General features: G+C 36.8%; 1 protein-coding gene and 1 long non-coding RNA gene across 2 annotated transcripts; one reads left to right on the plus strand and one right to left on the minus strand.

The window, feature by feature from the left end:
* Positions 1-43,756: 43,756 nt before the first annotated feature.
* NAA11 (N-alpha-acetyltransferase 11, NatA catalytic subunit) lies at positions 43,757-55,381 on the plus strand. The gene is made up of 2 exons (XM_047854814.1): positions 43,757-44,615; positions 51,820-55,381. The coding sequence occupies exon 1, from the start codon at positions 43,910-43,912 to the stop codon at positions 44,588-44,590; it is 681 nt and encodes a 226-aa protein (XP_047710770.1). The 5' UTR covers positions 43,757-43,909; the 3' UTR covers positions 44,591-44,615; positions 51,820-55,381.
* Positions 55,382-98,173: 42,792 nt separating this feature from the next.
* Positions 98,174-109,476, minus strand: LOC125163286 (uncharacterized). Its single transcript, XR_007151381.1, has 3 exons — positions 109,393-109,476; positions 99,285-99,351; positions 98,174-98,308 (listed from the first exon to the last, which is right to left on the minus strand). It is a non-coding gene; the product is annotated as an uncharacterized LOC125163286 (long non-coding RNA).
* Between the last annotated feature and the right edge of the window lie 34,703 nt (positions 109,477-144,179).

The raw sequence follows: 144,179 nt of genomic DNA on the forward strand, positions 1-144,179 counted from the left end.
CTAGGAAGAGGCAAGAAAGGATTTTCCCCAGCATCTTAGAGGGAACATGGCAGACATCTTGAAGACCTGTCCAACTTCTAGCCCCCCACAACTGTAAGAGAATTAAGTTCTGTTGTTTTAAGCCACCCAGTTTATGCTAATTTGTTACAGCAGACCTAGGAAATTAATACAAGGGGAAAGTAAATATTAGCAGAAACTTTTAAGAGGAAGGTGGACAAGCAAGGAGAAATGACCAAGAGGGTCCAATGGGAAAGGTGCCTTGCTGTGGTCAGCTAGATTCTCAGAATAAACTGATACAGGGGGTTAGTCCTGCTTTTTAGTGCTTGCTCAGGCTGGGACATAATTAGAACTCACAGGAAGGAAAGACACCTCACTAAAACTTTAATCAAGGCAAAGCCGATATAAGAAAAGGGCAATTGTGGGGGCGCCTAGGTGGCTCAGTTGGTTAAATGTCAGACTTCCACTCAGGTCATGATCTCACGGTTCATGGGTTCAAGCCCTGTGTTGGGCTCTCTGCTGTCAACACAGGGCCCACTTCAGATCCTCTGTCCCCCTCTGTCTCTGCCCCTCTGCTGCTTGTGCTCCCTCTGTCTCTGTGTCTCTCAAAAATAAATAAGTAAACTTAAAAAAAAAGGGTGATTGTGATACTTGATCAGTATGAAATTAATTTTATTTGAATTTCAATGGAAAAATTATTAAGTGAAACTGAAGAGATTAAGGACATTCAGATGTTTGTCTACAATAAAACACTGCAATTTCCAAATATTTCTTTAACATAAAAACTTTAAGAGGTCAGAGTTCATGGGTGTTTTTTTGTTGTTGTTTATTTGTTTGATTGAGTTTTAAATAGTTATCTTTTGACGTGATGCTAGGAGAGATAGAATTTAGCACACCTATAAGTGCTTTTCACCCACGCCCTAGAATCTCATCCTGTTTGTTAAGTGTCTTATTAGTTTTATAGTGCCACACTTTATAATTCATACATAATTCCCACAATTTCCCATCTGTCCATTGATCACAGAATTGCAGATCGCCAACTTTCTATCCTCACATGGCAGAAAAGGAAGGAGCAAGAGAGCTCTCTGGTGTCCCTTTTATAAGGCACTAATCCCATTCAAGAAGGCTCCACCCCTATGACCTAAGCACCTCCCAAAGGCCCTGCCTCCTGATACTATCACATTGGGTACTAAGATTTCAACATATGAATTTGTGGGGGGACACAAACATTCAGACCATAGCAATATATGTAGAGAGAGGGCGAGAGAGAGAGAGAATTTTCATTTCTTTGAGGGAGTATGGACAATTATTTGTCATGCAATTATCTGTGTCACTTTGATGATTACTTTTGTAATGTATGCCTAACACTTATTGACCATTTCCTATTTGCAGACACATTTCTAAGTCCTTTATGCTAATTATCTCATTTGATATAAGTGCTTCATTTGCTTTGCATATGCTATTCTACTTCTTTTTTTGAACACTTCTTTTTGGTTATTAGTTGAATTTGAAGGAATGGGACGAGTTATTTTACTTACAATTATAAAGTACTTACAGCCATGAGAGAATTGTGTAGTAAGGTGAAATTTTGTCAAAATTTCTAAGGGTGCCTGGTGGCTCAGTTGGTTGAGTGTTGGACTTTGGCTCAGGTCATGAGCTTGGGGTTCACGAGTTTGAGCGTCACATTGGGCTTTGTTCTGACAGCGTAGAGCCTGAAAAAGTTTGGAATTACTACCTTAAACTGTAATGAAAATTAGCAAGAAAAAAAGAGAGGTAAATTAATGATTCCATTTCTTTCTTCCAAGATGACTCTTGAGTCTCTCTTTAAGCTTTAACTCTCATTAATCTTAACTGATCACTAGGTTACTTGACCAGCTTAGAACAATGTTCAGTTTCAACATAAAGAAGAGATGTGACATGTCTCCTTTAATTCTGAAAACAAAAGTGGTAAATGACTAAAAATAATAAAAGGAATTCTAACTTTTAAAAAATTAGCACTTTTTTTCTTCAGTATGTTGAAAAAAATACACTCAGATAAACTCTCAGGTTTTCTATGTTCTCTAGCATTAATGCCGTAATTGCTAGTAACAATAATAATACATAAGAACAGTATATGTAAAGAACTTTTGAAATGAAAGTCATACTATATGATTCAGTTTCTATTAACAAAATTAGGAATTGTTAAATACAATATATATGTTATCAATGGAAACAAAGGATATTTCGTAAAGAAATAACTTATTTCTTAGTTGAAAGTACCCTAGAATAACAATAAACAGAGATTTTATATTAAAATGAGTGAACCTTCGATTTTATTAGATTATTATTATTAGATAGGTGAAGAAAAGTTGCCCAGGTTCAAATTTTAGGCATTACCAATCCACAAAATGCAATAAAGAGACAAAATTGCAACTGAGGCAAATGAGAAAAAAAATTAGCAGTCTGCTGAGTCCTCTGTTTATTAGTATGGCTAATATAAGTCAGAATTAATTGCAGTTCTAAAAGGCACTCTGCAAAGTATTTGGTAATCTGAAAAAAAATTCTTTAAATATCTTGTTATTTTGGAAAAGCATCTAAACTATATTTCTAGTAGTAAGACACACCTTATAATGGTTGTTTTCCTACTGGACTTGCTTTTAAAAAGTATATTGAGCCATTTCACTGTTAAAACTATATGTGTGTATATATTTTCTTCCTGTGTGAATTCTTCTCAAGGGAAAGCCTTTACCTGAAAGCATTCTGATATATTTCCAAGGCTCTGGTTCTCAGTCAGAAACAAAGATGAGGTCAGTAAGGGAACCTCAACCCATTCAGCATTCGGGCCTTTGTCAGCTATCACCAACAGCAGGGTTTATGACAAATGAGGAGCCAGGCTTCCAGCTGAATTTCAGTGTAGTTATTTTTGTTTTAATGTATGTGTGAATCAATTAATCCTGTCATAGAAGGGCATCGTAAACTGTGTGCCAGAGTTAATGAGTCAGCCATTATCACATCATTACACCAGCTGGCATAATGTAGCATGTGTTGTTTGTCATAATATACACTGCCATGCTTAACAACCATTAATTGTTTACACGAGCAGTCATATTTTTCTTCAAAGAACCTTCAGCGACTGGTTAATATTTTGAAGGCTTTTTAAGTGAATAACTATTACAAGGCAAAGATATCCTCACCAAGCTAGCCCACAGTGTAAGAAACTGAAGCAAGGGAAGACATTCGGAAGGCAGGGAAAGTCTTGAGGACCTTTCAAATAAAATCTCAATGCTGCAGAATTAAATAAATCCTAAGACTGACTTCCACAACTGATTCAACTACCACTAGACATGACCACCTCAATGAGAAGAAAGACACTGTCCTAAGAATAAGTTGGCGAGACGGAGTTCCTTATTTTTATGTGTTGAGAGGATCAATGAGGCCTGTACCCAGGATTTATATCTCACCACCAGGACTTTCTGCAAGAAGATACAATTGCGGTTTTATACTTTTTTTAATCATTAGGAAAACTTGGCTAGTATGGTTTTCTTGGCTGATGAAAAGCAGTATGTGGCCATCACAGTCCAAAGTTATAGTTTACCAGCTTTCTGTGGATTTGTTTTTGGCGACTTCTGCACATTTTCATTGGCCATATGGCTTTCTCTAGCCAGACACAGATACCACGAATAAAGGTAAAGTTTCCAAAAGAGTTTGAAGCAGAAATCACAGTAAAGTTTATCCACTTTAACTAAAAACTTATTTTCTCAGTGGAGATTTGATCATAAGTTAACAATGTCTAAGTAAGCCAAAGAGTTTTAACAGAAACACAAATTTAATAAAACTATGAGTGATTTTACAAGCAAGTAAGAAAGTAAACTGAATATAAGGGGTTAGACTGGATGCAAATAATGGAGAAATTATCCAATAATGTAATTGAAAGCACTTTGCAAAAATTTGCAAGGTATATACACTACAAGCTAGAAATTACCGCTAGAATTATATTCCAGGTTGTTTGTTTGTTTGTTTGTTTGTTTTTAGTGGTTGGTTTATAACAGTAAAATTGACCACAGAGACTTTCTCTGTTTGGGAAGAATTATTCCTATCTTTTGAAAATTTCACTTTTCAGGTGCTTAGCTTTAGAAATATACATTCTTTAATATATCATATTTTTATTTTCTAAGTACAAGCATAATTTTGCATTTTGGAGCTTTTATCCTGTCCTTTATAACTGCTATTGTATGTAACCTCCACCTACATATATTCTTCTGTGACACAGCAGAAGTACTTAAAATGAACAAAGAAAAACCAAAATACAATTATCTATGATTTTATTTGGTTGGAACAGTTTTTCTCAAACTTGAAGGTACAGAGGAATTACCTACAATGATTATGGAATATGTAGCTTCTCAAAGATTCTGAGTCAGTTGGTATCAATTGTGCATAAACTGGGACCAATAATCTATATTTTAATAGTTCTCTACATGATTATGATAGAAGCATAGAAATATTATTTCTATGGTATAAATAAAGGAATAATAATAATATAATAATAAATGTAGAAATATGGTAAAATAAAGGACAAATTATAACTTTGAACCAATTGATAAAGTATAACTTCCAAAATATTTTACAGTGCATACAAAAAGAGAACATAATATTCTGAGGTATTAAAAATATTTCAAAATACTCTTGTTTTTAAAATCTGTTTTAATGTTGGAGTTTTTATGCACCACTGTAAGAAAAATGTAAAAGGTAAAAAGTATGCATAATTCCTTTCCATAATTTGATAATCTATAATTTGATAAAATTTGAATTTTCATGAAGCCAAATTCTCTCTGCAACATCAATACCTTCAGAAAGTGAGATGGTGAATAACATTCAAAATAAGTCTATGCTCTCCAATTTGTTCTCCAAAAACTCCCAGTGATCTACTTGGTATTAGAGCACTCTCCCAGTGATCTACTTGGTATGAGACATCTTCCAGGATCCACAGAAGATATTGACAATATACAGACTGAACCAAGTGAAATTGCCAGCAGTTGTCTGTTTTTTATCAAAAAAAAAAAAGTGATTTAATTTAATTTAACCTAATATCAGTAGTAGAAAATACCTAAACCTACATATTGAGTCCTGAACTAGAATTGCTGACATTGGAGGCCACACTAACATTTCAAATAGGATGGGCTGTGAAAAAAGGATTAATGAAGGCCGATTAGTCCTTCCACTACTCAAGATATGTCTCATATCATGGGTGAAATAGAAATGGAAATGTGAGTATTCCTCAGAAATGAAGCAAAAAAGCCGTAAGACTTTGTGTTGGGGCCTTTCCATATCCTGGTCCTCTACCTGTAATATTCTTCCAAGTGATTGGTTTCAGGTTTCAGATTAAACGTCAGCTCTTCAGAGACCCTTCTTAGCCACCCAATTTAAGCCCTCCCCAACCCTTGTCTTTTTCACAGCACCTATTTCTTTCCCCTTACACCACACATCATAGTTTATGATTGTATATTTGTGTCTTTGCTCAGATCACATTCTCTCTTCACATGCTATTCTAAGTTCAAGAAGAACAAGAACTCTGTTTGTAGGTGCACACAATAAAAAAAATTGATGCATGAATTAGCCAGATAAATCCACTTGTTTTCCATTAATATACAAGCATCTAAATCCCTGTTTCTCTTTCCATGTAAACTATTAGGAATAGCCCAAAAAATCTAATTTTGCCAAATAAACATGATGGAAAAGTAATCTCATGTTCAAAAGTAACTTCAAATTATTAAATTGCATGTAACTAATGAAGAATGTGAAAAGGGAAATCACTTTTAAAACAATACAGTATCATACACTGTATAAGTATTATTCTGGTTGGCAAGATATTTTGTCATGTTCCACAAGTGAAATACTTAACCATCAAAACTCAGAGAACTATTTTAACTTTGAGGAGGTTTAGAGCAGTTATGGAGAAAAGAAGCTATCATATTTAACCAACTAGAAAGGTAAATTTATTGCTTGAGATGGAAAAAAAGTAAAATTTATTGCTTATATAATTATCAGTTGGCTATGGGTACTGGCTGCCTAAGCACTTCCTATGGGATGCTTCTCTAGGACCATCATGTAATATGGTCTCACACACAATGCTGGAGCATATGTCAGTCATGAGATTGTTTGTCATATAGCTGCCCTGCTAAAAGTTAGACAACTATGTATGATGTACAGATAAAAATAAAAACACATAAAAGAATGAGAAAAGGTAAGATAGAGGAAGGAAGGATAGAAGGAAGGAAGGCTCTAGAAATATATTAATGAAGTCAGAAAAATATAATTTCAAGTAGGTGATGTCATTTATAATTTGTTGAGAATTACTGAACTAAGAATTCAATATTCAATGAATTCAACGAAAAGGAATAATGATTTCAATGAATCTAATACTTTGTATTTCAGTTTAGCCACATGGATTTTCAAAATACCATTCTAGTAATTCTTGCTGACAAATTTTATTCATGGTATATTTAATTACTGTAGTTCTTCCAACATTTTTCATAATCACTCCTGCTAATGTCTATGAAAATATTTTTATTGGAATTATCAGAAAAGTATTACTCTTTCAGGGGATGGTGAAGAGTTGACCTGAGCCAGATGAAAATCAATTTCATGGACATGACAATTTTCAAAAATCTCAACTTCAAAGTGATGAAAGTGGCTTACAGGTCCTGACCAACAATCTTACTGCTTCTCTCTTTATGAATATCATGTGTTAACACACTCAATTATTTTAATTGGGTAAATGCCTAATTTTGTTAACAGTTTATCCATTGACCCAAATAGTAAAGATGTGGAAAATAAGATAAGAAGATAAGAGAAACTAAGGCAAAAAGAACCCTGGAATCTAATGTGTCTGGTAATCACCCATATGACTGTGGTTAGGTCACCGTAATCAAGCACATGGCGTTTTGCCTTATTCTTTGTAAACTTTGAAATAATAACACACTGAATTCCTACCAGACTCTGATAAAATTACTCTTTCTTAATTTTAAACTATGAATAATTCAATGCCTAGGAAATAAAGTAAACCCTGCCTTTTTTTGGTAAAAGTGTAGAAACATTTTATCACTCATTCCAGATCATAAAAATCACAGGTCACAACTTCGCCTGTGATTTCAAATTGCCTCGAAATTGCCATAGAACTCTTTCAACATCTGATGAATGGAGTGTTTCTAATTTCTAATTATCAGAGCTGCACAATATATCTTTCAGGTAAATAATTTTGTGTTCAGATCCATTTCCAGTTAAAGTTCCTGGCTCAAGCCTACTAATTGCCAAGTTGTGACTTTGATTACATCGATACTATGTCTCAATAAGTGGCAAATTGAAGTCATCATCAACACTGAAGTCAGCTCCAACAAGCATTCTCTTGCCTCAGATCTGTACACTCTCAGTTCCCCCTGCCCGGAGTGCTCTTCCTCTGATAGCCAGAGCTCCTTCCTCACCTCTTCAGGTCTCTCTGCTCAGTTGATGCCTTTCCTGACCACAATAATTAAAATTGCAAATGACCCCTGTCCCATTCCCTGCATAGTTTTTCCCCATGGCAACTCTTATCAGCTGACATTATATATCTTGTTTATTATTGGTCTCCTCCACTGGAATGCTAGCTTCCTGTAAGCAGAGATGTTTGTTCTGTTTGGTTCACTGCTGCTTTCCTAGTATCTAGTAGATGTACGATTAAGATTTGTCAAGTGTAGAAATGAATGAATGAATGAATGAATGGATGGATGGATAAAGAATAAATGAGTGAATGCAAACAGCCAGCAAACAAAATTATATCCCTTGATGATAAAATATAAATATCTATGAAAAATGTATATCACAAATGATTTTGTGTTATGTTAGGGGGCAAAAAAGCAACAAGATGAAAATATTTGGGGAAGACTGGTCAACACAAGTTTTTATAGAAGGAAAAAGTCTGAAAGTTCTGGATGACTGCAGGCAAATTTAAATGCAAACAAAAACCCGAAGGTAATTTACATTTCTTATTCATTATTCAAAATTAATCAGATCTGTGTTAGAGACTATTCTTTTAAGTATGCAATAGATCTAAATACTAAATACCAATAACCCACTTAATTAAGAAGTGTTATTAAACTTTAGCATTCATGAATTAAAATTAGTGTTATTAAAATTTACTAAACTTTTAGTATTCTGCTAAAAAGTCTGGCTGCCACACCATATTTGGCAATATCACAAAGTTCCTACTCCAACACAGATAGTTGGGGTCCCCACAATTTCCATGGAGAATTCTTCAACTTTGTTTTTTTTTGAGAGAGAGCATGTGTGCACGCATGAGAGAGAGAGAGAGAGAATGAGCGAGGGAAGGGCAGAGAAAGAGGGAGTGAGAGAATCCCAAGCAGTCTCTGTGCTGTCAGTACAGAGACCAGTGCAGGGCTCCATCCCACGAACTGTGAAATGATGACCTGAGCCCAAATTAAGAGTCGGACACCCAACCAACTGAACCACCCAGGCACTCCTCTTTGACTTTGTTTTTAATGCACGATAGTATTATTCTTGCTGTTCAACTATAATTTCTATTATTTTTAGCTTAATATTATCAACTTAGTATAACACACAATTGCTAATGCATATTTTTAATAGAGAGTATTTTTTGTCCTTTTAGGTTCTTTTTTTCTTGTAATGGTCCCTTAAAAGATATGTTTTAAAAATATGTACCAGTATGCATCAAAAAACACCCTTAAGAAAATGAAAAGGCAACCCACAGAGAGAAAGAGAGAAAGGAAGAGAGAGAGAGAGAGAGAGAGAGAGAAGCTATTCTTAACATATATATCTAAGGACCCCATATCCAGAATATATTAAAATTCCTAGAAAATAGATAAGAAAAATAGGCAACTCGGGGTGCCTAGGTGGCTCTGTCGGTTGAGCATCCGACTTTGGCTCAGGTCATGGTCTCACGGTTCATGAGTTTGAGCCCCGCATTGGGCTCTGTGCTGACAGCTCAGAGCCTGGAGCCTGCTTCAGTTCCTGTGTTTCCCTCTCTCTCTGCTCCTCCCCTGTTCACACTCTGTCTCTCTCTCAAAAATAAATAAAGATTAAAAAAAGAAGAAGAAGAAGAAAGAAAAATAGGCAACTCAATAGAAAAATGGTCAAAACACTTGTACAGACATCATAAAAGGGATATCCCCAAACCCTGCACCTCCCCTGCTCACACTCTCTCAAAATAAGTAAATAAACAAAAAAAAAAAAAAAAAGAAAACAAACAAACAAACATACAAAACCAATCTATGCTGTTAGAAGTCAGGATAGTGGGGTGCCTGGGTGGCGCAGTCGGTTAAGCGTCCGACTTCAGCCAGGTCACGATCTTGCGGTCCGTGAGTTCGAGCCCCGCGTAAGGCTCTGGGCTGATGGCTCAGAGCCTGGAGCCTGTTTCCGATTCTGTGTCTCTCTCTCTCTCTGCCCCTCGCCCGTTCATGCTCTGTCTCTCTCTGTCCCAAAAATAAATAAACGTTGAAAAAAAATTTTTTTTTTTAAATTAAAATTACATTTAAAAAAAAAAAAAAGAAGTCAGGATACTACTTAACTTGGGGTGGCAGAATTTAAGTGATCAAAGAAGACAAAAGAGGGAAACCCTGGATGTGGAAAATTTTCTGTTTCTTTGTTTCTGGTGTCTTATTAGTGTTTAATTTGTGATAATTCATCAGGCTCTATACTTATATGCACCTACCTGCATTAAATTGTGCCTCAATAAAGTCCTAAAATCTCAACAGGCGGAGCAGATACATACACTCTCCCTCAATATGTGTGTTCGGTGACACTTCATGGTTAACACGGAATGTCTTCTTTGCTCACTGGAAAATGCAGTAGGGAGGCCTTTCACTCTGCCTACATGGTAAAAGAGTTGCAAGACTGCAAGACTGCAGTCAAGCAGTCATTTGTCAAGACTGCAAATAAGGGAACTCCAGGGCCCACTTCACAGCTGAGCAACCAGTGCATTAACACCATTGACACAGGCTTCGGTGCTTAGAAGGGCCCTGTGCTTGGGTTAGTGTTCTGCTATCACCATCTTGAAATTCTTAATAATGTTTTAACAAGGAGCTTGCACCTTGGTTTTGCACTGGGCCCTGTAACTTATGCGACTGCCCTGGGTAACTCACCTCTTTTAAGTATCTGAGGTGGTCTCCATATTTAGTAATTAAGAAGAAATAAGCTTACATTTTGATAGGAGAGAGTTTGTTTGGAAATAAGAAAGACCTAGGGGCTAATGGGTGGCTCACTTGGTTAAGTGCCTGACTCCGGCTCCTGGTCCGTGAGTTTGAGCCCTGCCTTGGGCTCTGTGCTGACAGCTCATGGCCTGGAGCCTGCTTCGGATTCTGTGTCTCCGTCTGTCTCTTCCTCTCCCCTGCTCTCTCTCTCTCTCTCTCTCTCTCAAAAGTAAATAAATGTTAAAAAAATTTTAAAAATTAAGAAGAAAGACCTAGCCAATCAGTAAAATAGTGCCTTACAGCTGGACATTCAAATAGATGCAAAAGAAGAATTAATAAAAGAAACATATTACTGGGATAAGTAATGCCAACTTTGAGATGGAAGAGAATAATTATTAGGTAGTTAATGTGGACAGATAGGCAATCAAGTCAAACAGTATGGCATATCCATCCTACCCAATTCTTTGATATGTACAATTTTATTATATGTTTCAGTAACTTCCCATCAATTTATCTTAGCACCTCAAAAAAAAATTTACAAAAAATGTTCCCCTAGGAATATAGACAATACAGGGTAAGGGTGTGAATTAGTTCAAAGGCAAGAGATTCATCTATTCATCTGTCCATCCTTCTAATCATCTGTTCATTCTTTCACCTGCCTTATCCCACTGGCAACAAAAAGGGTATAAACATAAATCAGACCTGGAGTCCATCTGAAAGGACATACAGCGTATTTATAAGCCAATGGTAGACGTGCTAGAAAATATGTTCTAAGAGATGTATTCATCGCTCGGGAAATTTGGAGGAAAAACAAACACTTCAGGCTAGGAATAATCAGAGATGCTTTTATTGAAAGCAGTCCTTATATTGGGATTTGAAAGCCAGATAGAATTTGAATGTGCACCGAGTGCACATATTTGTAAATATGCTTCTCTTGTTTTTCTTTTGTTCTTTCTTCAATACATAACTTGACTATCATCTGTTTTAGAAAATAATGCCTCTCTCTTTTCTACCTACTATCATAGATAGACTGAATGTCAAATTTAAGTATAAAATGGGACAATTTTAAGGACAAAAAAATTGAAAACCTGTAAGTGCACATTAGGGATCTAATAATGTAATATACATAATAGGAATTTAGAAAAAGTAAAAAGTCACTAAACGTTAGTTACTTAACCAAGACCTTCCTCCAAATTCTTTGGTTTCTCAGAGTGTTTCAGAGCACAGACTAGAATTTCAGCTCTGCCTGGGTTTGAATTCCAGTTCCAACTCTTACTAGCTGCACAACCTGGGTATGTTTCTTAACCTCCTATTTCTTCTTAAGTTTGAGGGAAAGGATTATATTTGATGCATCGTTATGCTTCACTATCTTCTCCAGTCCCACCATCCTTGCCCCTTATAGACTACCTGGAACAAAATAGCTAGAGTGATCCTATTAAAATGGTCTTTATTGGCTGTCATTATGAATCACACCATCCCAAAACTTAATGACTTAAAATAATGATTTTAATGTTTTAATGTTTAATGACATAAACAATGATTTATTATTTCTCATGATTCTGAGGGTTGGCTGGACTATTCCTCTGATGGTTTCATCTGGGCTTACTCATGCAGCTGCATTCAGATGGATGCTATATTAGGCTGGAAGGTCCAAGATAGCCTCATTCACAGGTTTGGCAGTTGGTGTGGCTGTTGGCCAGAGAAAGCACTCCTCTATATAGGCTTCACCCTCCAGTAGCCTAAACCAGCTAGACCACACTTTTTGGTGAAAGAAGAGGCAAAATAACGCAGCCATGCTTTTCAATCTACCTCAGTCCACCCTCTGATTACAAAAATCTCCATTCCTAGTGGTGCCTGGATGACTCAGTCAGTTAGGCTGACTCTTGATCTTGGCTCATGTCACACTGGATTAGGATTCTGTCTCTGTCTCTCTCTCTCCCTTCCTTCTCAAAATATATAAATAAACTTTTAAAAAACTTAAAAAAAAACAAATATCTCCATTCCTCACACATCTCAAATATTGCTCACGCCTCTCTTCTACTTCATCTCAATACAGCTTCAGCCTCAAACTCCTGTCTCACAATCTGCATCTGGTCCAAATATAGACACAGCTCCTTAGCTGCATAACTTTTCACCCAAAAACCTGTTTGCTAAAAAGACAAGTTATTCAGACCATTAGGATATGTGTTCCCCATACACCCAACATAGGATGATGAGCTGGAGACAAAAGAACTGCATTAGATGCTCCTCTTCATTGAGGAGTATAACAGCATACAACAGTCCTCATTTATAGTAATCCTGAAATGTGGCTGAGCACACGCTTCTAGTTCCCAAAGGGAACCGATAGGTCCAAGATGGCCTCTGTGATGCCCTGGTTCTCTTTCATGTGGCTTCTCATCCTCCAAAGCTCTAGACTGGTTTCACCACATGGTGATCCCAAGGTAGCACCCAAAAGTGAGCAAGACTAAAAGATACCTCTTGAAATTACCCTTTGAAATAAAATAATATCATTTGTTAAATCCCATTGGTCAAGCAAATCATATAGCCAGCCCAGATGCGAATGGTGAGGAAAGAGACATGTGTTGAGTTATTAGCAATTTTCTCTCAGATCCACACTTGCCCTTCTATATTCCACTTCATGATGATGGAGCTGGGATAGAGCAGATGAGGATGCTAGATTTGGTCAATAGGGGAGAGAGATTGCTAGAGGGAGGCTGGAAAGCCAGAGGACGAAGGGCCTAGCTTCTCCCTGTTTGGTTCCTTTCTGTTTTATATAAGTATCACCCTGCCCCACTTCTTCATCCCTAGGGGCAGCTCCTTCCTATGCAGGAACCCAATCTAGCTAGCAGTTTTTGTGACACTTAAGAGTATCAGGCTTATCAGTATCCCTCAGCAAAAGTGGGCCAGCGTTTTCTCCTCCGAGGTCTGAATTTTTTCAACTCCATGGTATACCTCCTCTAACTTTGGAGTAAGTTGAAATATTCCAACTTCTTCCCTTTTCCCCAGCCCTAAAGGATGCAGCAGCTGCTTTCTCCCTCAGTGATAACTTAAAATTCTCTTTTTCACTCTTTCAGTGATGTAGTTGACACTTTTATATCTATTTATAAACGTCAATTTATATACGATCCCACCTGTTGCTGGGAGGAGCTAGGACATATTGTGGCCAGGTTTATCAATCTATCACAAACGGTGAGACAAATCATGACATTCCCTTACTCAACTCTCCAAAACCTTTCCATTTCATCCTAGTAGCTTTCCATCTCATGCAGAGCAAAAGCTCAAGTTCTCTCAATGGCCACAATGACTTCCTTGCTATTCTTTGAATATGTCAGCTTTATTTCTGCTCAGATTATGCTTTCTCTTCCATCTCACTGGAAGATTCTTCCCCCAGGTGTCTGTGGCGCATACTTCCTATCTCCTCAGATCTTTGATCAAATGTCACTGTCTCATTATGGCCTTCTTTGAACGTCTCATTTAAAATTGAACCAATCTCCCCTACCCAAAATCTGGTGCTCCCTATCCTCTTCTTTTCTTTTTTCCATACCATTTATAACCATTTAGTTACTTTACAATTTATTTGTTGCCTATCTCTACTTCTCCCAACCCTAAAATCTAAGTTCCACGAAGGGAATATTTTTAACTGTTATGTTCTGTGCTATCGTACCCATAGTTCATAAAAGTGTTTGGCATATAATAGATTCTCAATAAATTCATAAATGGTTGTTCATTAGGTTTTCTGAAGCAAATTATTTTGTAATACATCACATCATAAACATTGGCATACAAATGAGTTTGTAAGATCTTTACTTTTTTTAGTTTATTCATTCATTCATTTATTATTTATTTTGGGAGGGGAGAGACAGAGAGAGCAGAAGAGGGACAGAGAGGGAGAGAGAGAGAATCCCAAGCAGGCTCCCCACTGACAGCAGGGCTCGAACTCACCAACTGTGAGATCATGACATGAGCCAAAATCAATAGTCAGACGCTTAACCGACTGAGCCACCCAGGTGCCCCAGGATCTTTTTACTTAAAACTAGTAAAAGAAGCAAAATGGAGAAAAATTTAAAACATTAAGAATCTGAAGTTATAGAGAAAAGCGGTACATAAGGGAGCCCCAGAAGAGCTTGGGAATTGGGGTAACAAATATACAAAACTGATTGGCAATTATCTTATTTACAAAGCTAGAATGGAGGGAAGATTGGAAGCACTTTAGTGTAGATTAAATTAAATTTGGAGGAAAGTATCCCAGCTCTTTTTTTTTTTTTTTCCAACTCTGCTGCTTGCTATAAATATAATTCTGGGGAAATCATTTAACCTCGCTTGCCCTCAGGTTCTGCATTTCTGAATTAAGGAAAATAATTTCCTCTTGCTTCCCTCAGAGGGTTGATGTGAAAATGAAATGAGATCATGTACGTAAATGTACAAGTGTAAAAATGTAGACTGATGATAATGACGATGACGGTGTGACCTCTAATAGATGGAACCGGGAAAGCCAGAAAGGCAGGAGAAGCCACAGGAGTCCCTGGCACGCCCTCTGCCAAGACAAGTTGAGGCAGAGCCATCTTCAGGGTTACTGGCTCTTCCTCTAGGATGCAATTAGAATGATTGGTTTTTAAATCTGTTATGCATTTTGTGTGTGCCATGCCCTTCCCATCGAGTTGGAATTCAACCATAGTTATCTTCCCTATTTAATTAATTTTATTTTATTTTGCATATTTGGAATCAGGGGTTCAGGAATGTCATATGCAAATATATGCAAAATAGAATGTAAATTGGTTTTGAGAGCCAAAAGCCCAGCTTTTTTTTTTTTTAATGGGAATATATCATTGGAAAAAAAGGTCCTCCTCACAGGCCTACTGTGCTTTAGTTGTTTAGAAGTCTTCATTTTTTAATCAGAGTTTATAACGATAAATGGAATGAAGACAACTTTATATAATACTTAAAATCGGTGAGGCTCATAGACTCAGCAACTTTGGTATATTTGATCTAATTGTTAATGAACAAACATATTTTTGTAGCTTTAAGAAATTAACTGGAGAAGAAGGGGATGGGTGGGTAAGAAATGGGAATAAGAGGCAAAGGGGCTACTCTCTCACACCTAATGTGGCCTGCATCAAGTCACTAATGCACAAATTTCTGTGACATGAAAAAAGAAACAGCTTTTTGTTTATTTTCTTAATTAAATGAAGTCTAGAGAAAGACATCAGATCAGTGGGCTTTTCTGTTCCATTTTGAAGAAATGATTTTATTCCATAAATCTACAGTAATTTTATAGAGGCTCTCCATGTCTAAAAATTGTGAAGAATCTGTAATCCTTTTTATAGAGGTTATATGATTATTTGGAGTATATTTTAATACATAGCCCATTTTCACAAAGTACAAATTAGTGCAGGCTTTTGATACAGAACACCCAAAGGTCAGATTACAATCGTAGTTGTAAAGGGAAAGAAATGCTTGAATTCTGAAAAGTCTTTTAAGATGGCACATTATTATTATTATTTTTTGCCATAGTAAATCGTTTTGTGTTCTGACTTCTAGTACAAGGTTTGTATATGTATTCTAAGGAAGACTACATCAATATACTTTTGAAATGTTTTCAAGTTACAAAAAAACTGACTTCACATAGCACTCCATAATTTCCCTCATCAAATCCTAAAGACTATATTAAAACATCTGTTTTTGGAATATCTTGCTGACAGTAGAATGCTATACCCCCAGGGAGTCTCCTACTTTTGCATAAAATTTGCATACTCATAAATAAGTTAACGTGGGGGGCAGTATATCAACTGCAAACAATGCAAGTATTTTCCATTTTTCCTTTTTATAATTGACTAAGAACAGAGAACTAAAGATTTTTTGAAAAATGATTTTTCTGCTACCCAGTCACCTTTTAAATGACACATGAATTCTTCATAAAGATTTCACCCTCCTAATTTTCCCTACCTTGCACTTAGAAATCCAAAGTTTCAATATTCAAGAAATCCAGTTGCTTCAATATTCAAAAGCAAAATATACCATAGCTGTGTGCAAATAATATTTAAAGTGTGGCATATATGACAGGTTCTACATGAAACTTTATAGTAATATACGCATACCCTGGATTATGAGACACATGGAATAAGGTAGCTCTGCATCTTTTTCTCTTTTCCTGGCACAAAACAACTTTATTCTCATGAAGTCTTAGTAATCTACACACCTCAGTCAAGTACTATGAAGTGCATCATGATGCTTATATATGGTTAATTGTGTGCTGTCAACTCTGAGTTTGAAAAGGTTACTTACCAGGGTGCCTGGGTGGCTCAGTCGGTTAAGCGTCCAACTTTGGCTCAGGTCACGACCTTGCTCTCTGTAAGTTCGAGCCCCACATCGGACTCTGTGCTGACAGCTCAGAGCCTGGAACCTGCTTCAAATTCTATGTCTTCCTCTGTCTGCCCCTCCCCTGCTCACGTTTTCTCTGTCCCTCTCTCTCAAATAAATAAACATTAAAAAATAAATAAATAAGAAAAAAAAAGAAAAGGTTACTTACCTTCTCCAATGTTTATTCAGGTTACACGCTAGCCTGGGGAATAATGGCGCATAATGGGAAAATTACTCCATATAGACAACTATCAGGTCTGCTTGCTAGAGAGTCGACATTATTATATTATTGATGCAATACATTAATACATTACTATATTAGTATAGAAGAAAATAAATCTATTGGAATGGCTAGGAACTAGCTCCCTGATTCCCATCAATGCCCAGTTTCATATGCTAGACCAGTGAGAATACAGTAGGTAAGGCCTTGACCAGTGAGGTTTCAGGGAACACAGGAAGATGTTCCACCCAAATGACCTTACACAGCCATTGGATAGTGCACAAAGTTACACACTTAGAATTGTACCTTTTATTTATGATTATTTTTTCCAGTGTTTATTTTTATTTATTTTGAGAGAGAGAGAGCCCCACGTGCACACAGGAGCTAGAAAGGGGCAGAGAGAGAGAGAGAGAGAGAGAGAGAGAGAGAATCCCAAGCAGGCTCTGCACTGTCAGCACAAAGCCCAATTCGAGGCTCAATTCCATGAACATGAGATCAGGACCAGAGCCAAAATCAAGAGTCAGAGGCTTAACCGACTGAGCCACCCAGGTGTCCCAAGATTCTAACTATTGTTTAAATAAAAATATTTTGGCTGAAGGATTAACACTTACAGCAGTTATCTGTCATTTATAATTTAGGTTCTTAACCTGGGACCCATGAACAATAGACAGAATGTAGTGGAATAATAAACCCTCTTAAACCATATGCAAATTTTTGTTTATATTCATTTGTGTGACTATTTGGAGGAAAAGGACTCATAGATTTTAACATATTGCCAAGTGAGTTCACTCCCTCCAGAATATTGTAAACACAATTTTAGAAGGATCTGTGCCAATTCAACCAGAACGACTGGATTAATATCAAGAATTAAGTTCAAAAGGACTGAATTCAGGGCAGTATATATTTTCTCTCTTAATTAGAACACTTTCCTTTGCTTGTAACAGAAAACCCAACAAAATAAAGGAAATTTATGGTATTATTTGAATGAGAAGTCCCTCAATAGCATTAGGTAATGTCTTGATCCAGCATGCAAAATTATGTGACTAGAAACCTGTTTCTATTTCTCTGTTTGTCTCCTCCATGTCCTCAGGTCTGTGAATGGGTGCTGCAGGAGCCAGAACTATGCTTCTTTGTACAAATCCATCAAGATCTGACTCAGCATAACCAGCAAAATACCTAAGATCCAGTCTTCATAGAGTAGTATGTCCTTCTTGGACTCAGTGTGTGTGTGGGGGGGGGGGGCTAAAATATGCTCATTAGCTTAAGCAATTATGTCCCACGTGTGGAGCTTAGGATGGAATTGATCTAAGTATGTGACTGAGAATAAGGGAAGAATACCACAAATTAAGTTTTTTACCAAAAAACCAAGTTTTTTTTACCAAAAAAAGGGGGGGGGGGAGAGAGAAATATATACTTTACCTGTCAAACAACAATTTTCTACCATATTATCCAAGAAAGAAATGAAAAGACACTTCCTAACCAAAATGTGTTCATGTTCATAGCAAGATACCAGGTTCAGAATGAAGAAACAGGGCCTTAACAAGACAATAATGTCAAGACCTAGGAGCTAGATGGGAGATAGGAACAGGTCAGGAGGGAAATGAGCAGTTTTCTGGGCAATGGCTACCAACCATATTGAAGCTGCTTTGGTTTATGGTCAAAAGGCATTTGCTGTGTGAAGGGTGAATGAAGGGTTAAAGGCATAGAATTGGGAATTTTATTACCCATATATGTCCACAAGAAACTACTATTACCAACAGCATTAGGTTCACACTACATTTAAACCCTCTTTTATTGACAACCTGGCATCAGCAGGAGTAAACAGTGAACTTAGACTTCTCTCCATTCACTTTTTCTTCCTTTGTAATTCCTTTATTTCAAAGTCACTCTCTCCACAGGCCCCCACCCTGCCTCCAATCTCTCATCATGAAAGGACTAACTACTTGTGGACAGTGACACAGTGGGGGCATTTTTTTTGGAAATATCTATGAAGAACTGGGACAGGTCAGATTTTTACCATACTCGTAATCTAACAAATTGGCCCACGATAGTTTCATGAATGCTGGCAAACGGCATAAGATTCCTAGGTCAAAGACAAAAGACAGTTTATTACTCACAGCAACCGTAGTGGTCAGAGAATCAGCATTTGTGCTGAGTCTTGGCCCCCACGAGGCCATGCAAAAAGGGCTGGATGATATTTTTGTGTACAGTGGGTGCATCACAGAGAAAAACTCTGAGCTTGGAAAACCCAAATCTTTTATACTGGACAGTAAGCATACATGCCCATTGTTCTGGAGAAGGATGCTCTCTTATTTTCCAAGGCTGTTCACTATGGAAACACCCTTAAAATAACAGTCCAGACAAAAACAGTTAGTTCCTCTGCTCACAAGACGTGCATCCACGAACAACGTGGAGAGAGCTGAGAATTGTCTGCCAACAATATCCAGCTGCATTCTTCCAAGCACTTTGGAAAAACTTATTTCTAAAAGCCACAGACACCATTCACATTCCTGGGTATCTGACAGTCACCTTAGAAATAGAAATAGGAATAGGGTAGAAAATAAGACAGGGTAGCTAAAATTATTGGGAAATTTCCTAGATCCTCTTAACATGCAAATATCTTTGGAGGAATGTCATTATAACAGCTCTTAGCTTATGAAACAGCTATTATGGACATGGATATTAAATAGCAGTGTTCCTAATCTGTTAAGCATTTTTACATTTTCTGGTTTATTCTATCTATACAACCACCCTGCATGACAGGCAAGTATGTAACTATTATGCCATTTAATAAGAAAATACAACTGAAACACAGAGAGGTTAAGCAACTTGTTCAAATATAATCACATGCATTACATTTGGATCATTCAATTAAATAATAACATCATTAGTAATATAGCAATATAATTGGTCCTATAATTATAAATAAATATGTATATATCATTCAACCCTTAATAGATAAACATAAAACTATAAAAATATACATAATAGATAAAATTGAGTAAGGTTCTAGAAGGTCATATTATAATAGCACTGATTCAGAGTAGTGGAAAATATTCAAGTAATGGACTCCTGAGTTGTTACCCTGGAGTATATTTCTTATTTGGTAAAAATATCAACTTTAGAAAAGATAATGGACATAAGAATTTATAATTTTTTGTAAGCCACTTTAAGCTCCCCCAGTTAAAGATGCTTTTTTAGTGAAGTAACTAATTTGCCAAGTTAAAATCACTTTACAAATGAGGAGGCCAATTTTGTTTTTATCATTTAAGTATAGGATATTAATCATCTGATGAAACAGAAAGATTTAACAAAATGAGCATGTTCAAATCATTTGGCAAATATGTGCTAAAGAGAGCAGATAATAACTCTTTGGGGAGATGATTTTTTTTTTTTTTTTTTTTACCTGAGACAAAAGCAGATCAGAAAAGTGAGACAAAAGTGTAATGGTGTTGTGTTTCTTTTTTAAATGTGTAACACAGTAGCAGATTGTCAAAAAGGGTTAAAGACGATGTCGGTCATGACTTTTTTCAGCTCTCTAGAGTGTGGCAACATGTATTATTTGGCGTAATCATGACACAGATCTGCATGTGTATGTCTTCAATAATTCATGTTGCAGCTTGTCTCACTGTGGGGACAGATGTCAGTGAAACCAGTGACAGCCGATCATGCTGATCCCACAGTGACACTGAGCCTTGAGTATATGCCCAGTAAGTCTGATTGGAGCTAAGAAAACACGGGCTAGCAAGTTTGAGTGTAGCTATTCATTTCATAGCTACATGAAATGTGCATATTTATATGCATGTATGTATAAAAACCTTACTCCCATGTAATGTCCTGAAGATATGGAAATATGTAAGACATTCCTTACATTTGATTTTTATATTCATTAGATTTAAAACATGTATATAATATGTTAATGACAAAATCAATTATTTATTGTTATGTATTGAAACCTATAGGTCTCCAACCGGTGATTTATAGAATTAGCAATCTTGATTAGTCTTTCATTACTAATTCATGTATAGAACAAATGTTACATATCCAGAAGACCAAAGGAGCCAACACTGAAGTTTTGCTTTCAAAGACTTACCTTTGTTTCTCACAATGATTGGTATTTTCTTTTAAAATTAGGCATTAATCAAAAATTGATCTTATTCCAGGGGTGCCTAAGTGGCTCAGTCAAACATCTGACTCTTGGTTCTGGCTCAGGTCATGATCTCACAGTTCATGGGTTTGAGCCCCACATCAGGCTCCATGCTGATTGTGTGGAGCCTGATTAGGATTTTCTGCTTCTCCCTCTTTCTCTGCCGCTTCCCTGCTCTCTCTCCCTCTCTGTCTCACCTAAAATGTTTTTAAATGATCTTATTCCAGATACTCTAAGAATAAATGTACATCTATCAGTATGTGCCTATGAATGTTAGAATATAGAATATAGAACATTGATTACATTATAGAAATGTTACCCCATGGTTAGTCTAATCCTTATGCATTAACCCATAACAACTTTCATAGCAAAGGACTAGAATAGGAGAAGGTAGCTGAAGGCGTGCAAGTCTATTCTATTAGAATAGCAACTAAATACACTTACCTCCTGTGTGTGCATAACAAAATTCAGAGCAAGTACTTTTATAGCTTTTTAAAAGCAAAAGTTTTGTCTAATATTTTTAGATCCCCAAGATTAACTATTTATCCATTTCTTGTATAACACTAGAGAAGTGTCAAGTTCTACTTATAACCTATAGACTCCCTGATTAACAACTAGAAAATACCACGTGTATTTTTATATATGTTGGTAAATATGTGTATTATATGTATATGTACATGTACATGTGTGTGCATATTATATTTTTAAATATTCAACAGAACAAAAATTCATATTTATATTTTCTTTAGTAATATAATATGTTCTTATGCCACTTTTAACTTGCCCTTAGACATACAGCATTTTGGTTAGCTTTTGAAGTCATTTTTTTTTTTTTTTTGGTGATTTTATTGTTTTAGAGAGGAAGTTCCTGTCTTATTCCTAATGACTCTTCTGATCTTCCCTCCTCCCTCTCAAGTCAGTACATTTGGAAAAAGACATTTATTTTCCAGTAGTTCAGGATTGGACTGTTTTCAAGATACGTGTAAGTCAGGGAATCTCTTTAGTGCTACCATGCATAGTGTTGCCTAACAGTGGGTACCATTTTTCTTTGGAGGTGCATTTACATAAACATTTCTAATCACAGCTCCATAAAGAGACACGGTATAATAATTCATGACTTTTAGGTAATATGTCATATGAATCTTAACATATGGCATTACACTCTACAATGGCAATCTTGGCTTCCAGAGGGACCTGGAAAACATCCAGCGAGATGAGAATAAGCCAAACTTGATAGAAAACCATATCGATGCTAATCCAGGTTTACACCTTTCATTCAGACTCGGAACTCTCCAGCAGATGGTTCAGTGTTGAAGTACTAATGTTAGCAAAATGTCAAAACTATTTTGCTAGACTCACCAATTGTTCATACAGAGTATTTTTCAAGTCCCGGATATCAAAATAGTATTAATAAATGGTAGCACTAAGGTCTATGATCATAATTGCAGAGTTTTAGTTTCAATTTCCAAGGACAATCTGGTTTTGCTCCCTTGGAAGGTAGCCAATCAGCTTTTACAATTCGATTTTACAAATTTTAGAAGTTTCTTCCCTGATTCTTTAGCCAACAATGGCATATTCAAAGAAGACAAAGGAATGCAGACCATTTGGCCGATAACATTATTAGTGGCTGTTATATCAATTTAATCATCCAAATAAATGTCATGAGATAGAGACTCTGAATCAAAATTTCTCATCCTCAGATTCATGAACATGGAGAAAAAATCTAAATGGACTTCAGAGGGTCCACCATCTGAATTTAGTGGCAAATATGAGTGTGGGTGTGTACAAGTACAATTTTCTATGTGCACACACATATACACTGAATACGTAAAATGAATGAATGAATGAGTGTGTGACTCTCATATTAGGATCTAGCAATGGATTCAATTTGTTTTAGAAAGTCAGAATTACATTTATAAAACAAGAATGAATATATTTGCACCTAGATGAAAACATATGCATTAATTGATCACCTACTAACTATGCTGTCTTTAACATATTTTTTTTTCTTCTAATATTAAAATGTATCTTCTGGGGTGCCTGGGTGGCTCAGTCGGTTGAGTGTCCGACTTTGGCTCAGGTCATGATCTCACTGTCCGTGAGTTCGAGCCCTGCATTGGGCTCTGTGCTGACAGCTCAGATCCTGGAACCCGCTTCAGATTCTAGGTCTCCCTCTCTCTCTGCCCCTTCCCCACTCATGCTTTGTCTCTCTCTCTCTCTCTCTCTCTCCCTCTCTCTCTGTCAAAAATAAACATTAAAAAAAAAAAAAAGTATCTTCTGAAGTAAGAATTAAGAGCCCTTGGGTGGTTGGGTGGCTCAGTCAGTTAAGTGTCCAGCTCTTGGTTTCAGCTCAGGTCATGATCTCACAGTTCATGGGTTCAAGCCCTGCTTGGGTTTCTCTATCCTCTCTCTGCCCTTCCCATGCTTGCACTAGCTCTCTCTAAATAAATAAATAAATAAACTGAAAAAAAAAAAAAAAAAAAAGCCCTGTTTTGCAGACATCTCAGAGAGAGGCTTACCTGGGCTCTCCCAATGGGTACTCTAGAATTAGCCTTCCTGACTCTAAATTCCAATCCTTTTCTTTTATATGATATTCACTCCTTTACTAATGGTTTCCACTTTAATGTAAACAGACTATCACCCCAACAGCAAAAGACAGAGTCAACCAAGTCTATGATAACCTAAGAAGACATATGAGTAAGAGACTACTTTTAGGTAATATTTATTCTTTTAACATTTCTTTATGCAAGTCTAAAGGATATCAATGTTATTATTATCAAGATATGTGTTTTCCTTTGCAAAATTCTTGTAGCAGCCACGATAGGATTAAGTCAATCAGCATTAACTGATAAAACAGCAGTGAGACTTTCTCTCACATCTGTTCAAGTTCAAGTCAGTTCACACCCAGACAGCTATTTTTCCTGTTTTTCCATGAATGTGTTTCTAGGAATGAAGTCACTGAAAAAGATTTGTGTGTGGCCCCTAAAACACTAATCCAGACCAAACCCCAAAAATGATGTAAGAAGTAAAAATCGATGTGAGAAATTTAAGAGAGCTGAAAGGAGGCGTCATGTTCGAATTAGGCAAAGCCTTATTGGGCTAATCCTGTAGAGAAGACCTGTATGGGGAGGGGGCAGGGAAGGGTAGTCATTTGTATGTCACTGCTTAAAAGACTGTCAAGTTGGACTCCACAACATTGTTCCAACTACGTAACTTTTACATAAGTGACTACTTAATAGATTTTCCTCACTCCCAAACCCTAATTTGTTCCTCTCACTATGTCTTTTATGATTAACCATGGTTTTATTTTCATTTTTGTTCATTATCAATTTCATCACTGAAGACTGTCCATATTTCTTTAATGTTGTGACAGGAATTCTTTGCTGAAGCTAAAAAAAAAACAAACAAGAATGAAACAAGCTAAGAGAATAACACTGTATTCCATTTTTCCATTTAAAATATGTTACAAAACAGCTTTCAGTTTAAAAATTTTTGACAGTGTATATTCAATTTTTCAACGAACAGATGCGTGTACATAAAATTATATGATTGAAATTCAGTGTCAGGGGCTTTAGTCATTTAATTTGGGCAAACTCAAGACATTGGTTCATAATATAGCTTTTGAAATATCTCTATTTAATAATAAGAGCATGGCATTTCTATGAAATGGTGATATGGAAGTGTTTATTGAATTTAAAAAAGGGTTTATGTGAATATTTTTAAAAGAAAATTATTATGATTTATTTTTTTAATAAAAAGTGATTTTCTTTTTTTTTCAAGAAATAAATTTATGATGAAAATTGAGTGAACAATATATGTCTATTCAGTGTAAGAAGAAACCAAGTCTTGTCTTAAGACTTCTGGTCCAGAGTTTCTCATCCTAAAACTTCAACAATTGATAGTGTTTTCACTTATTGAGAATTATTAGAACTATTAGCAACTACTTAATGAAAAAAATAAAGATACTGAGAACTACTGATAAGATATGCTTCATGTTCTTACCAAGAATTTGAGAAATATATGGATTTGGTGACCTTAATAAATGGCAATAGATAAATGATTTTAGCAGAGACAGCCCAGTAAGGAAAACAGTTTTCAATTGCGAATTCAAGCTTGAAAGTGGTCCATGGCCGTCCTACTCCAAGTGCCAGTCTGAGAAGATAAATCAACTTTATCAGAAGTACAGTTTGATCCAGCTACTTTTTTTTTTTTTTTTCATTACAACACATTCTCAATAAAGAGAGCAATGTGTTGATTTCCATTCTGGGGCAAGCTCCCTAGTGCATGATGGACTAGACTATTTAGATACTGTCACCAGCTGCCTGACCACACTTTATGTAACATTTGTCTAAGAAAAGGCAATTTCAATGCACCATCACTGTTAAATATTTGTTTCTAGTCAAAATTTTAAAATTGCATGTGAATAAAGGAGGGCTTTCAAATAGGGGACGGATTTTTCTCAAACCAATTCTCTTTTCACATACATTGACAACTACAGGAGAGTTTTAGAAAAATATATTATTGTTAAGAGAAAACTTTAGGAAAATAAAATTTAGGAAATGAACACAAAAGACCAAAAGTTCACATGTTGTACTATCTTCCGTAATCTTCCCAGAACTGACAGGCACAGGATAGTGGTAGTATTTATTTTCTTTTCATTATAGATTGAAGTGTTTTATACCTCAGGTTCCAAGTCAAGGAGTGTTGGCCATTTTCCACTCAGGAATGAGAAACTTTAGCTCATAAATTCCTGCTTATATTAGCTTAGGTTTTCTTAGTGACATGTGCCTTATTCAGTTTGGGATGCTATAACAGAGTACCATAAAATGGGTGGTTCAAACAAGAAGTATTTATTTCGCACAGTTCTAGAGGCTGAGAAGTCCAAGATTAAGATGCTGGCAAATTCAGCGCCTGGTGAGAATCATTTTTGTAGTGTCCAGGCAGCTTCCTTCTGTGTCCTCACATGGAAGAAAGAGAGAGAAGAAAGACAGGACCCTTTGGTCTCTTCTTATAAGGACACTAATCCCATTATGAGGAATCTACCCTCAAGGCCTCATCTAAACTTAATTATCGCCCAAAGAGCTCACCTCCAAATACCATCACATTAGAGTTTTAACACATGAATTTTGTGGGTACACATTTAGCTCATAGCAATAAAGTGAATGTCGTCTAAAATATATTGCTCTCCAGATAGGACCAAATATGTGCTTAAAATGTTTTTGAACTAGAGATAGTTTATGACAACTCTAGGTTGGAAATGCAATTTTCCTACAGGAAAACACAGGCTATCCATTGTTCTTATAATTTAGTAGGATAATTCAGTGTGTGCCACAGAAGCCAAACACTTCTCACATTCTCTGATCCTCTTAATTGACAGAAATAACAGATACATCATTTATGTAATAACTGGAATCATTCCAAAAGGTAGCAATTTGAGAAGTCCAGATCACTTCAATATAGATCAGTAACTAGGCACCCAGAATCAGATGCCCTGGGTTCAAGACTCATCATTTGAACTCCAACACTGATTGGGTAACCTTAGGCAAGTGACTTGGTCTTTCTCTGTCCAGTTTACGCATTTACAAAGCAGAGATAATCACAGGATTTATCTGGGAGAGTCAGGATTATACGAGATAACCAAGTAAAGAGCTTAGCACAGTAACAGTAGTAAACACTCAATAGATGCTACTATATTGCTATTTAGATATTGTGATTTCACCTAACCCTGAAGGCTTGGTTTTACAAAGGTGTCAAGGTTAACTAAGATTCCAATATCCTGAGCAGTAGCAGGCATTATTATTTTAAAGGATGCTTTGACCTTAAGGAAATGTGTTTTCCCTACAGACCCAACATGACCACTAACAAATATCACATAAATAATATTTTTAAAGGAAACATATTTTACCTTTAGCTTCTGGACCTGTTGTTCAAGACAAGGCTCTAGCAGAATCAATAGCTTTGATAGAAGACATTTTATTCTAGGAAAGGTGGTTTTGAATATTCAGTAGGGCTCCAGGCTAGTGATTTTGTGGTTAGGTTTCTTGTCTTCCAGGAAGCCCTTGACAAAGGTCACAAACAATTTGCTCGTTCTTCTTATTAAAATAAAGATGGAAAGCACTGATGATAACTCTGCCCAGCAGCTAACTTCATCATCTGTAGCGGTTTCAACATATGCTTGTGAGATAATGAAAAATATAGCATTAAATACGCTGGCAGATTGAATCTTGTTTCAGGGTAAATATAGTAAGTCATTTTTTTCCCTCTTCATTTCCTCAGAACCTGTTTAGCATTAGACTGTTAATATCATCACTGATACATGACAAAACCATTGCATAATATACTGCGTTCCAGACCAACCCCCACATAAAAGAGAGCAACGAAAAACCATGAACATTAATCGGGCATTCAAAATAATGAAGTGCTTCTAGCCAACCCTCTTCTAAGCTGTCTACTCTTAGTTTTGTAGGAACAAATAGTTTTATAAATCTGACATGCTTTTCTGGTCCCATTTTAATATTATGAAAATGTCATTTTTCTGAGCTACAGTCAATATTGAGGGGTTTTTTAAAGATTTTTTAATGTTTATTTATTTTTGAGAGAGAGAGAAAGAGAGAGGGAGAGAGAGAAAGAGAGAGAGAGAGAGAAAGCATGAGCAGGGAAGGGGCAGAAAGAGAGGGAGACACAGAATCTGAAGCAGGCTCCAGGCTCTGAGCTGTCAGCACAGAGCCCAACGCGGGGCTCAAAACCATGAACCACGAGATCATGACCTGAGCCGAAGTTGAATGCTTAACCCACTGAGCCACCCAAGTGCTCCTGGTCAATATTAAGAATTTTTAAAGATATATTTTATAGCCAATAAGTAAAAATATTCTGTGCAATCTTTATGATATGATCTTTTTTAAGAAGCAAGTTTAGAATCTAAAAAACAAGCTTGTCAATATTTGGAAGGAAGGAAGGATTATTTACACTTTAATCTTCAAAAACTAGGAACATATACATAATGATTTTCAGCAACCAACATTTTGTCATGGTACACACACACACACACACACACACAGTAAATTCCAAAAAAAATCTCATATTAAATTAAAATATGACTTAAGAATGAAAGCGTTTATTCATTTTATTACGATAAAAACTGAAACAGAAGCTGATGCTACTGATTTTATCCTTTGGTTGGTGACTCTAGTAAAATCTGGGTCTTTTCTGATTTGATGCCACAAGTATGTTTCTGTCGCCTCTCCTGTGTCCCTTGCTACTAGGTGATGAACATGCTGCCTCTTTTCAGTCATTTCCATTACATCAGAGGTCAGTCTAAGTTGCTCACTCTGAGTTGACCCATCTATGTTGTTGCCATCATACTCATCTTCCAAAAGTGACGTTAGGACAAACATCTTCCTTCTACTGGCTCTCTTTTACAGAAGCAATAAATGGCTCAGCTGTAGTCATTGCCTCACGATCTAATTAAAACAAGAAATTGCAGATGCTGTGGATTTTTTTTTTATGCCTAATGACACAAGCAACTGCATGGAGCACATATGTTCATTTTTTATTCTTTGACAAAGACTACAGAGAACCTGAACTTGCAAAAAGCTTGGGATGTAGTATGCTCTTAAGTGTTATTCAAGGTCAAATTTTTCTAGAAGTAAAAACAGCAACAATTACCCAAGTGATTTCATGTATTGTAGTCTAAGATTTATGCCCTCTTTTATTTAAAGCATGAAATCTATCATATGAGTATATCTAGTCCAAATCGACTTTGAATTATGCCTACATGGTCTTTCTTAAGAGAGTATTTTCCATGTGTTTATTTTCGACAGATTTCCATTTTTTAATTGTATATTTTCAATATAAACTTAAGTAGATATGTAATGTGTATTAAAGCTATAAAGCGCAATAACAAAGAAAACACCTATGAATCAGCCACTCAATTTAACAATGATAACATTACAAATATTATTGACATCTTTTTTTTTAATTTTACCATATTTACCAAAATACTGTCTAATTGCCTTTGTGATTTCTTCTTTGACCCCTAGAAATACATTGTGTAGTTTCTAAATGTTTAGGTATTTTCTATCTTCTGTTATTGACTTCTAATTTAATTCCATTATTATCAGAGCACATACACTGTATGATTTAAACCCTTTTAAAATTATTGACTTGTTTTATGGCCCAGAATATGTTCCATATTGGTAACTTTCATGCACACTATAGATTCTGCTGTTTGAGGGTAAACTGTTCTATAAATTTCAAATAGGCAAAGTCAGTTGATAGTATTAAGTGTTCTGTATATTTACTGATTTTCTATATACATGTTCTATCAGTTATTGAAAGCAAGATATTGGCATTTCTGGCTGTAATTGAAGATTTGTCTATTTTAGTTCTATCAGTTTTTATTTCATGTATTTTGAAGCTCTCTTATTAAGTCAAAAATCTTTCCAACTGTTCTGTCCTGTTGAATCTTCTGTCATTGTGAAATGACCCTCTTTACCACTGATAGTACGTGTTGATATCTGCTGGGTCATATCCCCACATATTTTTCTTTTTCTTCAGTGGTGTCTTGGTTATTCTGAGCCCTTTGCTTTTACGTATACATTTTTTTCATATACTTAAAAAAAATCACCTTGTGAAGTTCCCCAAAGTCCTTACTGAGGTTTTATTAGAATTCCTTTGAAATTTTACATCAGTTTGTGAAGATAGGAACAAGAACCTGATAAAGGATATCAGCCCAAAACATAGTAAACTCCATATTCAATAGCTAAACATTAGAAGCTTTACCTCTAGGGGTGCCTGAGTGGCCCAGCCTGTTAATGTCTGACTCTTGATTTTGGCTCCGGTCATGGTCTCATGGTTTGTGAGTTTGAGCCCTGCATCAGGCTTTGCACTGAGATTCTCTCTCTCTCCCTTTCTCTCTACCCCTCTCCCGCTCTCTCTCCAAATAAATAAAGCTTTAAAAAAGAGTTTTACCCCTAAAATCAGAAAGTAGATAAAGATAATGCTCATTACTACTTCTATTCAACATAGTACTTACCTGGAGGACATAACCAGCTCAATAAGACATAAAAAGACAATATCAAATATAAATGTAGAAAAGGGGGAAAAGTTGCCAATATTAATTAAACGATACATTTTTCCGTATAGAAAACAAAACAAAACAACAACAACAACAACCTACAATTACTAAAAGTAATAAGATAATTTATTGAGTTCACTGTATATATGATTAATACACAAAAGTTTTTAGGAATATTTAGTAAATTCAAAAATTACAATATCAATAAGAAGTAAGATATCTAGGAATAAGTCTAATAAATGATGAATAAAACTTCGATGAAGAAATTATAAAAAGTAACTTAAATACAAATTCTAATTATTGGTGATCATGTATACAAGAGGAATTCTCTTATCTTAATGGTGGCAATCTATGGCAAAACCATTTTGAAACAGTTCAGACAAACTTAGTAGAGTTGGAAAACATTAAAATAATTCCTGAAATTACAAAAAAATAAATAAGAGTCATATTCAAAAATATTTATTTAGGGGCACCTGGGTGGCTCAGTCAGTTAAGCGTCCAACTTCAGCTCAGGTCATGATCTCACAGTCCGTGAGTTCGAGCCCCGCGTCAGGCTCTGTGCTGACAGCTCAGAGCCTGGAACCTGCTTTGGATTCTGTGTCTCCCTCTCTCTCTGCCCCTCCCCTGTTCACACTCTGTCTCTCTCTGTCTCAAAAATAAATAAAAACATTTAAAAAAAATTTTTTTAAGTATTTATTTATAGAATCCTTCATAGGGTAAGCAAAATTCTACAATGGCCCCTAAGATTTCCACCTTCTGGTATATATCCCCTGTATAATGCCCTCACCTTGAGTGTGAGCAGGACTTGTGAACCTGATGATATATCATCTCCATGATTATTTTAGATTAAGTGGTAGAAAGCATATTTTGGAAGTAATTAAGATCTGTGATTAGTTGACTCTGAGTTAATCAAATGAAATACCACTCTTGGTGGTCCTGACTTAATCAGGGAACCATGAAAAGAAGAAGACATTCAAAGCTAAACATATTTGTTTTTCTGGCTCTGAATAAGCAAACTGCCATGTTGCAGGCAGATGGTTCATATGCCAGGGAAAGGTGGGTGAAACCTGAAACTGAGAAAGTTTGCAGATGGCAGATAGCAAGAAAGTAGAGACCTCAGTCTAATACTACAAAAAACTAAACTACCAACAATTTGAATCGGCTTGGAAAAGGACCCTGAGCCTCAGAAGATATTCTGAGCAACATTTTTACTTTGGCCTTCTGAGATCTTAAGCAAAGAAAACCAGCTGAGCCATGCTGTGCCCAGACTCCTGGCCCACAAAACTATAAAATAACAATTCTATGATGTTTTAAGCCTCGAAGTTTGTGGTAATTTCTTACGCAGCAATAGAAAAATAACACAATTTGTAATGGCAAAACAAACAACAACAAAAACAAAGCCTAGAATAACCCACATGTCTATGAGCAGCAAATGAATTAATAAATTATTTCATTATAGTCATAAAATGTGCTAAACCACGATAAAATTAAATAAACTATACCAATATTAATGGATATCAAAAATCTATTGAGCAAAAACATGCAAATCACAGAAGTATGCACACTATGACTCTATTTATATAATTATTAAAACAGGAAAAATTAAATGATGCATCATGTAAAGACATATCAATGAGAAATAATTAATATTCAAAATCAAAATTGAGATTACCTCTGATGGAGAAAGATATTTGAGAGGGTTATAAAAGTGGCTTCAAAGGTATTGTTGTTAGCCTACTTCTTAGGCTCAGTGGTGAGTACGAAGAGGTTTATTTTATTATTTTTTAAATTCTGCATATATGTTATAAACAGTCTTCTATATGGAAGATTTACCATTAAGAGTATATAATCCTGTAAAAAAAAAAAGTCCCCAAACTCTAGAAAGGTAATTTCTTGTCTTCCTAGATTAGAAATCGAGTAATAAGTTCATCAAGTGGAAAAAAATTACGTATGGCTTTCCAAGTGCATTTAAATACAGCAACAGCGGTCGCAGCCACAGTAGTAGTCATCTCTTCACCCTAATTATTGATGGCAGTTGAGGCAGATTAGCAAAGTGAGCCAGGAGACTAGTGACCCAGGTGTCATCTTTCTTCTTCTGTGTTGTATGCTTTGCATGTTCAATCTGTGCTGTTGTTGGGAAAGTGAAGCCAAGAGAAAACCCAAGCACTAATAACAGGGAGAGAGAAAGAGAAAGACACAGAGGCCGGAAACAGGGAGAGAAACATTTTTCAATGTGGTTCACATTTTTTGGATTAATTAGAAAGTGAATCATAAACCAGTGTTTAACTGGCAACATGATTGTGGATGAATTATTTTTTCAGTTGAAACACACAACCTATGGTCATAATATTGAGCTGTTTTGCTTACATCTTTGCTTACATCTTTGCTTACATCTTGAATGGTGAATCAGAGGAATTATCTTAGTAAGGGCCTTGAGAAACTCCATGAAACCTGAACTTGAGATACTTGCAGATGAAATCTTGAAAGGCAAGACAGTTCTGTTTTTACACAAGTTCCCAAATCTAATTCTACTTCCCCCAAGGTAGCTTTGAATCTGATGACCACTATGGCTGAGTACATTATCTGACCTTGATCTATGGCAGGAACACCTTGTAATAAGACTTAGTATAGACACACTGAATGTTTCTTGCATTCTCATCACTTACAACAAAGTGATGCTAAATCAGATTTCACAAAGCTTAATTCTCATAATCATCTAGCAAGGATCACCGTGTATCTCTAAATTGCTGGATGCTTTTAACATATTCTACTTTGCAAATTAATTCTAGCCTAGGACTACAGGAATGGGTAAAAACAGGGTGGTGCTATACCTATATGTTATTGCTGTGGCTTTAAAAAAGGGCAAATTATTTACTACAAAGAATTATCATGAACAATTAGGAAAATAGAATCCATCAAATTTTCCCTTTTAGCATAAAAACGTTTAATAATCATTTGCTGTCAGCTTTGAGGAAATGATTTTCATTCACTGAATTCCAACTTTAATATTTAAGTATTACGATACCACATCATCCCTGTCTTCTTTGACTCCCACTAGCCCACTCCAACAATAAAATTAATCTGTGCTAGACTAACAGTCACAGAATTTTAGAACTAAAAAAGATTCAAGATATCATGTTATCATGTGGTTCAACTGAACAATAAAACTATATTTGGCATGGTCGTTAAACAAAACTTCCTTTGAAAGAAACACCAGAAAAATAAAACTGAGTTTTCCCCATAGACAATCATTGAGAAGGTTTATTAGCTCCCTGAGTTTGAGAAAGAATTAGCTTTTTAGGGCACCTGGGTTGCTCAGTTGGTTCAGCATTTGACTCTTGATCTCAGTTGAGGCCATGATCCCACGGTCGTGGGATGGAGCCCCTTGTGGAGCTCCACGCTGAGTGCGGACTCCGCTTGAGATTCTCTCTCTCTCTTTCTCTGCCCCTCTCCCCAGCTGGTGCACACTCTCTCTCCTAAAAATAAAACAAAACAGAATTCACTTTTGAACAGCTGGATTTTGGCATACACGCACAGAATAATAATAATTAAGTCAGCTATTTTCAAAGTGACAGGACCTTGCAGCATGGAGATTACAAAGGAACAACATTTGCCAATGTTGGCAACCAATTGTACAGCAGGAAACCAAAAGCAATTTATGTAGGAGTTTGGCATCCTAAATTCTCTCTAAAATCTATGACTAATTTCTCAAGTGGTTTTATTTCTCATACTTAATCACTCTACTTCCTACTTCACAATATAGATGGGAGCATTTGGTTGCATCCAATTCTCCGAAGGGATCATGGAATAAAATATGTCAGTGAGGTTTTAAGAAGGCTGGTTCTGCAACAATAGAACAACTTACAAGATTTAAATGGAAAAATGTGAAATAAATTCTTTTTCTCCTCTTGTGTCCTTTCAAAAGCTGGAGACTATTATTATTATTATTATTATTTTGCCTTTTTGTCATTCCAGGATAACTCTTCTTAATCTAATCATTTTGGAACCTATTCATAATTTCTGCCATTCTGCACCTGCTGTATTGCCTTTGCCCTCAATTTTTCTTCTCATCAAATATACCTATCAGTCAACACCTTCAGGGTTTCAAGTTAACTTCTTCCATAGAAAAAATGCATTTGATAATAATAATGATCCTTTGTATGAAGCTCTCATGTACATTATCCCATTTCATTCTCAGAACAAAGTAGAAGGGTTGATAGATAGATTTCCATCCTGTAGAGGGGAAAGCTTAGAAAAATGAAGTGGCCTGCCCAACATCACAGCTAAATAAATGATTGAACCAAGAATAGAAGTGAAATTTCTTCTCACAATGTCCAGCACAATTTCTTTTTTTTTTTAATGTTTATTTTTGAGAGAGAGAGAGAGAGAGAGAGAGAGAGAGAGAGTAGGAGCGACAGAGAGGCAGAAAGAGAGGCAGACACAGAATCTGAAGCAGGCTCCAGGCTCTGAGCTGTCAGCACAGAGCCTGACATGGGCTCTAACTGGGGAATGGTGAGATTGTGACCTGAGCAGAAGTCTGATGCTTAACTGACTGAGCCACCCCAATGCCCCAACCCAGCATGATTTCTTAAAAACTATCTCTTCTCTGTAGATGCATCAGCTCGTCCCTGGTCACCACTCCTTCTGTCTTCTCAGTCTTCACTCCTACATCTATTTCCATGCAATAACATTTATGAGCTTGCATCCAAACTGCTGCGGACACAACACTAATTTAAGGGACTTCTGAAATCTTCAAAGACCTTGCAGTGCCTGAAATCTCAGTGACACCTAGTAACCACTGAGTCACTTACGTGGAAACGATATGGAACTGATGGAACAGGTTTCTGGTGCCTTTGCCAGCAGGGATTCTGTAAATTTAAAGAGGCCATCCATTCTCAAAACTGAAAACAGTGAATCCATGACTGTCTTTGAATGTTTTGCCTTATTATCATTCATCAGAGGCTGGAGTACTCATGTTTTCTGGGAAAATCATATGAAGTTTAAATTTACATTAAAAATATAGTCAATTACTGTAATTTCTCTAAGTCAGGGAACAGCCAGCAAACTACAATAGGTAACTGAAATTGAGGAAATTTCATGCATAAGTAATGAGTGATGGAACTTAAGAGAAGCCAATAGGGGATGATGAAGCATCCCTACAGGCTTCTAGCAATTGCAAGAAGACACTACTACTTCTGGGGCTAGACAGACAAAAAGGAAAAGTCTTATTATCACAGACTAGAGGCCATGGTTGCTGGTGGGAACACCAGAACCCAGCAGAGGCTGTCTAGTGGGGAACTAAAACCAGAAGAAAGCAGCCATTGCAGGAAGATGCCACTCAAGGATAAGCCAGTAGAAGAGAAATACCCTGGCTTCTCTCATCCTTCTTCTTCAGACAAGTGAAGCCTGAGAAATGCATTCTGTGGGTAAAGGGTCAAAAATGAGTATTAGTAAACAGACAATGACCAACCCATTTTTCCCAAGGCATAAAAGCGAAATTTAGAGTCGCAAACTAATTGCTAAATTATGTTCAATTTACTTTTCTTTTATGTAATAAAAATCATCTGCAAATCTCTGAGTAGCCTAGACGTTTAAGCATTTGGTACATAAAAGTAGTTGGTTAGTGAAAATCAGGCAAAGTATAGAAAGTGATGTAGCATAAGTACCATCGTATTTTCTCATTATACACTTTAAGCAACAATAATGGATATGATTACACAAAAATATGTACTATAGTCATATAATTTATTTGGGCTACATAAAGAAAAGATTTACTTAGCCTGTCAATATACTTATACCTCCAATTACATATTCATTATATAAGAACTTACTCAAGACCTGCTGTGTTTAGGCAATTTGCTAATCCCTACAAAAGCAACTCTTTTTATAAAATGGGGTCATGTCCTCAAAAAACAGAGGATAGGAATTAAGAATAAAGTAAATAATATGCATATTACACAGATATGATTGAAAGGAGTACACAAACAAGAAAATAATTCATTTTTCCAGGGAGAAGGAAGTCAAAGATGACTACACAGAAGAGATCTTTGAACCTAATCTGAAAATTCAGGAAAAATCAAAGCAAATGCTATGTCTCTCTGAAGTCTTCCCATACACAAAATAATCTTACAATAATTGCTTTTATGCCTGTTGTAGACTCTGGATCTAAAGTCCTCTCTTGTCTAGCAAGACAGTGGGACACAGGATTGAAAGGGAGAGATGGCTAATGTCTGGGAAAAGACAAGAGCCCCGAATAAGGTTCCTTGCCCCATTTTTATTAGGATAAGAAGGCTTACAAACATGGCGATGGATGTGCACAAAAAGACAATGAATCTGTGAACATTAATTTGTGGTCATGAGGGAAAGGGGGTCTTGAAGGTACTCGTAGTTAGAGGGTTGGTTGGGTTAATACAAAACAAATCCAGGTGCTGGGCAGTCAGGAGGAAGGTTGTTCACAGTGGACATGAGGCAGCATCTCTGTTTATCTTAGCTAGGGGATGAGACAACAGGGGGAATAACCTCAGGGTTAAGAAGGCACCTTTTCTTTTGTTCACCATCTCTGTTCTGGGCTGCTTTGCCTACAGTGCAGTGGTCCATAGTCCAATTCACCAATTTACTTACTTTATCCCTAACCTCCTGTGAAAGCAGCTTTTCTGCTATAGTACTAAATTGGGGGTGCTTCCACCCTGAATATCTAATCTTGTTTATTTCATACACCTATGTATTGGGTACCTTTGTGCCCATTCCTATTTTGGGCCTTTGCCCCTCCCTCTCTATTCTGGGGGCTCTGCACCCCCTCTCTATTTTGGGGTGAATTTGCACCCCCTATTCTTGGGGTGCCAATCTGGTTTACCCAAACTCGGGTGTGAGCATTTTATGACTTTGTAATTCTTTATGCCTTGTTAACCCATTGGTGTAATCCCAGGGGATTCCTAAGCTTATCCCCCACAATGCCACTTTCTGTATCAATTATAATGCCAAATCATCTGTTCACTTCAAGAAAATGTCTGAAAATAAACCCTCACATTTGTATCCACTTGGAAATACAAGAAACTTAGCAGAGATATTCATAATTTCTTTTTAAAAAATATTTGAAATGCTTATTTTTTTTTAATTCTTTTTTTGAACGTTTATTTATTTTTGGGACAGAGAGAGACAGAGCATGAACGGGGGAGGGGCAGAGAGAGAGGGAGACACAGAATCGGAAACAGGCTCCAGGCTCTGAGCCGTCAGCACAGAGCCCGACGCGGGGCTCGAACTCGCAGACCGCGAGATCGTGACCTGGCTGAAGTCGGACGCTTAACTGACTGAGCCACCCAGGCGCCCCTGAAATGCTTATTTTTGAGAGAGAGAGACAGAGTATGAACTGAGGAGGGGCAGAGAGAGAAGGAGACACAGAATCTGAGGCAGATTCCAGGCTCTGAGCTGTCAGCACAGAGCCCAACATGGGGCTCGAACCCAGAAACTTGTGAGATCATGACCTGAGCTGAAGTCAGCTGCTTAGCCAACTGAGCCACCCAGGTGCCCCAAGATATTCATGATTTCAAAGGTCTTTAAGTAGTACGTGCTACAGCAATAATTCCTTTTTCTGTCATTCCAAACCCTGTCCCCTTGCTATCCTGCTTCCTACATACTATGGAATATTTTATAGCAGTGGATCTTTGTCGTAATTTGTTTTCTTTCCCAACACAACCCAAGAGTCATACAGAGATGTAGTTCACACATTGGCCCAAATTCCTTCAGGCTGTAATGAAAGATTTTCTTTGTTCTCCCACATTTGGAAAGGGATTCAGATAACATTTTGTATACTGGAAACTCTACACAAGACATCAATAAACTTGTTAGCCACTCTCTTACTGGAAGATGTGATACCTAAATCTTACTGCTTGTGTAGACCTTCCATGTTACAAAGACTCTAAAAGTATAAGGTGATACCTATCTCAGATTCATTACTTGGGACACTACATATCTATACTGGCAGAGGAAGGAGGTCATTCCTTTTAACATCAAGATAATAACCAGTGTCACAATCCCAAGGCCCAGCCAAATTTCACCAATGTTTTTACCCTCTTGGGTAGACTAGGCTGTTGCATACATAGCATATTACATAGCATAGCTTCTAACCCAAAGTTTCTATTGCATTCCATTTAAACTAACATTTCAGATCCATGACCTTCATCACAAGAAGCCAAAGAGGCTTTGTTCTTCTTTAAAAAAAACAAAAACAGAAACCTTGTAGAGAATCTCAGCATTAAGTCTTTTTGGTAATCATAAGCTTGTATAGTTTTATGCTATGAGAGAAACCATTTTAGGTGTGAAGACAAATTCATAAAGACAAAGAACAGCCCATTGCCTAATGTGAGTCAGTTTTTTGTTTTGTTTTTTTTTTTCTTAGTATTTATTTATTTTTGGGAGAGCACAAGCAGGGGAGGGGCAGAGAGAAGGCGACAGAGGATCCAAAGCAGGCTCTGCGAGCCCAGTGTGGGGCTCCAGCTCATGAACCACGAGATCATGACCTGAGCTGAAGTTGGATGCTCAACAGACTGAGCCACCCAGGTTTCCCTATGTGAGTCAGTTCTGCCCTTGCCAGCAGTGGCTGTTCTGCTTGAGGTCTCCTCCACTTTGGTCTTAAGCACCTCTCTGATTAGAGCTCTTCCCCACATAGTCACGGCATTCCTAAAGACCCAGTCACATTCTAATGCCAGTCTAACAAAATATTTTACTCCTCTCTGCAAACAGAGAAAGCTGGGGTTATATTAAATCCAGCCTCTTTGCTCCTGTTTCAACGCAAGGGGAGTTTCATAACTGTCTTACAGCCACTGCCCATTGTCCACAAACCCAATGCTAACTGCAAAAACTTTTTTTTTTCAAATTTGTTAATCTCATATTTTATGTAGATATACCCTATCACTGGGCCAGGAAAAAGATGGGTTTGGAATATGTGGTAACACGAGAAAGTAGAACATTTTTCTTTGCTAACAATTCTTGTTTACCCACATGACTGAATCTATGTTTGGTGTTGTTTATGATCATGGACAGCGGAAGAAACAATGAGAGCTTATCACCTTAGTAAGTATAAAAAAATTATTTGTTCATTCATTGAGAATCTGTTATATGTCATACTATTCCTTTATAATATAGCTGTTATAAACTATGTTGCCCTCTAAACAACTCGGGCATAGAAATGCTTTGGTTCATACCACAAACAAAGTAACTGACTGCCATTTCCCCTTTCTGCATACAACTAGTTACTCTGAAAATTCTTTTTGTTGTTGCCTTACTCTAACATTAGGTCTAGGATTTAGGATTAAACAGAATCAATCAAACAAACAAATATTACTCATTAATAAAGTGCCGCTTCTTCCCAAATGTATGGGTATAAGAGTCTTCTTCATTTTGTTTTCCTGGACCATGGAAGAGAAAGATGAACAGAAGAGGTTACAATGATAGAGAAATAATTGATGTGTGAGTTTAATTTTGTGTGAGTTGGTCTGTTTTGTCACACCTTCCCTACTTGTTAAGCCTATATTCTAGAAGTCTAGTAAAGACACAATGTTCCTATAGAAGAACATTTTGGTAGTTCATGCCTTTAAAACAGTCAACCAACTGACTGATCTGGATTGTTGTTGTTGTTGTTGTTTTTTTTTTGATGTTTATTTATTTTTGAGAGAGAGAGAGAGAGCGCACAAATGGGGGAGTGGCAGACAGAGAGGGAGACACAGAATTCAAAGCAGGCTCCAGGCTCTGAGCTGTTAGCACAGAGCCGGATGCTAGGCTCGAACCCATGAACCATGAAATCATGACCTGAGCTGAAGTCAGACACTTAAACGACTGAGCCAACCAGACACCCTCTTTTGGATTGTTTTTAAAGCTACACTATCTCAAGGTACATATCCTTATCCACAGAGTGAAGTACAAAATAAAACAGAAATTTCTGAATGGGAATAATACTGGGAAATAACGTAGAGAGCTGATCAAAACATCAAGAAACTAAAATCTTATCTTAAATATTAAAAACTTTTTAATAAAAACAGAGCTAGTTGCTAAATTACAGCCCAAAATAGTTGCTATTCAAGCTATGTTTCACAATTCACATGGTTCTAGTAAAGATCTGTGTACCTTCATGGGAAGGAAATACCACATACATAATTTAGATGAGTTAGTTAGATGTAACTAGGAATTGGCTACCGATACAAGAAAAGAGACTACTTAATTATAACAGAATAAACTTTTTTGGTGTTTGAGTCCCCAGGTAGTGATATGCTAGAAAATTGGAAAGGAAAGTTGTACAAAATATGTAGATAATTCTAGGGCCTATTTCCAGCTTATGCACAAGTGGGACTAATAAAATGTGACTTCTCTACACTATCAAAGAAATACCCCAAATCTTGCTTCACCAAGATGGTATAAAAATTTCTTAATTTATCTAGAAATGCAACTCAGGATTTATTGAAACCAGTAACCAAAAGGTTAATGGTACTACTCACCACTGCAGACTACTAAGCCAGCTGCAATTTTTACTCAGACCTTTCATTTGTCTTTAAATTTCCCAACTCTCCTCCTCCTCCAGAGAGTCAGCTCCAGAGAAGCTTGCCCTCCTGTCTGTTTATCTGGCTGCCTCTCAAATAAACCCCTTCTTTGCTACATAACTCAATGTCTCAGTGATTGCCTTTGCTGTGCATCTAGCAAATGAACTTGGGTTAATTTACATTACAACAAAGGAAACAATGCAATCAGTGGAGAAGTAGGATTTTTTCCCAATGAATGGTGCTAGATGAACAGAATATCCATACAGGCAAAAAATAAATAAAATAAAATAAAATAATAAAATAAAATAAAATAACATAAAATAAAATAAAATAAAATAAAAAACTGAATCTCTACCTCACAACTTACACAGAAATAAATTCAGTGGACTGCATATCTAAACATAAAATGTAAAACAATAAGACTTTCAGAAGAAAACATAAAAGAACATCCCTGTAACCTAACAGTAGGCAACGATTTCTTAAACAGGACACAGAAAGCACTAACCATGAAATCTAAAAACTGGACAAATTGAACTACATTAAAATTCCAGCTGGGTGTCAAAAATCACAATTAAGAGAGTGAAAAATCAACCAATAGAGTAGGATGCTATACACCATAATGCATCTGACAAAGGATATCCTTATCCAGAATGTATATAACATATTATATGTAATATATATATATATATATATATATATATATATATATATGTATGTATATATGGGGGAGGAATAGAGAAAGGAGATCGAGGATCTGAAGCAGTCTCTGCACCGACAGCAGCGAGCCCAATGTGGAGCTTGAACTCACAAACTGCGAGATCATGACCTGAGCCAAAGTTGGATGCTCAACTGACTGAGCCACCCAGGTGCCCCCGCCTCAGAATACATATTTTTAAAAACTATTAAACATAACAGCAAGTGTTTTGTGAGGATATGGGCATGCAAACTCGTGCAGCCACTGTGGAAACAAATATGGAATTTCCTCAAAAAATTAAAAATAGGGGCATCTGGGTAGCTCAGCTCAGGTCATACCCCCATCAGGCTCAGCGCTGGGCATGGAGCCTGCTTAAGATTCTTTCTCTCCCCCTCTGCCTCTCTCCTGCTCCTGTGTGCTTTCTCTCTCTCTCTCTCTCAAAAAAAAAAATTACAAATAGAATTACTCTTATGAACTAGTAATCACACTACTGGATATTCCCCCCCCCCCGAAAAATAATTCAAAGGTTTAAATGCACCCCTATGTTTATAGCAGCATTATTTACAATAGCCAAATTATGGCAGCAGCCCAAGTATCTATTTATAGATGATTGGATAAAGAAGATGTGGTATATATACACAATGGAATATTATTCAGCCATAAAAAGAATGAAATCTTGCCATTTGCAACAACATGGATGGAGCTAGAGTATAATGCTAACCAAAATAATTCCAGGCAGAGGAAGATAAATACTATATGATTTCATTAATATGTGGCATTTAAGAAATAAAACAAATGAGAAAAAAAATAGATAAACCAAGAAACAGACTCTTAACTGTAGAGAACAATCTGATGGTTATTGGGGAATGCGGATGGGTTAAATAAGTGGTAAGGATTAAGGAGTGTACTGGGTGATGCAAGGAATTGTTGAATTACTATATTGTACACCCAAAACTAATATTACATTGTATGTTAAGTATATTGGAATTTAACGTCAAAAAACTATTAAGTATTAATGAGCTAAAGACATACAACTCAATAGAAAAATGAAGAAAAGACTTGAATAGTCACTTCATAAAAAAGAACAAAGAATGGCTAATAAAGATGTAAAAAAAAGGTGTTCAACTTCTTTAGTCATCAGGGAAATGCAAAAGAAAACCACAATGTAATACCACTAACCACACACAAGCAATAAAATAAAGCCGTGCCCCATTGGGTTAATGAGGTTGAAACCAGCAGAAAGTTTAAAGCTTGTTTTTCAGAGAACTGTTTCTCCCTAATCAGCTATTGTGTCTTTTCAGACTCCATTAACAAATCCACTAGCTGTCTCTAAGCAAGCCTGGACTCAATCAAGGTCAACTGATATGGTTCCAGCCTAGGAACAAGCAAGGCCCTGCATTTCTTACCTGAAATAAGAAGCCCCAAACCCACCTAGTTTACACCTGCTCTCAGAGGATGCTGATAGCCTTTCTTCTTGTGTTAAGATAACATCATGAGCTCAGGGGCTGAATTTAGCCTTCTGACGTCTCCACTCCCAAAGTGAACATGGAATGTATCCTACATATATGTTTGCTCAATGCACATGCTCCACCTTTCCTCATGTTTCCCCACACTTTTTTATCAATATGTATAAATCTCAATCCCTATGATTATTAAAAAACAAAACCAAACAAAAAACAAACAAAAAATTTGTTCTTTCTCCCTTGGTGAAGCACTTTTGAGGTTTGTCCTCCTAGCTTCTGTTCAGCTGCTTCTCCAATAAGCTCTCCTTGCTGCATACCTGATATCTCAGTGTTTGGCTTTCCTTCACATAGGTCAGACAGATTTGGGTTCAGTTACAGAGCAACCACCTTGGAAAATTGCTTAACATTATTTATAGAAGTTGAACATCATAATATCTTCTGACCCAGTAATTCTAATCCTGGATAAATATGCATGTTTCTACAAAAGGCATGTTCCAGAACGTTTAGTTACAATTACTATTTTCCCAAATTGGAAATAACACAAACTGTCATCAATGGTAGAGGTGATATATTTAGGCAATGGAATATCAGACAGGAAAGAATATGAAAAACTCCCAACTACACACAAGTAGCTGAAACAAGTATAAGTTGGGCAGGGAGGGGGTACCTCAACACAAAAAGAGTGTATGCGCCATGATTCCATTTATACAGAAACTGTTAGAAATCTAGGTGATGGTTACTTTTGGGACACTGGATCAGAGTACTGGAAGGGGATCTGAGTGGGTATTTCTGGGGTGTGTGCAATGTTCTGGTTCTCGATCTATATTCTGGTTATATGGATTTATTCAGTTCCTCAAAGTTTATCCATATGTATCCAAAAGAAGAAATTGAAAATTGAAACAAATAAAAGAATAGTTGCAGCAACAGTCCAAACGTTGCATTTTAAAACCAAGGAGATCCTAATAAACTGCACATCCCCACCCCCTAAGCCTTGCGCGCGCATCAGGAATATAACGTGAAAACCTCATTGGCTGGGACTAGGTGGCGCACTTCGAAAGCCGTGTCTTAGCACCGCCCCTTCCGTCTCCAGGGTGTCCTGCCTTCCCGACAGCCAGCGTCCGTGTCGTCCAGTCCTACGACTTCGGCTCCCTGGACTCAAGTCCTTGAGGCAAAAAGTGACTCTTGCGCTTGGTGGCAGCCTCTTTTCGGTGACCACCATCTAACTCCCATTTACTACCCGCCGCCATTATGAACATCCGCAATGCTCGGCCGGACGACCTGATTAACATGCAACACTGCAACCTTCTTTGCCTTCCCGAGAACTACCAGATGAAATACTATTTCTACCATGGCCTTTCCTGGCCCCAGCTTTCTTACATTGCTGAGGACGAGGACGGGAAGATTGTGGGCTATGTCCTGGCCAAAATGGAGGAGGACCCAGATGATGTCCCCCATGGACATATCACCTCACTGGCTGTGAAGCGATCGCACCGGCGCCTCGGCCTGGCCCAGAAGCTGATGGACCAGGCCTCTCGGGCCATGATCGAGAACTTTAGCGCCAAGTACGTGTCCCTGCACGTCAGGAAGAGTAACCGAGCAGCCTTGCACCTCTATTCTAACACCCTCAACTTCCAGGTTAGTGAGGTGGAACCCAAGTACTATGCAGATGGGGAAGATGCTTATGCTATGAAGAGGGATCTCTCGCACATGGCCAATGAGCTGAGAAGGCAGCCAGAGCTGAAGGAGAAGGGCAGGTACGTGGTACTGGGCTCCAAGGAAAACCAGGAAACCCGGGGAAGCACACTTCCTAGTTCTGAAGAGGATGGTGAGGAGGAGAAGATCCCGGCCGCTGATGATAATAGCAATGACCACAAGGAACCCAGCGAGTCCATGGAGAGCACCGATGCCCAGAACAGCTCAGAAGATTGAGTCTACTTCCTAGAACCTGCTTAAGGTATTCTGTTTTCCCTGATCCAATCCCTTGCTACCCTAAATACCGTGGCCTGCCCCATCCCATCCTACCCCATCGCATCCCAGTCCTGCTGGACCACCTGGTGACCTTGAGGAAGAGTATAGACTGGGTTAGAGCAAACTCATTGCTCACTACTGGAAGTTAATAGGACTCCCATTCATACACTAAAAGTAGATTAAATTCAGTAAAAGAAACCAACATTTTCCCTGCTTTTTTGGTGTGAATTACATTTCAGGGTGTCCACATAGTTGGTGGAAGAAATTTCTTCTTTATGGAATTACAGCTAATAAATGCAGAATGAATAATAGGACTATAAAATCACTGTTTTGCAACTCTTGATGAAATAATAGATCTAGCCCACTGTCATCAGTGGCTAACACTATTAGGTGAAAGTTGAAGCCACTTTGTCATTATGAATCAGACTGACAACACTTGAAGTCACTGGGCAAGTATAACATCACTAAAAGAGTGCCTGACAAGTGTCATATGTCTCCTAACGCAATAGTAAGTGCACAGTAATACCTGTGAAATATTCTTGCCCAAAGAAAATTTTATGTGTGAGCATGTGCGTGTGACATTAATCTTGAATACAAACAAGGCTTTAGATCTATCATTTTTATAAGAAAGAAAGAAAAAAAAAAGACAGGGACATTAAACCTTGCCATGATGCAATCAGCCAAATCCAGAGTGAGACAATTTTTACAGAACAAATGACCTGGTTTCTCCAATAAACAAAATGTCATTTTTTAAAAGGGAGGAGGAATTTGTTAAAATATATTAACCAAATGCTACTGTTGTGGACATTGTTTGGGTCCTGATTTAAACAAGTCGAATACAAGACATTTTGAGACAGCCAAGCAAAATTTGAACACGGGCTGTGTTATTAAGGAATGGTCAATGATTTTGTTTGGTGAGCTAACTGGTATTGTATTTTTTTAAGTCTTTATCTGTTAGAGATACATACTGAAATAATTTGAAGTGAAAGAATAGGAGGTCTCAGATCTACTTTAAAATATTCCAGCAAAAAAAAAAGAAGAGGAAAAAAGTTGGGGGGCAAGAAATGTATAAAATAAGAATGGCAACATATGATCATTCTTGAGGTTGCCAATAGGTACTTGAGGGGTTCATTGTGCTATTCTTTACTCTTTCGAATGTGTGAAAATTGACATAAAAATTTCAAAGAACCAAAATTATTGTACTTTCTTATACATGTTAGTACTAATACAAAGCAGCCACTAAAAAGTAGTTTTAAAAGACTATTTCATTTCCCTCAGGAACTTTCTAACACCCTAAGAATTTCAAGGATCAGTGAGCTACTGTCAATGTAGAAGCTTTAAATTCTAAACACAGTCACCTTACCCTTACATGTGGAAAAGGCAACTTTCTCATAACAAAGCCCAGTCATGAGTGATAGACATTACATATAGTTAAAATAAATGCTGTTTGATTTACTCATCCATAAAAATTTTTACTTGCCAGGGCATGAGGCTTGGAGTTGGTATACAATTATGATCTGGACAGGTTGATGTTTATATCACATAACACTTAAAAATAAATGCATTCTATTTTTTTACACGTTTTAATGCTGAAACCCAAACTGTATTGCACACTAACCCTATTTTATTTTCATTCATGTGGTTCCATAGGTTATAAAAATTTGTTTAAAAAAGAGTCTCTCCTCAGAGGAGTCTTTGCATCTGGCTTTTAACAACCTGAATGTTTCAAAATGACTGATTCATTTAGTCTAAGGTTAAGATAAAGGCAGCAAAACAGTCTAAAAGGGAAGGTAAAATTAAACAAAACTTAATTTCTTAAGAGAAGTGTTGTCAGATTTTTATCTGCCTTAAGAACCTTGAAGGAGGTGGGGGTTTAGTTAAATAAGTGATGGAGATTAAGGAGTGCACTTGGCATAATGAGCACCAGGTGATGTAATGAAGTGTTGAATTGCTGTACTGTGTACCTGAAACTCATATAACACTGTATGTGAACTAACTGCAATTAAAATAAATACTTAAAATCAGGGGGAAAAAAACCCTCTGAAGGGTTCTGTCAAGACTATTCTAATTCAACAAGCTTTTTAAAAAATTACCAATTTTCAAATTCCTGTATAGAAGGACTTATATAATATTGATCTCATCTTTGTGGTACTGGCTTCTCTTCACTTGTTACCCTGCAGCTAAGAAGGATTTTAAGTGGAACAGAGCTAGTTGAAGATAGCTTTAAAAAACTAAATTATATATATTCATATATAAAGGATTTATATTTGTTTAATTTTCATGTTATTTAGATTTTTATTACATATATTTACATTTATATTTCTATGCATATAGTTTGATGAATTCAAAAGTACTTACTATGAGAAACAAAAATGACTGTCACCCTAATAGGGGACAAGAAAAAATAAATATGAAATAAGAAAATTATTGTGTGACAATTCTAAATCTCAGGGTCCAAATTCAGGCATAATTGAAATGTTTCTTTTTTTTTTTTTTAATTTTTTTTTTCAACGTTTATTTATTTTTGGGACGGAGAGAGACAGAGCATGAACGGGGGAGGGGCAGAGAGAGAGGGAGACACAGAATCGGAAACAGGCTCCAGGCTCTGAGCCATCAGCCCAGAGCCTGACGCGGGGCTCGAACTCACGGACCGCGAGATCATGACCTGGTTGAAGTCGGACGCTTAACCGACTGCGCCACCCAGGCGCCCCTGAAATGTCTCTTTATGTTACTGTTATTAAACTTTATTTCTAAGTTCAAGGAGATGTTTCCTGCACTTGGCATCATTATCCTTCTAAGTTGATATTTGCTGAGTCATCTTCATGGATCCCATCAATCTTTGGCCCTCACTATATACTTCAAAGTCCTTTCTACCCAGAGGCCTCTTAAGGTCTCTACACTCTCTGTCATGTTTGGGCCATTTTCCTAGCACAAGGATTAGTCTACATAGGCTAACTGTTCTAAAAAAAAAAATAACCTGCAGTCTCAGTAAGTTAACAGAATACCAGCTTATTTCTCACATCTTACTCCAATGTAGGTCATCAGTGCGATTGGGATATGAAAGGGAGAGGAAAAAAGAGACTCCTGAATAACTGTAAAGTTATTCAGGAATCCATCTAGAACAATTGTTCGTAACTTTTTTTGTTCCATAGCCTCCTTTGGCGATCTGGTGAAGCCTAGGGATCCCTTCTAATAAAACTGTTTTTTAAAGACATACAAATTATATGGGATTTCAAAGGAAACCACTTTTATTGAAATACAGTTAGCAAACTCTGTTTAAATAAATTTATTCCCATATGAAATTTAAATATCAAGCAGTGGGTCTCATTATGTTACTTCAATGAGAGTTTAGTTGTAGATGATATTTTGAGATACCTTCAACAGCTGTAATATAATTCAAAAATACCTATGGTTTAGGTGTTCTGGTCGGTGACAAAGCCACACGTAATGCTGGTACTGCTATGCATTGGTGCCTACATTCATAATAGAAGGAAATGCTAAATTTCGTTAAAGGTTAATGAAAATACAGGGATTTTTTTGTTCCAGATCCAAGGTCATCATCTCCTAAATTCTATTATTAAATCTCAGATCAAGAACCCCTGATTCAGTGACTCTGCCATTTTCTAGAATCATGTGTCCACTCCGGGTTTACACACATTCAGCTTGCAGATAGGGGAAGAGAATTTACACAGAGGTTTATGTAGGTTTTAAAAGTCTGTACCACTTTTCTAACTAACTGCAGGGGAAGCTAGGAAATGTAGTTTAGCTGTGTGCCCAGGAGGAAAAATAATGACTTCTGGTAATGAGACAGCATAGTTTCTGCAACAGTGGGAAACATCCTAGTGGTGCTGTGGAGTATGAGAAATTCTGCTTCCCCACAGAGCTTGGGAACATTCTGCTGCTCCCTCTCCAAAATGTGGCCCAGGGAACTCTTGAGGCCACCCAGTGCTACCTGCTTAGTCTCATGACACGTGTTTTCTGCTCTTGTACAAACTTGGGCGTGGGAAACTGGGATTCTGCCACCTTGCTGCTTTTATGCCTCTCATTAAAGCCTGGAAGAAATGCCCCTTCTATTCTGAGATCCCTTAAACTGCCTAAAATCTCAGTTATCATCCTACTCAACAGGGTCTCACTAGTATATACACTTAGTTGTCTGAATGGGAAAAGCCTGTGAGGACAGAAAGAACAGGAAGAAAAAAATTTAAAGGTTAATTATCCTGCCACAGTTATGGCACACCCTCTTGTGGAGCTGGAGTTCAAATACCTACGGAATAAAGTCGTGAAAGAATAACTTTCCATTTTCCTTTATCTCCTCCGTTGGTCTAGGCAACAGAAATGGTTAAAGTTAGAAGTGATGGTGAATAGGGCAATTGGTAAAGGAGACTGAATGTCTTCATGTACAAAGTAATAAAACTTACTGCTAAAAATATGAGAACTCACTATGTTGTAGATACTATTCTAGGGAGTGTCTATGAATGCTCTCATTTAATCTTCATAACATCCCCAGAAGTAGGTACTATTACTCCACTTTATAGATGAGGGCTGCATGTCTTACAGATAATAAGTGGAGAACAGGGACACAAACCACGGTAGTGAGATTCCGTGATGGTCGGATTAAATGAGACAGTTCCTGTAAATTGCTTAGCACAATACCTCACATACAAATATTCTGTAAATTTTAGCTCTTAATATAATCTGTAGTAATAGGAACCATTCAACCTCTTTCCTTTTCTTTTCCACAGTAATCAAATGATAGACTGGTGTGTGAGCAGCAACAGTTTGCAATCTTGGAAGGGAGATGCATCTTAATGATTAAAATAGCTTTCACTGACAAGCTGAATGTCAAAGCATTCAGCTGAATCAATGCTAATCAACAGCAAAGTTTCTAGGGAGCCATAGCAATGAAGACAGGTCAGTTCAAAACATGCTAGTTGAGGCAGGAATGCCATCAAGCTGATGCTTATCTCCTGACAAGAAATATGTGCTTGATGATTAATAAAAAAGAAAAAAAATGCAAAAATCTCAAAATTTTCCATTGACTTGGCAATATTGAGTTAGCCAGGGTTACTTCAGTGACTCTCCTTTCTGGTTTATTCTTTCTGTCGCTAAGCTGTCATCCTAACAAAAAGTTGTTAAATGTTCACATGAGCATTCACTGAAATAGACTGTTCTTAATTTTACCAGACAACTAATTATAACTGGAATGATATAATGAAATATGGAAGAAAGTTAGAGACTGACAGGTCTGGTAAATTCCTAGTATAACCTTACCCCAGATATGCCAGAAACCATAGATTTCAATGCAAATGCACTCTATGAAGATAAAGAGGGGGTTGGGAAGAGATAAAATATTGTTTTTGAAATACTAATCAGATAGATACAATTTGTTGAATTATTTATAATCTCTAACAATGTCACTTTTCAGTCAGTGAATGATGTATATTTAGGGTGAATGAAATACCAACTTTGTCAGGGGTAACTGATAAAAGCAGAGGTTTTTCCTAAATTCTGTACTCTATCTGTGCTCCAGTATATAAATTCTAATGAGCTTTATGGTAAAAGATACAAGGAAGAGATGATATGTGAATGGCAGTGGTTCTAGGAACCAGAGGAACAAGCGCAAAAATGCAGAATGAAAACATTCTGCAATGCTTTTCTATGGACTAATATCCTCAAAACGTCATAGGTTTTTTTTTTTAATTTCTTTAAGCAAAGCATAAAAGTAAAGCATAAGTTCTGTTTTGGGTTCATAAAATCTTGTTAATAATTAAAATATTTCTCAGGCTTCCATTGCCCACCTTTAAGAAATCCTGGATATGTAAAAATTTGAACTTTAATAAGCTCAATTCAGGGCTTTAATATTCATATTTTAAAAAGAATCATTATAAAAAATGTCTGTACCATTAAACAGCAAACTACCCTAGGGCATTTATTATTTCGTTATTTGACTTTTAAAATTTAACTTCTTAAAATGATCAAGCAGTACTTACTGAGAAAATTAAAACAACTATGTAATATTTGGTTTTTGTATAACTACCTTTGCATCCCTATCTTAATTCTATTTGAAACACATTGAAAAAGGTAATGATAATAGTCTTTCTGACCCATTCTCTCACATCTTATTATTTTTCTATTACAGTAAATACACTTTAAAAAAAAATAAGATCTTTGTATTGTGTGCCTCTGACTGTCCTGCAACTTGATTTACTGTTGTTATTCTAGAAACTGACTGTTCTGTAAGTATGAGTTTGTGGAAAACAAAATGCTTTTTAACTTCTCTGTGCATCCGAGCCTTTATGTTCTTATTTTTATTTTATAGACGAGAAAAATGCACCTTTCTTGTTGTAACGTCCCATTGTTTTGTTGGCAGCCATTCAGCAATGGGCAGCAATACTCAACTAGCTTTTCTTTAACTTATATATTCTGTTCACATATCCTATACACCTTTCTACCTTACTAAGGATAGGGTCCATGTCTCATTTATCTTTGTTTCCTAAACTCTTGGCACATTATTCATTCATGGTAGGTACTCAGTAAATATTCATTGAAGGAAGGAAGGAAGGAAGGAAACTCCCAAATTACCTCTGCAGTAATTTTAAAAAGGAAAGTAGGGAAAAGGTATAAAAGGTCCTACTTCCTATTACCTAATATAATTAGGACACCTTAAGGTTATGAATAAAGAGACATAATGGATATTTTGGTTTCATCTCCAGGCCTCACAGAGAGAAAATGTGACTTATAGAATCAGACACATTGTATCTAGCTTATCAAGAGCTAAAAAAGGCCTCTCCTTTCTTAAGAATTGAAATAAATTTCTTTTTGAGTGGAGTAGGATGGGCTAGAATTTGAAGATGCCAAGAAAAAGCATCTTGGTTTCTTTAGGTTTAAAATAGGATTTTGCAGGGTGTTTCAGTGTTCTCCCTCCTCCCCGTTCTCCTGGAAGAAGTGGCTTTTAGGTGTCAGGAAAAGTTCATGTGTCCTCATGGCCGAGAGGGGAGAGAGCCCCAGATCCCTGTGTGGATCTCTGTGCTGTCATCTAAATTCTCACTGGCATTACGGAGATAGATGTAGTCTAAACGGGTTACTGGTACCTTATTGGTCTGCTGCTAAAGCCAGTATTTTATTCTTTTAGAGTGGTTAAAACCTGTAGCCCTCTCTTGCTCACCTGCTTTCTTCTCACTTCTCAACAGCATTGCAGTTCCTCGTGTCTCAGCCACGCCTGCTCTGAGCCCTGGCTCAGCCTATATGCTCTGCAGCACCTTTTCTGGGGTCATCTCACAGTGACCCCAATGGCTTCTCACTCTCAACAACCTTCCACATATCCCATGGGGATTATAAAGGAACACCTGGATACCAGAGCCTCCTGCACAAGAGCCAAGAAAGTCTGAGGCCTCCCATCACGGAACCTTCTTTGGCCGCCTCACACCATGCCGCCGTTTTACTCTGTTTGTTGTAGTCCTGTGCTGGGTGTGGTTGTCTAGCAATGTTGCCTCTTCCTGGAATGCTAAACAGGAAGCCCCTCTGCTTTCAGTTTTTGCCACTATTTATCTGGGTTCTCATCCTAGAGGGGGCCATCAGAACCATCAAGTCAGACCTCGTGCCCCTTTCCTCTTCTTTCTTCCTCTTTGCTGGAAGAAGTATTCTGTTTTCTCTTCTTTTCTCTGGGAACTCGTCCTCTGTCATACCCTTCCATTTCTTGAGGAGGTATTCTCCTTTCCAGTGGGAGAAAGTCATGAGCAAGGGCCTCTACAATGTAATCAGAACTTGGAGATATTAAGAAAAGGACAACCAGTAATTAAATTGTAATATCTGATCTCCTTGTTTGTGTCAATTTGGTTTTCTTGTTAATGACATAACTTGCCATTTACTGAGTGCCAATGATATTCAGGCAATGCTAGGATTCTTATTAATGACATATTTAATTTTCTCAGCAACCTTACAAGGTAGGCTTATTATTCCTGTTTTATAGATGAGGAAACTGAAACTCAAAGAAGCAAAGTAAATATCTAGGATCTGAACCTGAGTCTATTTGAATTCAAGGCCAAACTTCCTTTCACTTTCCTATTACTACTCTTTGCATTTTATTTATAAAAGTGTGAAAACTATAGCAAAAAAAGAAAATCTATGGTTTAAAATGTTCTGTTGACTTGATCCATGGCAACTATATGTCGTTTGTAAATATTTGTATATAATCCACCGTTATAATTCTGTTTTACTCTTTTTCTCCAGTAAAAATAAGTGAAGACAAAGTACTTTGACCTCTGCAGTATAAGTCACCAGATAAATACAGAGTTACCATTACTTAACGTTGCTCTTATATCCCTGAATGTGAATTACCATAGTATATAACATTTCCTATGTTTAAATTTTTATGAAAACCAGTGTATATGGTTTTAAGTCAAATCCTTGACATTAACCATCTGATGACAAGAAATAAATCTGTTCTCTGTAATCATAATCAGCCCTGCTAAGCACTTCTTACAAATCTGCCCCAATGCACTCTAAGAATGCTTACCTAATAGTAAATGATTGCCTGAGGCATATAAAAGTTTTTTCCCTACACAATAAGGATTTGCTATTTCCTGTGGTAATACAAACCTCTCATCTATCTTTCCATTTTTCCTTTTTTTCTTTTTAATTTTCTCTCCCAGCTCTAAAACTATTCCTTCCCCTCAAGCATGTGTTTATCTCTTTATTTTTAAATATTGCAGCTTTCTAACATCTGTCTCTAGGGCAGCATAATCTTACTGATGAAATATTCCATGTTTTCCTTGAGCCCTTGTCAATATGTCTTCGTGTTAACAGCTTAGCAGATGGAGAAACAGAAGGAGTAGCCTCAGCTTACCTGAATGATTTCTCTCCAGCACCAGGCACATTACTGTCTGTATTAACTTGATGATAGGAATTGGAGTAATTGGAAAATAAGAAATGATATCTGAGTTTTGCAGTGTTATTTACTAAAACTATTGGCTGCTTTTCTTTGTTACCATTATATCCTTTTTCCCAGTCTCCTACCAAAAGAAGGCAGAATTATAGCAACTACCTAGTTTGGACTGTGCTTATGTAGATAATGAAAGTAAAATAAACAATAATACTAATATTGCTTTGGATGTAAATTAGCATGTTCCCAAGTGGTTCCAGAGTAATAATGGTGATTTAGCAGCAGCAGCAGCTTTCTGGAACACTGAAACGGAGGTAACCTGTGACACTTGTGTTTGTAATAACATTGTTCTTCTTGCGTAGAACAAATTTTTGTCGTTTTTTAAATGGGCTGATTTCTTTTACTTAAATACAATCCTAGAAAGACATCAGCAAGACTTTGAAGCAAGGATGTAGGGTAGTTAATGGTGAGCACCGTTGTACTAGCTGCAGAGAATGACCCACACCCTCTCCTTTACTTGGAAGAACCTACTGGGTAGGCTCAGGTCTGTCAGAAAATTATTCAGAAATATTAATTCTCAAAGTGAAAACTTTTCTTTGGCCAAAAGAGAGAAACCTGCGAATGAAGCCTGTGAGTTACCTAGTTCAAATCTGTATGATTTTCCCTTTGAAAATGAGAACGAGGGGCAGGAGATGCTTATCTAAAATAAAAGTAATGGGGTGTGTGGATGTGTTGGAAAAGTAGGGAGTTGTGCTGGAAGTTAGTTCAAAGCTGGGAAAATCTGGAAAGGATCAGGACTCTGAAATAGCTGAAGGGAAGTTTTCTCAAATTTTTACTTGCAGATGAGTCCTCTCAGGGATCATGTTAAAAATGCGGGTTTTTGTTTCTATGGATCTGGGGTGGGGGCTGAGTGTCTGCATTTCTAACTAGTTCCTAGACAACACTGATCTTACTGGTCTAGGAACCACACTTTGCCTAGTGAGGGTCTTAAAGCTCATCTCCAACCTTGGAACTGAGTTCAGAACACCTGTGACTGGCCCTTGGGTCGGTTTGGATTAGACACTAATTCAGAATCCCATTCTGAAATACACAGTCACATAAGTACGATTTGTCTTTGGAATTTTGTTACATTACATTGACAGCCTAATAATTTCAATGAAAATTCCAGATATATTTCATCAAAACGTGTACACCAAAAATTATATACACAGTACACAAAATATGTTGATAATAATTGACATTACATCATCTATTAGAGAGTTTTGATACATTAATATTTCCTCACCTTTGATGTCCAAACAAGTAAACAGTATATGAGATTTTTAAAAATTTCACTCTCCACTGTCACTCAATTTATTGTGTTCTTTGGTCCATAGACTGCTCCAGACACTAATAATTTTTTCCATGCTGACATCTGACACAGAATTTGAAAATGAACACAACCTTTTGTTTTGTTTTAAATTGGAGCATCAGACATCAGACCTTTATGTGGAGGTGGTGTGGGAAGCGCTTTCAAGAGAGTTTTCTGTCCAGGGATGAGAATTTCTGGCCCAGGAGTTTTCAACCTATGCATCAAAGTCACCCAGGTGCTATGTTAAAGATGCAATTTCTCTGACTCCAGCTCAGGTTGTTTCGCATTCTGCCATCTGAAAATCACTGACCAGTACAAGGTATTGAATTCCTCATAAAGGTAATTTTAAGGGCATTTTTTTCCATGGTGATACTCCCCAGATTTAAATTAATTTGTCAAAAGTGGCAAAAAAGAAGATACGACAAATTTTTGTTTCTAGTAAAACATATACGGGGATAGTTGAGGTGGTATATGAGAACTCTGTACGTTCTGGTTATTTTTCTGTAAACCCCAAACTGCTCTGAAATAGTCCATTAATTAAAAAATAAAAAATACATACACAGAATTTTACATACGTGTGATCATTTAATACATGTATATGATTATTCATGTATTTTACATAAATGTGATTACATTATGCATGTTATTTTGAGGACATCCTTGTTTTGGTTGTGACTTGCCACCCCATCCTTTCCCAAATCCACCCACATCCCTTTCCTTTTCCCTAGCACGTTAACATAGTTTTATCCTGTGTTTTTTCTCCCAAGTTCTTGTAAAGCAAACAGTAGTTACAATTTAGCAATTGTGGTGTACAGAACAAGCTTGAAGAATAAGAACACTCACAAATCACATTGGAATGTTCTTGTTTCTAGAACCAAAAGCTCAAATAATGCAATGTCCAGTTAAGAACCAGATACCAGGCCAGTGTGGAACCACATGCCCTTCTATTCATGTTTCATTAACTCCTCCTATCCCATCATCATTTGGGTGTTCTGAGTTAGAATTTGTATTAACGGTACCCAGCCAAAAACCAATGAAACAGACCAAGTGACTTATTAGCAAGGTCCTTCTTTATACTTTTTTCTAGACCTGAATGCTTCTTTGAAATCTTAAAAGATACAGTTCATTTCCTTGAAGCACACTTGAAGGGTTATTTAAACACCATGTTTCCTTATATGGACATAGGAATTACATTTTGTGAATTTCTGGGGGAGGGAAGTCCTTTCATTGTAAATCATACATAAATTGCTTTCCTACACAAAATTAAGATAGATTTTGCACTTTGGGAGCGGGGTCATCACCTCCACTGCATATTATAAAAGCTTACCTAGAGAACATAGTCTTTAGCAAGTTGAGCAATTTTCGCAAGAGGTGGTTTAATAGAGTGGGAAATCACAGACTTCAGAGTCCAAAGGCTTAACTTTTAATCCTGGTTTGGTTTATTACTACCTGGATATCCTCTGCCATGTCAATTTTCTCATTTGTAAAATAGAGATAAAAATAACTTCCATACCCTCAGGGCCATTGGGTAATGAGGTAGTATAAGAAAAACTTCACTGTAATTTGTAAGAAGACATGTAAATGTTATTACTAACACTTCTACTTTCAGAGGTTTTTATCTCCACATTCAAATCTGTGCAAAATAACAGTGATCATTCATTTTCCTCCCTAGGCATCCAGAAAAAAAATCAATGCTTTGGCATGATGAGTGTGTAATGTGTGTGAGTATTTTAAGGGATGACGTCTGAAGAAGGGAGTGAATTCCTATAAACGTAGGAAATCAACTATATATTCATTTAAAAGGGGGGGGGGGGCTTCTTAAAATTGTTTATCTCTTGCTGTCTATGACCTAAGCATTCATATCAGTAAGATTAGTCATGTAAATCAAACTGTACTTACCTCCCATTTGCATGGTTTTAAGTAAAAGAGATACACACACACACACACACACACACACACACACAGAGTGACCAAAGTTTTCACATACTCAAAAGCTTTAGTGAACTATGGTAGTGCATTGAGGCAAACATCTGGTTGGTTTTTCATACCCAAGCCCTAAAGAGTCCCTACTTTATTACTGAAAGCAGATACAATTTAGTTAAATAATAAGATATTATAAAGAATTTTGAAAACTTATGGACTCCTTCACATAAGGAGCCTTGTAGAAAGCAAATATATATATTTTTTTAATGTTCCTTTATATTTGAGAGAGAGCATGAGTTGAGGAAGGGCAGAGAGCAAGTGAGACACAGAATCCAAAGCAGGCTCCAGTCTCTGAGTTGTTAGCACAGAGCCTGATGCAGGACTCGAACTCACAAGCCATGAGATCATGACCTGAAGTCTGACTCTTAAAGGACTGAGCCACCCAGGCACCCCGAGGAAGCAAATATTTCTAATTGGACATTTTGTGTCCTGGGACAGTGTGCCCTACGTAGACTCTCGGTGAGTGAGAGGTATACTTTTCTTTGGTAAAGTAGAAGAAAGACTAGTGTGAAGGAAAGTTGAGAAAGAAGAACCCACGCCACGAGAGTGGTCTTATCAGTCTAGGAAGATGTACATTTGGAAGTTGAGAATATAGATTTTAAGTCCCTTAAAGTCACTCTTGCCTGTGTATCCCTTGTAAAGTACTCCTCGTATGAAAAGCAATGATTTTCAGCACTTCATACATGTGCCTCGTTTTATTTTCTTCCTTAAAATTGGGGTTCTGGGGCAGGATTAGATTAGTTTCTATCCAGTAAGAATCTAAGGCTAACGTGTCACAGATTTTGTGTGCCTAGTTGATTAGCATCTTTGTCTCAACTGCCTTAAGTTAATGGGTAGTGGTATTGGATAGTGGTTAAGCTCACACATTTCAGGTTACAGCTGAAGTTACACTCTGAGGCACCTGCTCTGGAAATATTTAAATAATCCCATATATCCTGCTTTGTAAGGATGGCAACTCTATGAAAACTAACCCTTCCCAGGCTTAATAATAGCACCTGAAATAACCTGAAATAATTGTTCGTCAGCTGGTGATAAACATCAAAATTCAGAGTTAGAAAATCAGTTTAAGAGTAATGGTGTATAATAATGGAAGAAACTGTCAGCTGTTAGAAACTCAAAGATTGCTTGTGAAATTTGTTTTAGGTCTTCTGTTATCCTTGTCCAAAAAAAAAAAAGTATAGATCATTTTTAAATAACTGATTGGAATCCTATTTTCACAATGAAAGGGGATAGTTTCAAAATAAAGAAGGCTGCATTTACAGTTTAAATTTTTGTATACAAGTACAATTCTAATTGGAAAACATTTGGGTCAGTTTCACTAAAACACAGGAGTTCCTGTTTTTGATGAGGAAAAAGCATAATAGGGGCTTATCTTAGAATGTAAAGCTTTTAGAATCACCCTGTAATTCATGGCTTATCCCTGGGAATTCAAAGCTTTATAAATTATAAACCTTTTCCAGGACATGGTACACACTGTCTTATGTCAGATAGGGCTAGGCTAAGCCAAGGGCATAAATTAATTTTCACTTTTTCACCCTGAATTCTTCTTCCATCCTTGATACTCAGTATTCTACTATTCTTTTCTGGCTTAAAATTTACACCCCTTGCCTAGACCTGAATTCAAAATAACTCGTATTCTTAGATCACATTATCATTTTCCCCCTTCTGTTCCTATTTCCCGTAAATAAGCCAATAGATACATGGTTACAGATCTCACATCAGAGCTGATAATAAACAGGTTTTTTTAAATTCACATTAAATGATTAATAACTGGCAGGCTTGATCCTTTAAAGAATATATGTATTTAATTCAAATGAATTTCTCTGATTGGATTGGTGGCCTAAACCTGCATCATTAATATCATTTTCATCCGGTCTCTTGGAAGATCTAAACTGAGACTCCATGGGGGGTGTCCTGCCATCTTGGGCCACAGTTTTCAACAGAAAGGAGGAATGTATTTCTTATCTGTGAGCAAATGAAGGGATAGGGCACTAAGTAAGTAATGTTTGTTTTGGAAGACCCAAAACTTTTTTTTTTCTTTCTGCATCTTTCCTCTAGTTCTTTCTTATTCTTTCTCCCATTATCTTCAATAATCTTAAAGTCTCAATTTCTACATCCACAAAATAGGAATAATTGTAGGAGTTCTGTAAGGACTGTAAACTTGTTGTAAGGGTTAAATCAGAAAATTAATGTAAATTATCCAGACCAATATTCGTAAAATATTAGGTGCATAATAAATATTGGTTCCAGCCACTTCCCTTTGAATTAGTAAACAGTTTAGGAGGCTAATAATTCGAATGTAGGATTTTATGTTTGAATATCATTTTATGCAAAAATATTATTCAGTGATCATAGCTGTTTCTGTCTTCCTGGTCTCTATTTCCATTCTCCTCTTATTTATCTCTGAGTGCACTCAGGCAATAGCAGGTGCTCAAGTAAAAGCATGACTGAATGAAAAGGAAGGGTTCACAGATGAGGAATAATTGAGCCAATGAAGATTATAACAAATCCCACTATATATCAAATAATGGTAGAACAAGGGTCTTTTGCAATCAATAAACCTTATTTTAAGAAGAAAACACTCCAGTGCAGTTTTATGCCAATACTAAAGTGCTTCTATTTCCAGTCTGTTTTCAAATCTAAAAGCCAAATAATATTATCCTAACATTTCCTTGCATAAAACATAAAAATAAGAGGTAGAGTAACTAAGAACACTCACCAAATCTCTTAATCAAGATGTGTTTCTCCAAATATAATAGCAGAAATTCATTTAAAGTAAGAAAGCACGATTATCAGTGAAAACTGGGACTTGCAAATCCAATTTGCACTTTGGATATTAAATTAATATTTGAAATGTTTTTAAAATACCACAGTAAAGTGTGTTTTTCATAGGTATTTCTTTATGCTTTTGAAAGGGGAAAAATGGCTAAAGTACTATTTTATTCTCTGTTCAGAACAAAGTCTGTTTTGTCTATGAAAAAGAATAAATGAGAAACGATCTCCAAGAAATCATCTTGACCAGCATTAATGACTAGTTTGGTAGTTAACAGCCTGAGGCATAGCCAGAGGCCATTAAGGCTCTTGTAGGGGGAGAAAGGTTGGGGGATTGTGGTTTACCAGTAATTAACTATAGGTATGAATCAAAACTTCCTAAGAAAATAGATAAAAGTTCTTTGGATGATTCTATCGGTATTTATCTTTTCATTAACCCCTCCCCCACTACTTTAATAAATAGGAAAAGAGGATGTTACCATCATTTCACAAAACAGGTTGGATTGGAAATAATTCATTTAATGAAATGAGGACACTCAGGGGACCAATTAATGGTTTTTCAGGCTTAGACTATACAACTATAAGAACCACTTAAAAAAAAAAAAAACTGAACCCTCAGTCTAACACATTAGTTGATTGTTGGTGAATTGAAACTCAATCATGAGATCATAAGGATTTTTTGGAGCTTCCAACCCCTCCCCTTTAGTTTTAATCCTATCTCAATAAAGGTAAATACATAAGGATTATAAATAAACAAATCTGAAGTAATATAGATTGGGAGAACCTCAAGAGGGTCAGGAGATAATGAAGATTATACCTCAATATTGGGATTATGATGTTAGTTCTTTATTTCAATAAAAGTGGATAGAGATCTTTCATATCAGGGACAGGGCTTAGCTGTAAGGACAAAGTAATCTTCTGGGAATTATGCATACAGGCTTGACATCATTTTTATTGGATGGCTGATGAACTGGAAAACTCCAGGATAGCCAGGCTTTAATTTGTAATCTTAATTTTCATATAAATCGGTACATTTCAGGGGGAGGGAGTTGGAGCTGTGGGGGGACTTTGATGCTTGCTAGCCTTGCAGTAATAAGACAGCGCTGAAACACAGACTGCAATACCAACTCATCCAGTATCTGATTCTGTCTTTTCCTCTGTCCATCTGTCTTCCATCTTTACATCTATCATTTAAAGAAATTTACAGCCTGCAAATACCAGAGAAGCTAATGTTAGTGCAATCTTCCCTCCACCTCCTCTTGGAATGATCTATAGTAATCTACTTATCATAAACATGCACACTATAACGTACAATAATTTAGTCTTCAGCCAGGAAAATGACTGCAATTGTTTTGCAAGTATAAATTAATAAGGGGTTTTTCCCCTCCTTTTAATCTTTTTTAAAGGCTATAGGACATGAGACTATACTGGTTTTCCTCTATAAAATAATTATCTTGGTGTTTCCCAAATATACTTTCATATCCATAGGATTACATAGGAGCAAAGTTATCAGATGGAACATAGTAGTGATTTATTTGGTCGTACAACAAGTTGGCCCTTATATTTCCAATATAGAATACAGATGCCCTTTGCATTGTAAAAGAAGTTAAGTGCTACTGAATGGAATATTTTAGAAATATATCAATAAAATAGAATTTTTTTCTCTAGATTGTTCTAGCCTCTTACATCATAAGTAAAATTGAATCTTCATGAAAAATTATTCTGATCAAAGAATTATTTGAGTTGAATCAACCATAGAAAACAATATACAAAGGTTAAATTATTTATTCACAAGAACATATTTTCTCTCTCCCTTTCAAATAATGCTTCTATAGCTTTTCAATTTAAAATTTTTCGTTTTCCTTTTGTTGTTTTTCCAGCTATTTTAATTCCTGGTCCAAAATTAATATGTCTTCCCACTGACCACTTTCTATATTCCTTCTTTTGCAGAAATGTTGACATAAGTCTTGTGTATGTTTAGGCTAGAATGATACTTGTGGCAGGTATACTCAGGGTATATAGTGTTTTACTTAAAGAAGCTCACAACTTACTCGGGAAATAAATTTACCATCAGAAAACCTTGAGAAGTCTTCCAGGAAGAAGTGATATTGTAGTTGGGACTTAAAGACAAGAAGAGGTCAGCTAACCAAAGTTAGTGATGGAAATAAAAATGGGGTAGAACAATTTCTAAAGGCAGAGCATTTGAAAGAGAATTGGGCACATACTGTAAGAATAAATTCGACAAGGGTTTAAAAAATGTATGAGTCTAGTTATGTATAATTTGATAAATGGTGGAACCTCAAAAGAAAAGATATTGATACAATCTTCATTCAAAGGTATTAATCTTTAATATAATATCCATTACCATTACCTGAATAATTCCAATGTTTGGAATCTCATTGCAATAAAGATAGCTGAATTTATTTTCAAAATTCTAATATTTTGGAAATTCCCAAAATTTTCTACATTTATAGAACTAGAAAATATATAGCTATCTATTTTAGTGCTTTAACTACGTGGAATATGATTAGTCTTCTTTTCCTATTATTATCCTTGAAGTGTTTGAAGATACTTATGAAGTCCTTCAAAGGTCAGTTGCTTAAAATGTTCCTTATTTATAATAGTTTTCACAACTTTTAACATTTTTATTTCTCTTCTCCAGATAAGCTCCAGATTTGTTCCTTTTAAAGTATGGCATTTGGGACTGAAAGTAATAGTCTATGTTTAGCATGACCTGTAGAGAGCAGAAAGGGAGTATCCAACGACCTTTATCTCATCACTTTTTTTCTATTATTGTGCCTAACTTGAGTGAGATTTTTTGGCAGACTTATATTAATAATTTATACAGAACTTTCATTCAACTAAAATGCTAAATCTTTGCCATGTGTGCTCCTGTTTAGCCATGTCTCTGCTGTCCTTGGTCTGGGTTTTTAAAAATCCAGGATATTACTTATACCTCTGTTTAAGTTCATTACTTTAATTTGTCGCTCTCCATATATCAAGTAACAAGAAGTCTTACATATGATACAGTGTAAAATTTGTCAAAATAAGTGAACAGAATATTATTGTTAATACTTTTTGTTAGTAATTAAACACAAGGGACTAAGGATATGATACCCAGTCGATATAAACAGAGTAAAGTAGCTCTTAAGTTAAATAAGTACAAATGTTTAAATATTCAGATATTTCTCTTTACTCATTAGCCACTAAATTACATAGATAGTGGGTAGAGCAATTTAGAATTAAAAGTGAGTTCATTCATTGGCATACTCTTTATATATAACAATGACCCAAACAAGTTAGACAGGCTCAAGAGTAAGATGAACATCTTTGTGAACCAAAATAAAGTATAAACTCAAAAGACATGAGTTCCATGAGCCACAGGTCTGACAAGCATCCTGTTAACAGACAAGCATCCTGTGGGATGACAGGGAATGAAAAGTTTCCAGGGAAATCAGGAAACTGGAGTTAGTATCTCTTAAAAGCCTGAAAAAAGTGCTGCCAACCTAATTTTTCAGATAACAGATTTATAGGGAGTTGAGTAGTAGGATTGTAGAGAGTTGATTAGGGGGGACCCTGGGCTTTCCTTGTCCCTCAAACACAGCTGTATTGAGGTCAGATTACTTGGAACACCCAGGAAATTCATCTGTGGAGTGGTAGAAGGATCTCCACAGTTGGAGGGAGGCAGATTGGCAGATGCAAGGTGCATGGATGTGAATGGGAGAGAAAAATGGTGGCACCATGCGGGGGTAGGAAACCCTTTCCATGGAGAGACAAAAGGGAGAAAAAGAGAGAGGGGTTGAGATAGTGCAGCATCAAGTTTGCACAAGAGGGAAACCTCTCTGGGCCACAAGAGGGGGACCAAGAAGTACTGAGTTTCCAGGTTCTTTTTTTGCAAACAGCTTTCGGATCTCAAACTCTGAGACTCTAGAAGTGCATGACTTTCTCCAGTAACTAGAGCAGAGCTATTGTGCATGCTCCTGGGGAGGAAGCAGCTGGCCCTGGAGTGCATAGCATGGTATAGTGATCTTCAAGGTGCAGTGGGAGAGAACAATCCCCTTCCTGGAATACTTTTGGAAGAGGGTTTATTGCCTCCCCAAGGACAAAAGACCCTGCAGGTGCCAACCAAAGACCTTTCATCTGCAGGGTGAGAGACTCTACTCCAGAGGAAGGGAGTGGAACTGCACCGTACTGGGTCTTTAAGACTATGGGTTTTGAATCCCAGCCATGCATCAAAGAAGAAATGTAAGAGAATTTTGATACAGGGTGAGCTAACTTCCCTTGCTATTCTATGAGGGCTACCTGAACAGTGGGGAGTGAGATCCCCAGTCCCGGGACAAGAAATGGGGGTGGCACCATTTTTCCCTCTAACACCAACAGGATGGGACTTCAGAGAGCAACATAGCAGGCCCCAGTAAGGCATACTTGCTTACACCAAACCCTACCCCTCCATGCCTGTCAACTGCTTATTTACTGGGGCAAGACTGATGCTGAGTCAATGCAGTCCACCTCTCCTTCAGACCAGCACAGACACCATCCCACAGGTACCAACAACAGCTCTTTTTTTTTTTTTGTCTACTTTTTTCTCTTTTTTTTTTTTAATTTTTTTTAATGTTTATTTATTTTTGAGACAGAGACACAGCATGAGCAGGGAAGGGGCAGAGAGAGAGGGAGACACAGAATGTGAAGCGGGCTCCAGGCTCTGAGCTGTCAGCACAGAGCCCGACGCGGGGCTCGAACTCACGAACTGTGAGATCATGACCTGAGCCGAAGTCGGATGCTTAACCGACTGAGCCACCCAGGCGCCCCTTCTTTTTCTCTTTTGAAATCAGGTTCATAGTTCTTTACTGTGTTTTTTGTTTTGTTTTCTTTTCATTTTCTTCTCGCTCTCTCCTCTGGATTTGGCTTTTTTTCTTCTTTTTTCTTTTCTTCTTTTTCCCCTTACTTTTTCTATGGAATCAGCCTTATAGTTTTCTGATTCCCTGTTTGCCTGTTTTTTTCTCTGTTGTTCTCTTTCCTTTTCTCTATTTTTTTTTTTTTTGGATAAGCTTTTTCCTCCTCCCCCCTTTCCTTTTTTTTCCCCTAGGGTTACTTCAACAAACAAATCAAAGCATACCTGGTTAAAGGCCAAAACACTCTCCACTGCAAGCAAGGAGGAACTCTGCAGAAGACTGACCAGTAGGAAAGAGCAGCTAAGATGCAACAGCAGAGTACACACAGCATAACCAGAAACACTTCCTGGAGTGCCAGGCCCTGGACAGTGTATGACCCCAATTTGGTATAACAGTATTTTCAGGTGCAGTACACACATAACAAGCTTTCAAAACATGCAAAAGACAGAAACTTAGCCAAAATGAGATGGAGGAATTCTCCCCAAAAGAAAATTCAAGATGAAATCACAGCCACAGCCAGCGACTTACTCAAAACAGATATAAGGAATATATCTGAACAAGAATTTAGAACAACAGTCATAAGACTACTAGCTGGGCTCGAAAAAAATCATAGAAGACACCAGAGAAACCCTTGCTACAGAGACCAAGGACCTAAGAACTAGTCAGGATGAATTTTAAAATGCTATAGCTGAGATGCAAAATAAACTAGATACAGTGACAGCAAGGATTGAAGAAGCAGAGGAGAGAATAGGTAAAATAGAAGATAAAATTATGGTAAATAATGAAGCTGACCAAAAGAGGGAAAGGAAATTACTAGGTCATGAGGGGAGACTTTGAGAACGAAGTGATTCCATGACACAAAACAATATCCATATCATAGGAGTCCCAGAAGAAGAATAGTGAGAAAAAGGGGAAGAAGGTTTATTTGAAAAAATTGTAGCTGAGAATTTCCCTAATCTGGAGAAGGAAACAAACATCTAAATCCAAGAGGCAAAGAGAACTCCTTTCAAAAATCAACAAAAACAGGTCAACACCATGATATCTCATAGTGAAACTTGCAAAATACAAGGATAAAGTGAAAATTCTGAAAGCAGCTGGGAAAAAAAAGGTCCTTAACATACAAGGGTAGTCACATAAGGTTAGCAGCAGACCTGTCCACTGAAACTTGGCAGGCCAGAAAGGAGTGGCAGGAAATATTCAATGTGCTGAATAGGAAAAATATGCAGCCAAGAATTCTTTACCAAGCAAGGCTTTCATTCAGAATAGAAGGAAAGATAAAGACTTTCCCAAACAAACAAAACCTATAGGAGTTTTTGACCAGTTAACCAATGCTGCAAGAAATTTTAAGGGGGATGCTCTGGAGAAAAAAAAAAAAAGAAAAGAAAAGAAAAAAGAAAAAAAAAAGTATACCAAAGCAGCAAAGACTACAAAGGACGAGAGAACATCACCAGAAACACCAAATCTACAGATAACACAATGGCACTAAATTCATATCTGTCAATAATCACTCAATTTAAATGGACTAAATGCTCCAATCAAAAGACATATGATATTAGAATGGATAAAAAAACAAGACCCATCTATATGCTGCCTAGGAGAGACTCATTTTAGACACAAGGACACCTGCAGATTGAAAGTGAGGGGATGAATAAATCATCTATCATGCTAATGGAGGTCAAAAGAAAGCTGGAGTAGCCATACTTATATCAGACAAATTAGATTTTAAAACAAAGAGTGTAACAAGAGATGCAGAAGGGCATTATAACTAAGGGATCTAAGCAGATCAAATAATTATAAATATTTATGCCCCCAACTTTAAAGAACCCAAATATAAATCAGTTAATCACAAATATAAAGAAACTCATTGATAATAATACCATAATATTAGGGGACTTTAACACCCACTTACAGCAATGCACCCATGATCTAAGCAGAAAATCAATAAGGAAACAATGGTTTTGAATGAACACACGGGGCTGGATGGACTTAACAGATATATTCAGAACATTTCATCCTAAAGTTGCAGAATATACATTCTTCTTGAGTGCACATAGAAAATTCTCCAGAATAGATCACATACTGGGTCACAAAGCAACATTCAACAGGCACAAAAAGCTCAAGATCATACCATGCATGTTTTCAGATCACAAAGCTATGAAACTTGCAATCTACCTCAAAAAATAAATTTGGAAAGCCCTCAAATACACAGAGGTTAAAGAATATCCTAAAGAATGAATGGGTTAATCAGGAAATTAAAGAGGAAATTAAAAAGTACATGGAAGCAAATGAAAATGAAAACACAACAGTCCAAACCATTTGGAAAGCAACAAAAGCATTTCTAAGAGGAAAAAGTACATTGCAATTCAGGTATATCTCAAGAAGCAAGAAAGGTCCCAAATACACAACCTAACCTTACACCCGAAGGAGCTAGAAAAGGAGCAGCAAACTAAGTCCAAAGCCAGAAGAAGGGAAATAATAAAGATTAGAGAAGAATGAAATGATATAGAAAGCAACCAACCATCACCACCACCACTACCACGGCCGCCACCACCACCACCAACAAAACAGTACAACAGATCAACTCGTTTTTTGAAAGAATAAATTGATAACCCCCTAGCCAGATTTCTCAAAAGAAAAGAGAAAGGACTCAAATAGATAACAATCATGAATGAAGGAAGAGAGATCACAACCAACACCACAGAAATACAAACAATTGTAAGAGAATACTATGAAAAATTATATGCAAACAAACTGGAAATTCTGGAAAAAATGGACAAATTCCTAGACATTCACATAATACTAAAACTCAAATAGGAAGAAATAGAAAATTTGAAAAGGCCCATAACCAGCAAAGAAATTGAATCAGTTATCAAAAATTTTCTAACAATACGAGTCCTGGGTCAGATGGCTTTCCAGGGGAATTCTCCCAGACATTTAAAGCAGACTTAATACTGATTATTCTCAAACTATTCCAAAAACTAGTAATGGAAGGAAAACTTTCAAACTCATTCTATGAAGCCAGCATTACCTTGATTCCCAAACCAGATAGAGATCCCACAAAAAAGGAGAATCAAAGGCCAATATCCCTGATGAACCTGGATGCAAAACTTCTCAACAAGATACTAGCAAATCGAATTCAACAGTGTGTTAAAAGAATTATTCACCATGATCAAGTGGGATTCACTCCTGGGCTGCCAGGCTGGTTCAATATTCACAAATCAATCAATGTGATACATCACATTACTAGAAGAAAGGATAAGAACCATATGATCCTGTCAATAGATGCAGAAAAAGCATTTGACAAAATACAGCATCCTTTCTTAATAAAAACCCTCCAGAAAGTAGGGATAGAAGAAACGTACCTTAACATCATAAAAGGCGTATATGAAAAGCCCACAGCTAATATCATCCTCAATGGGGAGAAACAGAGCTTTCCCCCTGAGATCAGGAACATGACAGGGAAGTCCACTCTCACCACTGTTGTTTAACATAGTGTTGGAAGTCTTATTCTCAGCAATCAGACAACAAAATGAAATAAAAGGCATTTAAATTGGCAAAGAAGAAGTCAAACTTTCACTTGTCGCAGACGACATGATACTCTACATGGAAAACCTGAAAGACTCCACGAAAACACTGCTAGAACTGATATATGGATTCAGCAAAATCGCAAGGTACAAAATCAATGTACAGAAACCAGTTGCATTTCTATACACCAATAATGAAGCAACTGAAAGTGAGATCAAGGAATGGATCCCATTTATAATTACACCAAGAACCATAAAATACCTAGGAATAAACCTAACAAAAGAGGTAAAAGATCTGTACACTTAAAACTGTAGTAAACTTATGAAAGAAATTGAAGAAGACACAAAGAAATGGGAAAATATTCCATGCTTATGGATTGAAAGAACAAATATTGTTAAAATGTCAATACTACCCAAAGCAATCTACATATTCAATGCAATCCCAATGAAAATAGCACCAGCATTCTTCTCAGAGCTAGAACAAACAATACTAAAATTTGTATGGAACCACAAAAGACCCTGAATAGCCAAAGTAATGTTGAAAAAGAAAACCAAACCTGGAGGCATCACAATGCCAGACTTTAGCCTGTACTACAAAGCCATAATCATCAAGACAGTATGGTATTTGCACAAAAACAGACACATAGACCAATGGAACAGAATGCAAACTCAGAATTGGACCCACAAATGTATGACCAACTAATCTTTCACAAAGCAGGAAAGAATATCCAATGGAAAAAAGACAGTCTCTTTAGCAAATGGCGCTAGGAGAACTGGACAGCAGCATGCAGAAGAATGAAACTGTACCACTTTCTTATACCATACATAAAAATAAACTCAAAATGAATGAAAAACCTAAATGTGAGACAGGAAACCATCAAAATTTTAGAGGAGAAAACAGGCAACAACCTCTTTGACCTTGGCTGCAGTAACTTCTTACTAGACATGTCTCCAGAGGCAAGGGAAATAAAAGCAAACATGTACTGGGACCTCATCAAGATAAAACTCTTCTGCCCAGCAAAGGAAACAGTCAACAAAACTAAAGGGCAACTGATGGAATGGGAGAAGATATTTTTCAAATGACATACTGGATAAAGGTTTAGTATCCAAAATCTATAAAGAACTAATCAAACCCAACATCCAAAAAACAAATACTCTAGTGAAGAAATGGAAGAGAACATGATAGACACTTTGCCAAAGAAGATATCCAGATAGCTAACAGACACATGAAAAGATGTTCAACATCACTCACATCAGAAAATACAAAGCAAAACTATAGTGAGATACCATCTCACACCTGTCAGAATGGCTAAAATGAACAACTCAGGAAACAACAGATGTTGGTGAGGATGTGGAGAAAAGGGAACCCTCTTGCACTGCTGGTGAGAATGCAAACTGGTGCAGCCACTCTGGAAAACAGTATGAAGTTTCCTCAAAAAATTAAATATAGGACTTCCCTATGACCCAGCAATTTCACTAGTAGGTATTTATCCAAAGGATGCAAAAATGCTAATTTGAATGGGCACATGCACCCCAATGTTTATAGCAGCACTATCAACAATAGTCAAATTATGGAAAAAGCCCAAATGTCCATTGACTGAAGAATGGATAAGAAATATGTGGTACGTATATATAGAGAGGCACATACACATACAATGGAATATTACTCGGTGATGAAGAAGAATGAAATCTTACCATTTGCAATGTCGATGGATTTAGAGTATATTATGCTAAGTGAAATAAGTCAGAGAAAGACAAATATCATATGATTTCACTCATATGTGAAATTTAAGAAATACAACAGATGAACATAGGGGTAGGGAAGGAAAAATAAGATAAAAACAGAGAGGGAGGAAAATCATAAAAGACTCTTAAATACAGAGAACAACCTGAGGGTTGCTGGAAGGGATATGTGTGAGGGGATGAGGAAAATGGGTGATGGGCATTAAAGTGGGAAGTTGTTGGGATGAGCATTGGGTTTATGTAAGTGATGAATCCCTGGATTCTACTCCTGAAACAATTCTGCACTGTATGTTAACTAACTTAAATTTAAATAAATGAAATTAAAAAATACAAATATGTAAATATCACAATAAATATAATTGGATTATCATATTTAATTCACATAAAATATGTTCGTCATATATTACTTACTGGAAATATATTTAACCATGTGTCATAAAGCCTATTTCTCTAGTAACCATAATACTTACTCAATGGGTTCATGTGCATTGTGTCCATATTGTCAAAGATGGAAGCTATGTATGGGCTCAACATTAATTTTCCCTCACCAAGGCTGATCTAACTACCACCATTGCTGAGTGCCCAACAAGGTTGCAAGTTCATCATATTGGATCCTTTCTGTCATGGTGATATAGCAATTTGCCTTTATAGAAAAATAAACTTATTCTCATAAGGATTTCCCTCTCACTCTACAGCACTTCTGCCAATACCATTATTTGTGAACTTAAAGGAAACCTTTTTCATTGCCATGTAATGCTACACAAGCAAGGAACCCTGAACAAGAAACACATTTTATAGCAAAAGAGATATAGCAATGGTCTCATGCCCATGGAATAATTGCTCTTACCTTACGTCCCGTCTTCTAGAAATGTCTGGTATAAAACAACTGAACTGAAAGTTCAGTGGCATTCAATGTTGAGAGTTTGGGAAACTTTCTATAAGAAACAGCTTGTATCTTAAACCAGGTGCCAATGTATAGTGTTATGTCTCCAGTAGTCAGAATATATTGGTTTGAGAGCTACAGAGTGGAAGTGGTAGTGGTCCTTCTCATACTATACCTAATAACCTACTTAATTTTTGCTTCCCAACCTTATAGTATTGCCTCAATGGGTTTAGTGGTCCTAGTATTCTAGAGAGGGATACTTGTATCAGGTCTATTAAATTGGACCTGTGACCATCCCTGGCCATTTTTGGTTCCTCATGCCTCTGAACCAGAAAACCATTTTGACCACGATAATTGATGCCATTTTCCAGAAGGAAAACTGTGTTTTTGCCATACACTTGGGCAAAGAAGACTATATCTAGAATACAGGAGTTTCACTGAATCACGTATTAGTACTCTCTTGATAAAAGTACTGGCCCTTGGGCCGCCTGGGTGGCTCAGTTGATTGGGTGTCCACTTCAGCTCAGGTCATGATCTCACGGTTTGTGGGTTCAAGCCCTGCGTTGAGCTCTTTGCTGACAGCTCAGAGCTTGGAGCCTACTTCGGATTCTGTGTCTCATTCTCTCTGCCCCTCCCCCACTTGTTCTCTGTCACTGTCTCTCAAAGATATGTAAGTGTAAAAAAAAATGGGGGGGGTGGTGATCTTATCAAGTAAAAGCACTGATCCAGGTAAGGGTCAGCAGAGGGAAAGGAGAACATAGACGAAGTGTTTGTCTTAGTGTGGCTAAGCTACCCTGCTCTATTTTATGGAAGGCTGACATCTATGAATTCCCTTAACTAGATTCCCTTGTCCTTTCTAGTTTCTAGTTAGGATGGGTCAGTGGAACCAAGTAGAAAGAGAAAAATAGAACCAGATACCTACTCCTCAGCACCCCTTCCTCAGCCATGATTTTTAAGTTTGATTGATTTCCTCTATCTATGGCCACAACTCTTGTCCAGCAGACACTCTCCCATGAGTGCTTCTTTCTTCCTAATCTGGTAACAGTTCTCTTCGCTTTCCCCTTCAGACTGAGGGATGGTAATTAGTGTGTTCCTGATGTTTGCTACATCATTCCTTATTGATCTCTTTTGTTCTTCTCAGGCCTTTATAAACAGACCATCATTAAACTCTCTTCAGTCACCCTTTGTGGGTGTGCCATCTGTTTCCCAAAGGTACCAAAATCAATCCACCTTTATATCTCTAGGTATCCTTATATCACTGTTACTTTACTTATCTGTTTTAAATAATATCTCTATCCATTTATGAAAAAAAGAGGTCAGCATATTTATTCCACCTCTTACTGCTTTGTCTCTCATCTCAACTTTTGTTGGATATATAATTTCTATTTGTCCAAGTGTTTAACATTTACATTCTAATTTTTACGATAATTCTCATACTTGTGATCTTAGTTCCAGGGACAGTGGATTCAATTCTCACAGTCCATTCTTTTGACTGTTTCTCCGTTCATTAAAGGAAGGCTGAAATTAAAAAAAAACAAAACTTGAAAAACTACATTCTGAGTTCCTATATATTCAAAAGGGTTGCCTTTATCTTGTATTGCAGTTTGTCTAGGTATAAAGATTCTTGAATCATTCTTTTTTCAAGGATTTAATTGGCATTGATCTGCAGTTAGTTTTGCATATTGACAGAGAAAAGACAGGCTATCCTGCATTTTTTCCCCTCCTTAAGTGTCTTAATCTTTCTTTCTGGATGCAGAATATATTTAAATATATATTGAAACTATGAAATTTTACCAGGATGAGTTTTTGTGTTGATCATTCTGTGTTATTTTTTTTCCCTTAGATATGCCAAACGCATCCCATCTGTAGATTCAAGTCTTTTATTTTTGGTAGGTTATATTGAATTATATCCTTAAATATTTTTTTGGTTATATTATTTTGGTTCTCTTTGTCCATGACACTGATTTACTTATCTTCTATATCTACTATTTTTTCTCTTGCCTTTTCAAACTATTTTAATTTCATTTTACATCTTTTCTAATCTCTACCCTTAACTGTGCCTCTGTTCAGAAGAAGCTATTTTCCTTTGTGCTGCTTCCAATCTGGCTCATTTCTATAGTATTTAATTTTTTTCCCTTCTACTGTATTGCTTAGCTTTGCCAGTTTCGTATCTTATCAGTTATGATTTTTGTAGAAAAGAGATGGCACGGAAAAATTGAAAAAAAGTAACAAAGAGATTTTTACAAAGGTGAAGGCAGAATGTAGGGAACTCGCAAGAATTAGTGCAGTACCCACTTGGGCCATTGTAATGGACTATAGGTCTGAAGGGGCAAGGAGAGGGAGTGGTAACTGGAACCCAAAGTGAATGCCATCTTACAGGAGCTCTTTACTTCAAGTCAAGGGACGCAGCCAGCATGACCCCATGGGGAGAGCTAAGGGAACAATACCTTTACCTGATTTCTCCTTTCCTTCCATTATCCTGCTAGCACTCTCAGTTGGCCAAGCCCAGCTACAAGTAGAAAATGGAACTTCTGAAGAAGTTCCGAGGTCAGCTTCCTAGGGCACAGAGGAGGGTGGAGAGGGGATACACCTGGAAGGGCATTCTTCCTGAGTTCTTGCATCTCTACTGTGTCCTTTTCTTTTTCAGTTACTATTGTCTCATTAAGGTTTTTGGGTTTTTGTTTTTTGGTGTGTGTGTGTGTGTGTGTGTGTGTGTGTGTGTGTGTGTGTCTGTACTAATTCTTGATGACAGATGTGGTTATAATTTTACCCCCTTATGGTATATTTTTCTTGATGAATGTTCTTCACCTGTTGTTTTTCTTGTCTCTTTACTTATTTTTTTTCCCTTTGTAAGAGCTTTGTTTAGAGCCTATGATGCTTCCTGTTATCATTATCATTCACCTTTCAAATGAGCACCCTTCCCGTTAGCCCTTTAAGGAAGGTTTTGGTGTAAGAGTGGATAAAGCTGTGTTGCAGACTCCCAGCAATTCTGCTTATGACAGAGTTGCTTGTGTAAGTGAGATATTTTAACTTTTACATCTTCCCTGCTAACAAACTGCAGCACTGTTAGCAATATACAGTGTCCCCCTTCTATTTGCTCCAACCAGAGTTACTTTCTGCAATCATGGATTGTTCATGTTATTCTTCAATCAATCCCGACTTCCAAGCATCCAGAGATATTCCCTATTCCCGTTGTTGCAAATTAAATATCTATTATTTCATGTTTCTGTGGAACATACTTATTTGAGAGATTCGTGTTGAGCTTTTGTTTATCTCTGTCACTATCCAATTCCTCTCTTCACATGTTCATCTGCCCCCGTTGGCTTTGCACTGCTTTTGGCAATTTTTTTTCCCCTATTTTGTTGTTATTGTATTGAGATTTCTTGTATCTCTGAGTTCTCTTGAAGATCAAATTTGCGTTTATTTTTCCTCATTCTTTTTTGGCTTTTGGATGATTTCTTATAAAAGAAGGGGACAATTCATAGACATCAGTCCAGCACATTCAAAGCAGAAAATCACATGTAACCTTTTGATCTTCTAACAACTACTTCTATCTCCTAACAACTTATAAAGAACACATAAGGCTCATATTCTGCCATGTGAAAGAAAAAAATCCCTGGCCAAAGCTAAAACTGCATAACTCACTAAACATAAGAACATTTTCCAAATGTTGGGTATGTCTAAATGACTCTGGTTTAAGATTTTCCCCATGGTTTAGAGGTGTTTTCATTTTCCAAAGACAAATCATCTGTTCCCAAGCCTGTTTTTCTTTGTTTGTGTTCAGAAGTCTTCCTAGATGCACAGTCCTCTGAAATGTCAAAATACTACCTTCAGAGTAGAAAATAGATTCTTCCAGTCATATCTTATCCTCTTATCCTCCAAAGCTCCCAATTTGCCAGTGAAGTAACACGAAAGTTGAAGGAGATAAATTCTGTGATCATAATCCCAATTGGTTGGCACACTCATCTCTTAAACAGTTCTGTCAACTTGGATTTATCTTCATGGAAAGCATATAAAGCATCGTTTACATAAATAACATGGAGCTTTGAGTTGGACAAATATCAGGGATGAGTAACTGCCCTGGAGTAGACCTATTAAATCAATCACTGGAGCTCAGACAATCAGAAAAGCATTGACTATATATAGCCATACAAAACCTGATCACAACATAATCTTCCTCTGCTTCTTGATGAGGTAACAAAATATGCCGTGTTCATTGAACAGCTGCTTTCATAAGGAGAGCAATAATGAAAAAATCTCCCAGAACCTTCAGTACTTGCACATGGAAACAAGATTTCCAGTGAGAAAATTAAAATGCCAACAAGATTTATGCTTACCTATGTAGATGTCCTGCAGTCTTACACACATTCCATTACTTTTAAAGTGCAAGAAGGAGAAACAATGTCATTTTTTAAAGTACTGTTATTGAAAACTGAAAATAATAGGCATGGTTTCTGTTATAGGCTGAATTATATCCCCCCTCCAAAATTCATATGTTGATGTACTAACTTGTAGCACCTTAGAATGTGACAATATTTAGACAAACAGTCTTTAAGGAGGTTAATTAAGCTAAAATGAGAGTTGGCCCTAACCAATATGACTGTGCCCTAATTCTTATAAGAAGAAAAGATTAGGACATGGATACACACAGAGGGAAGACAATGTGAAGACAGAGAGAAGATGGCCACACACAAGCCAATAGGAGACATTAGAAGAAACTAGCACTGCCAATACCTTGACCTCCTGTAGCCTCCAGAATGTTGAGAAAATAAATTTGTGTTGTGTAACCTACCCAGTCTGTGGTACTTTGTTATGGCGGTTCTAGCAAGCCACTAGAGTTCTCCTTCTCTTTTAAAGGCAAATAAGGAAATGAAGATCGAAAAGGTCAAAGGTAAGTCATTTCTACTTTGCTCAGACAAAATTCTGACACTTGGTGTAAACATCCAGGTTTTCAATGATTACTTATGGAAATCAGCATTCCCTTAATTGTTTAAACTTTGGTTTGTGAATATTCTATCACTTCATCTCTGTTAACAGTGAAATGTCACAGAATTAGTTGGAAAGGGGATTGCCAGAGCTGCATAAAGAACGCATGAAAGCAAGATCCCCATAGAAACATGTTTTTACAAGCGACTTAACTCTGAAGTAAACATATAAGTAGTCTGCTAATTGATTTCCAAATGGGTGTAAAGAAGAAATATTTGTAAATGACCAGGGGGAAAATTATGGAAAATAGCTGTTCGAGGATTATAGAGTTAGACTATTTCAGATTATTTTATTTATTTTTTTTTTAAATTTTTTTTTTCAACGTTTATTTATTTTTGGGACAGAGAGAGACAGAGCATGAACAGGGGAGGGGCAGAGAGAGAGGGAGACACAGAATCGGAAACAGGCTCCAGGCTCTCAGCCATCAGCCCAGAGCCCGACGCGGGGCTCGAACTCACGGACCGCGAGATCGTGACCTGGCTGAAGTCGGACGCTTAACCGACTGCGCCACCCAGGCGCCCCTCAGATTATTTTAATAGTACCTACAAAATAAGGAAAAGAAGCTGAGTTTGAGGTGTCCTATTAAAGATGACATTTATTTTTTCTTTCCCAAACATTCTGTCTCTTTAAGGGTCCTTATAATGAATAAGTAAATGATAGGATCACATCTCCTTGCTTACATGTTTGTATTAAAAGCTTCCCCATTTTGCTGCTTCCCATCAGTGAGAGTAGGGTGTGAAATAAAGCCTTTGGGGACCACAACATCACTCGCGTGAAACAAACATATTGGCATCTACTCAGATGCACACCTTAGGGAAAAGGCTCTGTTCACTTTATCCATGCCGGTTCTTCTGGAGCACATGAATGATTTTCAAATTATTTTAGGTACAAACTCTACTAAATCTAAATCTCAGAACACTCAAAATGAACTAATGATCATGTGACTGGAGCAGTGGTAATTTTTTACTTTGGGAAATACATGTAATACAAACAGAACTTCTAAAGAGCACTTTGATAATATTGGCCTTGTTTTCCAAAAATTCTTATCAAATCTTTAAGATCCAGGTAAAGCATTTTCCCAGTTATTAAGCACCACTTCATTCTACCATTTCACTTCATGCATGTTGGGGGAGGGGGTTTCTATTTGAAGATAAAGTCCACAGCTGGTAACATTGACCTATCTGGTCATGTGTCAGATGTGATCCAGAAAAGACATGGGTCAATCCCAGTGCGTTTCTCTACATGAAGAACCAAAGAATATCAGAAAGAAAGAATTCAGCCCACAAGGAGAGGCTACTGCTGCTGTGACAGAGAGATGAGGTGCCACCAACAATGTGGTGGCAGTTTCTTAGTGCAGCATGTGGGAGATGAAAGCTAGTAGAGGGAGAAAGAAAAGTAGGCTCTTTATTCCTGCTTCTACACTATGTCTGTTTCTTGCCACGCGAGGCCTGGGCTCTCAATATTACACCATTCTATTCACAGAGTGCTTTTGATTTGCACTCACAAAGGTATAGCACACTCATTATATTACAGTGAGGGGCCCAGAATGGGTTCTCAACATCATTTGATTTACCTGAAGCCAGCTTTCCTCTGTCCCTAGGTTTGGGTGTTGCATTGAGTTCAAGTCTCTCACACACAAACCTTCTATGGAGTATGACCATATAAGAATTCCAAACTAGGATATTTTTAAGAATGAAATAGGGTACTACAAGTATTTAAAATTATATAATTTCTTCAAAATATGTATTTTGACTTATAATTTGGTTTTATTATATTGGTTATCCAAATGAAGTATTTCTATTCAACAGCTCATTTAAAAAAATCTCGCTAAAAATACAAAAATAACATATCTGCATTCATTTAGCAAAAATAAAAATGTCTTTATATGAATTATGTGAACATTCAAAAATAAACAAGATATCCTGACATTTGCGACAACACGATGGGCTTTGAGGGCATTATGCTAAGTGAAGCAAGTCAGACAAAGAAAGACAAGTGCTGTATGATTTCATTTATATGTGGAATCTAAAAAATCTGAACTCACAGAAACAGAGAACATATTGGTGGTTGCTAGAAATAGATGTTGGGGGAAATGGGTGAAGGTGATCAAACACACACACACACACACACACACACACACACACACAAACAAGACAATTATTATTCTTGGTTCATGTACACATTCTTGGCTGTATCTGTCTCTAACCCTATGTCATTTGAATAATTTTCCTGAAGAATATATTTTTTAATATTGTATTATTTTATTATTTGTATTGTATTTTTAAGTAAGGTTGCCTGCTATTTTCTTTAAAATTATCTTTTTTTAATTAATAAGATTAAAATTGACTCTCTTCTGTACACTATGATATTTTTAGTTGAGAAATACTATCTATAGGTACTGAAGCTATTGATAAGAACAGAGAAACCCTGCTAAATAGAAGATATTCTCAATTCTAATTGTAATAAAATACGTACATATTTCGGTCCAAGTATTTTATCAGTTAAAAGATAAAAGTGACGCTAGAACAGAAAAAGATAAATGGCAGTTGAAGAAATCTAAAAAAAAAGATTCCATGGAGAAGAAAATTATGACCAAATACATCAACGGGAGTTTTAAAAAAATTAATAGAACAATCATATCTTAAAAACAAAAGTATAATTATGGTAGATATAGAGCTTAGGGAAGACCTGGATTTCTTTCTTAGTATGGGCTATCTAGTTTCATTACAGAAACATTCTAATCATTTTGACCCTTAAAGTGAAAAGGTCTAGGTTATTTTACTCTTACTCCTAGAAGGCTACTACTTGGTCTTCCAACTTATTCCTAGAAACTTTTACACCCACCAGGGAGTATGAAAAAGATGCATCATCCAAGCCAAAATAATATTCGTTATATTCTCCCCCAAACAATTGCGGAAACATTATTGGCTTATTTTAAAAGGCTATCAAAGTGGTTTTTCACAGACCCAAAGTCTGTCTGCTACAAGAAACTGTCCTAGAGGTGCCTGGGTGGCTCAGTTGGTTAAGCTCCCGACTTCAGCTCATGTCATGATCTCGCAGTCTGTGAGTTTGAGCCCAGGGTAGGGCTCTGTGCTGACAGCTCAGAGCCTGGAGCCTGCTTCAGATTCTGTGTCTCCCTCTCTCTCTGCCCCTCCCCCACTTATACTCTGTCTCTGTCTTTTAAAAATGAATAAATGTTAAAAAAATTTTAATAAGAAAAAGAAAGAAACCCTTCCTAAATTCACTGATAGAAATAGAACAGCTAGTTACTTTTAAATGGCAATTTAAATGTCCCTCATTTTCCCTCCTTAAATTAAGTCCTACCTCACCCAGCAGCTCCCCCCACTGTTATCTTTAGCACCATCACTGTGATTAATAACAGTTCAAGAAGAAATGATCAAATTTGCATCTGAAAATAAAATTTGAGAAAAGTGAGTGACTGCAATGTTTTTTTCAAAGATCTATGTCAGTGGTAAAAACTAACCTGTAAATTTACTTGTCTTGTTGTTTCTTTCCAAACTAGGAATGACTTCGCATGCTTTTAAAAAATATTTATGTTGGGAGGTACATGTGAAAAATAAAATTTTTGAGGAGACAGGAGTAAAAAGAGAAGAATATGTTCACATAAAGTCAAAATGGCAAATACATTACTTTGGGTATATTTGAAGTACCTATAACAAAAAGACTCTAAAATTCAATGGCCCAAACAAAATAGAATTTTATTTCTTCCTTAGTTAAAGGTCTAGGGGTGAGCGCCTCCAGGCTGGTGGTAAAGCTCTTTCCCTACAGATCTCTTGTTACTTATGCTTCCAACACCCAGAATGTTGTCTGCATTGGATAAGGCTGGATCTACAAATTCCACCTTGTAAGCATGGAGAAAGAGATGAAGCGCAGGCAGGCAATTTCTTCTTTAAATCATGTTATTTGAAAGTTGCACTTAACACTTTCGTTATGAGATAGTTAATGCCACAAATATGGCATATGACATATATGTATGTACATATGTATGTATACATATACACATATGTATATATACATGTGTGTATATATGTATATACACGTGTATATGTATATATGTATATCCACATGTGTGTATGTATATATGTATATACATATATACACACACACAATACAATTAATACACTAAATATGCAATAAAGATGTAGACATTATATATATATTTATTTATTTATATATTTATATAATCTGACAGTGCAATGACACAACTAAAATGAGACTATTGCAAAAACATTTGAGTGTTTTTATAGAAAATACACTTGAACTCTGTCAGATTAACATTAGTCAGCTACCACTTATCCCTTCTTATTTTGGCCCACCAAAATAAGACTGTTATTTTCCCACCAAAATAAGACAATTTTGACTGTTTTATAGATTTTTAGCATTGCAACCCAAATTGAACAGGAATAAGTCAGTCATATTTTCTTTGAGTAACCATTTGTTGCATAGGAGTACTAACAGTACTTCTCAGAGGAAAAAACATCCGTACCTCTGGGGAGACTGATATAAAGAGTGGATGGATAGATGGAAAGACAGCTATTTCAGTATCCCTTCAGGGGCCAAATTCCAATGTTTACCTGGAATTCCTTTTACGTGATATCTTGCCTTACACAATTACAGATGAAGTAGCATAAAAAGAAAATTGGGACTAGTATAAAATACTTATACTAAATGAATTAGAAGATACTACATTGAACAAAAAAGAAATCATAGATAATTAAGCATGACGCTTGAATCCTTTATGAAAAATATATAAAGTCATTACTAGCAGACATCTGCACTACAATTTTAAGACATTCTACTCTGCGGTATCAATCTATATTAAAGTGCACATTTCAAAGCAAAATTCCTCTGATGCCCTTGTAGCCCACATAACACATTCAGACTCTCAACATATTCCATATGTTGTTTTGTAAAATTACATATGTAGTTCTACTAATACAAGGCCAAATAAACCAACTCAATGGATTGAGAGGAAATTAATTCAGCCAATCTTTAATTTTTCTCTAGTTCTGCTACAGAAGCATCTTAGCATCTGCCATTTTCAAAAAAAAAAAAAAAAGAGAGATTCCTTAAGACTGCCTCTCATTTGAGACAAATGAATTGTAAGCTTCCTTTAGAATAACAGTAAGTTGTGGAATGAAGATTAGCTACTATTGAAAAGGGTATCTTTGCCCTAAAAAGTTAGAATCATGTTCAAATATTCATTGTGGGTTATTATAGAATCAACAGCTTTTTATTCCTTAGCTAGCTAGAGCCCTTGTTCCTGCTAGGCCCCAGATTGGAGTTCTTCTGCTTTTCCACTGGTGCCCAGCCTTTATCACCACTCTGTGCAGAAATATTTTTAACTTAATTCATTGTCCTTTTAAACACTTCGAGCAGAGGATCTAGAACTGGGCTCTAGAACCAAGAACTGAGCCACGGTGACATTGCTTTTTATGGTTAACCTGCATTACAATTTCCCTGAGTTCTGGTAAACAGGAATTGACATATTTAGCAATACTAAGCAATCAATAAATTTGCAATAAATAAATGCAGTAAATAAATGTGCAAGCTGATGCAGGCGCAATGGAGAATACAAAGTAAAATAGCACCAACCCTTAAGGAAGTTATAAATTAATTGAAATAAGGAAGGGAGCAAAATATTTAGTAGTATAATGGGGCATATGATATTTTAGGAATTCAGACACAGGAAATATTACTGTGCACGAGACCATTCAAGGAAGTCTTCATAGTGGAAATGCAATGGAGATGGGCAGATTCTAATAAGGCAGAGAAGAAAGTGGAAAGAAATTATTTTTTTAAAAGTTGGGAGGAGGGCATTCTAATCAAATTCTTTACCCATCTTCCTTAAAACTCATCCACATTAATAATAATGTCTGTTAACATTTACTGAATGCTTACTCTGTGCCAGGGATTCTACAAGGATTATTTCATTTGAACTCAAAACACATTTTTAATCTGGATGCCAAGATAATTCTATTGATGAGGATACTGACACATAGATCAGTTTATTAATTCATTTAAGTGGCAAAGCTAATAAATGATAGAGACAGAGTGCAAACCTTGTCTGACTCTGGAATTCACATGCTTAACCACTGTAATATAACAGCACTTTTGCAATGTTATTGGACTTCGCCCCTTCCATCTCACTTCTACTGCCAGTGATTACCTTTTAGGCCCTTATCATACCCGCATGAACTGCTATTACTGTTTACTTACTTATTCCCTAATTTTAATATCTGTCTTTCCATTTCATTCTTCACAATGTCCACCCTGTGTTCTGATCATTCACCCCTGTTCAAAATCTTTTAGGGACTCCCACTGCTTTAAACACACACACACACAGACACACACACACACACACACACACACACAAACACACAATTAATCAAACTCTCTAATGTTTGTATAACTCCAGTTTACCTTTCTACACTTTGCCCTTTCCACTGCTAATTCTGCTTCATATCAGATTCACTTATGTACTAGTTTGTCCTTATTGCTAGATTTGCAATTATTTAAGGACAGAAGCAATGACTTTTCTTCCTTTCTTCTTTAGTTTCTCGTAAAATTCCAAGTATACAGTAGACACTGAACAAATGTTTATTTGAGTTTTGCTGAGTCGGCATGTTGTGAGCACAGCGAGCCGCTTGTGTTGACTGCAGCAGGTGGGATGTGGAGGGAACAAATGACAGAAGTGGCAAGGCAGATAGGCCAGATTGTGGGGGCACGTTGAACACCAGTGTGAGAACTCTGGATATTAACCTGAAATGCTCTTTGTGCTGAAACATGTTTGGAGGTATATAGCAAGGTATAAAAACAAATTTCACTGTATTGCTTTGCTCCCCCTGCATCAATTCTTTCTTTCCTCATACAAACATGGGCAGCATTGCACCACACCTGAGGAAAATCATCTGCCTGCATCTTTCAGGAGAAGCAGTTCTCAGTGTCATTCCATGTCATTATCACAACTTCCCAAACTGTTCTGCTCTTTCAGTGTCTGAAAGCGCTTGCTCCTATGAGCATCAATGCCTCATTTAAGAAGGTACAACAGATTGCCATTAGTAGCATAACTGGACATGTTAAAGCACGACATCTCCATCACCTGAAAGTGCATTGGGAAACCAAGCTGAACCAAGCCACGGTTCGTTGGCAGTGGTAGCCGGTTCTGGAGCATTGACTTCAGACTTATTAGCACCTGTCACTTGCAGTCTCCAATGCTAATAAAATTATACCTCGGATATCACAGAGTCACATCAAGAGGTTAGAGTTACTGTCTCTTGAGGAAGCAGGATGCCCTGGTATTTACCATCTGACAACAGGATCTCTCCTGGCTAGTGTCCTGGCTAAGGTCACAATCCTAATGTTGATGGAACTGCTTCTGTTGAGATTCTTTACCCATAAAATAGGAAAAAATACCTATCGAAGATATCTGACAGCTTTTGTTTTGTTTTTGTTTTGGGGGGAGGGAGTGTCAACTGATATAACAGACATCAAAAAAAATTAAGTATAAACCAAGATTCAACATAAGGAAGTGATGTTTTTAATGACCAATCTCTATAAAAACTATCAGTCAGAGTTTTATTGAAGATTCAAACCACAGTTACAACATTAATATTCCTACCACCTTTTTCAGTCTCTTTCTGCTGGGCAAATCATTGCAGGGTCTATGAAAACACAGCCAGATGCCATCTGGAAACTTCTAAAGTCCTTTACCTTATTGTTATAACATTTTTTATCTTTCAAAAATGTAGTGAGGCAACATTTTATAGTGAATAGGGTGCAGGATTGAGCATAAGCCATCATGAGGATTAGGCATTGTGTTTGGGAAGACATAACTTCTCCAGGTCTCAGGTTTTTTTATTGGTAAATAAGGCAGGTAGGTACTGAATTCATTTCAAAAGTCTCTTCCTGTTACGAGGTATAATGATTTTGTGATAGCAAATTTCTCAAAATAGACCTCAAGATAGAAAAATGACAGATATTTGGCAATAGCCTCATTCCTACACACGTGGATTTTGTTTATTTCATTGCCAGTTCTTAAAGAATAAGATAAAATCCCTGCTCTCAAAAGGTTTATAACTTAGTAAGAAGGAAATGATAAAGGCATTTAATATAAAGCAGAATGTGGTAAAGTACTATTAAAAGTTCAAAAGAGGGAAGACATATAGTCAAGTGAAATCAGTGGATAACATGTTACTAAAGTGTTAACATGTGATTTGAAGATTGAAGAATCAATAGTATTAAGCATAGATAGAGATTAGATGGATGGGAAAGGTGTGAAAATCTTAGGAGCACACAACAGCAAAGGAAAAGCACTCAGTAGTCTACAGATGAGAATGTATGTGAAATCATTGGGTGATTTCAGATGACAAAACTGAGTGGTACAGTAAGGCATACTGTGGTAGATTAGAATTAAGATAGGCTAGAGGAGCCTGGGTGGCTCAGTGGATTAAACGCCCAACTCTTGGTTTTAGCTCAGGTCATGATCTCACAATTTGTGGGTTTGAGCCTCGCGTCGGACAGTGTGCTGACAGGATGGAGCCTGCTTGGGATTCTCTCTCTCCCTCTCTCTCTGCCCCTCCTCTGCTCACTCTCTTCCTCCCCCTTCTCTGCCCCTTCCCTGCTCTCTCTCTCTCTCTCTCTCTCTCTCTCTCTCTCTCTCTTAAAACAAACAAGCATTTAAAAAAATAATTAAGATAGGCTAGGACAAAGAATAGAGAGGCTTGCATGCCAGACACAACAGTTCAGAAGTAACGAGGATCCATGGTAGATTCTGAACAAGGGAATGAAATGAAAAGTTCACAACTGAACTTTAAACTGGTATCAGTTGAAGGCTGGATGGTAGACATTAATGAGGAGCTCTTACCCAGATAATAAAGGACAAGATATAGATCTGGCTGCATAGATGAAACGTGAAAAGAAATGGAGGGAGGGACATTCTAGAGCTCAAAAGTGTTCAGTTTTATACATGTGCCTACCAAGTACTAGGTACCTGGGATCAAGATGTAGAATACAAAGATGAACAAGGCGTCCTCTGTCTCAAAGAATGGAGTATGGCCTATTGGTTGAAAGGATGGCCTCTGGAAGTTGAAGCCTGGTTTCATAGCTTATAAGCTGTGTGACCCTAGGCAGGTTCCTAAACCTCTCTGTGCCTTAGTTTCCTCATCTGTAAAATGGGAAGAGTTAGAAACATTCCTCATAGCATTATTATGAAGATTACGCGAGTTAATATAAAGCACTCAAAACATTGTCTGTCATGTAAGTAAGGGTTCAATATATAGCTATTTCTACTTCCACATGGAATTATACAAAATGAATTAATTTCAGAAGGAAGAATTTTGGTTAAGTGAAGGAAAGAAATTTCAAATAGAAAAGAAAAAAAGGATGTCCTTTAAACTGTTTTTTACAAAGCCATCTATAAATATTAGCTCAGCTCAAGACTGAATACAAGTAACTAGAGGCTTCATCTAATCCAATAATTTAAAGACGTTATCTTTTAGAGGAACAGAACTCTCAGGGCAGAAGAACAAATTATATATTTTATATTAAATCAATAAAAAGAGTCCATAGTTATAATAATTCAGTCTTCTGCATTACTTGATCAGTGATGGAAATAGAAAATATTATAAGAATAATACTTTATCCTTGACTAGTTTTCTTAAGCAGTCTTTTCTCATTGAACAAGATCTTTCACAACTGAAGATTATATATGCTATTCATTGGAATATGTAACATTTCAAACATTTTCTCTCCTGCTCCCCCCTCTATGCTATCTGACTGGGCGGCCTCTCTCCAGTCCTTGAAAGTTTCAGATTTACCAGGGGAACCTGGAAAATTGGGAGTAATGCAGATTCCCAGTGTTTAACATTGGGGTTCTTATGATTTTAAACAATAAACTAAGAGTTTACACTTACTCTTCCTTTGTGTCTGAAAGCACTGATAGACTGTCACCAGCATCACTTTTAAAGGTGTTTCATTGTGTCAGCATTTATTTTAGCTTTTGTTGTCAAAGATTATCCAATTCAATCTGAACACTCCTTAGTCACCAATCTCTTCTGGAAACCTACGGTGCTGCAACAGATTTCCTAAGCAGGATGGAGTTAAATAAAATACTCGTTTTCTAGGATTTTGGAACATTTGTCCTAATTTCACACCTTATGCTGCAGCTCAGTTAGTGCTCAAAAGGCAAAGGATGCAGCCAGAAAGTAAATTCCAATATCACCTCTTCTTTTTCATTACTCCTTTTAAGCCCCTTCGACAAGGAAAGATGTATTGATACACCTGTTTGCTTTATAGTCAAGCACTGTTTGGAGAAAGTTAAAACCAGAGACCTAGAAACAGATTCTCAATTTACATTCAAACCCCATTTCAAACCTTGTCTACTATAATCTCTATAAGCCCTTTTATTGTTTAAAAAACAATCCCCCAAATAGTTTCAGTGATGGAAAGCAATTTATTCACACAACACATATTTTTTAAGCATCTACTATATGCACACCACCAAAAATGATATACAATGGGGTGAGGACATGGGGAAGGACAAGTCGAATAGATTATACAAAAATAGTCAATAAGATTTTTTTTTGAAGAGTTCAGAATCTACTTGAAAGGAGTATGTGGACTGTGCACCCCTAGAAAATTATGGATCAAAAATTTTCACTTCAGATTCATTTTTATTTTTCAGATACACTGAGATGCTTAAATTTAAAATCATCCTTGTTTCCGATTCTGTCTCCCTCTCTCTCTGCCCCTCCCCCATTCATGCTCTGTCTCTCTCTGTCCCAAAAATAAATAAAAAACGTTGAAAAAAAAATTTAAAAAAAAAAAAAGGGGGGCGCCTGGGTGGCGCAGTCGGTTAAGTGTCCGACTTCAGCCAGGTCACGATCTCGCGGTCCGTGAGTTCGAGCCCCGCGTCAGGCTCTGGGCTGATGGCTCAGAGCCTGGAGCCTGTTTCCGATTCTGTGTCTCCCCCTCTCTCTGCCCCTCCCCCGTTCATGCTCTGTCTCTCTGTCCTAAAAATAAAATACAACGTTGAAAAAAAAATTTTTAAAAAAATTAAAATCATCTTTCATTAAAGATAGAGAGTAATGCTGGATTTCTTTATTAGAAACTGGATAAAAACACCATAGAGAATACTTTGAATGAAGCCACCAGATATAAGCAAAAAAAAAAAAAAAAAAAAAAGGGGATCTTTCAGGGGCACCTGGGTGGCTCAGTCGGTTAAGTGTCTGACTTCAGCTCAGGTCATGATCTCACAGTTTGTGAGTTCAAGCCTCACATCGGGCTCTGTGCTGACAGCTCAGAGCCTGGAGCCTATTTCGGATTCTGTGTCTCCCTCTCTCTCTGCTCCTCCCCTGCTCACACTCTGTCTCTCTCTCAAAAATAAATAAAGATTAAAAAAACATTTTCAAAGAAAATGTGCCTAGTACAGGCATACCTTGGATATATTGTAGGTTTGATGCCAGACCACTGCAAAAAGGCAAATATTGCAATAAAGCAAGCCAAATGAAGTTTTTGGTTTCCCAGTGCATAGAAAAGTTATATTTATACTATACTGTAGTCTACCAAGTATGCACTAGCATCGTCTGTAAAACAATGTCCATACCTTAACTTAACAATACTTCATTTCTGGGGCAGCTGGGTGGCTCGGTTGGCTGAGCGTCCAACTTCAGCTCAGGTCATGGTCTCTCACAGCTCATGGGTTCGAGCCCTGCATCAGGCTCTATGCTGACAGCTCAGAGCCTGGAGCCTGCTTCAGATTCTGTGTCTCCTTCTGTGCCCCTCCCCTGCTCTTGCTCTGTCTCTCTCTCTCTTTCAAAAATAAATAAACATTAAAAAATTTTTAAAAAATACTGCTAACCATCATCTGAGTTTTCAGCAGTAATAAATCTTTTTGCTGGTGAAGGGTCTTGCCTTGATGTTGATGGCTGCTGACTGATCAGGGTGGTGGTTTTTGAAGGATGCAGTGGCCACAGCAATTTCTTTCTTTTTTTTTATTTTAATTTCAGAGTAGTTAACAGTGTTATATTAGTCTCAGGTGTACAACGTAGTGATTCAACAGTTCATATATCACCCAGTGCTCATCAATATAAGTGTACTCCCAATCCCCTTTACCTATTTCACCCATGCACCCAACCCTCCCCCCCCCCACCAGTTAACAGTCTGTTTTATGGTTTGCCTCTTTTTTTCCCTCTGTTTGTTTTGTTTCTTAAATTCCACATATGAGTGTTATCATCCTATTTCCCTTTCTCTGACTGGCTTATTTTGCTTAGCATTATACTATCTAAATCCATCCATGTTGTTACAAATGGTAAGATTTCATTCTTTTTTATGGCTGAATAATATTCCTGTGTGTGTGTGTGTGTGCGTGTGTGTGTGCGTGCGTGTGTGTCTTTATCCATTCATCTATCAATGGATACTTAAGCAGTTTCCATAATTTGGCAATTGTAAATAATGCTGCAATAAAATATGGGTACATATAACCCTTCAAGTTAGTGCTTTTGCATTCTTTGGGTAAATACCCAATAGTGCAATTACTGGATTGTAGGGTAGTTCTGACATTGGCTATAGTAGCATCCCAGCAGCGCATGAAGTTTCCTTTTTTATTCACATCCTTGCCAACACTTATTATTTCTTGAGTTTTTTATTTCAGCCATTCTGACAGTTGCAAACTGATAGCTCATTGTGATTTTGATTTGCAGTTCCCTGATGATAGTGATGTTGAGCATCTTTTCATATTGTGTTCTTTGGAGAAATATCTGCTCATGTCTTCTGCCCATTTTAATTGGATTATTTGTTGCTTTTTTGTTTGTTTATCTTGGTGTTGAGTTGTATAAGTTATTTATATGTTTTGGATGCTAACCCTTTATCAGATATGTCATTTGCAAATATCTTCCCCCCTTCAGTAGGTTGCTTTTTAGTTTTACTGTTTCCTTTGCTGTGCAGAATCTTTTTATTTTGATGTAGTCCTAATAGTTTATTTTTGCTTTTATTTTCCTTGCCTCAAGAGACATATCTAGAAAGATGCTGCTATAGCCAATGTCAGAGACATTACTGCTTGTACTCTCTTCTAGTATTTTTATGTTTTTAGGTCTCACATGTAGATACTTAATCTATTTTGAGTTTATTTTTATGTGTGGCATAGGAAAGTGGTCCAGTTTCATTCTTTTGCATGTAGCTGTCCAGTTTCCCAAACACTATTTGTTGAAGAGAGCTGTGGAAATTTCTTAAAATACTGCATTGATTGACTCTTCCTTTCATGAACAATTTCTCTGGAGCATATGATACTGTTTGAAGGCATTGTGCCCACATTAGAACTTCTTTCAAAACTGGAGTCAATCTTCTCAGACCCTGCTGTTGCTTTATCAACTAAATTTATGCAATGTTCTAAACCTTTTGTTGTCATTTCAACAGTCTTCAGAGCACCTTCACCAGGAGTAGATTCCATCTCAAGGAACCATTTTCTTTGCTCATCCGTAAGAAGCAACTCCTCATCTGTTAAAAATTTTAATGATGGGGTGCCTGGGTGGCTCAGTTGGTTAGGTGTCTGACTCTTGATCTCAGCTCAGGACATGACCTCAGGTCATGAGATAAAGCCCTGCATCAGGCTCTGCACTTGGTGTAGAGCCTACTTGAAAAAAAAAAAAAGTTTTATCATGAGACTGCAGCAGTTCAGTCACATCTTCAGATTCCAAGATCCCATTTCTAATTCTAGCTCTCTTGCTATTTCTACCATACCAGCAGTTACTTCCTCCATTGAAGTCTTAAACCCCTCAGAGTCATCCATAAGGGTTGGAATCAACTTCTTCCAGACTCCTGTTCATGTTGATAGTTTGACCTCTTCCCATGAGCCAAAAATGTTCCTGATGACATCTAGAATTGTGAAGCCTGTACAGAAGGTTTTCAATTTATTTTGCTCAGATTCAGCAGAGAATCTTTGGCATCTTTAGCCATACAAAATATATTTCTTTTTTTTCAACATTTTATTTACTTTTTGAGAGAGAGAGTGTGCAAGTGGGAGAAGGGCAGAGAGAGAGGGGGACAGAGGATCGATCCTAAGAGGACTCTGTGCTGAAAGGCTGAGAGCAGGGAGCCCAACGTGGGCCTTGAACTCATGAACCGTGAGATCATGACCCGAGCTAGTCATGACTGAGCCACCCAGGTGCCCCACAAAATGTATTTCTTAAATAATAAGACTTGAAAGTCAAATTACTCATTGATCCATGGGCTGCAGAATGAACATTACATTAGCAGGCATGAAAACAACATTAATCTCACTATACATCTCCATCAGTGCTCTTGGTAACCAGGTGCCTTGTCAATGAGAAGTAGTATTTTGAAAGGAATCTTTCTGTCTGAGCAATAGGTATCAACAAGGGGCTTAAACATTCAGTAAACCATGGCTTTGTTGTTCCATTTATAAAGCACAGGCAAAGTAGATTTAGACTAATTCTTAAGGGTCCTAGGATTTTCAGAATGGGACACAAGCATTGCTTTGAACTTAAAGTCACCACCTGGATTAGCCCCTAACAAGAGTCAGCCTGTCCTCTGAAGCTTTGAAGCCAGGCATTGATTTCTCCCTCCAGCTATAAAAGTCCTAGATGGCATCTTCCTCTGATATAAGGCTGTTTTTTTTCTATATTGAAAACGTGTTTAATGTAGCTACCTTCATCAATTATCTTAGCTAGATCTTCTAGATGACTTGCTGCAGCTTCTCCATCAGGGCTTGCTGTCTCACTTTGCACTTTTATACTGTGGAGATGGCTTCTTTTCTGAAACCTCATGAACAATCTCTGCCAGCTTCAAACTTGTCTTCTGCAGCTTCCTCACCTCTCTCAGCCTCAGAGAATTGAAGAGGGTTAGGACCTTGCTCTGGATCAGGCTTTGGGTTAAGGGAATGTTGTAGCTGGTTTGACCTCCTATCCAGACCACTAAACCTTCCTCCACATCAGCAACAAGGCTGTTTTATTTCTTATCATTTATGTATTCACTGGAGTAGCACTTTTAACTTCCGAGAACTTTTCCTTTGCATTCACAACTTAGCTGTTTGGCACAAGGCACCTAGCTTTTAGCTTATCTCAACTTTTGATGTGCCTTCTTAACTTAGTCATTTCTAGTTTGTTTTTTTTTATTTAAAGTGAGAAACTTGCAACACTTCTTTTCACTCAGTACTTAGAGGTCATTGTAGGGTAATTAAATGGCCTAATGTCAGTTCATTGACTCAGTTCATGGTGCCCAATACAATTACAATAGTAACATCAATGATAACTAATTACTGATCACCATAGCAAAGATAATAATAATGGAAAAGTTTGAAGTATTGCAAGAATTACCAAAATGTGACATAGAGACATGAAGTAAGCAAACACTGTTGGAAAAAATGGTACCAACAGGCTTGCTGGATGCAGGGTTGCCACAGACCTTCAATTTATAAAAAAAATTTAATATCTGCAGAGAACGATAAAATGAGGCTTGCCTGTAAATAGCAGAAATTTCAAAGATTAAGTGACATTTATTTGAATAAACAATAGTTATGTTACTTGCTAGTTTGCATTTAGACACGTTTGTAAACATTCCTTTTTTCAGCTTGCCAAAATTCAATTTGATGTGCATTGTCTCTACCTTTATTTAGTCTATCTATCATCTATCTATCTATCTATACATATATCTACATATCTACACATATATAAAAACTTCAATCCTTCCTCCATCACCAACTTAGAAAAATCAGTATCTGCCTTCCACAAACATCGATCAATTGTTTGAGTTGAGTTTTCACAGCTAAATTCCTCTTTACTCTGTATCTCTGTTCCCCAAGTGTCGGGTGAGACCGAAGGGAAACTATATGGAAATAAGTCCAAAGAGCTTATGGGTCACAGGCCAAATCCTTAGTGACTTGGCACATGAGCTGTTTTTAAAATCTACAAATGTGGAACACGTAACTGGAATTTCTACATTAAAAAGGAGGAAACAAAAATGTACGAGTTGATTATTCAGTTTCTCATTTGTTCTTTACCATATTCTCATTAGGCCGAGCTTAATTTATTTTACATACTTTTTGGGTTGACCAGAAACTAGTGGTATGACCACGTCAGCATAATTAACACAGTGGTTGAAAGCATGGGCTGGAGCCTGATTTCCCAGGCTTAGGCGGTTCTGTCACTTACCAGTCATACATGCTTGAACAATCTTCTTCACCTCTCTGTGCCTTAGTTTCCTTATCTACATCAGGGAAATAATGGTATCAAGCTCATGAAGCTGCTGTGAGGATTAACTGAGCTGATTATACGTAAAGGATTTAGAACACCGCCTGTCACATTCTAAGTACCTTTAAGGTGTTGCTATTACAATATTATTGTTCCATAAAATAATATCAGGAACACTTACTATATCTTTCTATTCCCAGAAGCACTTTAGCAGAGCCAAAAATTAAAAATAAAAGCAGCACAGGAGAAAAGAGTAGTGTCTCCTGATTTTTAAGCACTAACGTAACTGTTTTTTTAATATCCAATTTCTATGACCTAACCAGTCACCAATATTTCCCTTTACTATGATTCAAATGAGGTCTGCTTCAGTAGTCGTAACTTTGCAAGGTGTTAACACAGGGAATAGAGAGCTTGGTGCTAAGGAAACTTTCACTCTTATTTAAGTCATAGTTGATATTAAGTATTAATATTTAAAATTCTCTATAAAATTATGCTTCTCTTTTCTTCTTTCTTCCATCACTATGGCCAACAAATATAATTTCTTTTGTCTATTTATAAATAACCAGAGAAATTTAGCACTCTTTCTCTAAAATCTAAACATAAAATCTTTTTAATAAAAAAACAACAGGTTAATCCTGGCTTTGGAATCAGACAAATCATATTAAAATGCATACCCTGTGATTCATTCAAAACCTGAATATAGCAATGTAAATCCTATAAAGCCACATGGATTTTAAATCAAGGCAAAAAAAGTAAATCAAACCTGAAATGAATGGATTAGCAGAAACAAGAGTGCTACTGTAATATTCCTTTGTATTGAGTAATAGAGAAGCAGATTTTATCAAATCTTGCTTTCTAATTCCCATCTGGAAAAGCCTTGCTCTGGAAATGAACAGGTTTGAAGGAATTCCTTTGACATCTGTAAAGTTAAAAAGCATCAATAATTGGAATGGGCTTAATCCCCCATTCAACAGCAGGTACTTTATGTACAATCATAAGAAGTGATGAAAGTCAGACACAGATGTACAAATTGTTAGATTTAATCAGATTGGTCCTCTACCCCTTAGTCTACTCTGCTGTAGCTTCCACTGAACCTGGGCTAACTGACGGTTGGATATGTAAAGAATAAATCCAGGTCGAAAATCAGGAGTGAGGTGTCATTTGATAACTTATTTTAATTCCGTGAACCACCAAGTATAGAAAGTTTTCACTGGTAGTTTTGCGCATATTGCTGTGCATAATTAGTCTATATTAAATTGAGTCTATGAAATGGACCTAGTGTTTGCCCCTTTGAGACTCTGAAATGGGAAGAAGAAACTGTGTGTCAAAGAGGAATAATGGTGATAGAGTGGCCATACTAAAGAGAGGAAGTAGACAAGGGATTTAGTGGTTTAAAACACTGGCTATTTATGATGCCTCAAATGTTCTTTGGAGTAGCATACACATTTAGTTGCTCTGAAATCCATTCTGTGTTCACAGCTCCAGCTGTTAACTGTTCATGTCTTTTCCCACATGGTTGTATGAAGACAGAGGAAGGAAGATGAAATTTGTAATTACATAATCAAATAGCAGTATTGGTTTCACTAGAAATTGGTTCTAAAAGTTATGCATATCTATAAACTTATCCCCAGTATTTCGGGGGTGTTTTTACTCCAATTATCTGCTATTATTCTGTTCTATTATAATTCTAAAGAAAAACTTGTAAATTGGCTGAAAATATCCCACCAGTACCACTGAGCATATTATTACCTACCACTAGATTCTTTATATAGTGCTGCATATGCTCTTATAAAAGAAACCAAACACTTGGGTTACTGATTATATTAGAACTGATACTACTAGAAATGGTACTATTTTCTTTTGTTTCTTCATTTATGTATGAATTTTTTTTAAGAGAGGACCATGAATGTGTCTTTAATCTGTAAACTACCATATACGCATACTGGTTATCAGTATTAGTATCTTTCCACAATGGTAGAAATACCTTACAATTAAGGGCATCATAACCAAATAAAGATTTATATTCAGCGAACACAGAAAACATCCTGTTAAGTTTTGTCTCATGTTCATGCAAATAAGAGAATTTTTTTCCCTTAATCAATCCCGTCTTCATTAAGTTTCAGTTTCAATATAAAAAAAAATTTGCAAACTCCATATGCAGCAACCTCTCTCCCTCTTCTGACCTCAATCCCCACAACCATAAAACACACAAAACTTTAAAATTGAATTATTTCTTACCATATGGGATCTGAGAGTGAGATCAAACCCAACCTAGACAAATGCCATGCAAGTTGACAACTGTTCCTGGAGTCCTGGGCAATGCCTGGGAGAGTGCCTGCCAGGGCCTACTGTTTTCAAACGAGTTTCATTTCTCTAACAATTTAAATCTGCCAAGAGGAAACCGAGACAATCAAGCTTCGTGCCAAAAAGCCCCAAGCTTAAGCTAGAGATATATCCTCTCTTTAGCCTGCTGATGAGAGAGGGAGCAGAGGGAGAGGAAAGGATAAAGATTCATAATGAGTAGGACAGAGGCACAAGTATGCATTTGGAATGCCACAACAGGGCAATTTCTGGTCCTAATTATGTTACTTTGTTGAGCTCCATATCCAGAATAGAGAGTACTTTCTTCTTTTCCCTTTATGAACTCCCACTATATCTGGGGTTGAATATTGTCTGGAACATAACTTCTTCCTGTCTCCCCATCCTAACCCTCCCGAAACTGTGTCACCAGAGAGCCAGCCTCTCAGAAAGGCCACTCCCCACTGGTCCAATTTCAGAACAATGTTTTTGTGCCAAGGAAAGTTTCCTAAGGAAGACTCAAGATTGCCCCTACTCCCAGCTTTCTGGCTTTTTCTTTCTTTTGGTATCATCTCAGATTCACCCACAGAAAGGAGGCCAACAAGAAAGTCACACTATTGGGGCACCTGCGTGGCTCAGTCAGTTGAGTGTGAGACTCAGCTCAGGTCACAATCCCAGGGTTGTGGAATCGAGCCCCATGTCGGGTTCTGCATTGACAGTGTAGAGCCTGCTTGGGATTCTCTCTCCCCCATCTCTCTCTGCCCTTCCCCTGCTCTCTCTCCCTCTCTCAAAAATAAATATACTTTAAAAAAAAAGGCCACACTATCATAGGAACTCCAGTGTGTGAGCGGAGGAGAGATAATTGGAGGACTAGTGGTAGCTTCCCACACCAGAGAGCCATGTGCATTAAGAAAGGATGAGAACTGCCAACCTCGCGCCAGCCTTCCCAGCACGTCATGTTTGAGAAATGAGACCCACTGTTTCTTAGCACATGTCCAGGTGGTAGAAATACATAGACAATCTAAGCAGACACCTTCAATCATGATAGCAAAATGACAATAGATTGAGAAGAAAGATAGTTGTTGTAAATATACGAATAAGCTACAATGTGTGCTATTTGAAGGTACGGTATTTCCCGAATCACCAGGTTAAAATCTTCCCTATTTTTTACAGTAGCTGAAATACGATCTTTTGAATTAGGCCTCTCTGCATTCACATACCAGCTTCCCACCAATGAGCTGTGTGAGCTTAGGCAAGTGTTTATAAATGGCTTGAACTTTGGCTTCCTTGTTTTAAAAGGAGCGTAATAAACTTACCTCACAGGTAATTGTGAGGATAAACTATAAGGTAATAGATGTAAATCACATAGAATTGTTGCCAGGTTATTACCGTTGATACATGGTAAGCACTCAGTAAACGAGAGCTATCAGTAGTTTTCAATTTGGGATTAAAAATGTGATATTAAAGGATCCTACTTATTTTGGTCTTAAGATAATTGCTGGGAATATTTTGCTTCTAAAATTTTTTCAGGAGATGTTATTCTCTCAGTCATCTTCAATTAATCCTGGAAAATCCATTACTTACTATATAACAGTAAAGAAGAGCTTTAAAGTCACAAGACACTCTTAAATACAGAGAACAAACTAAGGGTAGATGGGGGGAGGGAAAATGGTTGATGGGTATTGAGGAGGGAACTTGTTGGGATGAGCACTGGGTGTGGTATGTAAGCCAATTTGACAATAAATTATATTCATAAAAATAGGAAGATTAAATTAAAATAAAATAAAATAAAATAAAATAAAATAAAATAAAAAGAAACTAAAATAAAAATCACAACTGACAATGAATTTGAAACAGATGTCGTGTTGGGGGCAAACTGAGATGACCTTTATGGAGGAAAATTTGGCAATACCTGTGAAGCAATCAGAACTCCATTTCCAGAGATGTGTCCAAAGTCTTGACCAGGATACAGCTCTAAGGATGCTCACTGCAATTTGTTAGGAATTGGAAACAATTGTGTGGCCATCCACAGAAGACTGCTTAAATACATTATGTTATATTCAGTGAGGCATTATGTAGCCACTAACAATACTGGAGAAAAATACTGAATGACACAATGGAATAATCATACAGTAAGTGAAAAAAAGCACACCAAGAAACAACATTACAATATTCCATTAAAAATTATGTATTTCTCTGAGAAAAAATATTGGCAGGATACACACCAAAATAGTAACATGTTTGTATCAGCACAGTAGGATTATGGCTGATTTGATTTTGGTGTTTTTATTTTTTCTTCGCTGAGATTGTTATTTTTTGCAAAACATGTATTGGTTAGTAATTTAAAAATAATATAAGTGAATTTCCTTCAGTTTTAATTTTTTTGATTTCATTGAAAATTTGGAAATGTAAACAATGATATCCATTAGTCTATCCATACCCACACATATTTATTCAGATTTCCCCCAAATGCCAGTGTATTGATTTATTCTATGCTTGCAAAAGAGGCATACTCTCAGGGATAAATGAAAAACCCATACTAATTTCTCATAGAAAAAAAACAGATATTTCTTCAAATATCCATTTAAAACCCAATTTTAAGCCCTATTTAAGACACAGTTTCAGAATATTTTTTAATGCTTCTTCTTTGTAAAGTCTTCAAACGCTGCTGACCTTGCATAATAATTTTTCCCTTACAACATATTAATTATTGTTCTGGCACCTCTGGCCTACTCATGAAATCAATGAAGTGTGAAATGCCTCTGTGCAGAGTAATATTTCATATTTGGTACTTTATGTATTAATTACTTTTCTGTTTTTGCTAAACCAGTCAGAACAAAAAAATAACCTACCTCATTTTGTAATGAATTGTCAATGAAAAAACAAGAAAACAGCCAACAAGTCACATTTGCTGACCTACTGAAAGCTGCTAAGAGAAGAGAGACTTCCACACCAGTACCCTTTTTATTGTCACATCATCTTTCTCAGGTAAGCCTGCTGCTTACTAAGTGAGGGTCCTTATAGCAGTGACTGGCTTTCTTCTTAAAAAATAGATGTGAAGTCTAAAAGGCAAGTAATCGCAATCATACCTCCTTGTTTTGAGCCTGAAATAAAAAATAAAGCCCCAAATACAGAATCCAATTCAAAGTCAACAGGAGGTGCACAGAGTGTAATTCAAAACTTTAACAATTTGCCAAATTAGAATCTGCAAAGGGCAAAATTAGGGGAAGATGCTAGTATATTAAAATTCTATTTACTTGCCACTTCAGCTGCTCAATGGTTAACATATAAATCAGTTTGACAGTCTGAAAGCAGTTTTAATCCTGAATTCTAGGAGCGTATGCACTTTCTCTCTCTCCCTCTCTCTCTCTCCCCCACCCCCGCCACCCCTCTCTAATGCCAGTCATTCAGCCTGAACAAAAAAATTCAGGTGTGACATTTTTTGATTCAAGAGCTGTGTTAAGCAGTTATAAAGCTGCTGTAATTTACAGCAAAGAATAAAGCTAACCTAAGAGACCTCAGCCCCAATTTGCTAAAACTTATTACACCTCATTGGCCACTGAATAGCCAAAAGAAGAAAAAAAGAAAAAAAATTATCTGAATAAGAAACTTTACTAGCATTAGCCTAATGAGAAATGATTGGCTTAAAATTGCTCTGGCTACATGGATAGGTTCAGTTTAACACTATTTACGATGTTATGATTTCCTATTTCCTGAGTTATATAAAAGCCAAAGCAGTTACTGAAACAATACTAATGAGTCGATAGATGTTTTCAGATGTGTGTTTGACTCTTGAGTCTAGTTAAATGCCTCAGTATGATGTATGTAGTTCTCTACTGAATATCCTAGCTGTTGAATTAATATTTTAAGAAAAGCATCTTAAGCTATAGTGACTTTGATACTATCGATATACCAATTGTGTTGTTCTTATTCACCCATCACTTTATAAAGTACAATGACCATGCTAAATAAATGAATACGTGATCACTAATAACTAACCTCTTGTTAATGACACCCCAAAGTTCCGTAAGGGAGAATGCACTGCCTGGGTTTTCTCCCACACCATCTTTAATCCATGTTCTTAATGAGAATTTTCCACTGCGATATGTATTCTCTTTTGCCAAAATAATTTGGGTAATGCTAAAGGCATAGGATAAATTCATGGTCAAAATGTTATTAAGTAAAAGAAAAGTAACAAGTGATTGGTTTGCTCTAAATTAGCATTCTTGGCCCAAAATAATTCTAACATTCTCAGAAATTCATCCATAATGGTAAGTTTGGTAAGGTGACTTATTTCCCCACAATTTTCTAAAAGTTGCATTATGTATTAACAGGTATGTAACATACAGTCTTTGTAGCACAAAACCTCCACAGATCTTGATATTTAGACTATGAAAGACAAAGTTCTGAGGAGTGATTAGGGGAGTCACAACATTTTTAAACATGTACCAATCCATTGCAATATTACATGACTTTTGAGATTCTCAGATCTGATAACTTTATGTTATCACCAACCCCCTCTCCTCACTCAAGCGGTTGATGTGTGTTTGCTTTCTATTTTAGGTTGCTTACCCATTTTACAGCTCATATATGGTAGAGCTAATTCAATTAAGGGGGAAAAATCATGTATATATGTTAGGATAATATTAAATAAACTGAAAAGCAATCATTTCTTGCCTCTTTATTTTTTTTAGTTTGTAGAGTAAAATTGAGTTGACACAAGGGAAGGGAAACAAAAATAATACAAAAACAGGGAGGGAAACAAAACATAAGAGACTCATAAGTATGGAGAACAGACGGTTACTGGAGGGGATGTGTGGGAGGGGGATGGGCTAAATGGGTAAGGGGCACTAAGGAATCTACTCCTGAAATCGTTGTTGTACTAATGCTAACTAATTTGGATGTAAATTAAAAAAACATAAAATTAAAAATAATAAAAAAATTGAGTTGATCTCAGAATCATTAAAGAGAATGAGCAACATATGTTCTGCTTAGAACACGGTACAATTTGAAAGTAAAACCAGAAGACTGTTGAATAGAAGGAGCCCAAAGGTTAATGTGGAGAAGCAGAAATCACTTATCATAAATCACTGGCTTATAAAAATAAAAGGCTTACCCTTTTCTTTTGTTCAAGGTGTGATTGTCCATCCCTGCTACTACCCATGGCAGTTAGATAATCATTGCTGGGAGAAAGAAAAAAAAAAAGGAATACTTGAATGTCCAAGGATGTATATAGTACGTTCTACCAAAGCTTCTAACACTGAAGTGTTTGTATTATTAACACCCTGTAAAATTTACTATAGTGACTAATTTGCTATAGTCACTGGACAGAAATCATGCAGCATGATTTACACTACTACAAAATCTTTACTAACTTGGGCACCATAAATTTGATCATTTAATAATTTAGTGCTAAATCTCTTCTTTTAATGAAAGGAGAGTGATCATGATTATTATTAATGCTATTTTTAGTTAGTTTTAAATTATGCCATTATGATAAAACATTCTACTTAATTTAATATTTCAACTCAAAATTAATTTCCAAAGTCTTTAATTCTACTCAGTCTGCATAATTACAAGGTATTGTAATACTCTTGCAACTGAATCTCTAAAGTGCATTTAACAATAGAGAATGTTAAGTGGATATTTTATTTAGGTATTCCAGCTTAGACTTGATCTTGGTTTTCCAGAATTCCAACAGAGAGCAATCTAATTAAGAAATTAAAAATCTTTTTAATTCTTAAAGAAGAGATAAACAATGGATAAAGCCATTTATATCACATTCTGATACAAGAATTGCATGATTTTAAATGGTATGTTACGATTTTCCTATGATTAAAAAAAACGGTTATTTTTGAAAAATAACAGTTAACATGTCATCTCAGAATGCTCTCTTATGCGATTGTCTTCCAATTTGCAGCATCCAATGAATGGAAAAGTGAATTTTGACATTTTGTAGAAAGAAGTAGTTATTTCACATGCTGACAGGTGTTACTGTAAATGCAACTTGTAACTTAAGACCACCATCTACTGGCTCTGACCAACTCTGCAAAAGCTACCCACGTAATATCCAACTGATTTTAAATGCACCCTACCAAAAAATCTACAAACACCCTTTTAAAGAATTTATTAAACTAGTCACCTACTGCCCGACCGATATGTTAATATTCAATTTGCACGTTCTTAAAGGCATTCACCATTCTTCAAGAAAACACAATAACTAGACTCCGTTGTTAGATGCTGTTAGCAATGATGATTAACTGCAGGGGTTCCCCCCCACCCCTTCCCCACATAATAAACCTGATACTCTTGAACCAGACTTGATTGATAGGCAGGGATATCAGAATTTATGCCCTGCCACAGAAGATGCTCTATGACAGTCAGGATTCTATTTAGGAACTAAATAGAAGGAAACTTTGCTAACAAGGCTTCATTATACTAATTCATATTGCCTTTCTTTCATTCCCCAAGACACATCCATGGTTTGGTATTGATTTTGGTGGGATACTGCTATCAGGCTTAAATTGTAACCTAGGATCACAACCTTCTCTGGAGCCTTTTAAATTACTCTGATTAGTAATTTCTAGAACCAAATGAGAATTGAGTTACATCTCCTAAGAGTTTCTACCTTAGCTCTGCTCCCTCTCAACTACACTTTTATTTTTAAATTTAGAGATAAAGGATTCCACTTATGAAAGCTTTGTTTCTTTTATGTACTATTGCACCTATCCTGGAAAAAATGTAATTCTTTGCTTTCCAAGTTCTTCAAATCACTGTATTCATTCATTCAATCATTCATTCTTTCAACAAATATTTATTAGGGCCCTGGGCTCTGCAGCAGTTAATGGGGGTGTACAGTGTTAAAAAGAAAACCATAGGCCCAAAATGGTGTCACTTAGGTTAAGATCTCAAATCAGTAAGCCATAACTTAATACTTAACCTAACTCAGTTTCAACCACCCAGAAAGGTAGTCTTATCCAATCATTTTGGGAATTTTCTCATCAGCACCAATAAGGTAATCTGTCACATGAGCCCTCTTCATCCAGAAAAGGAAGATGAGGTAATCTACCCACTAAAACCCAAATGAAGGTGACTGAACCTGAAATAATCCTTTTATTTTTTGTTTATGACTTCCTTGTCCTGACTTTAAAAACGTTTTCTTCTCTGTAGCCCTCTGGAGCTCCCTTCTACTTGTTAGATGGGATGCTGATTGATTCATGAATTGTTTGATGAAGCCAATTACATCTTCAAATTTACTCTGAATTTTTTTTAACAACAGGTAAGTAAAAAATACAATTCCAATGAACATAACAGATTTATATGAGATTTATACATGTATTTATTTCTATGCTCCCTGGTTTCCGTAAAGGTGTGAAATATATCACTATAAGTGATTTTTGAGTATTGATATTAAAAATTCCTTTTAGGAGTTTGCAAAATTATTTTTTCCCCCTTCCCTAACCTCCACCATGTGAAAGATATGCATAGCCAGTGAAGGCACTTTTAACAGAGACAGATGAAGAAACTATCCACTTCTAAGCCTTCTGTTCATCTCTATATACCCTGTGAAGTCTCCATACACCCATGGAGATTTTCTCTGTGTAAGCATGTGGTGTATTCTATTGTTTTCCAAGTCACCCAGACTTGAAATCCTGCCTCAGCTTTTCTGATTAAAATAAAAGCTATGAGACAGAAACTCCCTCATCTTCCCAAAAAGAAATCTACCAGTTTACCTGAACCTCTAACTGTAATTTCTGCCTTCCTGTCTGTTTTAATGGAAGACAGACCCCTCCTATCAAAAGTCAGATCTTCACGTCACCCTATACACATTAGCTCTGGATCCTTAAAAAATTTCCTCCTGCAAATAGGACTCTATTTATACTGCAGTATCAACTTCCCCCTCTCCACTCATCATTCTCATTAACATATAAAGAACTTTTAATTTTGTGCATTAAAAAATTTTATAACTACCCCATTATATTACCCCCATTCACAGCAAAATTTCTTGAAAAAGTTGTCTATATTTCCTGCTTCTATTGCATCACCTCTTATTTTCTCCTCATTCCTTTTAGTGGGCTTTCTGGCTCACCATCCACTGCGATTGCACATTAACATCACCAATGATTTCCCTGTTTTCACATCCAACAGTAACATTTCTGTTCTCATCTTTACAGACTTCTCAACAGCATTGGACCATTCTGTGCTCCTGGAAAGCCTCTCTGTTTTTGGCTTCAAGATACTTCACTGCTAGCTTTTCCTCTGTCCTTACTAGCCATTCCTTTGCAGGCTCCTTAGTATGGATCTGGGACTCTTTATCTTCTTTATCTATACCTTCTCACTAGGTGATTTCATCCAATCCCATGGTTCTAAAGAATATCTATATTTCCAGTGATTCTGAGTTTTATTTTTCTAGCCTTGAACTTTGCCCCACATTGGCTTTTAGATCCAATTGGCCTCTTGATATTTCCACTTGAGCTTCTAATATGCATCTTATTAACATACCCCCAAACAAAACTTCCAAGACCTGCAAAACCTTCTTTCCCCTTGTGTTTTAACTTGTCATACAAAGCACCACAGTCAACCTGGTTGATCAAGCAAATATTTAGAAGTCCTTTCCTTTCCTCTCCTTCCTATGTCTAACCCATCAGTAAATCTTGTCAATTCTGCCTCCACAGTATCCCCTGAATCCATGAACTCCATCTCTATCATGACAAAGTGGACCACTGCTATGGTCTCCTAACATGGTACTTGGCTTCTCCTTTTTTTATATGACTATTTCTTTTTCATACATTAGCCAGTAACTTTCTTTAAAACAGAATTTGTATCACGTAACTGCTCTATTTAAACCTTCCAAATTAAACCCCCTAATCCTGGCATCCAGTGCCCTGTAGAAGGCGGGCTCTGTTCACTGCTATGTTTTCATCTCTTTATACTCTTGGCTCATTATGCCCCAGACACATTTGCCTTACTTGGATTCTTCAAGCATGCCCAGATGCCCAGATCATTCTTCCCTTGGGGCTTTTGTACTTGGTCTCTCTGTTGGGACACTTGCCCCAGATCTTTAGATGGTTGGTTCCTTCCCATCATTCAGATCACTATATACATGTCAATTCCTCAGAGAGACCTTTCCTTCTCTATCACTTCACTCTTTTATTTTCATCATAGCATTTATTGGTACTTGGTTTATTTATTTATTTATTTATGGTCAGTTCCTTCTCAGTAGAATGTGTACTCTATGCTGACAAAGACCCTGCCTGCCTTGCTCACCATGGCATCAGAGTGCAGATGAAATAGTTCATGACATTTGGTAGGTGCTCAATAAATGTTTATAGAATTAATGGATAAATTACTAATTAGTTTTGGCCCCTGATTTTTCCCAAATATCCACCCACATCCAGTGAGACCAAGCCCTGACAACACTTTATTCCTACAGCTACAACTCTAGCCCAGATTCTTATTACCTGGATTCTTTACTGCCTCCTTGAAAACTCTTTCCTCTCCCCATCTGCATAGCCATACTATGGCTCCATACTATGGAGGCAGAATGATGTAATGGTTAAAGCACAGACTCTTAAGTCAGACTGCCTATGAGCCAGTCCAACTCTACTACATAGTAATTGTTTGATCTTAGGTAAATAATTTAGCCAGTCTGTGACTCTGTTTCCTCATCTGTAAAATGGGTACCCATCTCATAGACTGTTGTGAGGAATTGGTTAATTTTCATGGTAATCCATGGTAACCATTTGAGCCAGAGCCTAGAAAGCGCTGATAAGTGTTAGTTTCTTCCATGCATGTCCAATTAATCTTTCTAAAATACTGCTTTACCTACATCACTGCCTTACCCATCACACACTGAAACTCTGGATAAAAAAACATTCAAGGCCTCTCAATTCTCAAATAATTAAGAATCTGATTTCTCCTTCAAGGCCTTCCTTGATATAGTACCTATATCTTTCTTTATATTAATTAACTTCCTTCATTCCATCATATAAACACTTCCATTCAGTCCAGGCCATGTGCACATGTGTTATTTCAGCTAAAATTTACTAAGTACACGTAATGGACCCAGCATTGTTGCTGTATATATACATAAATGAAAGATGCCACCTTTTTCCCTCAAAGTCTTCAGAGTCTCCTAAAGCCATTTATCATTTAGGGTTCTCCAGTTACAAGAAACTGAAACTGACACTGGAAAACCTTAATAGAATACATAAATTTAACAAAAGCACATGGAACATTTTATAGAATCCAAAGAAAAGCTGGAAAGGGAAAAAAAAAAAAAGACTCAGAAAGGATAAGAATCAAGGTAGGTCTTAAGTTACAGAAACCAAAGCTAGTGTCTTCAGGGTCCTAAGAGGAGTCAGTGGCAACAACTTTCACCTTTTGTCATTTTTCTTCTCAAAGGGCAAATCCCAGGGAAATAACATAATTAAACTGACCTTGACTGCATTTCCATCCCTTGGCTAGGGGAAGGCATAGTATCTAGAGGAGGAAGGATAGCTCCCCAAAACAAAATTGATAGTTGAAATTCAGAAATAAATGGAGCCCTAAGTCCAAGATTTTTTCATCTTCAACTTAGTTGTCCACTTTTTTCTCCTAGCTTTCTTTCCCTGTCATTTCACTTGCTAACTACTGGCCTCTTCTTAAGTACAGGTCAAGCTAACTGCCTCCCTGGGGCCTTCACAAGCTGCCCCAGAATTTAACCATCACTTCTTTCTAGGAACTTCTACAGGAGTTATTTATACCTGACATCTGGCACTTAGCATTGCCTTCTTGCATTGTATTTTATATATTTTGTTTAAATGTTCTCACTCCCCCCAAGAGAATACCCACTTGTAGGTTCTATTATACCTTATGAACTTCTCTTAGTTTATCCCAGGTTGAAAAAGGCCCATGGATTATTGGTACTGGTTGTCTGATAGGAAATGAACATATCTCCTGGAACAATGTCAGTTATGTTTGTTTTCTTCTTCAAATGCACCCGCATCTCCCACCCAATACCATCAGGGATCTGGTTTAGGGTAGAAGGCCAGGGGTGTTTTCTTTAAAAAAGAAATTTTTTTTTGTTTATTTTTGGGAGAGTGCAAGCAGAGCAGAGGCAGAGAGAAAGGAACAGAGGATCCAAAGCAGGCTCTGCACTGACAGGCTGACAGCAGAGACCCCATTGTGGGGCTTGAACTCATGAACTGCAAGATCATGACCTGAACTGAAGTTGGACACTCAACTAACAGAGCCACCCAGTCACCCCAGGGGTGTTTATTTTTATCTGAGAAGTCCTAGGTTATCTCATCTGAAACTTTACTGGCTAACCCCTTAGGAGCAACGTGATTCTGAGACGATTAGATATAAAGTAGGTTTACAACACATTCTCATATTTATTTACCCATTTGTTAATGTCATTTATCCAAAATTTATCCATTTATTTATCTCAGGCATACAGAGAGGCTCAGAAGCTCTGGTCAGCACTGGGTACTAAGAGCCAAGATTGGGCATCATAGCAAAGTGATGACCTGGAGTTGAGATGATCACAAATCACTTTCTAATCTACTATATAATTAATTTAGGTACAATGTTGCTTTTTATTTTCTGAAACTCCCACTAAAACATATATTCCTCAAGATCAGAGGTTTTTCCTCTTTGTTCTCTGATGTGCCCCAAGTTCCTACAACTGTGTCTGGTGGAGAGCAAATGCTTGATACAGATTTATTGAAAGAGTGAATGGATGAGAAATACAACAAGAGCATCCTGGAGGTAGGCTCAGCAACTTCCAGAAGAATCTATAGCATCAATTCCAAATGGAGTAGGTGATAAAAGGTAAAGCCAGGAGAGGTTTTGTGAGATCTTGGAACTGAGAGGCAGAGAGGAGTTTACAGAGCCCCTCTGGCTTTGCACATGGGTGGGAAGGGATTAGGGACATTGAGTTAACTGGGACGATAGCAACCATTTTGTTTACTCAGAGAAGACATTATTGTTCCCCTTTCTAGATAAGGAAATAAAATTGGAGGAGTCTTAATTCCCAGGTTACATAGCAAGAAAATTTCAGGGCTAACTTGAGTACCCAGAATTTAGGCAAAATTTAGTTTATTTCAAAAGAACACTTAAGAGAGCCAGTTAGACCTGTATTATAACACTGGCTCCCCTACTCAGCAACTGTGTGACCTAAATACAGTTATGTATTCACTCTAAGTCTTGGTTTCTCAAATGTTAAATGAGAATAAAAGTAGTACATATCTCTTAGATTTGCTAGGAGAACTAAGTGAGAAAATTCTTGCCAAGTATTTAGTTCAGTGCCTAGCACATAGTAAGTAACCAATAATACTATTATAATAATCTTCATTGGCATTTTAATCATTGAACAAATATTTATGGAGGATCCACTATAAAGGATGTTAACTGTGCAAATATCAGTAAGAGGCAACTTTCAGCTTTCAAGTATCTCTACAGTCTAGACCTCAAACAGATAAATTAAAAACAATGAGATGTGAATGGTAGAGATAAGCCCAAGAAACAGCACAGGGAAAATGCAACTATTATGCTCTGACTGGTCCAGAGAGCTTCTTGGCAGAGATAACTCTGGAGAGAACTATTATGAGTATCTAGGAGTTTTTCAGGCAAAGAAATATGAACAGGGTATTGCCAAGAAAGAGAACAGTATGAATAAAGGCATATGTGCAGGGTGATTACGAGCAATTTCAAGAACAAACTTCAAAGTAGAGATGTGAGAGATGGGATTGAAGAAGTAGAAACCAGGTAATTCAGGGCATTGTATGACATGCTAGGAAACTTAAACCTTCTTTTGGCAATGTGAACTAATAGAATGGGTTTAAGAAATAATACAGCATGATCAGATGTTCATTGGCTAGATCACTGGCAACTAAGTGGAAAATAAATTTGAAGGGGAAGAGAATAGGAACAGGGTTACCATAAGAGTCCAAGCAGGAGCCAAAAGGGGATGAAAATAAGGCAGTGGAGAGGGGAGAAGAGGTGAAGAAAAATATGAAGCACTGGAACTGGTTAATTGGATGAGGTTGAGGTTGGTAGGGGAGATAGTAATGGGAGCCCAAGAAATGGAAACTAAAGAAAGGGAAGCTTCTACCGGCCAATTTTTCTTTTCTAAAAAAGTTTGCAAATAAATCACTCCAGGATGCGTCCTGAGCCAGAGTTCATTTTCAGCTACACTTCGGGTGTCATATGCCTATCTTTCTTTGTGATGGTGCAGTTATGTTTTTGAGGATTCACCAGTCTCCACTGGCTTTTACTGTCTTTTCTAGTCAACTCTTTGCATTTTCTTTTTCTTTCTTTCTTCCTTTCTTTTTTTTTCTTTCTTTCTTTCTTTCTTTCTTTCTTTCTTTCTTTCTTTCTTTTTCTTTCTCTTTTTATTTCTTTCTCTTTTTCTTTCTTTCCTTCCTTCCTTCCTTCCTTCCTTCCTTCCTTCCTTCCTTCCTTTTTGAGAGAGAGAGAGCACAGATGTGCATGCACACATACAGGGTAGGGGCAGAGGGAGAGGAAGAGAGAATCTTTTTTATGTTTATTTAATTATTTTGAGAATGAGAGAGAGCATGAGCGGGGAAGGGGCAGGGAGAGAATTCCAAGCAGGCCCTGAACTCTCAGCACAGAGCCCACAGGGCTCAAACTCATGAATTGAGAGATCATGACCTGAGCCAAAATCAACCAACTGAGCCACCCAGGCACTCTGAGAGAGAGAATCTTAAGCAGACTCCATGCCAGGGGGCTTGATCTCAAGACCATGAGATCATGACATGAGCTGAAACCAAGAGTCAGGTGCTGGATGCTTAACCAACTGAGCCACCCAGATGCCCCAACCTTTGGATTTTAAATGCATTCTCCCTGCAAACAAGAACAAGATCACAGGGGCAAGATTTCCAAGTAGGAATCAGAAGACTGAAAGTTACTTTTGTTTAAATTATTATAAAATGAATTAGATGCTCTAAGTCTCAGTTTCTATAGCTGATGAATGGGAATAGCAGAAACCATGCCTTCCCTTTATATGAACAATTGTGCAAAGACATGTAAAGAATTTCAGCAACAGAAGAAAAAAGCATTAAAATATTCTAGTCCTTTTAAAATATCAAATGCATTGTCAAGGTGACTTAACATTGGTTTGATTAAGGTCTCCTCCTTCTAAACTGTAAAGTTCTTAAACATAGTTAAATTAATAAGCATTTGTTAGTACCCAACAGAATGCCAGACTCACTGCAAATTTAGCATGTTGCTTACAGCATATCCTGCTAAGTCCGAGCTCACCTAACTTTGAGAATCTTCTCATTTTGAATAAGAAACACTTTCACTTCTCCTTTCCACTAGTTTTCAAGCATCTGATTTTTTTTCCTTGTCCATAGTAAACTAGAACCTGGCTCTATTTTTCACAATTCTAGATTTTGATTGCACACTTAGATTTCAGGACAATCTACTGGCTTCACAGAAACATCAAATATAAGTTCGAAATCAATAGAATGTACATAAAAATCAGTGTAACCTTGTAAGGTCTATGTCCCATTCTTATTCATTTTCCTAATATATATTTCCATATATAATATACATATTTCCATATATTATACATATAATCCACATGTATAATTTATGTATATATATTTCCATATACATATTATATATTTCCATAAATTATATATATTTCTATATATTATATATTTCCATATATTATACATATAATCCACATATATAATTTATATTTCCATAAATATATATATTCCCATATATATATTACATATATGAAAAGAGAATAAGAGATGATTATATATTGGTTGAATAAATGAGTGAAAATATTGTCTTACTCTAGGACAAAATCTCTGTCTGTTAGACTATCATTCCTAAAATGATACTCAACATGTAGGGGCAAAAATGCCTCAATTTTTCCCTTTCTTATGACAGAATTCACTCAAATTCTTTATCACCTCTCCCTATGACAAACAGGTCTTCCTCAAAAATCTCCACCATGAAACTATATACTGGGAGAATTGCATCCAGAGACAGAATTTGATCTCTATTCTTTCCAAATGATGAGGCATATAGATAGCAGTATATTTCAATTTCACAATGTGTATGTACTGTGTACTTAATGAGCATCCAAAAGAAAAAAAACTCTATAGCAATCTCTGGGAGGAGAGAGTATTAGAATATAATTACTTAACAAATCTAACAACAAAATTCTTCAATTATTATCTACCCTGAAAATATCCACTTACAGATTCATATTTCTTCCAAGCTGTCAACAACTAGACCAGTAATAGTATCTAGGAACCATCATACGTCCTAGTTTTCAGTCTTTGGGAAACTAACATATAACTCTTTCTCTGGAAAGCAAAAGAAAAGAGAAACTACGTTAAGTGTCTTGTATGTACTTGGCTATAGATTTGATGCTTTTATGAACGTTACACTAAGTATGATCACCATGAGAGTAGCCACCTTGAATATGCTCCTCAGGCTATATCCACAGCCTAGCAGGGCCAAATACACAGATCTTTAGTAACAATAGCTAAGATTTTCTGGGTACTTATTATTTGCCATGCATTGTTCTAAGTAAGTACTTTCCATATACAAATTCATTTGATTCTCACAGCTGTACCATACAGTAGGTATTTATAGATGAGGAAACAAAAGCTAAGAGAAGTTAAGCAACTTGCCCAAAGCCACACAGGTAGCAGAGCTGGGATGCAAACCTGGACAGTCCCAACTTCTATAGCTCGTGTTTAATCACTAGGTTAGACTTGTCAATGAACAAATCAACATAGTTTCTCTTAGGAACTGGTGACTTTTTACACTGAGATAGTTCTGAGATCTATGTGAATGTACTTTTTTCCCAAAGCCATAGTGCTTGATTTCTGGAGCACAGATAAAGCAGTGTTTCCCCTCTGCTTCATAAATCGCAGGTAAAGGCTCTTTCTCCTGCACTTCACCTCGTGTTCTTCACAGCTCAGTACTAATCATCAGCCCATAATGCAGTGTAGAATTGCCAACACCATCTCGATGATGTAGTTATTTCCAATTGGCACTTGGGAGCAGTGAGGATAGGAGGCATTACTCATAGCCAAGAGTACAGATGTTTCTAATTGCTTTCCATTACCAAGAATAACAGCTGTTTACATCTATCAGCAAATAATTCACAAGAGCTCCAGACTATTAAGATAACACACCCCACCTGGTCACCATCACAAGTTGTCAAGGCCAAGAGAGAGGCTGCCAGAATCCCCTTCTGCATCTCTGTTCATCAACTGACAGCATGTGTCACCTTCAGATATCCTTATGCTACCCCACAAGCTCTGGCTTCTTGGTGGCCTGACACATCAAATGGACATATGGATTCTTCATGGCTTTGCAGTAAATGTTTTATGGTTATCTTGCAGCCAAGGGCAGCTGACGTGTAGGAGCAAGGGACTTGCAAATAGCCTGATAAAAGAATTCCTGCACTTTTTTTTCCACAGAAGAGGAAGAAGACTTGTGCTTAGAGGAGTTTCACAGCAGCAATGTACTTAACTTCCTTTAACACACCAACAAATTGCATTGGGTGATCGCTTATGCAGTTCAATAGCATCCCAGGGGCCTGGTCACATGCTTGGATATAATCCTTGAAATGGACAGGCAATGTTAACAGTTCAGTGAACTTTATGACATACTTTTATTGGCCACAAAAGAATACATATATTGCAACACATCATAGATATTTGGAGTTAAAAAGACCAATTGTACCTCCTTGCCAATAGAACATTGATCACAACAGCGCTTTTTTTCAGTCTAGTTTAAAGTGAGTCAGACCATTGGTATCTACTATTTTTTCCCCAGTGGCTATTATTCCAGAGTTTGTATAACTTACTGCATTCCAGCTTCTCCTGAGTTTACATCTGAAATTGACTTATCATACATAATTTTTAACCCGTGGATTTCAATCTATAAAAATAATAGGGCATCATCTCCATGAGTTAAAACTACATGAGTATCTATAAAACGATAAAACTACATAAATGGAAATTTTGCCTTATGGCTTATGGTAGCCTGTCTCCACAGGCTGTCTCAATTCCTCCCTTCCTTGCGCTTATACGCCACTCCCCCCATCAAAAGGTGCAATGTGTGGAGTCTTTTGAATCTGGGCTGGCCATGGATTGTTTTGACCAATCAAACATGCCAGGAGTAATACTGGCTTTGCTAGTCCTGGACCTAATTTTTAAGAGGATTACCAGATTCTGTGTCCCTCATCTTGAAACTCTTGCTCAGAGGGAAGCCAAGTGCCATGTAAGAACCCTCACTACTTTGGGACTTGTATGCTGTAAAGAAGCCATGTGGAGGGATTGTATGCAGAAGAAATGATAAGAGCCTTCCGCCAGCTGTTGCAGCCATCACAGTCCAGGTGCCCAACATGTGAGAGAATGAGCAACTGGGGCATTCCAGGATCCCAGCCATCCCAGCCATCTCTAGCTATTCATGCCATCCTAGCTGAAGCTCTAAATATAATGGAGACAGACTGTCCTTGAATCATTGACCTATAGAATTGTGAGCCTAATAAAATGATTTTTTTTTGATGTTATGCAGCAGTTGGTAACTGGAAGAAGCCCTCCCCCCGCCACTTTCCATGAATCTGTTACTTCTTTAGCATCTCTGCGCAAAACTGAGGTTACAACCTACAAGAGAAAACCTCTTTCTGAAATCATAATTCATACAGTAAATATAATTGTTGTTTCTAGTTAGAAGAAACTGAAAGAAGAGAAGAAAGGTAAGTGCTCAGAATGCATTTTACTCCTCTTTTCTTCTAGTCCGTATCTCACTCCGTTGTCAGTGAGGGATTTACTCTCCCTCTTTGCCCATAAAACAAGCGATTAGATATTTTAGGTTTCTGCTGTTGCACAGGATATCAATTAAAATCACTGTACTTAGCTTTTCTTGTCTAAATATATATCCAACAGTCTGGTTTGAATTAGAATAAAATCATCACTTCCTTCCAGGAAATTTGGTTCTTTTAATAAAATTCCAACAAGTTTGGGAAACTGTACAAATTCTCTTTTGACAACATCAATTATAAATATGTAGATGCTATTGGGAGAAGTACAAGTTTTGAAGCCTCAAGAAGTGCTTTTGCTACTTACAAAGATACTACTTTTATAATACAGCCTTATTTGTTTATGGCATATATTTTGTATGTGACACAAGCCTTGAGCTTGAGTCACAGATTTATTTTTAACTTTTACTTTGAAGTGATTTATAGACTCCCTAGAAGTTTCAACTACAGTACGAAGAGTCCCTTGAACCTTTCACTCAGATTCACCAATGCTCCACAGATTTTTGAAATTTCCCTTTTGCATATTAGTGAGGAATAGTTATATGTTAATAAGTATATGGCATAATTTCACTCACTGTACATTTGTTTAATGGTTAGGAAAAGAGCACCGAGGTAGAACCCAGATGCTCTGGATTCCAGTTCACCATTCCAGCCTCCCTACAATATCCTCTACCTAACTGTCAGAGGTAGAGCAGGGGGAGGGTTTCTTCCAGTTACCAATGGCTGCATAACATTAAAAAAAATCATTTTATTAGGCTCACAATTCTATAGGTCAATGATTCAAGGACAGTCTGTCTCCATTATATTTAGAGCTTCAGCTAGGGTGGCATGAATAGCTAGAGATGGCTGGGATGGCTGGCAGTCAGAAGACTGGCAACAACATTGTGAGTTCCCTTTTACTTGTAAAATGTATTATTCTAATATAGTCTCACCGTATTTTCTTACCTTACTTATTGCTTACACATCAACTAAAAGGATTTATACAGCCTAATCCCTATTTCACAACATTTTTAGTAAGAAATCTAACATTTGAACATTGCTTAAATAAAAACTGCTCTTATTTTAGTTCAATTTTGTGGCAAAATTAAGAAACAGCTAGCTATTTCCCTCTTCGTAATACCTTTACAATGTGAAGTTCCAACATTAACTCAATGAAAAGGAATATTTCCCCTAAATATATTCAATTATTTAGCAATGATGTTTGTTATCATTTCCTTAAACTGTCGAGAAATCACACCAGGTAGTGTGCTTAAAGAAACAAAAGCTTTATGTTTTATGTTCCTTTTTACATAAAGAAAAACACACAGTGTCTTTAATTACTCATAAACACAGTTCTATTTGGAGAAGTAAAAGATTCTGCATGCAATTAATTGACACTACATCGAGAGGTCTTCAAAGTAAAGATGTCCAAGATACACAGTCACTTAAGTTTTGCTTTCAAAAATGCAAAATGGTCGTAATTATTTATACTTTGGTAAAACACAGAGCCTTCACTAGCCAGCAGCCCAGTGCTAGGAGCCCAATGAAGAACTGTCCTCAAGGATCACTTGGGGCAGAGTTATAGAGTAGGAAAGATCGGCCTCCTTGATCTTCATCACTCATCTTCTCATAATTTCTCTCTGAATCATTCATTCATACTAAAGTGAGCTGCAAAAGACTGGATGCAATCAGTTTTAGCTTCTGACATGGACTTTGTAAATGCAGACTTTGTAAACGCCTGCATGGACACTAAGTTATTGCTTACTCTATTGGCATAGGAGGCCAGCCTTGAGCTCGTGTCACAGATTTTTTTAACTTTTTATTTTGAGATGATTTATAGACTCCCTAGAAGTTTCAGCTACAGCACAAAGAGTCCCTTGAACCTTTTACTCAGATTCACCAATGCTCCACAGATTTCTGAAACTTCCCTTTTCCATTGTCCACATTAAAACACAAGAAGATAAGTGTATTCTTAATAAACATGACAAAGTTGCTCTCACATTTGTCTTCAAGGGCTTCAGGAAGACAGCTAATTATTAATTAGATTGCAAGTAGAATGATGCTAATGTAGTCCTGGTGAACATACTTGTTTCCAGGCTGGCATGATATGGCATGCAAGTTGGCATGCAGTGTTATATGAACATATGGCAGCCAGAAGCTGCTGTTTCCTCCTAGGAAACAGCAACGGGAACGTCAGCTCCCACAGTATTGAAGACACACACCCCAAAACTCCTCAGTGCTGCTGAGGGCTCAGTGCACATGCCATTTCCCAGTCACCGGGATGGGGAAATAAACTCTTCATGGGGTGTCATGCCAGCAACCACAGGCAGGGAAAGTCTGTTTCCCCCAGAAGAGAAGGACAAAGAACCAGAAGTTCTCCCTGAAGCTGTTGTGTCAGAGAACAGTCTGGGGCTTTCCATTTGCAGTTATGAGACTTCATTATAAAGAAACTTCTCCCTGAGAAGACCTCAACCATTCAAACGGTGTAGCCCTTTGCCTCCAAGCAACGATGTCCTTATAGACAGAAGGATCTGTAAGGATCCACCTCGTCATATTACGATTGAAAAAAAACAGAGACATTCTATGACTTGTTCAAACGTTCAGAGTCTGGATAAATATTTGAAGTTGTGAGCATTTCTAGAATTCCACTGCTAAGGTGGTTCCTCCTTCCTTATTAGTCTCTCCCCAAGTGTAATAATCTTCATTCTGAAAATTCATCTAAATTTTACCTAAATCTCCACTGCTGAAATTCATTTTCTTCATTCTGTGCTCCATGGAAATAAAGCACATTTAGTATGTAATATGCTTGCATCTTCTTGAAGACTATTGAAATTTCTCTCAGCTTTCCTTTAGTTAAAACATATAAATGAAGCTGCTTCAGGAAGAAGGTTGCAATTTAGGTTTGTGCTTTTGATTATTTATAGCTACTGAAAGCATTCCTGTTTGCTTAAATATATAACCTTGAATTATCCCTGTTCTAGAAATTCAGCTATATAAAGATAATTTAATAAAACATGCCTTTTGCCCTTCAATGTGCTTTTTATTTGAACAAACAGTTTGAAATTCATCACTTGGTGGAATATGTTATTCCTAAAGACTCTACTGATTTAATGCAATATTTTTCATTGAACAAGTGAAGTCCTAATTACACTCTTAATAAACGCACACTTTCCTTCCTCTTGGTCCCTGCTTTCTGTTCTCAAATGAAGCAGTGACTCAATAATGCTAACAGAAAAGAGGAAGAGAAGAATCTTTTGTGCCATGATTACATCCTGAAAATGAAAACTCCTCGCACTAGTTATTGGAAGAGTTTCCAGGGTGCCTTCAACTGAAAGACCTTTTTTAAAGTTCTTTTACCACATGAAAAGATTCTTGAATTTGGGAATATAAAACTGTCAGTTTCTATAAAAACCTGGCTTCTGGAGGAACCAGCATGCCAAACTGCAAGAGAGCAGAGGACGTCAGGTGCCTGACCTGGTCATGCCATCATGCTGAGGGGCGAAAACCTGAACAATCACAGCCCCTGAAAAGCTCGGTTTCTTTTGTCTCTCTTCAGGCAATCCTGTGAATATTTGTTTTTTATTGCTGTGGCTGTTGTCATTACTGGATGTTTCTATGTGCTTTGGTGCTCTTCCAGGGGGGCAGCGTCCCCATCAGGAAGCATGCCAGACAGAGCAGAATGCCATTAGGAGGAGAGTGCGTCTGCTGCAAGTGGGCTGCCTCCGACGCGGGGGATTTTGCTCTGCAAGTGTGGATCATAATGGACTCCTTCACTAAATGACTTTGGGTGAGCAGGGCTTTGGCAGAGGCCCTGCAAGTCCCATGCTCTGTTATAAAACTGAATGCCCGTGTAATGGACGCTCCAGGAGAAGTGGGGATGTGAGGGCAGGTGGGTGGGAGAGAGTCATGTCTAAAAGGCATAAACAACACTGGAGAGGGAGAGTAGAGGAATGCGAGCTTGTGACCAAGTTTGTCCAACAGGCCAAAGGACGCATGGACCCAACTAACTTAAAGCAATAATGATGTTTTACAAGGATTCCCATCATAATAATTCTAGAAGAGAGAAACAACAAACAAACACGTATAATATTTTAATAGGTGGGTGAAAAGTGCTGTAAAGAAAAATAAAGGGTTAAAGGAGTGGTGCAGAGGGAATTAGCATTACTTTGTAAAACCTACAGGAAATGAATGCCTCTCTACTATGGAGAAATGAGCTCAGACCTCATGAAATTAAGGTAGTAAGCAAGGCCTGCATAAAACTGGAGGAAGCAGCTCAGACAGAAGGAACAGTAAATGCAAAGGCTGTCAAGTAGGAAAGAGCTCAGTGTTCGGAGAGCAGCAGGACACCTGTGTGGGTGAAAGGAAGTAAGTTAGTGGGAGGGGATTAAGAGAGTCTTATCAGGAACAGTGGCCCAGCATAATAATTTGGGAAAGAAAGATATCAATGGAGGGTACTGAATAGAGGACTGACTTGACCTAACCTAGGTTGTTCTTTTTTTTTAATATGAAATTTATTGTCAAATTGGTTTCCATGCAACACCCAGTGGTCATCCCAACAGGTGCCCTCCTCAATGCCCATCACCCACTTTCCCCTCCCTCCCACCCCCCATCAACCCTCAGTGTATTCTGTTTTTAAGAGTCTCTTATGGTTTGGCTCCTGCCCTCTCTAACTTTTTTTCTTTCCCTTCCCCTTCCCCATGGTCTTCTGTAAAGTTTCTCAGGATCCACACAAGAGTGAAAACATATGGTATCTGTCTTTCTCTGTATGACTTATTTCACTTAGCATAACACTCTCCAGTTCCATCCACATTGGTACAAAAGGCATTGCCATGTAGTATTCCATTGTGTATATAAACCTAAATTTCTTTATCCATTCATCAGTTGATGGACATTTAGGCTCTTTCCATAATTTGGCTATTGTTGAGAGTGCTGCTATAAACATTGGGGTACAAGTGCCCCTATGCATCAGCAAACCTAGGTTTTTAACAACAACAACACTCTGTTGCCATGTGGTGAACAGATTGCAGAGGAGCAAGAGTGGAAGAAGGAATACCAGTTTGGACGTTACTGAAGAAATCCAGGAGAGAAATGATGATGGGTTGGATTGTGGTTAGCCTAAGTAGAGTAAATGGTCAGATTTGAACTGTAATTTGAAGGTAGAGCAACAGGGCTTGCCAATAAATTGGATACGTGTTTATGAAAAGGACAGAATAAAGACGACTCCCAAGATTTTAACCAAAGAAAGTGGAAGGATGGGATTACATTTATTGAGATGTGGAAGACTAGGAGAGGAAAGAATTGGGGGAGAAAATTAAGAAGTCTATTTTAGATATTTTTTAAATGTTTATTTATTTTTGAGAGAGCTAGAAAGACACAGTATAAGCAGAGGAGGGGCAGAGAAAGGGGGAGATGCAGAATCCAAAGCAGGCTCCAGGCTCTGAACTGAGCACAGAGTCCAATGCAGGGCTCGAATCCACAAACTGTGAGATCATGACCTGAGCCGAAGTCAGACACTTAACCAACTCAGTCACCAGGTGCCTCTATTTTAGATATTTTGAGTATGAAATGCCAACGAGATATTCAAACAGAGAAGGTTGAATAGGCAATTAGATATATGAATATGAAATTTAGAATTCAAAAAGGCTATAGCAATGGAATCTAGCAATGAGAAGGAAGTCATGACTGGACTCATCAGACTAGAGATGGTCATTGAAGTCATGGAGCTTGATAAGATCATCTAGGAAGTGGGTGTCGATTAGAAAAAATTCAAGGGCTGAGTCCTGAAACAACCAGGATTTAAAAAAAGGTGAAAATGATCTATTATAGGAGACAAGGAGGTGGCCAGTGAGGCAAGAAAAACAAGAAGAATGCGGCTTCACTAAACACAGGAAATATTTCAAAAAGGAGGGTGAATAACTATGCTAAATGATGATGATAGATTAAGAAACATTAGGAATAAGAATTAAACATTAGATTTGACTAGTAAAGATCACTGGTGTGTATGACAAATCAAGTATTTTGGACTGATGTGGATAACTCTTATCAGAATGGTACAAAGACATGAGGGGAAAAAGCATATGAGAGATACTGAGAACAGATAACTCTTTCAATTAGTTTTTCTGTAAAAGGAGTAGAGAAATAGAACAGGAGCTGAAGGGGAATGATATGTTCGGGGAAATTTAACATAGGAGCTAGTACAGTTTATTTGTATAATGATGTAAATGATATAGTAAAAGAAAAATTTGATCTTCCAAGAGAGGGAACAATTGAAGGAGAGAAATCCTCAAAGGGAGAAGTGCCTGGTGGCTCAGTCCAACCCTTGATTTTGGCTCATGTCATGATCTCAAGGTTCCTGGGATCGAGCCCCACATCTAGCTCTTTGCTGAGCTGTGATTCTCTCTCTCCTTCTCTCTCTGCCCTTCCCCCACTTGTGCTCTCTCTTTCAAAATAAACAAACATTAAAAAAAAAAAGAAATCCTCCAAAGAAATATTATCAAATGCAGTGTTTCTCAAACTATCTGGTGATGAAAAATAAGCCCTCACCCACAATTTGTCAAAGACTAATGCTTCTGTCAAATACAAAATCAATATTAGAATAATGAAAGAAATACACTCACATTATATACAAGATCAATTTTTAAATTGTAAGATTCAACAAAGTCAACTGTTAAGTTGTTATAAAAATTTCTATATATTTATTCTCCATCTCTGTACTTGTCTCATCACAAACTGGTACATTATCAGTCCATGATAGGGCTGAACCAGTGCACAAGAGGAAGCGTTGACTGAAATAAGAGAAGGAACAGTAAATCCAAAATTAAAAGTTGGGAAGGTAGAGTAAGTATATGGGCTTAGATGAAATTAGAGCAGTAGACTTCTGGGAGGATGTGGAGGTTGTCTTCTGTTGGCTTTTATTTCCTCCATGAAGACAGAGTGAGTGAAGATGGGGTATGAGGTGTTGGGGGATTGAGGAGAGAGAAGTTTAAAAAGTAGTCTAGAAGAATGAGGGTATAAGTGGACTAAGGAAGTCTAGTAGGGTTGTCGAATAGTACTAAAGACTTTCTTGAAATTTGAAGCCATGAATTTAAAATTAGTCCAGTTGGTATTGTTGTATATATTTTTTCAACCACATATGCCTTCTTAGATGCAGGTGTTGAATAGGAGAAGTGTTATCTAACCAGGGTTAGAGAGGATATGACAAAGGGAGAAAAGGCAAGGGAGGAGAAAGTGCTCTTCTGGTAACATCCCTCAGATAAATTCATTCTCCTACAATCCTGTTGCCACCACTCATAAAAACATTCATTGTTAAATGCCTTATTTGCTATAATAATCTCTTAAATGACTTTCCTTTGCAGTGTATCTGCATATTATAACCACATTAATCTTGCTAAAACCCTCCATTCATTATCTCACTCAGTTAGCCCAAGAAATCATGGTACTTCCTTTCGTCTCTAAAAACCAATTCTAGCTGCCACTTAAGACCACCTAGAGTCACATCTCCACCTTCTCGAGCACACACTGGGTCAATTCTTCAAGTTACTGTTTATTGTTAACTCTCTCATATATATGTACACACATGCACACAAGCACCAACATATGTATAGATCATAGAGTAATGCCTTTCCCATTTTGCATGTCACTCATATCTTACACTTTTTCAAGACTTTGGAAATCATATTTTAATTTAATAAACTCTGATTGAATGGCTACTATGTACCAATCACTGTTCTACATAAGAGCGATAAAAATACCATGATTTCCTTGCTCTCGTTTTGATCCACACAACATTGTTCCTTCCCTTGCCTGAATTTTTGTAGGATTTAGTTTATAACATGAAAAAAAAATAGAGAGAAAGAGACTATTTATACTCTAGTATTTTATGTTTTTAAATCTTGCAATTCTTGTCACTGTGTAAGTTTCTAAAAGGCTGTGACAGTTTTGTATTTCTTTTATATCCAGCATGGTGCTGGATATAGAATACTCATTTATTAAATACTTGATGACATCATAATCTTATTAAGATTTGTGAACTGCATATCTTTGAAATAGAGTTCACAGAATGTCTAATATTTACACTCTTTAGAACATGTTTACTTTACCAATTAGGTTTTGCTTGGCTTCAATTAACAGAAACTCAACTAACAATAACTTTAAACAAAGAGAGTTTGTTTTCTCTTAGAAAAGTACACAATTAAGCAGGAGCTATAATTGATTGAGCTACTCAAGGACATAGACTCCACCACCATTTTGTCTTGGCTTCTCACTTCATGGTAACAAGCCTCATTTACAGAAAGGATGCAGAACTGGAGGGTATTTGTGAGAGACAGACATTCCTCCCTCTTGTTGTACAGCAAGATGTTTCTCCCAAGTTTTCCACCTTCCCCTTCCAGTTTGCCAGCTGTTACTCCATCACAATGCCACCCATAGCTGCCAGTGAGACTAGGAAAGTGACTATTTAGAGTTCTTCAACTGCCACAGAAAGAGGTAGCAAAGGCAAAGAGAATTAATAATAATTGTATAACCAAATATTCATTTGGTAATAACATTCGTCTAGCTCATTTCTTCACAGCAAACCCATTCATACTTTGCAGAGGTCTCTAAGCACTGCAACATCACAATGTGCTATTTCCCATAAGTGGGAACTCCTTTTCTCCTCATGGTTAACAAGTCTGTCCCTTCCATGATTTCCAGCAGAGATTTTAGTTCTTCCCCATATCCACTAATATCATTGGAAATTGTACTTTTGGTCACATGATTATCTACTTTCAGGCAGTTGAATATTATTAGGATTGCTTACAGCCTGGAAATGAATCCATGACACCTCTATCCCCACCAACTTTCAGTCCATACCATTAGATTCAAAGATTTTAGGTTTGCCTCCGATATCCTCTTGTCTCCAACGTATTATAGCTTTCCAAAAACAAAAAGAGAGGGAGTGATGTCACCTGGAAATACTAGATTATAGATGGATAAATGGGTTTCTAAACTGTGGTCTTTTTCAGTGCTTTTAATATGCTAATATCCTGCCAACCTTCCAAAAGGATTATATAACAAGCTATATTTATATTTAATATATTTAATACTATTTATTTATGCTAATATTATTTAGCATGATTTATTTTTTCAGACATCATTTTGTAGAGACAATTTTTGATGGGAAAATCTTTCATAATGCCAGTCTCGATATTTTTAGATGCTTAGATGCCTATCTCTGTTCAAGACCTAAGGATTCTGCACCTTAAATGACTGAAAATTATAAAGACACAATTGTACCACCTGGGTTCAACCTCATGACCCTGTATTTTTCCCAAAAGCTATATTCTTCAAAGTTGAACTTCCACAATTGATCCATATACAAAGTTTTACCTCTAGTCCAGGACATAGGGCACACTGTATCCCTATCCTATCCCTACCTCTTCTCCTACATCACTGATACAAACTAATGTGAAAGTCATGATCATCTGAGCTTTTCCATTTCACTGAGTCTTAGACTTTATTATACATATATTTATTACATTATATATTATAATATATATTTATTTATATATAATTATATTAATTAATATATTTATTACATATTATATTAATATATTATATAGTATAATAATATAATATATATTATAAGAATATAGTTATGTTATATATACTATATATTTATATATTAATATATAAATAAAATATTATATATATATATTTATATATATACACACACACAGAGTTTCCTGACAAAGTATAGTGAATATAGCATAATACAACTTTATAAAGATACACACTAGGGGTGCCTGGGTGGCTCAGTTTGTTGAGTGTCTAACTTTGACTCAGGTTATGATCTCACTGTTTGTGAGTTCAAGCCCCATGTCTGGCTCTGTGCTGACAGCTCGGAGCCTGGAGCCTACTTTGGATTCTGTCTCTCTCTCTCTCTATCTCTGCTCCTCCCCCACCCATGCTCTGTCTCTCTCTGTCTCTCAAAAATAAATAAAGGTTAAAAAATAAAAAAAAAAAAGATATACACTGTTTCCTAATGAAATAGTAGAATCATGGAAGGTGTTTCAAAGGTCATTTGGTCTCATACTTAGCAAAAACAATACCTGAAGCATCCAAGGCAGATGGCTGTCTGGCCCAAGGGTATTCAGCCAGACTGAATATAAAAGCCAAAATTTACCAGTGTCATCATTAAGGGCTGCATTACACACACACACACACACACACACACACACACACACACACACACAAAAGTAACCTAGGCTGTTTATTAAAATCGTTGTTAGAGAAACTTCAAATGTCTCAGTGGTGTCATTTTATCACTTTCAAAAGGTGTTTATATATATCATATATCAACGTGCTTGGTAATGCAATTCTTAACTTCTCCTTTTTAATCTTCATCTCAGTGCCTACTGATACAGTACTAAAAAGTGGCAGATAGCCCTAATGTAAAGAGGATCCACCATTGGTTTTTATAATACCACAGTAGTAATATTTAGAAAAGATTTAATAAAAATAATTTAATGAGCAATTTGCTAGTTTTAAAGGAGCTCTGTAAAACATTGCATTTTTGCTTCCTCCTCCAAATATTCCTAGCCAAGTAAAGAAAGTGTTTTAGAAAAAACAAACAAAAAATCTAAGTTTCAATTGGTATAAATGACTTCCCCAGTCAAAGAGATAGTGGGTGCATCATAAAGATTTCAATTCAGGTTTTCTGCATGGAGCCATAGTTTCCAGTTTCCTTCTTTTTAAAAAAAAATTTTTTTAACGTTTATTTTTGAGACAGAGAGAGAGCATGAACGGGGGAGGGTCAGAGAGACACAGGGTCAGGGAGACACAGGGTCAGGAAGACACAGAATCCAAAACAGGCTCCAGGCTCCGAGCTGTCAGCACAGAGCCCAATGCGGGGCTGGAACTCACAGACCGCGAAATCACGACCTGAGCCAAAGTCGGCCGCGACTGAGCCACCCAGGCGCCCCTTCATTTTCCTTCTTATTGGGGGTTCTTTCTAGGCCTTTTGTGTTCAAATGGCTTCTCTTCCTTAATCTCAATCACTGTTCATCAAAAATGGAAATCGGCTTTCTATAATCTTGAATATGCTTTCTTAGTACAGATGGTAGATAGTAGGTGTTCACAAGTCAAAACTCTATGTATACTATACTTAATGTCCAAATTCACTCTACCGTAAGAGGGTATAAGAATGGCCTAGCTAGGTGTCAGTCAAGTGTTCATTGTTGGAATTTGGATATTCAGGAAGCTTATTTATTTATTTCTTTATTTTAAATTTTTTTTAATTTATTTTTGAGAGAGAGAGAGAGAGGGAGGGAGGGAGGGAGGGAGGAAGGAAGGGGCAGAGAGAAAGGGAAACACAGAATCTGAAGCAAGCATCAGGCTCTGAGCTGTCAGCACAGAACCTGATACAGGGTTTGAACCCACAAACCATGAGATCATGACTTTAGCCAAAGTAGCAGCATACATTTCAAAATTAGTTAAACAGCATTAATAAAATGATACAAGATATTAAATAACAGCATAAAATAGAATTAGAAAAGCTCATAAATAAGGTGACAGACTTTAAAGAATTAGAAAAGAAATTAGAAATGAAGATCAAACTAGAAGTAACACAAAAGTATATAAACACAATAAAAATGGATTAAGAGAGAGAAAAATAAAAACAGGGAAGTGTTAGAATCAAAAAGAAATGAAGAAAGATAAAAAAAAGGTCTTGAAAGTGGCACATATTGAAGATAGGCAAAGAAGATCCAACTTCTAGGTAATAAGAGACTTAAAGAACACCAAAACAAGGGAGCTAAATACAAAACTAAATAAAAATTAATAGCAAAATTCAAGAAAACTTTTCTAAAATAATTGTTAAAATTTGAAAATATACACTGAAACATCACACTGTATATCCAAGAATATTGACATGGAATGATCTATACCAAGATCATATTCATATATATATATATATATATATATATATATATATATATGTATGTATATATGTATATGTATATATGTATATCTCATAAATATTACACATATATGAAAAAACATCCTTTGCACATCTATAAAAAAAGGGCAAGTGACACACACAGAACAATATTTAACTATTATCATATTTTCTTGCTGCAAAACTGTATGCCCCCCAAAAAAGGGAGGAGTAACAAAGAATCTCAAGGAAAGAAAATGTGAACTGAGACTTTCACTTCCAGAAAAGCTTACTTTCAAAGACAAAAGGCATAGAATATTTGTCAGAGACATTCAAGTACTCAAAAATATTGTTCCGAGGACCTCTACCTGAGGAATCTTGTAGAAAACAAGCTTAATTTAGACAACCAAAATGACTAGAGCTGTATCAGGACAAATACTTATGAGCATGAAATGTAGTTACTGATGGAACTAAGATTAAACGAGAAGAGTATATAAGGTAATGAATATATATTCTGTAATGTAGAAATAGTACAAGTCTAAAACATGGTGCAAAAATGGAATGGAATATGCAAAAAAAAATTAACTCTTTTAAATACTATAGTGGGATAATAGCAATAGTATTGTTTTCTAAGACTGCCATGTATACATAGTTGAATAAAGCAAATCAGTAATTTTTGGATATTCTACCTCTATCTTCCTCTGTGAACTTAAAAATTATGATTGGAAAGAAACATCTCCTTATGAAATTACTCCAGCTAGTTTTATAAACATGAAAGAGTTATCTAATATGATAGTTAATAGTCACATTTATGTACAGCACATGAAATTTGGCTAGTCCAAATTAAGATGTGATATAAATACAAAATATACAACAGATTTCCAAGATTTAGTACAAAAAAAAAAGAATGTAAAATATCTCAATGATTTTTATATTGAATACATGTTGAAATGATAATTTTTTATATTGGGTTAAATATATATATAATATATTAAAATTAATTTTATAAGTTCCTTTTAACTCTTCAGCATGGCTATAAGAATATGTATAATTACATATGTCATTAATTTTTGTGGATCACATTATTTCTATTGGACAACACCAAATTAGAATAACACCATTTTAGAATCTTCAGACTTAATGGATCTGGTCACAAACATCAATAGCTGCCAATGTAAAGCCAAAGTGAAGTACAGACATTACGTGTCTCCTGATGAAAGAATGTATCACCATTTGTTGCCTTGCCAAAGAAATGCAACCAGAGTCTGATCAAATCCCTAAATCCAGATACATCTTTGCAGGAAATTCTGAGAACAGAGAAATATGTTGAACTGAACTATGAGTGACATGGTGTTCAGAGTCATAAATGCAACATTGAGGCATATGAGGAACATTTGTACCCTTCAACCCATTTTCCAGACAAGAGAAATTGCTATAGTTCTCAAAATACACAAATAGTACAAGAAAGTACAATAAAAAAGAAGGGAAAATGAATTATAAAAATATTTGATTATTCCAAGATAAGGCAAGAAAAGAGGAATAAAAAGAAAGAACAGCAGGGACAAATTGAAAATAAATAGCAAGATGATAGAAATAAACCAACTACCAATAACACATTAAATATAAATGAACTATTGTGTTGTATGTACCCCTTCAAATCAGCATTTTGGTATCCTTTGGATAAATACCTACTAGTGCAATTGCTGGGTCATAGGCTAATTCTATTTTCCAGAGCAGCTGCACCAGTTTGCATTTCCACCAATAGTGTAAAAAGCTTCCCCTTTCTCAGCATCCTCACCAACATCTGTTGTTTCCTGAGTTGTTAATTTTAACCATTCTGACATGTGTGAGGTGGTATCTCATTGTGGTTGTGATTTGTATTTCCCTGATGATGAGTGATGTTGAGCATCTTTTCATGTGTCTGTTAGCCATCTGGACGTCTTCTTTGGAAAAGTGTCTATTCATGTCTTCTGCCCATTTCTTCACTGGATTATTTATTTTGGGGGTGTTTTAGCAGTGCTGTCAACAATAGTCAAATTATGGAAAGAGCCCAAATGTCCATTGACTGATGAATTAATAAAGAAGATATGGTATATACATACCACAGAATACTACTCAGCGATTAAAAAGAATGAAATCTTGTCATTTGCAACAACGTGGATGGAACTAGAGTGTATTATGCTAAGTGAAAAACATCAGAGAAAGACAACTATCATATGATTTCACTCATATGTATAATTTAAGAAACAAAACAGATGAACATAGGGGATGGGAAGGAAAAAGAAGATAAAAACAGAGAGGGAGGTAAACCATAAGAGACTCTTAAAGATACAGAACAAATTGAGGATTGCTGGAAGGGTGGTGGGTAGGGGGATGGGCTATATGCATGATGGACAATAAGGAGGGCACTTGCAGGGATGAGCACCTAACTGTTCCAGATGCAATTAAAGTCTATTTCCTCTATAACACACACACACACACACACACACACACACACACACACACGAACTAAACACTTCAAATAAAAGACTAACATTGTTTTTTGTTTTTTTTTAAAGACTCAACTAAATGAAGTTTAGAAGAGACAGTCTTTTTTAAAACTTTTTTTCAGTTTTATTGAGAAACACAGTTAAGCCTTGAACAACATGAGTTCAAACTGTGTGGGTCCACTTATATGTGGATTTTAAAATACAGTACAGTACTGTAAATGTATTTTATCTTATGATTTTAATAACATTTTCTTTTCTCTAGCTTACTTTGTTGTAAGAATACAGTAAAGAATACATATAACACACAAAATCTGCATTAACTGACCTATTAGTAAGGCTTCCAGTCTACAGTAGACTATTAGTTAAGTTTTTTTAATATTTTTTTTTATTTTTGAGAGGGAGAGCACAAGCTGGGGAGAGGGAGAGAGAGAGAATCTTAAGCAGGGTCCATGCTCAGCACAGAGTCTGATGTAGGGCTTGATCTCATGACCCTAGGATCATGACCTGAGACGAAATCAAGAGTTGGAAGCTCAACTAACTGAGCCACACAAGTGCCCCAGTAGTTGAGTTTTGAGCAAGTCAAAAGTTATATGTGGACTTTTAACTTCATGGAGGTTGGTGCCCCTAAGCCCTTTGTTGTTCAAGAGTTAACTATAACTGATGTACATCAGTACAGTATATAAATTTAAGGTATACAGCATGATGGTTTGATTTTCACATACAGCATTGTGAAATGATTACCACAGTAGGTTTAGTTAACATCCATCATCTCACATAGACACAACAAAGGGCAAAAAATGTCTCCTTGTAATCAGAAGTCTTCAAATCTAGTCTCTTAACTTTTCTATATATTGTACAACAGTATGATGGTCCTCATGTTACACATTACATCTATAGCATACTTATTTTATATTTATAACTAGTAGTTTGTACATTTTAACCACATTCTTCCAATTTCCCCTTCCCATATCTTACACTTCTGATAACCACAAATTGTATCTCTTTTTCTATGAGTTTTGTTAGGTGTGTTTTTAAATAGATGCACATACAAGTAAGATCATACAGTATTTGTCTTTCTCTGTCTGACTTATTTCACTTAGCATATTGCTTTTCAAGTTCCATCCATGTTTTCACAAATGGTAGGGTTTCCGTGTTTTGTTTTGTTTTTTATAGCTGAATAATTTTCTAGTGTGTGTGTGTGTGTGTGTGTGTGTGTGTGTGTGTGTGTGTGTATCCCATAACTTCTTTATTTATTCATCCATAGATGGACGCTTGGGTTGTTCCCATGAGACAGTCTTCTAAGGACATAGGGTGAAAGAGCTATACCACACAAACATTAACAAAAAAGGAAATTGGTATGGCTATATTAGTATCAGCAAAGTAGCGTGTAAGGCAAGAAAGATTACTAAACATACCTTCACCAAAAGTACTGGGTATTATCTGTAAGTGATGAATCCCTAAATTCTACTCCTGAAATCATTATTACACTACATGTTCACTAAGTTGGATTTAAATAAAATTAAAAAACATAGAAAAACATTTCAGAGCAGCTCCATTCATAAGAGCCCCAAATTGGAAACAACACAAACATCCATCAACAAGAGAATAAATTGTTTAGCACATGCTTTTCCCATGCCCTTTTCCAATTATTACCATCCCTAATTGTCATCACTATCATGACTTCTATCTGTATAGATTAGTTTTCTCTGTTTTTGAAATGTATATAAATATAACTAGATAGCATGTGCTATTTTGTATCTGTCTTTTTTCACTTTACACTTTGTCTGGGAGATTCTTCCATGCTATTGTGTACAATTGCAATTTATTATAATTTCTGCATAGCATTTCATTATGTGAACACATCACACATATTTATCCACTTGACAGTTGATGAACATTTGGAGAGTTTACAATTTTATTTTTATTTTTTTTTAACGTTTATTTATTTTTGAGACAGAGAGAGACAGAGCATGAACGGGGGAGGGTCAGAGAGAGAGGGAGACACAGAATCCGAAGCAGGCTCTAGGCCCTGAGCTGTCAGCACAGAGCCCAATGTGGGGCTCAAGCTCACCGACTGTGAGATCATGATCTGAGCCGAAGTCAGATGTTTAACCGACTGAACCACCCAGGGGCCCCAGGAGAGTTTACAATTTTAGAGTATTACAAATAGTGCTTCTATAGAACATAATTTCATGTCTTTAGGTGTCCATATATACATACATGCATATATATATATAGATAGATAGATAGATAGATAGATAGATAGATACACACTTCTGTTGAGTATACCCTCAAGAGTGGCATTACTGGGTCATAGGGTATGAATGCATATATTCAGCTTTAGTGAATAATTGACAAATAGCTTTCTAAAGTATCTGAAATTTATCCTCACACCAGCAGGGTATGAGGGTTCTGGTCACTCTATATCTTCACAAACACCTTTTTATTTTAGCCATAATGGCATTGTATTATGGATTAAATTTGCATTTTTTGATGAAAATCAAGTTGAGCACCTTTTCATGTTTATGTCTATGAATAACCTCAGTGAAGTGTCTGTCAAAGTCTTTTTTAATTTTTCTACTAAGTTACCTGTCTTTTTCCCACTAATTTTAAAGAATCTTTTTCTTTGTTAGATATACGTTTTGAGATTGTTTTATCCAATTTTGTGGCTTACATTTTCTTTTTCTTAAAAGTAGTACTTAACTTTAACATAGTCTTTTGTTCATTGTTTTTTTAAAAAAAGTTTTCTTAACTCAGGATCTTCCTGGTCTTTCTTTTATTTGACTTACCTACCTCACAAAATTATTAAAATTAAATGTGATAAAGGATATGGAAGTGCTTTCTAATTAGTTAAACAATTATCATTGGATGCTGTAACTTATAACAAATGTACTTAATGAACTTAGGGTCACATAGAACAAAATTAACATCTCACCTCTGATACTTATAATCTGAGTGAATTTAGGCAAGTGATTACTTCTCTTGTCCTCAGTTTCCTAATCAATGAAATAATAATAGTATATAACAAATAGGACTATTATAAAGATTAAATTAGGCAATGTATGTACTTTACATGGCAGCTGGCCAAGGTAGATTAAAGGTCAGTTATCATTTTCTTATAACTATGACAGAACTGTAGATGAACAAGAGAAGATGAAGCCCAAAATTCTTAATTTTAGCTAAAACTAAATTTCTTTAAGAAGATAAAAGCAATGAATTATTTTTGTGCTGAGTATATATACTTTTAATTTTATTATTGACACTGATCACTTCTTTTCTTTGTATTCTCCATGATTTTCCACTTGAATTAAAAAACAAAATTTTAACCAAAACATAAAAACTAAAAAGAGGAAATGGTTATTTTCAGAGATTACAAAATGGGGATTTTGCATAAAACAATCTTAAATTCAATCTCAACTTCAGAAAACACCATAGTTCGACCCACTTGGTTCTGTCTTCTCTACAAAATTGACTTATTAAAGTATGTCCTTTTATTTTCCCTGCTGAGTCACTCTACAGAGCCCTGATTTTGAAGTAAGACAGACATACGTGGGTTTGATTTCCAGTTCCTCCAGTCACACTTTAGTTTCCTTAACTGTAAAATAGGGTAAAAACTCCTATTGTTCAGATTTATCATTTAAGAATTAAGGTAGTAAATATAAAGAACCTAGTATGATACCTGTCAATAGTTAAGTGTAATAAGCAGTAACTATTAGTTTTGTGGACCCCAAACCATAAACCTCTCAAACTTCAAAGCAGTTCCAAGTGTAGCATTCTGATTATAGTTTATTCCTTTTTCTTTAATAATTTTTTTAATGTTTATTTATTTTTGAGAGAGAGTACGTGGGGGAGGGGCAGAGAGAGGGAGACCCAGAATCTGAAGCAGGCTCCAGGCTCTGAGTTGTCAGCACAGAGCCCAACGCGGGGCTGAAACCACGAACTGTGAGATCATGACTTAGCAGAAGTTGGACACTCAACTGACTGAGCCACCCAGGGGCCCCTGATTATAGTTTGTCCCTGATCAACAGTAATTGATTCTGAAAAATAATGTACTATACATTAAATCAATTTCCAAACATTATGGTTTGGCAAACCATGTAGTTAGAGTTTTGAAGTTAGTCTGCTTGGGTTTGAATATTTGCACTGCCCTTTATTAGCTATATAGCCTTCCTTAATTTCTCCATGCCTCAGTTTCTTTTTGTATAAATGGTAATAATAATATTGACTTAAGAAATTATCTATGCTAATATTTTGAAAGCAATTATTACAGTGCCTGTTGTATAATAAGCTCTATAGAAATGTTTGGCAAAAATAAATAATATATATGTCACTTCAAAATACATTCTCTTCATCAAATTGTTCTTTTAAGGAAAAAGCCAAAGCATTTTAAATATTTTTTAAATACCATTAACTCTAAAATAGTATTATGTATCTCATTCATAAATTAAATCACTTAACAAACATTTATGGAATACTTAATATATCCCAGGCCTAGGTATCTATCTCTCAAGAAAACTAAGACGTGTAGATAAATGTTTATAATATGATAATTGCTGTGTTCTACAAACTAAATAAAGCCACGATATACCTTGGTCTTTAGACCTTTCCATTTTAATTTTCACTCCTAGATGGTGCCAGGGACAACTTACAATGAGAGTTTAACAACTACAAAAGATAACCAAAATACGTTTATCGTCCCTGAAGATATAAAAATAACTGAGGAAATAGTTGAAAGCATCCTTGGTAGGTACAAAAATGTTTTGTTCCTCTTTATAGATGATGACAAGCTGCAAGGGACCTCTTTGTGATGGACGGAAGAGAGATATACAGAAATACGTCCCTCTTGAAAGATGTCTGTACAATCTAAAACAATTAATCTTGCTGGAGTCAGTCAGCTCTAATGGTGCTGCCTGGCATGGGCCATTCATCAAAACCCACCAATCCATCACACAGGACCAGACACACTGTTTGGCAGGTCGGCCACTCCTGCCACGTGCCTAGATGCCTGGGAACCTGGGTAGAGCAGAGCAAGCCCTGAGAAGTTATTTATGTTTGTCTTAAAAGAGCAAATCTGAAGCTATTCATATACAACGTTATTGATTCTAATGAAGATGTCAACAAAAACTACCTCCTCTCTCAACACAAAGCTCATCTGTTTTGACAAATAAGTCTGACAATGTGTCCTCCTCACAAACTCAAAAGTCGAGGCATGACAGATCATTCTTGTCAGCATAAGCACATTTTCTAATATCTCTCGTTAAAAAAATAAAATAAAATCCTTATTAGAGCTGACATCCCTTAGAGCTACCATCCCATTTCTTTGATCCCTATTTTTAAAAATATTTCTTCATTTCCTATTCTTCTTGAACATTCTCTAGGCAGACTTTGATTACTCTATTGAAATTACTTACGTCAATGTCACCAACAACACACTTCTTGCCATGCCCAATAAATAAATTTAGTTCACCTTCTCTCTCTCAAACTTTTTCTTCACTTCACTTCTAGAAAACCAGTGATTTTCTTCCTATTTCATTGAACACTCCTTCCAAATCTTTGCTGGTTTCTCTTTTTTTAACTGCTAGATGTTGATGTGCTTCAGAACTTAGTCTGTGGTCTCTTTTCTTGTCTATACCTCCTCCCTAGGTTATTGTATCCTGTCTGATGGCTTTAAATACCATCAACATGCAACAGATTCCACAATTTGATAACTCCATTCTATACTTCTCCCAAATTCCATATTTTTATATTCACTGACTGTTTGATGATTCTATTTGAATGTCTAAGAAGTATCCAAGGTTAAAACAACTAAACTATTGGTTTTCCCCCCAAAACACTGATTATCTCCTAGCCTTTCCTACCTCAGTAAATGTGATGTACACTATCACTCACATTCAGAACCTTGCAGTCAGGGACGCTGGGGTTGCCCAGTCAGTTAAGCATCCCACTCTTGATCTCGGCTCAAGTTATGATCTCACAGTTCCTGAGTTCAATGCCCGTATCAGGCTGTGCACCATGAGTGCATTGTTCTCTCTCTCTCTCTCCCCCTCTCTGTCTCTCTCTCAAAATAAATAAATAAATAAATAAATAAATAAATAAACTTAAAAAAATTAAAAACAGAAACAAAATCTTGCAGTCACGTTCGACCCCTCTCTTATCCTCACTACAGCTGCTATACAATCAACCAAAAATGCCGTGAGAATTAATCAGGCTTAGGTTATATTTTTTGAAGTTAAAGGCAAAGAATGCAAAGGAAACCGGGGGCTCCAGAAGTTGTCAAAGTGACACAGGATGATAGCTGGGATGAAGGCAGTAACTGTCTTAATGTTAATACTTTGCTAGAGGGAAAACAACCTTAGCTTGACAATAGCTAGGCCTCCAGGATCCTGTGAGTCTTCTTTAACATATGAAAGTCCTTTTGGAACTTCACCAGGTTTTTACCTTCCCCAACTGCCTAGTACACAATCAGTCACTTCTCACAATCCCAGTGCAGCTCTTTCCGCCCAGGGGTCCTGGCCCTGTGCTTTAATAAATCCACCTTTTTATACCAAAGATGTTCGGAGAATTCTTTTTTGGCCAGGGGCTCCAAACCCCAACACTTCAAACCATGTCATTCTTATTCTCAGATCCTCTGGTTCCAGGTCATTGAGCATTGTCTCTTATAAGAACTACAATCAGGGGGCGCCTAGGTGGCGCAGTCGGTTAAGCGTCCGACTTCAGCCAGGTCACGATCTCACGGTCCGTGAGTTTGAGCCCCGCGTCAGGCTCTGGGCTGATGGCTCGGAGCCTGGAGCCTGTTTCCGATTCTGTGTCTCCCTCTCTCTCTGCCCTTCCCCCGTTCATGCTCTGTCTCTCTCTGTCGCAAAAATAAATTAAAACGTTGAAAAAAAATTAAAAAAAAAAGAACTACAATCAGGCTTTAATTTCTTATGAAGGGCATGTTTGGGAGAATATGGGTAAATGAAGAAAGAATTGGGATGAATAGATTGTGAGGAAGCCACTCTAGGGAAAAGTGGGAGCCAAGATGGCGGGAGGGGTATGAAATTCTCTGCAATTCAGTGGTGACAAAACCCATCTAGAAAAAAATAATGGGCTTCCAAGTGAACAATCAAATGTTTATGATAGAGGACTAGTAATGATCTTCCCTATATCTAGCTTTCTAAACCAGATAAACACACTAGTCTCCCCTGGATCAACGAAGATGAGCTAACGAAATATCTATGGATAGTTGCAATAATCAGACCAAACCTCTCCAGTCCTGAGCTTTTTCACAATCTGTTTTTCATTGCTTTCTAAACCATACCCACCTCTGAACTTATGGTTTTAGAACCAGAGGCTCAAACTTACTTTTGCAGCCTCACAACTCGTGTTTGAATGCTCCCCGCCCCATACCCCTGGCTTGACTACTGACTCCAGACCTCTGGCGCCCACGACTTTGTGGGTGTTTTCTTGCCTTGTCTGCTTCAAGAAACCAAAACTGGGCCCCAGTTACTCAGGTGGCACTCAGTGGGCCAGCCCTGATTGTCATGAGAGAGAGAAATTCTGTCAGATTGGGGCGGGGGGAGGAAGACAAATTTCTAGAGCAAAGAAATTTGAACTCAAGGGAATTTCTACAATGAATTTGTAAACCAATGACTAGTAGATTTAGTCACATTCAAGGTGTTTTTGCATTCTTTACACAAGTATACTAATTAATTAAATGAAATAATGCATATCAAGTGTTTAGCTCACTATTTAGCACACGCTGTGATGATTAGTACACTTGAGTAAACTGCCTTAGGAACCCAAGTAAGCAAGTTCAATTGATGAATTTAGTCACATTTTTGAAGTGTGTTAAGTAAGTCTGTGTTAAAGATTTAATTGCTACTTACTTTTCATAAATGGACTACTCACTCCCTCTTTATTTCCTGAAGATATCACCAGGTTTTGCCTTTTAAATGTCTGTTTAGCTTAAATCTTAACTGTATTATTTTTGAAGATCTAATTAGCTTTAGTAAATGATATATGAATCGAGCAGTATCCAATTGAGCAAGTACAGGGGAGCTCCTAAGAGTTGTACAAAATGAAAGGTTTTTATAGGAAGGCAGATGGGACAAGAAAGTTGTCAGTAAAAGACTTTACCAGGCAAAGTCACCTTCCCTTAGGTAGAAGGGCAGGGGGTCTTATTAGGTAGATTCCCTCATCCTCCCTTGGGGGATGGGGATGACAGATTATCTCCCTGGTGTTGATCACTTAATTATATATATATATTTTTTTTAATTTTTTTTTTCAACGTTTATTTATTTTTGGGACAGAGAGAGACAGCATGAACGGGGGAGGGGCAGAGAGAGAGGGAGACACAGAATCGGAAACAGGCTCCAGGCTCTGAGCCATCAGCCCAGAGCCTGACACGGGGCTCGAACTCAAGGACCGCGAGATCGTGACCTGGCTGAAGTTGGACGCTTAACCGACTGCGCCACCCAGGCGCCCCAGATCACTTAATTATATTTTAAAAGATTCTTCTAAATTAATATTTAGAGCCTTTCTATTAAAAAAACTACTTAAGTTCTCTTTCAAGAGAAAGAATGTTTAAACAGAGTCATAAAATTATTAAGTTTTAAATTTTGTCTTGGGAACATATCCTACTAATGGGGACATTAATATTATCCTAATTTCAGTACACCAAATATTATTTTACTAAGAAGTAGATGATAGATAAATACCAAAAGAAAAAGATAACAGTGTGCTAAATGAAAAGTTAGGCAATATATCTGCCATTCATTCAATAGGCATATCCTGATATCTAATGGTTTAGTACTACTAGAAATAGCCTAATGAATCAGGACTGGTGGGATATCAGTGAACTTGTCTCACAGAGAACACAGTAAGAATATAAGAAATATAGTGGTAAACCAGACAGAAAAGTATTTGCCCTCGTGGAGCTTATATTTTAGTAGTGGGGGGAAGGACAGAGAACATGCAATAAAAAAATAAATAAACAAAAAATGAAGAAGATAATTTGGAAGATTAAATTACTTATCTTTCAAATTTATCTGTATAACTGTTTTTGTGAGGGGGGAGGATTTGAATCCTCATATTAGGAAACTAATATTTTCTTAGTTTCCTCTTTGCTAAAACTGACAATTTTGTCAAGATCTTTCTAAGATAATTGATTAAAAGGAGAAACATCTCCATGATTTCTTCACCTTCTTTGAAGCTTCTCTAGGTATGAATAACTATCAAGGCAGCCCTTTCCCAACTAAGCCATGATATGAAAGTCAAGGAAAGGTCTTGAGGTCTTCAGAACCTGAGAACATTTTTTTTGGTTGTGCTCCACAGTTTATCTCAGCTACTTAAGCATGAGAAAGTGTCCCGCATTAATCTCAGACTGCTATCGAGAGATTTCCAACTTGATCTACTCCCATAAAATAACTTGGGTAACAAAAAAAACAAAAACAAAAACAAAAACAAACAAACAAAAAAACACATTTGACCCCTGAGGTTGGTTTATGACTAAAGGGATCCCTTCACTGAGTAGGTCCACTAAGCAGTGAGATTATGTAAACTAGAGAAAGCCTATTCTTATCTATTAATTAGAACTGGTTCATGGGAACTCTAAATCTTTTCTTCTTACTGAAAACCATCACAAGAGTCAGTGTTAACCTATCCTGGTGCTCCTATGATATGAATGCCAATAGGTCTACTACTCAGTCAATAGGTCTACTACCCCTCTGATGTATGTTTCATATTCCAGAGTAAGAATTGAACCCCAAAGTGGATAACATCCACTAAGATATTTGAAATAAAATCTCCTATGCATAAAAAATTTCTTTCAAAGAGAAAGAAATCTCATACAAGATTTCTTACAAATCTCAGAGATAGGTAGTATATCAATCACTATTGACTGAGACAGAAAACACTATTACTAGTATTCAAAGTAATTTACAGAGGGAAAGAGTTTCTTTAATTTATTTTTTATTATTTATGTATTTATGTATTTATGTATTTATTTATTTAGAGAGGTCACAAGCAGGGGAGGAGCAGAGAGAGAGAGAAAATCCCAAGCAGGCTCTGCGCTGTCAGCACAGAGCCCCCGACCTGGTGCTTGATCCCACAAACTACAAGATCATGACCTAAGCCAAAGCCAAGAGTTGTACACCTGACAGAGCCACCCAGGTGCCCTATAAAAAGGGAAAGTTTAATATAAAGATATTAAACATAATTTACTATAATGGGATAAAAAAAGAATGTTGAAGAATACTCTAGGGCTGAGGGAGTATACCCAATGAAGGAATATATTTGGAAGAGGATCCTCTAACTCTGCAGTTCAGAACTCATTGGAGAATGTATTGTTAGAAACCACTGAATGGCAGAGAAGTTCACTGAGTTTCCCCAGGCCAGATGAATCCACAATTGCTGGGTAATCAAGAAATACTCTTTTAGAGTACAAGTGAGCTAAAGTTGGTGGACAGGGAATTGTGGCCAGAACTGTCAAGACAGAAACACCTTCCAGGTGCAGGTGAGCTGAGGCTAGCAGGCAAGGAATTATAGCTGGAACCAACAAGCAGTGGTACCTCCAAGGTACACATAGACTACTGCTGTGACCTGACTGCTGGAGGGCCTACAAAACTCACTGGGAATCCACTCTTGGGGGTGCCTACAAAACTTGATAAGAAGCCATCCACAAGACTGCCAATGAAACTTAATGGGAATGAGTACCACTAGATGTGTCCCACATGTACCACTGGCAGCCAGGAAGGAGGAGCAAAAAGCATCTGGGAACACACTGAAACCAGGGAGGGAATCACCTTCTTATTGCAAAGTTCCTCCAGTGTACTCTACTGAAAAAGTTTAACATCATGTTTAATGAAAAAGAGAAATGCTTTTAGGGTCCATCTAAATTATTGCAAAGCAGGAGACAAATGGTAGATTTGGAGCTGGGAAGCAATAAACTGGTAACTGTTACAGACCATCAGACCATGTCTTTGGCTACTTGGTTTCCATATGTACCTTTCTAACACATTTGAACATCCCTGCTACAACTCTGTATTTCCACCTAGCAAAATTCAGCCATCCTATTTACAAATGATGAAGTTCTTACCCTTTCTCCCAAATGAGGAGACAATCCTAGCAGTCATTGTACCCGTTGCTGACTATATCAGTAATTCCTCAAGTTCTGTCACAATTCAGACTGAATATGCCATTACCTAAAGACCAGTCTACAAAGTTAACTTCCACCAACTAGTATAAAAAATTAAATAAGAAGAAGAAAGAAGAAAATGATTAGTATATGTAAATTTTACAATAGAATATATATCAAACTACTATCTTGGTCCTTGTTTCTGCATCTGGCAATTAGGCTACAGTTGGTATCTATGAGATCCTTCACTATCCACTCCTTATTTGTCTTGCCCTCAGCCAGAACCTTAGCTTGTTAGCATTCTTTAGCTGGTGGAGTAATCCAAAATTTTATTCCCAAAGGGTCTGAGTCCTCAAAAATTCTGTCTCATTGTGATTGCTACAGTTTTCCAATGAATTTTACTACTGAGCATGAAAGTACTAAGCACCCCAGAAATCCACCAGATTTCAGACAATATCCTCCTTATCCCCACTGTGTAGCAGCAACCCAGCTTCCCCTTGATAATTAGAATTAAGCACCTCAATTAAAAATGCAACTTCCTTTTTCTTTTGATCTTTTTTTTTTCCCCGTGGAATAAGAAGCCCAAAATGACCAGGTGGCAGTCTCATCTTCCAATGCAATGGAATTATTACAACACCTCCAAATGGAAACATTCTTCACTCCTGACTCCTCACCTTCCACCCCCCTAAGGTACTAAGGGGTACTAAGGTCTACAAATTTTGAGCATAGCCCAAGATTTCAGGAATGGAAAGCAAAACTTCTGGGAGTAGGTTGTTATGTGCTATTTTGAGAAGAGCAGTGCAAATCTATCCCTTGATTCAGGAAAGAGTTTCCCAACTTACACCATAACTGACTGGTCTAGTAAGCCATTTCACCTTTTACTTAGGCCAGCCACTTCTGGGTAATGGAGGATTTTGTATAATTCCATCAGCATGAGCCCATTGCTACATTTCTTTTGTTTTCAAATGAGTCCCTTGACCAGACAAAACCTTAATATAACGTCACAAAGAAGACAAATCATTCACTAGTCCAGTGTTGGCAGAAGAATAAAAGGCAGGAAGGGCAAATTTATATCTAAAATATGTCTATTCCAAGAGACAAATCTATTCCCCCTTCATGGTGAAAGACATCCAGTGTAATTAATCTCCTACCAAGGGTCTAGCTGGAATCCATGAGAAGTGGTACTATGTTAAGGGCTCTATATTAGTCTCTGATATCAGAGAGTACACACTCAGCAGTATTATCAACCAGGTTACCCCTGGTAAGGGTATGCAATGATGTTAACCCAATGCATAGCTTCCATCACTGATATCATGATACTCTGTTCATGAGCCCATTGAACAAGCAGTAGGGTAGCTGGGAAAAGAAGCTCACTGACCTCTAGAGAACACGTCATCTTGTACACCTGGCTATTAAGATGGATGCCCTTTGATGGATATTAACATTGGAAACAAATATCTTCACAATTTGTTCCCATTCTAAGAAGTCAATTAGACTTCCTTGTTACCAATCTTCCTTTCCCATTCCTTAGAAGTCCTGATCATCTAGCCAAACAATTAACAACTGAACATGAATCCATGTATCTGTAATTCAGGCTATTTGTCACTCAAAACATAGTAGACAACCAAAATAGGTCCATGAAATGTTAATGATGCATACAAACTGAATTTCTATAAAGTGAGTAACATACCATACTGAATACAGCAATGAGGCTTCCTAGATTCATTTAGTACTACCTGACTCCTAGTCCTTGTATACTCAATCAATGGAATCCTGGTAGCTGCCACTGTCATTTTTCACCCAATACCACTCTCTAAATCTTTCCCAAAGTGAGCTCTTGACTTAGGCACACCTCTGTGGTGTCTCCTGTCAGGGGAGAAAGCACAGCAAATTTACCTCCTCTTGTCCAACTCAACCAGATCACACTATGAGATGTATGATCTAGATTTCTCCAGCAGATGTCCAAATGGCCAGGTAACACAACCCGGAAGTACAATGACATTAGTGTCCATGGCAAGAATTTTGACCAAGAGGGATATAGAAACAAGCAGGAGCTGACAAACAAACCTATTCCTTTCTTCTTGCTGATGATTATTCTAAGGCACAGGAACTCCAGACATCATCTCCGGAGACATTCTTTATGACTGAGCAGCTGACCATGTTTTTTGTGAATCTGTAATCAAGTAGTTAACAAATTATTTTTGTTTGCTTTCTTTACTCTCCATCTCATTTCCCATTTTACGTCATTCTTATTACCTGGGGTTATACTCCCGAGTAAAGCATTAGCACACCAGCTTTGTCTCTAGCTCTGTTTCTATGTAAACTGGGCTAATACACATCATAATACTGTAAGGAGTTTTTAAAGGGAAATTACGATGAATCTTTTGTAATGTTCTTAATGTATCTTTGCCATTTTCTGTTTGCTGTATTGAAGTTCCATAATTTTATTTACTATATGGCCATTCAAGTTACTTAGGAATCTCATTGCATAATTTATTTCAAGTTTTAAGTTATAATTTTTAAATTATAGCATACCTTCCCATCAGAGACTTAGTGGGCTATAAGAAGAGGATGGAATTCAGAAAATCTCAGTTAAATAACGTGGATTATCATAGCTTTATTTTTACCCAGAAAACTAATTTTAACAGCCAAAATAATGGCCTTTATGGCATTTAACAAACAACTGCTCTTCATCAGTATTCCCAATGGCATTACCCACTGGTACTTATTGGATGGCTACAGACAGACAATCCTGAAATTATGCTTCTTTTGGCCAACAAATGGAAAACCCAGATGCCAAGGTGAACAAAGATTTGTTCTTTGGTAGTAGCTATAGCAGCTGTCTATTTGGCATATTCCTTAGAAAGCTTTGAAGTTGCCTGGGATACAGACTTCATAAACAGGGATTCTGTAAAGTCTTTAAAAATGTTTTTTTTAAAGTACAAAACCCATATAGACATTAAATTGACAATAGCTTCTATCCAACATATATATGACGAATTGATTTGCTATTCTGTGGCAATGGCATATCATGAATAATACAGATTATAGCACTAAATGAACTATACTGCCTGTATTTTGTTATGACAAGGAAAATGAGACTTATACGTGAAGTTTAGAAGAAAAGATTGAGGATCACATTTTTTTTTTTTTTGAGAGAGAGAGAGAGAGAGAGAGAGAGAGTATGAGCAGGGGAGAGGGATAGGGGGAGAGAATCTTAAGCAGGCTCCACACTCACTGCAGAGCCTGATGGGGGGCTAGATCCCAAAAACCTGGGATCATGATGTGAGCCAAAATTGGAAGTTGGATGTTCAACCTACTAAGCCACCCAGGAGCCCCAAGGATCACATTCTTAAACCAACTTTTATGCAATGCTTAGGCCTAAATTTCTGTTTTCACTAATCTTCGATGATTATAAAATCTTCTTCAGTAATTGCTAGTAGTTTAACAAGCAAATAGAAATCAAAGTAACACAATCATACCTAAAATATATTATCAAACACTCTCAAAATGAAGAGGATTGTCTACTTAAGTAAAAAGTAATAGGTGACAGTGTTTCAATCATTGAATCTTATACTCAAATTGCATGAATTATAAATTATATATATATAATTATAATTATATATATATATATACATATGCTATAGAGTATATGGAATATAAATTATACCTCAATACAGCTATTTTTTAAAAAGAAGAAAAAAGTTACAGGTGATTGTCAAAAAAAGAGTACCCTCCTCTGAAGCCCTGAAATTCCACATCTGTTCCCTAATCATTTCAAACTGGCTGTCTCTAGAAATCTAACTACATTTGCATAGTTGGATGAGCAGCTGGATGTTGACTGTGTTCGGCTTACTTACTGCTTACTTTACCATCCTTATAACTTGGAAGTAATCACTAGAACCATCATGCCATTAACCTCCATTGCTGATCAGATGTCTCTCTGGTATCTGGCAAATTTTCTCTATAAGTAAAAGGCACGTTTACATTACCCAATTTTGGCACCTAAGTCTCATAATTTTAGATCAGTGGAATATACTAACAGCCATTCCTTTCATAAAGAATGTTGCATGTACCCTAAGAAAACAGAAATACTGAGGCAGGCAGATTGACAGTATTTTATATGGAAGAAACAGACCTTTGAATGTTTGCCAGGTTTTGAGGAAGGGTCAGCCAGAGCCCCCCAAAAGGAGGCAGTTTGCCCATCTTCCTGTCAATAACACTTAGCACGCTGAGCTGGTTTATCAGACAGATGGCGGACCATACACCATTATGACCAATACAGTGTTGTCACTCGTGCAGAAGGGTCCCATGGCTGTTAAGCTCCTCTACTACCTCAGACATGGCTCTGTTTGTGTGGCCCTTTCCAACTTTGCTGCATAGATTCTATGTTCCCAATGGCAGGAAGGGAACATCATAGAGGAATTTCAATAGGGAAATCAATTTTGAATACTTAATACTTTCATTCAGCTTTAACAAAAGAACTCTGATTTACCAAAGGCCTGATAATGTTACTGCCAGGAATGATACAATTAAAATGTTCATTAAATCATAAAATGTTCTTCAAATATAAATATTTCAAATATATATTACACTTCACATTGATGTATAATTTCTTCAGAATTTAAAAATCAGTTTTAAATTGAAATTTAGATTGTCTGAGCGTGAGGGTGGGGGCTGGGGGGAAATGCATTTTGTCAACGATTAAAATCGGTAGAGAGTCTTTTATTTATTATTATTTATTATTTTAAAAATATTTTACTTTAAATAATCTCAGCACACAATGTGGGGCTCAAACTTACAACCTTGAGATCAAGAGTCACACGCTTTACCAACTGAGCCACCCAGGCGCCCCCTCCTTTTTTTTGAGAGCCTTTTAAATTTAGGTGGAGATTTGTGATTTTTATCTGAAGTATATTTACATTAATAGACTACTTAAAATAAGTACATATATTTACGTACATATATGTATGTATATTTGCATACATAGACACTTAAAAACCCAAGAACATATGAAATGGTGGTCAGTAGAATGCAGTATGTATATCTGGACTTCTTTTAAAAGCTGAGAAACAAATAGAGACTTAGTAAGAAAAAAATTAATGGGGTGTCTGCGAGGCTCAGTCAAACATCTGACTCTTTTTTTTCAATATATGAAATTTATTGTCAAATTGGTTTCCATACAACACCCAGTGCTCATCCCAAAAGGTGCCCTCCTCAATACCCATCACCCACCCTCCCCTCCCTCCCACCCCCCATCAACCCTCAGTTTATTCTCAGTTTTTAAGAGTCTCTTATGCTTTGGCTCTCTCCCACTCTAACCTCGCTTTTTTTTTTCCTTCCCCTCCCCCATGGGTTCCTGTTAAGTTTCTCAGGATCCACATAAGAGTGAAAACATATGGTATCTGTCTTTCTCTGTATGGCTTATTTCACTTAGCATAACACTCTCCGGTTCCATCCACGTTGCTACAAAGGGCCGTATTTCATTGCCACATAGTACTCCATTGTGTATATAAACCACAATTTCTTTATCCATTCATCAGTCGATGGACATTTAGTCTCTTTCCATAATTTGGCTATTGTTGAGAATGCTGCTATAAACATTGGGGTACAAGTGCCCCTATGTATCAGTACTCCTGTATCTCTTGGGTAAATTCCTAGCAAAGCATCTGACTCTTGATTTCAGCTCAGGTCATGATCTCACAGTTTGTGTGATTGAACTGTGCGCATTGACAGTACAGAGCCTACTTGGGATTCTTTCTCTCCTCTCTCACTGCCCCTACCCCACTCTCATGCACTCAATTTCTCTCTCATAATGAATAAATAGATAAACTTCTAAAAAAAGTTAAAATACCAAAAGTCTTTTGTCAATATTTTCTCTTTGCATTGGATACAACAAATACAAAGTGTTAACCAAAGAAATTTTTATTGGATTTGTATAGTTATGATAAATAGGCTGTGAAATTAATCTATAAAAAGAATAAAACTAAGTACTAGAAGTATCCTCTTTCCATAAGTGTTAGTATTTCTGGAAACAGAAAAAATTTAGTTAGAAGTGTTGGATAGGAATCAACCTGGAGACTTTTTACTTGAGATAAGCACTTTGTAACTTCAGGTCTCTTCTTGAATGATGGGACTCTGATCTATCTGTCTGATATAGTTACATATTTATGTCTTTACCTTCAGGCAAACCAGGAGTATGGGGATATACCTAAGGCTTTCCAAACAATGTGTGGTGACATTGTTAGCCTACAGTGGTTTGCTCCAAATTGCCAATAACTATCCTATCACCACCAATAACAAAAGGGAATTCCTCACCTTACATTAGGTTCAAATTTAGAAGAAGAAAAGACCATTCTTTGTCAACCTAGTATAATCTACTCAAAAGCATTAACAAAACAGTGGACAGGTAAATATCCTTTACATGGAGTCAGGGAGGTAGCCACTGGACCAAGTCCTTTAGATAGTTGGTTTGATATGGGTATTTGTTTACATAGATTGGATTCAGATTTTTTTTTCTTTTCAAGCTGAAGCTGTTTTCATTCACACTTGGGGTCCTCCATCTGTCGATAAAGCCTGTTAGCTCACCACCTCACTGGCTCTGAGGTGCTAGTTTTCCATCTGGTAAAGCCCTAAAGAGAACCCCAGAGTCAGGGAAGCGTGAATCCTATGGGTGCTCTCAACTCTAGGGCTCAGGTCCCCAAAGA

Source organism: Prionailurus viverrinus, chromosome B1, assembly GCF_022837055.1.
Source record: "Prionailurus viverrinus isolate Anna chromosome B1, UM_Priviv_1.0, whole genome shotgun sequence".
NCBI lineage: Eukaryota > Metazoa > Chordata > Mammalia > Carnivora > Felidae > Prionailurus > Prionailurus viverrinus.

Bases quoted from the DNA above. Each gene is read 5' to 3' on its own strand.
- NAA11 (XM_047854814.1), top strand. From the start codon at position 43,910: ATGAACATCCGCAATGCTCGGCCGGACGACCTGATTAACATGCAACAC.